Genomic DNA, 143,232 nt, shown 5'->3' on the forward strand with positions numbered 1-143,232 from the left:
CTGTTTGAATGACAATAACCACGGCTCAGTCATCTCCTGATTGGCAGGGCTCAGATATGGAGCCGGTCTAACCACACCAGGCTGTGCCACTCATTAGCTGTGTGACCTTGGAAAAGTCACTTGACCTCTCTGTGCCTCACCGTCCTCAGTATAAAGTAATTCCTTATTTCACAGGGTTACTGTGAAGATTGAGTGGGTCCTTAAGTGTAAAGTGCTTAGAACCTGCACAGTGAAACAGACAAGCGTTACTGTGTAGTTGCCGTGATGTCTTTTAGTACATTCTTTCTGCCACAGTGTTTCTGTAGAGAAAACCCCAGGTTGGAAGGGACCCATCACCAACCCTCCTGCACCACCATCCTCTCGCCTTTATCAGTCTTGGCTTCACCTGGTTGCAGGACCCTGTCCCCTATCCCCTGCTCCCCACTAGATCCAGGCAGAGCCCTCCCTCCATCCTAGATGACTGCAGATCCACCCTGGTTGGATCCCTCGGTCACATGAGATGCTTTCCGGGTCCCCGGTCTCTCATCTCTGCTGCAGCTGTTCTTTATCTCCATCATGCTCAAGCCTCTGCACTGCCCCTATGCTCGTAACCGAGTGTGTCTCCAGCCGTATGTATATGCTCTCTCCAGGGTTCTGCCACAGCCCCTCGTAGTATACTAGTCTATTTCTATTATTTGTTATATAGAATATCATCTTAATTTGTTAATATTACAATGTTTTGTGAATTTCTTATTTAAATGGATTTTTTACTTCAACTGATTTTTGTCACCATCAGGGGAAAACTGATATCACTTATAATAGATAACAAGTATTCAAGAATATATATTTTGAAAACAAAGAAAGTAATTAATCCAGCCCAGAGGTCCCCAAGCTTTTTCTTTAATGGGCCAGATAGGAAACATTTTAGCCTTTGTGGCCCATAAGGTCTCTGTTACAACCACTCAATTCTGCCATTGTAACAAGGGGCCATAGATGATATAAATGAAAGGTGTGGCTGTGTTCCAATAAAACTTTATTTACAAAACCAGGCTGTGGGCCAGACTCCTCAATTCCTGAACTAGACACTGTCATATGTTGAAGTTGCTGAACCCGAAGCCTGTTCTCTTTCTCAAATAAAGGGCTTGATGCACGGATTTCAGAGGGGATTAGATTCACAGCACCCATTGGAGATTTAGTCCTGGAAGCCGTAGGAAAGACTGGATAAGAATTAAGACAGCCATGCTTTTTAACATGAGCCTGTGTGCCAGCCTGATTCACTTCCCATGGCCCTGGGGGTACAGAGCCAGAATGCAGAAAAATGTTGCTGCTAATCAGTGACCTCCGGTCAGTCTTTGTGTAGTTCTCCTTTCTCCAGAGCTGGAGCCTAGAGTCTGTATCTTCAGAAGGACATTCACTCTTATTTTAGGAGCGTCCCACAATTTTCAGAGCGCTTTCTTCTTCCTCTTGGGCTACGGAGTGGCCTCTGGCATCCATCTACTTGCAACCTGGGGCCCTTCGTGCTGTACAGCAACCCTTTGGCTCTCTCCCCTGGTCTATCTTACTGCTCGCAGGGCTGATCTAATGCTTCATCACTCTTCTCAGACCACAGGAGCATCCTGCATCATCCTCCCTCCTTGCCCATCAGCATCACTCCCGGCAGGTTGGCGACCTTTCCCCCTGTCACAGAGAATCATATCTCCATGTCTGTGCTGCACATGCATCTCCAATGAGCGCCCATCCACATCCGTCATCAGCTTGTCTTGCCAGCAGCCCTGTCCCTGCTCCAGCGTTGAGAGATATGCCTGCATTCACCCAGAAAGTACTGGAGCTATGGCTACAACCCGGTCCTGTTGGTGGGGACACACTAAATACAGACACCACTTCTCCTTCTTCTGCTACCAGTCCCCCTGCCAGCTCTTTCCCGAGCATCTTTGGATGATCACGTTAGTTCCTTTCTTAATCCCATTTACTTAAAAATTACTGTTATTATTCTTTTCTGCCACATTCAGGACTTACGGAAGTTCCTGGAGCTAGAGATAGAACCCGAGCCACACCCGTGACCTGAGAGGCACAGCTGCGGCAATGCCATATGGCTGTGCCATAGCAGGAGCTCTAGAAATTATTTCTAGAAGTTATTTAGTTGTAGTGAAGTATGTGCGACACAGATCGATCGTTTCAACTATTTTTAACTGTGCAGTTCAGTGGCATTAAGTACTTTCCCATTGTGCAACCATCACCACCATCCACCTGCAGAAACTTCGTCTTCCTCAAACGGAACTCTGTCCCCGTTAAACAGCAACTCCCCCTTCCCCTCTCCCCAGCCCTTGGCAACCACCAGTCCGCTTTCTATCTCTGAATTTAACTACCCTGGGAACCTCATATGAGTGGAATATATTCATTTATTGATGATATATTTACCTCTTTGTAATTGGCTTATTTCACTTAGCATGATGTCTTCAGGTTTCATCCATATTGTAGCATGTGTCAGAATTTCCTTCCTTTTGAAGACTGAGTAATATTCCATTGCATGTATGGGCCACATTTTGTTTAGCCATCCATCTGTTGATGGACACTTGTGTTCTTTCACCTTTTGGCTGTCATGAATGATGCCGTTAGGAATGGGCACGTACAAATATCTGTATGACTCCCTGCCTTCAATTCTTTTCGGTGTGTACTTACAGGTGAAACTGCTGGATTACATAGTAACTGTTCGACTTTGTGAGATAGCGCCACACCATTTTCCGTTTCTGCCCGCAGTGCGCAAGGTTCCCATCTCTCCACAGCCTCACCCGCCCTTGCTGTTTCTCCTAATGGGTAAGAAGCAGGTTCCTCTTTAATTGGACAGTGACTTTTATAATAGCACCTGCTACGTGTATGGAGGTAGTTTGTGGAGTTTTCCACCCCCTCGCCAGACTGGGCATTCCTTCCAGTCAGGGCGTGGCTCTGCCTTCTCCTTGTAACCCAACACCCACTGCTTACGGCCCAGCGTCTGTTATAAGTCCTGGCACTCCTGGCATTGGGAAAGCTCAGAGTGATTCCCCGGAGTTCCTCCAGCTCTGCCCAGGTGCCTTCAATGCCCCTTTGTGGCTTTCATCTCTTGCTTCCTCTCTGTTTCTGCAGAAGTAATGTCCCCACAATCCTTCCAAGGCAAGAGGCTTCCACGATAATCCTTGAAGTCTTAGCACTCAGGGGAAATGGTCTGGTGGGCTCCTAGTTTCTCCTTCTCCACCCTTCAGTGTTGCCATCTGTTTGTGCTGGCACTCAGCTCTGAATTAAGTGCTGGGCCCGTCATGTAAATCCAAAAGCATTGCCACCAAGATATCTCCGGGGTTTGGTGCTCGAAACTGCTGTCCTCATTTTCCTGGCTGTCACGGGCCGGCCTCTTGAGCAGTCAGCTGCAAAGCCTGTTTGCAGGGTTCCAGGGTGAAGCTGCACGGGGCTCGGCTGTCCATGACGCCCCCACCTCACAGCCAGGCCCAGGGCCAAGCTCCCGGTGTCCAGGTCTAAAATGCCTCTCCACCGCGGGCTCCGCTGGGGCTTGGCTCAGCTCTCTTGAGCTGCTGAGACATCTTTATAAGTGCAAAGTCGACTAGAGATGCGCAAGAGAGTACCATGCCTGTCTTCAGGGAGCTTAAAGTCGTGAGAGGGGAGAGAGGAAAGAGGGCTGGGAGAGCAGGTGTCAGTCAGGCAGGTACATCCGTGCGGCGGTGTGACAAGAGACCAGCGGTCTGAGGGGGAGGACCCCCATCCTCTGAGAACAGGCCAAAGACGTGGGCCGGGGCTTCCCTGGGGAACTGATGTTTGAGCTGAGCTCCAAGGATGAGCAGGCCAGCTCCGTGTGGAGGGGTGAGGGCCTTCTGGGCAGAGCAGGAGCCTGTGCAAAACTGTGTGGAGGCAGGTGGCACTACCGGTGTGGCTGAGACAAAGGAGGAAAGGCCATAAGGAGCCATGTTAACATCTTTCTCCCAAGAGCCTTGGGACGCTGCTGTTGGAGCGTGTGAAGCAGGTGGTGGTGTGATCGTGTTTTTAAAGAGGACTCGCGCTGCTGTGGGCAGAGGGGGTGGAGGGGCCAGGAGTGGGCACGTGGCAAGTGGCGAGCATGGTTGCATTGCACAGGGAAGAGGTGAAGCTGATGCCAGTGGGGATGCCAAGAAGTGGGTCGGTTTGAGAGATAACCAGGGGCTGAAGTCGATGGGACAGGTGACAGACTCAACGGGGGATGAGGGAAAGGAAGGGTTGAAAACCAGGCTTCCGTTTTGTGAAGTGGATGCTACTGGTGCAGATCCAGGAAGAGGGCCAGGTGTGCTTGAGGCGTTAGGGGGTCTGTTTCAGACACGACGGCCTTGGGTACAAGGGTTGGGGGCTCTCCCTCCGGGCTAGAGACATGAATCTGTGAGTCAGCGACACATTGGCGGTAGGGCTGAGACTGCGCAAGACTCCTTGAGTTAGAGCTCGGTAAGAGAGGAGGACCCGGGGTGGGTGCCGCGGCTCTCCCGGTGGTTGGCTGGGTGGGCGAGGATGTGCCAGCAAAAGAGAGAGAACAGAGTATCTTTAGGGACAGGAGGAAACCATGGGCTGGTTGTGTCTTGAATCCAAAGGCAGAAAACGTTTCAAGAAGAAAAGGAGCGGTCAGTTGTGTTAGGCGCTGTTGGAGGGTTCAGTCTGCTGATGCATCTTCCCAGCAGCTGGGGCTCTGAGAGAGTGAATGGCCTTGGCCTCCCCTCTGTCCCGTGGTGTACCTGCTGGCTGTTCTCCTCGGCCCACGGCCACTGGGGCTGCAGGCAGGTGGGCCCAGAGGCGTTGAGCAAGTACCTTGAGCCTGGCCAGAGGAGTGGCCCCGAAGTTTCTCACCTGTAGGATGAATGAGAGCAGGGAAGCTAATGACAGAGAGTCTGGAGCAAGCATCAAAACACCCGGGGCCCTGACAAGAGCCCGACTCACAGATCTGAGGTGCTGGCCTTGAGGGAGGGTCCCCGATGAGCTGGGGGAGGGGACCCAACAGGTGAGCTAATGCCTTAACTAGAGGATTAAAAAAAAAAAAAAAAAGCCATTATAGTGGAATATTTAAAATCCCACTGAAAGTTCAGAATTTCACATATGATAGCCAAAGCATAGTTATTTAAGGACTTGGGCTGAACAATATTTTAACTAATCAAAAGATAAATTATTCATTTTATTTTTATTGTGGTGATCTACCCTTTTAACACATGTTGACATATACAGTGTGGTCCTGTTAACTACAGACCCGATGTGGCACAGCAGCTCTCTGGAACTTACTCATCTTGCACAATGGAAACTTAAAATATGTCCACTTACAAAATTTATTTAATAGCTAATATGTATCATAAGAAATTACCAAACAATAAACAATATAAATCAAAGAAAGTAGGAAAAGGGAAAAGCTACATAAAGGTAAATGCTGAAATTAAAAAAAATGGAACGGAGAAGAATTTTACTTTTCCAAATTTAGGGAGGCGGTGAGAAGAATCTAGCATAGGAGCCACGTACGGAATACGGTATGTGGTATATGGTGTATGGTGCACTATGTGTATAATAAAGGAGTAGAGCCTGTCCGAAGAATTCCAGTGGGTTCTCAGCGGTGTCATCAGAGACGAGCAGGGTCCAGTGGAAACTTCTGCAGCGATGGAAATGCTGTCTAATCTGTGCTGTCCAGCATGGCAGCAGTCAGGCACATGTGGCTCTTGAGCATCTGAAATGTGGCTAGTGTGGCTGAGGAACTGAAGTTTAGTTATATTTAATTTAGTTTAATTTAAATTTAAGTGTAAGTAGCCAGGTATGGCTACCACATCAGACAGTACCATCTGTCTCTTGAAAGGCCTGGACCTTCTGTCTTTGGTCAGGTCCAGACTGACTCTCCCGAGTGCCCTGGGCCTCCAGAGAGGGTGCTGTGGCCTTAGGATCTAGAGACCCAGCTTCCAGCCCAAATCTCCCCCCTCTTAGCTGAGGGACCAGTGTTCACCCCTGAGGCTTATGCTACACCGGTGCCTGTGGGCTCTGAGCAGCCACCGGGCTCTTCCCCAGTGATACTGCCTAAGAGCAGACAGACAGTTCCTCAAGGAGGAAGCTGGGGAACAGGGGAGCAGAAGGGCACCGGGGCCTTTGCTCAGACCCACCTATGGCAGCATCTACGGAGCAGCTGCTTCCCACCCAGCCAGCAGCTGATCCTCAGTTTCCCTGGGCATCTGGACGAGGCCCTGGGCAGAGCTCAGAGCACCCGGCCTTGCACTGAGTTCTCTGGGACCTGCTCTCCTCAGCCCACAAGGAACTGTGGCATCTCAGGCCCCAGGAGCTCTGTCCTCGCCCAGCCGCACTTTGCTTGTACTCTGGAGAAGGAAGGAGGATGGGGCTGGGGCTGGGGTGAGGGTGGAGGTTGGAGCAGACTTTCTCCTGGGTCCATTTTCCTTCTTACATGGTTGTTTATAACCTTGGGCACGTCCCTAAGTGCCTCTGATTCTCAGTTTCTTTGCTGAGAAATGAGAGCTGTACTATCGACCCTTATTACTCCCACACGCGGTGGTTTTAAGGACAGACTCTCAGCATGAATTCACTTACCAAACACTGTGGAGCACAGAGCTCTTAGTGAGAGGACACACTAACTGTAAGGCAGAGAGAATCAGTGGGGCCTGTGGCAGGACACAACCACAGGGTGCTTTCAAGGAAGACTTCCTGGAAGAGGTGGTACTTGAGCTAGGAGTCAGCTAGACAGAAGAAGAGCATCACCTAGAGCAGGTGCAGGACAGAGCATGTGGAAAGATGCAGAGGCATGATGTGCCAGGTTGTTCTCCAGGGTAGGTCTGGGGTGAAGGGGGAGTGGTGGGGGTGTGGGGAAGCTGGGGTAGAGTGGCGCTCGCCAGGGGGGGCCTGTGCTGAGTGCAGGAGCAGGAACTCCCTCTTGCTATGGGATGAGAGCAGCTGGCGATTCAGGGGCAGGACGATGAGTGGCGGCAGGATCGCACATGCCTCTTAGAGAGATGCACTGGCTAAAATAAACAGAGAATGGATTGGAGCAGGACAAGCCCAAGGCTGGTGGCCCACCCCAGGGATTCTGGGGATGGAAAGTGGGAGGATTGTGCCAGGTGTTCAGGAGACAGACTGGACGCAGAGGTTGCAGAGGAGGAGGCTGGCCCAGTGGTCTGGGTTGATTGGTGGTGTTACCTGTCGCTGACAGAGGGGACCTGGGGCTGGATTTGGAGGCGATGGTGTGGGGAACACAGTGAATTTCTTTTGACTCGGGCTGTGTGCGAGTCGAGGGAGAGCCCCGCGGAGATGCCAGGACCATCCAGGTTGGGATGGGTTGTCCGGAGCTCAGCATGGTTTTCAGCAGCGCCGGCTGGTGTGGGGTGTTGGCAGGGGGTGTTTGGGGGAGGCCCTGTCCAGCCCAGAGGGACGGAGGCCAAATGGGAACAGGAGGAAACAGGTGCGCGAAAGGCTCTGTGCGATGAAGGGGCGGCTGGAGTAGCAGGACAAGCAGAATGAAAGCCACCAGCCCACAAGGTGGCACGTGGTGTCCTCACCAAGTCCTCTTCAGGACGGGGTCGGTGTGGATGTCCCACCACAGTGGGGAGGCCAGAGGGACGCTGGGGAGAGGAGCCAGGGCAGGCACGTCCACGCCCACACCTCCTCCCTCGGCCGGAAGCGGCTGCTCCAGACCCTCGCCAGGCAGCGGCTCCGTTTTCTCCTTCGGGTCTCAGCAGAGACGTCCTCCCCGCAGGGGCGTCCACACCGCCCCCTCCCCTGTCTCCTGACTTCACCGTCCTCCTCACCCTCTGGCACCACCTTGGCCATGTGTCGCTGTCCTCGTTACGGCCTGCCTGCCTCCACGGGGGAAAGATCCAGAAAGCAGGACTTTTTGTCTGTTTTGTTCACCTCCTGTGCCTGGGCGCCCTGGCAGCCTTCCTGAGGTGCTCAGGAGGTATTTGTTGGATGGATGGATGGAACAAGGTTGCCTTTTCAGACCCGCCCATGTGGGAAAAGGCTTCTCGAGCCATCCCCACGCCCATCCCTGGTCCTGCCTCCCCTTCCTCCCCCCAGTTCAGGCTCCAGCAGCCCATCTGGCCTCCGGCGGCCACACCCACCCCAGCCCGGCTCTTCTCACCTGGAACCAGCCTCGCTCCCTTTCATCCTTTTGTTGGGCTGAACCTGAAAGCAGCTGCTCTGACCTTGACCGTGGGGCACACACCTTGGCACCACTACCTAGTCTGGCTCCTCCGCACAGTCCGGGGCCGGAACATGCCCTCTCCCCTGGGAGGAGCAATTACCTGGAGATTTTCTTCCTTCTCCCAGTGAGTGGGCACCTGTGGAGTGTTTGGCACCTGTCCTCAGAGTTGGGGTTCTTACCTGGATTTGATGAGGTTCTTACATGGATTCTAAGTGAAAATGTGCACATGTGAATTCGTCTGGGAAGAGGTTTCCTGATCATTACAATCATTCTACAGGGAGAGTCCTGCACTTGGTTGCAGAAATGCTGTGTTTCTTGGTTTAAAATCAGATGCCTCAATCCCACCTGGACGCTTGTAGGGCTTTACAAGCTCAAGCACGAGTCTAGTCTAATCAAGGATTTGGAAATTCCTGCATTAAGTTCCTAGTCTGAAATCCTCTCTTCTTGTGACAAAGATCGGGATAACTGCCTTTTACTGAACACCTACTCTGTGGCTGTGCCATGTCAGCACTTTCTGTTGCCTTATTTAATCCTGATAAGGACCTGATGGGGTAATTATCATCCTCACACACAACTGGAAATCAGAGATAGAGGTGCCATAAGCCACAGAGTATAGACCTTTGATTGTGGAATCAGATTTTGAACTCAGGTTGGTTTAGTGCCAGACCCTCTGATTTCTCCGTGACTACAAGTGCTTCTTACTAGATAAGTGGTTGCTTTTCAAGCTGGATTTGACTTGGGCCGTTGTGACATGGGATCTAAGCAGTTTGGTGGCAGGAGAAGGTGTGATGGGAAAAAAGAAGAGGGAGTGAGAGGGAGCCAGACATCCTGAGATGCGGGGAGAGGGAGAACCCTCCAGGCAGAGAGACAGCACTGAGCAAAGAGGAGATGACAGGAGCAAGGTGCGGCTGAGGATCTGACAGACATCCCGTGGGCGTGAGCTTGGCTTGGGGAGGGGTAGGAGGAGATGAGGCCTCAGAAGGCAAGCGGGGAGCTCAGCCTCTGCCGAGAGATGATACGGAAGGAAGATGCTCGCTGAGATTCTGCATTCGGAAAAAAGGTCATCCTGGTGAAGGATGCAGAATGGCTCAGAGATCAAGGCAAGTGGGGAAGTGAGTTTGCTGGTAGAGTAATCAGAAGGGTTACACTGGCTCCAGTGGAAGTGGTGACAAGGAGAATCTGCCAGTGGGCAGTGCTAACTGCTGCAACAAGCAAACCCTGACATTTCAGTAGGTAAAGAAAACAGATGTTTATTTCTAATTTATAGACTAGTCCCATGGGATGCCCTGGTCTTCCTGGAGCTTTCCTTACTGTCACAGTCACTCAGGCTGCTATAACAAAATATCATAGACGGTGGCTTAAAAACTACAGATACAGGAGTTCCCGTGGTGGCGCAGTGGTTGACGAATCCGACTAGGAACCATGAGGTTACGGGTTCGGTCCCTGCCCTTGCTCAGTGGGTTAACGATCCGGCGTTGCCGTGAGCTGTGGTGTAGGTTGCAGACGCGGCTCGGATCCCGTGTTGCTGTGGCTCTGGTATAGGCCAGTGGCTACAGCTCTGATTGGACCCCTAGCCTGGGAACCTCCATATGCCGCGGGATCGGCCCAAGAAATAGCAAAAAGACAAAAAACAAACAAACAAACAAACAAACAAAACTGCAGATACTTACTTCTCACAGTTCTGGAGACTGGGGGGGGTGGGGGGTCCAAGATCAAGGTGCTGCAGATTCAGTTCCTGGTTTGCAGATGACCGCCTCTCGCCGTGTGCTCATATGGCCTTTCCTGGGTACATGGTGGGGGCAGTGGCGGGGGGTGGGGGGTAGGGAGGGAGAGAGAGAAATATCTCCTGTTTCTTCTTCTTCTTATAAGGGCACTAACCCCGTTAGGAGGGTCCACCCTCATGACCTCATCTGAACTAATTACCTGCCAAAGGCCCCACCTCCAAATACTGTCACACTGGGGTTTAGGGGTCGACACATGAATTTTGGAGACACACAGGCATTCAGTCCATCACTTCCCTCAATGGCCCAGACTCAGGCTCCTGGCCCATGCTGGCGTCTCCACACAGGCCTGGAGGAGAACAGGCCCCCTGCCTGCAAGGTGCAGCCCGGCAGAGTCACGTGCCACTTCTGCTCCTGTGAGCCTGTCTCGTGGTCACACCTGGACACGGGGGGCCCTGGGACTTGGGGACCTGCTGGGACAGCTACCTCACTCCTCACGAAGAAGGGAAACATACATTTTTCTGGACAGTGATTTATCTTGGCCTCAAGACAAATGACCATCCTTGGGAGATATTGAGGAGATAGAGATTCTAGGCCTTGATGACTGATTGGGACTGATTGTGAGGCAGAGGGGGAGGGGAGTCAAAAAGATGAGATGAAACTGCTGGTTGGCATTAAGCCCCCATTTGCCAGACAGCACAGTGCAGAGTACAATTCTCTTTTTCCTATTAACTCACACCTGTTGTATAGACTTGCATTCTTTCCTTATGTAAAACCATTCAGGAGAATATACTGCTTTGTGTAGTCTGGTAAACATTAATACTAACTAATATTCAGGGCTTAATACATAAAAGCCTTATGTGGGTTATTCCACTTAATGATCAGGAAGAGTTTTATGAAACTGTTTGCAGTTGTAAAGATGGCAGTGTAGGCAAAAACACTAATGCAAAAAGTTAGCTACACCCTGCTGTTCATCATGTCATTATTTACAATAACCAAGATATGGAGACAACCTAAGTGCCCGTCAGTGAATGAATGGATAAAAGAAAACGTGGTGTGTGTGTGTGTGTGTGTATGTGTATATATGTGTGTGTATATATATGTATATATACACACATACACACACAGTGGAATACTACTAAGTCATGAAAAAGGAAGTCTTACCATTTTTGACAACATGGATGGACCTTGAAGGTATTATGCTAATTGAAGAAAAGTCAGAAAGAGAAAAGTAAGTAGAGAATTATTTCTCTCATGTGGGAAATAAAAAACTCATAAACAAGTGAACAAAACAAAATAAATGAACAAACCAAACCAAAGCAAAACAAACGCACGGATACGGAGAACACAGTTGTGGCTGCCAGAGCAGAAGTGGGTGAGGATAGAAAAATGGATGAAGGAGACCAACTGTTTGGAGATCAACTAAATTTTTGGTGCTCACTCAGCTGTAGTGTATACAGAGATAGAAATACAAGGTTGCACACATGGAATGTATATAATGTTATAAGTCAGTGTTGCCTTAATTTAATTAAAAGTAAATTAATTACCACTACCACCACCCCCACACACAGATGGAGGCACACAGAAATCAGGTAAGTTGTCCAGGGTCAAAGACCTGGCAAGACCAGCTGGGATGTGGGCCCAGGTAGGTGGTCTCTGGAGTCTGTGCTAATAACCAGTACGGAATCCTCTATGTTTGTGAATTTAGGATACTTTCATTTTGACAGTTGCAGAGATTGAAACCTGGGAAAAGGAAAACTGAGGCTAGGTGTTTCTTCCTATTCATGGCTCTAGTGTTGTCTCGTTTTGTTTTGACCTCACCTCTATCATGTGGCAGTTCCTGGGCCAGAGCTTGAACCCGCACCACAGCAATGACAAGATCCTTAACTGCTAGGCCACCAGGGAACTCCGGTTCTCATTTTATAGAATCCTCTATACACCTACCACCCTCTCCCACCCACCCTGCCTCAGCTCTTAGAGTTGGGGGGACAGCCTGACAGATCACAGAGTCTGACAGGCACCCTGTGTGAACCCCACCCTTCCCGACCCCCACTCCGATGCCCAGTCTGGGGGAGGTCCCTGCCGCCTCAGAGGTCAGAGGGCAGGAAGTCCGGGCCCATTGAGATGCTTCGCTGGCTTTTCCCTCCCTTCTCTCTCCTTAGGGACTTAGAGACTCCTGTGGGTGGAGGACAAACACACTGCACTGATTTGGAATTCATTTGTGATAGTCTTTCTTCTAAATACATGGGTTCGGGCTCTCATCGCATAGTGTTCAGGCTTCGAGGAAGAAAAGAATGCTTTCCCCAGGCTTGTCACTTGTGGACATTGGAATTCTATTTGGCTGCAAGTAACGGACCCCCACATGGTGATTGAAGTAAGATACGATTTTATATGGGTCTCCGGTAAGAGCCGCCGGGCAGTCCAGTAGCTCCCTGGGTGTCATCAGTGTTGGCCAGCTCGTCTGACTTTCTGCTCTGCTGTCCTTGGCAATGGCTTCCATTCTCAAGGCCAGTTCACTCCAGAGGCAGCTGGTTCCAAATGCTCCTGCTGGTCCCCAGAGGAGCCTGGCCTCTGGGATGAAGGCTCCCTCTGCCAAGGCCACCCACTCTGACAGACCACCCTGCGGTGAGGGACCCCATTCCTGCCTCTGACCCTCCTGCCCCCCTTGTGATCTTCCTGAGCATGGTGCCTGGTGTTTAGGATGCCAGCTTCTTCCTCGCCCCCACCTCCAGCGCCTGGCTGCATTTTCGGTTGGCATTCCGGGCCCCTGATTGCTTTGTGCCCCGCCTGTCTGCTGACCCCAGCTCTGTACAACGCCCCTCGTGCCTTCTGCTGCCCCTCAGAGCCTTGGGAGAAGGAACTGGGTGGGGGTCACTGGTGTGGCCCCTGTGAGCTCCGTCGTGGTTTGATGTCCCTGCTCCGTGTTCCCGTGTCTGGCGTATCTGTGAGAGGGAGAGGGTGGCAGTGGTACCTCCAATGGGGTTTGGGAAGGATAAGTGAGTTACTTGGGTGCCTGGATCAGCTCCCGGGGCTTCCTCTGCTCTTCAGACACCACAGCAGGAGCTCCTTGCCAGCTGCCACTTATCCCCCCTCTTCCCGTTCCCTCCCCTGCCCTCCTCCTCCCCGCAAAGCCCCCAGGGCCCCAGTTGGTGTTACCCAGAAACTCGACCAAGTGCGTGCCCAGGCAATTCTCTTGCACTATTTAACATCAGACACATTTGGGGCTCTGAGTTTTATTTTTCTGGGGACCTCTGATCTCTAAGGGATGGAGATAGTGACAAAGGGATGGGTGTGGCGGATAGGCGGGAAGGGCGCGTCGTGGCTCTGCCTCAGGGCAGGAGTCCAAGGAGGGTGGCTAGTCCAGACCCAGAACCATCCTGTCTTTCTCCTTTGGGGCCCGGGTGGGCTGGAGCAGGCGGCAAGTCAAGGACACGGTGAGTCTGGTGGGGAGCCAGGTAGGAGAGGGCGTGGAGGAGCCCGGGCCAGGGGAGGGAAGAAGGGCCCCGAAGGGAGAAGGGGCCACCGAGGTCCTGGGGCTGCCATCCCTTCTTGATCTTGCTCTCCTGGGTTCCTGGGGCTGCCTGCCTCGCCCCAGACCACGGGTTCTTTCGGAAATGTTTTTTCTCTATATCTCTTTTCTGGCCTCATACTGGGCTTGTGGGGAGGGAAAGAGTCAGGAGCTGGTGCTCTGTAGCATCTCACAGTAGGGCCATCAGCTCCTGGAGGTGCCCAGGGAACCGCGCATGAGACCCACACTGTCCCCTCTCTCCCATAGGGCACTTTTGGGGAAGGGCGTGCGGGGATGCTCCAAGGCGAGGGGGTCCTTTTAGGGGAATAAATTAGCGGTGGAGTCTGGAATTCTTGATGGGACAGAATGAAAACACAGCAGACACTGTTAAACAGAATATGGTTCAACATCCCGTTGCTTCGCTTAGCGCTCAGATTAAACAGAACAGCTCTGGGTGGGATAACGATCCAGTTAGCGGGACGCACGGGGGCCAGTCACGACCTCCCGTCCAGGGGCACGAGAGGAGTCGTGCTGGGGATGCTCTTCCCCAGAAACACTGCATCTGACCTGGGCTGGGCCTGCTCCTCAGGCTTCTGTGTGGCGATGGTCTTTGGCGGAAGCCCCTCACCGTGACCCCAGCCTGTGCCTTGGTCCCCATTCCCATGGGGCCCCCAGAGGGGGTGAATGATGCACTGGGGGACCTCTCCTCATCTTTCTGTCTGAGGAACTAGCATAGGGAGCAGGGGACGTGGGCAAGACTGCTGGGGACTCCCAAGGTGAGCCCAGCCCCTGGACGCCTGCTAGAGTCAAGTCGGCCCCAGACTGTGCTCCACCGAGACACACGTGGTACCAGTGGCTGCCTGGGCCCTCCTCCCACAGCTGTGCCCAGATGCCAAGCTTGTGGGCAGAGGAACTGGGATGCGGGAGTGTGGGTTCCTGGGGAGCCAGCTGGGAGTCCTCCCTGTCTGCTTCCCGGTAAGAAAGCATCCAGGGTGTGAGAGTGACATTGCAGGGCTGAAGCCGAATCTGCGTTCATGCCAAAGAAAAGAAAACAGTCTGTAAGCCTGGTCACTTGAGGCACTGGAACTACAGGTGCATGGCACAGGGCTTGCAACGGCCCCATAATTGGTCCTGACCGCCTGGGTGCAGGGGACAGGTGGGCTAGAGGACATGGCCACGCTGTCTGAATGAGAGACACAATCATTCTGGGTGACGCTGAAAGGCCACAGGCTCCCCAGACAGACTCTGGGTCCTTAGATGGGTGGGGCAGGGGGTGTCCCCATGTCACTGGTGCTTTCCTCCATGGAGTTTCCCATGATGCAGAGGGAACAAGATGCAGCTCTGACTCCAGGTGTGGAGTCACCTTCAAGGATGGAGCTACCTGGAGGCCGGTTAGAGCGAGAGGTTGCCATAGTGGCGTCGTGGTGAGTGGGGCAGGGGCAGAAGGCGAGGAGCCGAGAGTCAGCTCACACCTTCCCCTCCTTATCAGATGCTCTGCACTGGGCAGCCTGGCCAGCTTTCTCACAGTAGCCTCCTGGTCTGTCACCCGAGAGCCTTTGGGGGCTGCAGGAAGCCCGAGGTTTGCAGAGCACTTCCCTCACGGGGGCTCTCTGCCTGGTGGGCTCTCTGGAAACCCCCTTCCAGTCTCTGCCACAGACCCCTGGAGGCCCTGGAGGAGCCTGAGAAGCAGCACTAAGGCACTTGGGGAAGCAGAGCCGAGAGAGAGGACTCAGGTGACTGACGGCAGTTCCCTGACGTTATCCTGCTCCCTCCCGCCCCAGCGCTGCTCCGGTGGTTCCTGCCTGCCCACTCTTCTTCCCTCTGGCCAGCTCGCCTCTTTCCTTGGGTTCTGTTGGGTGGCACAGACTCCAGCACTCCCTTTGTTTTTGCCCAAGGCTGCGGCAGCTGCCCCTCCATGTCCCCCTCCCCGGGTGTTCCTGCTACCTGTGGGCCTGGCTGTGTCGCTCATTGTGGAAGGAAGGGGAGCGCAGGCAGCATCTGGCGTTCATCCCTGTCCCCTGGGGCCTGGCCCAGAGCAGGTCCTCACCGAATATTTGCCTGTTGGTGGGCGGAGGCGGGGGGAGCAGAAGTGGGATTTTCTCAAGTAACCCCCATCTCTGGAGACCTCAGACACTCAGGTGCAGACCTGGGTCTTGGTGTTGACTCTGCGAGGCGGTGAGGGAGGGAGAAGCTTCTCCGGCCCTCCACAGCTGCTCTCCATCTGGCTCTTCTGGAATCATGGGGTAGAGGCAGGGGCCGGGGAAAGAGGGAGCTGTGGCAATGGGCACTTGTCCTCTGCTAAGTGTCAAGTTTAGAGGGGAGAGTATTCACGGGGAAGGAGTTAGGAGGTCAGGGGGAGACCGACACCCCCGCGCACCCCACTGTCTCTGGGTGAGTGCTGTACAACTGAGAGTTAAGCACCTTCTCGAGTTGACTCCAGGGTAAATGTACCTTCCAGGAAGTGTTTCTTCCCCCGGCCCCTTCACTGCTCACTCCTTGGAATGTTTGATACTGTGAATTGTCTGCTCTCTTGAAATGCAAGTCTTGCCCACAGGGAGCGCGAACCCGGTGGTCAGAGCTTCTTTCCCTCCATGAAGGACCTCTGTTGGTCAGTGTGGGTTCTAGAAGGAAGCAAATGCAGAATTGAGCTCAGGCACTCAGATACGTAAACAGGAGATTCTTCTCCGGGCAGCGCCCAGCCCAGGGAATTTCCCATCATGCATAGCACTTGGCAGAGAGCATCGGATGAGGGCCACCCAGCTGCACAGGCCCAGGCAAGAGCCCTGAATGGCGATGGCGGCCAGGATCTGGGGAAGCATCGGTGCGAACAGAGAGACTAAATGAGATCGTCCAGCGGTGTCCCCCCGCGGCACGGAGGGAGCTCGCTCTTTCCCAGGGGGCCAGGAAGAGGGCTTGCCTGCATCAGTTTTATGGCAAACCCCACCCCCCAGGGAGCCGGGGACGTTGGACGTTGGACGTTGGCCATCAGATCTTCTCCTGGTTGAGGTTAGAGGGCGGGTGGGAGGCCAGAGGGGGAGGCCACCATTAGCGATTCAGAAAGAAGGACTTGAGGCTCTGGAAGAAGACTGACTTCTGTCTCTGCTTCTGTTTCTTTTTGATGATGGGCACCCACACCAGCCCGCACACCAGCATCATGAGTCCCAGAGACAGGAAGGCAGGCCCTGTCATCTTCAGGACCTCCAGGCTCTTGTTACCCAGTGTCAGGGTGTAGGCCAAGCAGGTGAGGGCCACGCCGAAGAGGAGGATGGCGCCGCCCACAGACGTGATGACGGCGGGCTTGCGGTAGGTCTCCCAGCTACTCCTGGGGGCGGTGGTCCAGACAGACTCGCTTCTGGAGCTGATGCACAGCGAGCTGGCCGTCTGGCTGGGCAGCAGGTCCTTGGATTCTGGAGACTTCTCGTCAACCTCCACAGCCTTGGGGACATCCTCCATCGTCACGGCTCCTGGGGGCTGGACACCCGGTACCCGCACCAGCTAGAAGCGAGGGCCAGGCCAGGGGAGTCCTCACACCCCCTTCCTGTTCTCGACCTCCGTCTCCAGCGTGCCTCTCAGTGGAGGGCGGCTCAGGGGTCTTGTGCTGAAGCTAAAAGACAGTCATGTGAGATCCACATAAATAAGAAACCACTCAAGCTGGTATTTTTTTTTTTTTTTTGGTGAGAGGCTTATATCACTCTAATTAACCTACTCAACTGCTTTTATTAAACCTGGGATCGCTGGTGCCCTAAAAAAAAAAAAAAAAAAAAGCTACAGTTTATAAAATAGCATCTTGTTTTCAGACTCGACCACTATCTAGCTATGTGATCTTGAGCGGGTCACTTAATGCTCTGTGCCTCAGTTTTCTGCTCTATAAAACGGGGACAGGAATACTACTTATAGGGTTTTCAAAAGGGTTAAAGGAGCTAAGACATGGAAAGCCGTGGGACGATGTCTGGCGTGTTGCAGGTACTCCACCAGTGGTGCCGTTGCCTGCTGGAGTGGTGACTGGCGATCCCTTCCGCCTAAGTGCGTGTGTGCACACACACCGGACACCGCACTTAACACTTCCTTCATCAGACTGAAACCTCACGATGAGACACTATTTCACAGATGAGAAGGCCAGGCAGCCCATCACGAGGCAAGGATTCTTGCTCTCGAAACATCTGGCTGCCACATGTGGAGAACCGGTTCGTGCAGCCTGGGGTTTACACAGACGGTGATATCTCTGTGGTCACACTAGAGTGTGACCTTCTAGTAGCCAAATGCCGCCTCCCCCCGCCTCACGTGAATGGCATCGAGTCCAAGTTCCACCTTCCCCCTCTGAGGCCTGGAGAGGTGCCCGCTGCCTGTTCTGATTTCCCATCCAGAGCCCGTCTGCGCACCCACCGGTCTCCAGAGCTCACCCATCCCCGGTCCCCGCACTGGGGAGGTACCTGGTCCCTTGTGCGGAGCAATTTCAGAGCTGCTGAGAGGCACCGCCCACCTGCGAAATACTTCTTTGCCAGAGAGAGCCGTGGGGGCTGGTTCTTTCAGGGTGGCCCTAACACCTCTCGCTCCGCGGTCAGAAACCCGGGTTTGCGTGCCAGTGCTTATGTGTTTACAACAAGGCGTTAGGAAAGGAATTTCTGATGCTGGACACTTTTTGTTCTTTGGGTGGGAGGGGAGGGGGGAGAGCCCAGCTGCCCTTCCTGGAGGGCATCTTCCGGATTCACCTTTGACTTGCCTGTAAGGGCTCTAGGACAGTGCTCTGCTCCCTGGGGGTTCGTGGGTCTTTAATCCAATGCATGAGTAGATAAACACATTCCTCTCTGCCCCTGCTTCCCTTTCCCTTTCCGCCCCCGCCCCCCCTCCTTTCCATCCGTCATTTTCCAAAGCCGCTTATGCAGTCTCACTTCTTCCTGGGGACCCGGTGGCTCCCCAGCAGTAAGGTCAGCGGTCGCTGCTCTTTGGGATGGTGCTGGCCGCTCTGTCCTCCTGGATCCTGAATCCACAAGCTCTGGGGGACCCCTGCCTGCCTGCTGGGGTACCTTTCCACAGGCAGCGCCCTCCCCGGCCCCTCTCTGCTCTTTGGTCCTTGGCTTCCCCTCAGCCCCTCCTCCCAGGACCCCAGGTTCTTCCTCTTCTTTTGTGTTTCCTGCTGGGCCACCTCAGGCCCTTTACTAACACCCCTCTCCGTGAGGGGGACGAGAGGGATTCCTTCCACAGCAACAAGCTGACTGAGAAAGTGGGCTACTGATTCCGGCCACAGCGGGTTCTCCCTCTCCACCCCGCCTGGGGTGAGAGTCAGGGGGAAGGGCTGCATTTTTGCAAAGCTATCAGCCCCTGGGTGAAAGGTCGATGGTGGGTGAAGCGGGTGCTCCCGAGCGAGCCCAGCTCTGGAACCTGCCACCTCCTCGTCATCAAGACTCGGCTGCACGTTCAGGGCCCTTGAGCGAGTGCCGCCTCCTTCGCGGCTTCCTGCAGTGTTCATGTCAAACTAGTTTCCTCCACCCCTGCCCCCTCCACGCCTCGCAGCAGCTGAGGCCGGACCTCTGGACGCGAGGTCCCACTCTGCAAAACAAGCGGTTGCAGACCCTCCCCCGTCTCCTGGGAGGAAATGGGATTGGGAATCCCCGCGCTTTCAGAATATGGGCGTCCAGGAGTTCCTGTTTTGGCTCGGTGGTAACGAACCTGATTACTATCCATGAAGACGCCGGTTCGATCCCTGGCCTCGCTCAGTGGGTGAAGGATCCGGCACTGCCGTGAGCTGTGGTGTAGGTCACAGAAGTGGCTCGGATCCAGCGTTGCTGTAGCAGTGGTGTAGGCTGGCAGCCGCAGCTCTGATTCGCCCCCTAGCCTGGGAAGCTCCATATGCCGTGGGCGCAGCCCTAGAAAAATAAACGAAAAAAGAATATGGACATTCACATTCATGTATGCTCATCCCAAGGGAGGATATGTGGGTCTCTGCTTGTGAAGACTTTGGGGCTTTCGTAAGTCCAGGCTCACAGGTGTCTCCGCTTCCCTGTGGATCCCGAAACCCTGTCGGCGCCTCCGGGAACCAACTTGGACCACACCTTGATTTTTTTCGCTGGTGAGAGAACAAACGTCCACTGTTTCAAGTGGCTGCATCTGTGGCCGTTTGCTTTAGAAACCTAACAAAATGAATGCACGCGCCTTGTTTTAATGTCCCCAGCACCTCAGAGGTGGCCAAGGACTAAGCCCCAAGGAGGAGACAGCCGAAGGCCTGGGGCAAAGGACCTGCTGGACTCACCCGAGTTTGAATGTTGGCTCAGCCCCCAGAGCGGCAACTTGAGAGGGGAAATGGGGTCCTTCTCCCCGGGAGGCCACGCTCAGCGTGTGGGAGGCAGATGTCGTGGGTGGAGAGGTATTTATAGCTCAGCACTGGGGGCGGGGGACAGGCTGCCGACTGGCACCATGAGGGGACACGGGTCTGGGACACAGCCCTGAGGAGGAAAGAATGAACCTCATGCCTGGACCTGCAGGCGCCCAAGCAGGACACTGACCAAGAGAAGCTGGACATTTACACAAACTCAAAACCACGTAAGACAGTCTGTGCCATTAAAGGTTAGGAGGGCGCTTGCCTTTGGTGGGGGTGGTGACTGGGGTGGGGCATGATGGAGACTTTGGGGTGCTGCCAGACTCTGACTCCCTGGCTCCAGCCGGTTATATGGGTGTGTACTATTCAAGCTCTAAACTATGATGTGATTACTTTTCTGCAGGCAGGTTAAAGATTAATAACATGTTTACATACAGCTAATTTTAAAATATAATTAAATGCAATGGGTTCCTCCTCGAGATTCTGACTAGAAGAAACCAATTGTACAAGGAGATTTCAGGATTATTTCAGGGAAGTTTGGATTTGGATTGTAGATGACACTAAGGATTTAGAATTTGTATGGTGTTGGGGACACAGAAGAAAATGTCTTTATCCATATGGAGCTCCATCTTGAAACAACACACGGGGGTGGAATGTTGTGATGCCACGACTCACATGAAAACATCCAGCTCCAGATCAAATAGGACAAAATGCTGAAGGTTATTAAATCCAGGTGATGGATGTCTGGATTTATTACATTACTCTCGCTACTTTTATGTTGCTTGCAACTGTTTTAGCAAATGAGGAATTCAGTATACAAATGGACAACGGCCAGGCCATGTATAAAAATAACACTCTGACCCTCAACCTGTAGCAACCAGCCCAAGAACATGTGATCTGCAGTCACCAGCCCCGGAAACCAGCCCTTCCAGGAAGACAAACCACTATCCCTAGTGACCAGCCCGGCCAGCCAAACAATAACTGAAGACAACTGATTTTTGACAAAGACACCAAAACAATTCCACGGGGAAAGGAAAATCATTGCACAAATGGTGCTGGAAGACCTGAATATTCATACGGACAAAAACGAAACTTGGCCCCACCTCGTACCATCTACAAACAGTGAATTCAAGATGGATCATATAACCCGAGCATAAAAGTTAAAACCATTAAGCTCTTGGGAGAAGATAAAGGAGACTATCTTAGTGACCTGGATGTTGGTAGAATTTCTTAGGATGGAGAAGGCAGTAACCAAGGAAGGAAAAAAAAAATCAATAAATTAGTTTCATCATCATTTAAAACTCCTGCTCATTAAAAGCTACCAGGAAGAAAATGAATAAGTAAGCTATGGACTGGGAAAAATTTTAGCAAAATACCTATTTGTCAAAAGATTCATATCTGAAATGTATAAAGAACTACTGCATGTAATTAATCACAACACAAACAGCCCCCTTTGAAAAACGGGCAAAAGATTTCGACAGACTCACTACAAAGCAAGACAAATAAATGAAGAAGAAACCCATGAAAAAGGGCTTGAGATGAAAATTCAATAGGAAAATGCAGATTAAAACCACAAGGAGGTCGATACAGCCACACACTCCCTAGAACGGCGAAACTTGGAACCTTTCGCAGCACCAGGTGTCTGGGGGAAAGGGGACCAGCCAGAGCTCTCGGGCACTGGCGGTGGGATGTAAAATGGAACAGCCACTTTGCAGAAAGGCGCAGTCATTTCTTACAAAGTTAAACATACCCTTTCCCTTTGAGCCAGCAGCTCCACTCCTAGATATTTATTTGTCCGAGATAAACGAAAACCTATGTTCACCAAAGACTTATCTAAGAATATTCACAGAAGCTTTTTGTTCATTATAGCCCAAACCAGGAAATGACCCAAATGTCCGTGAACAGACAGAGCAAAGATAAACACATTTTGTATATTCACACAGTAAAATACTATGAAACAATACAAAGGAACACACTTCTGATACACACACAGCATGGATGAGTCTCATAGACAGGGTGGGTGAAAGAAGTCAGATACAAATGAGTACATAGAGTGTATGTTTCCATTTATATGACATTCTAGAACCTTCTATGAGTTAATCTAAGGTGAAAAATCTCAAAACAGTGGTTGCAGAGGTGGGGAGGAACTAACTGGGATTTTCTGGGGTGGATGGAACTATTCTAGCACTTGTTATTGGTGTGTGTTATTGGGGATCCCTTTGTCAATATGGTACACTAAGATTCATGCATTGCCATGTGTGTGAGTCATAACCTGCAAAAGAGAACTGTAAAAATCTTAATAATAATTAAGATTATTAATTAATCTTACCCACCAGGTGGGTCAGACTGGGGAGCAGGTGAAATTATAGTTAAACCAGGAATAGCAGAATGTTGATAATGGCTGAAGCTGTGTGAGAGTACATGAGGATTTAGGATAGGGGTATAGGCAGGAAACACACTACCCCAGAAAAGGAGGGGCCAGGGGCCAAGTGACCCCAGAATAGGTCAGGGATATTAAAGGGAAGTCTGTGAGGTGAGAGAGTCACCTGGCTCTTAGGGGAAGCACTGTGGGCTGGTTGTGAGGAAGAGGAGATCTTGAAAGGAAGAGAAGGTGCTTCTTGGAGAAATCGGGGTTTGGGGACAGAAGTTGAAGGCGAAGATGAGAGATGGAGGTAGATAAGAGAATTGGAGGTGGAGATGAGAGATGGAGGTAAGATGAGAGATGAAGGTGAGGAAGAGAGATGGAGATGAGAGATGGATATGGAGGTGGAGATGAGAGACGGAGGTGAAGATGAGAGATGGAGATGAGAGATGGAGGTGAGGATGAGAGATGGAGATTGGAGATGAGAGATGGAAGTGGAGATGAGAGATGGAGATGAGAGATGGAGGTGGAGATGAGGGATGGAGGTGAGGATGAGAGATGGAGATTGGAGATGGAGATGAGAGATGGAGGTGGAGATGGGGATGGAGATGAGAGATGGAGGTGGAGATGAGAGACGGAGATTGGAGATGGAGGTGAAGATGGGAGATGGAGATGAGAGGTAGAGATGAGAGATGGAGGTAGAGAGGATAGGTGGAGGTGGAGATTAGGGATGGAGATGGAGGCGGAAGTGGAGAAGAGAGAGGGAGGGAGGGAGAGAGAGTGGAGAGAGAACAATAATTTCACTGTTTTCACCTTATCTTCAGGAAGACACCATCTCTTGCAGGAAAACAGATTTTCAGGGAGCCAGGAGGCCCTGGACAAAGCAAAGACTGCGTTTGGTTGGCCAAACAAGTGAATCCAGAAGGGACTGTCTCTTAGTCTTGTGAGAGCTGGTCTCCCTATTTGTCTGGTGTTTGTGATTGGCCAAGTATTTGGAGACCCTGCCTGCAGGTATCTTTTCAACCTTTGGCCTTTGACCTTGTGTTTCCCAGGTTGCTGCGCAGTGCTCAGCTCCCAGCGCTCACCAATCCTGCAGCAAACACTCTCAGAGCAGCCCCTGAGGGCCACTCTCTGCCAGGTGGAGGTACAGACGCAACTAAGACACCAAGGAGCTCCAGGCGCTCGCCTTTCCTGGCTCAGTGGCCCCTGACACATGAGGTAAAGCGGTGTCTCAGATAAGAGGGAGGGAACTTTCTGGCTTTTTCTCACGCACTCATGTTTGTCTCCCAGGGTGTGGTGGGGAGGGCTGTGAGGATCTTGCGAGCTGGCTGGCAACAGTGAGTGTCAAGGATAATAAGGGCCAAATACTTTTCCTCCAGTAGATTCTCGAGTGTCTGAAATGCACCACTTAATGGGACGCAGTTGCAAGTGAAATAAGTGGGTCATTGCCCTGGAGGTGACCAGATGCGTGTCTGTCCTTACCAGGCTGGGAGCTCTTTGTTCCCTCCCCGGCTCCTGGCTGGGCTGGGCCTGGGGCCTCCTCCTCAGCTTCCTATGTGCTCCGGCAGGTGGCTGAGTGCCTTGCTCAGGACTGGGCAGTCGTTCCTTAAATGCTTCAGTAAACAGGGCAGCTGCGGCAGGAAGCTTCAGCATTGCACCGTCAGGTCATCGCTGCAGTTCCTCCTCATCCGACTGTCAGCCATCCCCTTTGTTCTTAGGGAGGTCAGAGGGGGGCTGCCTAACTAGGGGGCACGAGAGGCAGCCCTGAGGACTGCTTCCCCTTCCCAGTCTCTGATGGATGGACACCTTGCCTAGACTGGTTGCCTTCTGCTGGCTGGCCTTCCTGAATTCTCCACGGAACTCCAGGCAGCTTCTCCAAAGAGAAGCAGCATCCAGTGTGTGGCGGGAAAGGGTTGGCATTTTTTGTGCAATAGCCAGAACTGCTGTTTCTCAGACTCATTGTGGGTTGGGAACCATGCTTCGGGCTTTGTCTGCATTGCCTCGTTTCATCCAACAAGTTGCTGAGAAAGGGACAGTAGTTACCCCATTTTGCAGGGGAGGAAACTGAGGATCAAAGAGATTAAGTGACTTGCCCAGAGTAACTCAGCAGCTGGATAGGAAAGGGGAATTTGGGGAGTTCCCTTGTGGCTCACTGGGTTAAGGATCCTGCATTGTCACTGCTGCAGCTCGGGTTGCTGCTGTGGTTCGAGTTCCATCCCTGGCCCAGGAACTTCTATATGCTGCGGGTGCAGCCAAAGAGAAGAAAAGGAAAAGGGGGATTTTGAAGCTTGTCTGGCTCAGACCCTAGTTCGGGTCTATCCTGCCCTTTTTGGGATGATTTTGAGTTTTGGGATGATTTCCTGCCCTTTGCACACTGAGGAAACAGTGAGTGGGAGGACATTTGAAATGGGGACAGTGGCTGTGAACAGAAGGCCTGGCACCGCTGGGTGGAGCTGCTGAGGACGTGGGGGCTGAAGCTGAGGGCCCTGAGCTGCCACCAGCGGAGTAGCAAGAGGCCTGTGACAGAGTGGCCACAAAGCCACCACCACCAGCATCCAAGGGGAGCACACAATGCCTGCTACCTGGCACCTCCTTCACCTGGAGTGTCTCTTTTAATAGCTCTACTAGATGGTACAAATGATCCTTCCCATTTTACAGATGAGGAAACTGAGCCTCAGAGCTGCCTGAGCCCCAGTCCTGGTCTTTATACTGCTCGGTGCTTGCTCAAGGATGGAGCCTACCTTTTCCCGTTACTTAGCACCGTCCCGTTAATAGGTTGTCAGATTTAGCCAATAAAACGACTAAGTTACATTTGCATTTCCGATAAGCAACGACACTCCTTTTTTGTAAGATTGTTCCAGATACTCCCTGGGATGTCGTTATACCAAAGACACATTTGTCGTTTATGAGAGATGCAAATGCAAAACTGGCATCTTTGTAATGTATCTGGCAACCCTGATGGTATAAGCGGCCCCACTGTGCTTGGGGCTGGAGTTAACTGCCCCTTCCCAAGCTTCACCTCCTGATAGGAGCTGGACTATTCTGGGAATTGCCAGAACCGGAAGCAGGGGAGAGAGAGCACAGGGCTCACAGCCAGGAGGGCAGCCCAGAGGGATGGTCTGGCAGGGGGGGCGGGGTCAGGTGGCAAAATGCAAGTGAGGATAATAACACGAAGGAGTATTCCTGAAAAAGACCCAAGCATGGGTTTGCGTTTGGAACTCCTGAGACGTGGAGGCCCCCGTGCTCTTTCCCCACTGGCATCCCTACGATGCCCCACCCAGCTGTCCCTGCGAGTCGATGGCCTCCCCCCAACACGACATTCACTTGGTGACCCCAGCCCTCTGATAACGCGAGTGGCGCCTAGTGCCTGAGCTGATAAAGCAGAGGCCAGAGCATTGTTGAACGGCCCCCGCTGTCTCCAGGGCACGGCCGCTGTCTGTCGCCTGCTCACAGTGCTTTAGGAAGGGATGTTCTCCAAAAGTCAGACTCCACCTAGACAGGGCCGCTCACCTCCCCTCCACGCCATGCAGCAGCGTCCAGGCCCTTCCCAGCAACAGGGGGGCAGAGTAGCTCAGGTGACATCCCGGGTGTGTGGTCCCCACGGCACGCGTCTGCCCTGCATGTTTTGTCCATGTGTTTACATGCCTGCCCTGTTTCCCCTTTATAACATGGAGCCTGCCCCAGCCCACGTGCTGAGACCTGTTTTCCTGGCACCTGCCCTGGGTACCTGCTACACCTGCTGCCCAGAGAGGTGGATCCGCAGACACCGAGCTCTCAGATGAGAGGCCCTGGAGGGCTGTCTAGGTCTGAGGTCCCGCCCAGCACTCTGGGATCCGAGGATGGCCTGCACTTGGCCAGCTGGCTTTTTGGTTCCTGCCTCTGTGGAGGGTGGTCCCTGCCCAGCCCTTTCTGCCCATAGCTGATGGGTGAAGGCTCGATGCTGTACAGCAGGGCTGAGGCGTGATTCTCAGTGGGCAGCCCCCACAGGCCCCTACGGCTGGCTCACCCCCAGCCCTCCGAAGGCACAGACCCCTCCTCTTTGCAGACTGGGCAGGTTTGCCTCCCAACTCCAGTTCGCAGACTCGACACACTCTAGAGCAAAGTGAAAAGCAGCTCATTCCTCCAGGGAAAGGGAGGGAAGGGCAGAGGGGACAGACCCCTCCTTACTCACTGTCCTCGACGTCCCCAGGGGTGATGGGGGACCTGGGGATGGCGCACAGCTCACCCTGGGAGGAAGCCGGCAATGAGTTTCTGCTCAAGTTCTTCATCCCAGCCAGAGGAAGGCTCCCTGGCCCCATCCAGGAGCCCGTGTGCAGCGGATCCCAGCCACTGAGCAGGCTCCGCGGGGATGAGCTCACCAGGATGTGGGCTAATGGGTTAACCCTTTGCGGGCTGCTGGCACAGGCACTTGTGAGAGGGCTTTATCTCAGCTCTGCTCAGCCCCTATTAGATGAATCTTATGAAAAATTAATGAGGCTTTCCCTGCAGCCCGTCTTCGCGTTTTGGTGAGAGGTGCATTAGGCGGGTTTTCCTGCCCCAGGCTCAGAAACTGGGAGACCTGGGATCCCGGGGTCGGTGGCATGTGTGATGGTGATGGTGGTGGTGATGGTCCCCCAAAACGGGTCACTCAGTGACTGCACCTGCTGTGTCCAGCGCAGGCCTTGGCGGTGCAACCTGGGAGCCCCGTTTGTTCTGGACACTGGAGAGGGCACGTGTAGACTCGCTTCACATCCTCGGTTCCGAGACGGCAGGGCTACCTCGGGGGCTTCCCAAGGCCGATGGGTGGGCACCCCGTGTGGCAAAGGCCAGGAACCCACAGCCAGATGTCCAGTGAGCACACAGGGTCTCCCGGCCCCAGGCCCAGACATCTGCGCACTGGGGGTGAGGCCATGTGCCCACCCCTTCCTTCCCGGCCCTGCCCTGTGCCGTTGCTCGTTGCTTATCAAGGTGAGAGGAAGGGCAGGAGGAAGAGCACTGCCCTGGCGGGTGGGCTTCCACCTCTATGACCAGTTACCGAGGAGCTCTGGAGGCTGGTGTCAGGTGTGGAGTTGCCCAGTCTCCAGACTGGAGGGAGTGTGCCGTGAGGCCAGCGAGGTCTCAGGTTCCTGCTATCGGAACAGTGCCTGAGGGGCTTCTGCTGGCCTGTAAGGGGGGCTCTCCCAGGAGTGACCCCCGGAAGCGGAAGGTCAGGGCAGGAGTGGGCATCTACCATCCCTGGCGTCTTGGGAAATGAACTTGAGCTTTCCAGCCTGGGAAGGCTCTGCAGAGGCTGATGGTGAGAAAGGGCTAGAGGAGCAGATAGCCAGGCGGGAGGGCCCGGGCCAGGCCACAGGGCTGCCGGAGGGTGGAGCTGAGGGGGCTTTTCCTCCTTCTTCCTCGGTGGAAGCCGAGCCTTCTCTGCTCAGGGCATGGGTGCCCAGGGGAACTTGACTTGAAGGCCTCTGAAGCTGTCACTCGCTCTGCTGTTGGTGCCCCTGCCTTCCTACCCAAATGGCCTGGCTCGGGAAGCAACCCTAGGGTGAATTATTTTGCAATGCAAAGAATTAGATCATCCATTTTTCCCTCCGGTCAGATTTCTGCGCGTCCTCCCCCCAGCCTCTGCAGGGCGAGGCAGGTGGTGTAGCCACAGCCGCATTTCCTCTGCAGGAGACAGAGTCCAAGTCCTTTACAGGTGCTGTGATTCACTGGTCCCCCCGCATCGCCCTATCAGCTGGGGAGCTGGTAGACTGCTATCCTCATATTTGGCTTTGCACAAGTTACTTAACTTCTCTGAGCCTTAATTTCTTCATTTGTTAAGTAGATGTGGTAATTCCTAGCTAGAGAGCTTTTGTGAGGCTTGAATAAGAACATGCATATAGCAAGTGCTTGATACACCTACGTATTTATTTAAAATATTCATATATCATACATAATATATAATTCACATATTGCATAATCATAACATAAATATATTATCATATAATATCATATTTTTATTTTATTTTATTTTATTTTTGCCTTTTTGCCTTTTCTAGGGCTGCTCAGGTTCCCAGGCTAGGGGTCGAATCGGAGCTGCAGCCACTGGCCTACACCAGAGCCACAGCAACGCAGGATCCGAGCCGCATCTGCAACCTACACCACAGCTCACGGCAATACCAGATCCTCGACCCACTGAGCAAGGGCAGGGATCGAACCCGCAACCTCATGGTTCCTAGTCGGATTCGTTAACCACTGCGCCATGATGGGTACTCCCATATAATATCATATTAATATGATAGTGCAATATATGATATATAATTAGTAGATTACATTGTCTATCATGCATATGTAATAGATGTATATGTATGTATATGATATCCGTGTACATATGTGTATACACAGACCCACACATGTAAGGATATATGCACATTAGGGGGATCTGGGTCAGGGTAAGGTGTCCAGGTTAGAAGCTGTGCTGTCTGCAGGCTCCTCCCTAGCAGGACAGAGGAGGAGGGGTGAGACGCCAGCTTGGGCCCTGGACGGTCGACCCTGAGTGTCTCAGGAGGCAGGGCTGCTGCAGGTGTGGTACTGAGGGGGCAGAGAGCAGGCACGGGCCCCACCTGCCTGAATTCAGAGCACCCGAATTCCCCCTCCTGTAGCTCACAGCTGCTCCGGCTCAGCTCTGCCCCCTTATCCGGTTGGCCCAGTGGTCCATGGCACCAACGGCACTCCCATGGTCGGTCTCTTTAGTGGATCCTTGCATGCAGGGAAGTCTGTACAAGATAAGGACTTCCTCCCTGCCTCCTTCTCTTCCCCTCCCTTCCTTCCTGTTTTTTAAAACAATAGCCACAATGCCATCATGATCTTCCTTGAAATGTCAGCGTTCCGTAACGCCAGTTAATGCCTGTCCACACTCGCAGACCCTTTACTGTCTCAGGATCGTCTTTTCATGGTCGGGCCTCCAGAAGGCAGAGTCCTCGCCAGTGCCAGCCCGACTCTTAGTCCCGAGCTTGGTTTCATCTGTAGCAGCTGTTCCCACCTCTGTTCACACCATTTAGCTACGGAAGCTTCCAGGCTCTGACTTGGAGCCCCCACACCCTGGGCCCGGCTGGCTGCTTCAGATGACTGGAGCCTTCCTGTGAGAGAAATGGAAACCGGACCCTAGACTGAAGAGCAGGTCTTAGATGGTGCCATTCAGCATTTTCCTCTTTTCTACGAGGGCTGGGTCTTGATGTCTGCCATCGCCCAAGATCCTAGGACAGGACGGGGTAGTCGGTGTGGAATAAACGGCCAAGTGCACATTCCCCAGACACCTTATGATTTATAGAGCCCTTTTGCCAGCATGCCACTGCATCCTGGAAGTAGCCCCGTGACCAGGTAGGGCCGCGTTTTGTGTGTGCTTCTCAACTGTACCTCTGGGACAGGTCACCAAGATGGGAGAGACCTTTTAGTTTTCCAGGGCCCAGGACAGACACACAAAGCAACTGCTCAGCTCCGGCAGCCCCAGGGAGAAGCCATTGCCCCCTCTCCCCCCATTAATCTCTGCCTGCCTTCCATTCCCCTCGGGGACGTCATGGCCAAAGAGAGGGCACTCTGGCCCTCAGTCGCTGCTGGTCTGACCCCTTTGTCCTCTAGAGAAGTTCAGTTAAGTCAAGTGTCTCCCTAACCAGCGTGTGGCTGGTCAAGCATGCCCCCTCTCTTAGCCACTCGGGGCTCAGAGCGATGCTCTTAAGGCCATTTCCTCCGGCACCTCCATCTTTTTTTCTCTCCTTCTCTCCAGAAACCCCTTTTCTTTGTCTCTCTGTCTGTCTTGCTCCTCGACTGCTTCTGCTTCTCATACATGACAGTTCTCAAGACGCCTTATTTCCTTGGGGACCCAAGGAGGTACTGCCCCTTTCCTTCTCAGTACATTCTGACTGAGCGGGTGGTGTGGAGACAGCATGGCCTGGCCCTGCGTGGGGAATCCAGAAGCCACGTGGGCAGTGGGAATTTTATGAAGGGGGATGGGAGATGGGGGATGGGGGCCTCAGCCCAGGGCGTGAAGGAGGAAGTGATCGGTGCATTTATAAGAACAAGTGAAAGTGGAGCGGGGCAGGAAGGAAGGTCTTTTGGGGGGGGGTGTTTCTTAGAGCCATCAATACCTGCCAAGACCGCCCTCCTCCTCGGTGGTCTGAGTCCTTGGAAGGGCTAAGACTGGGACCCGGACAGCCTGGGACGGGCGTGGTTGGGGGCACGAGCCCTCTGCTCCTTGGGTGCGGCTGCCATCTAGTGGTGAGACTTAGGTGGTGTTGCTATCTGAAGTTCAATTGGTCCTTGCCCAGCAATGCCTCTGGCCTTGTAGTTAATTCTGGACTTGACGTTGGAAAAGTCAACATTACAGTGTTTGCCGATGAATACAATCTCCCAAAAAGAGTCACCACAATTTCAAAATTTGAACGAATTATGGCTTCCTGGGTTTTGAATAATTTAAAGTATTCATGTATTCATCCCTTCCTCAAATATTTATTTTGCATTATATGCCAGGCATGTTTTAGGCTTGGCGCTGGAAATAAAGTGGTGACCTCTATGAACTGTAGCAAAGAAAGGCAATGAAACTGACAATTCCAGTACAGAGGGAAACACACTTTAACACAGATATGTATGTGTTGTGCTTTGAGAATATAAAAGCAGATCGTCTTAAAATAGACTGGCCTAGAGTAGAAACCGGCAAGGAAGGGAGAGGCTTCTTGAAGCAGGTGGTGGCAAAGATGAGCCTTGAAGGAGTAACTGCCGAATCAGTGCTAAGTCGAACGTTTGTCTTATAGGTGGGCTCTGAGCCGCTCTGCCCCAGCTCTGCCGGGACACTTGGCTGTCCCCTGAGTGCCCACAAATCTCCCACCTAAAGAAGGACTTCGTGGAGACTTCAGCAAGGTCAGCAACTTCTGATCATTCTTGCAGGGTCTTTGGCTACTGTTATTGCGGCGAGAACTAATCTCCAAATACATCTGAATTAACAGTGTGATCTAGATAGGTTACGCGGTGATTTCTCCTGGAATGATGTAGATTAAATGAATATTTGAGGCACCCTCTGAGATGTGTTCCAAGTCTCTGGATACTCACCTGGGTGTCTAACGGTTCACTTTGATTCTGACACAAATTACCCCACGCCTCCCTCCTCGGGTTCAATAATTTTTTAGCGTGGGTGCCAGAACTCACAGAAGCACCTGACTTCCGTTTACCAGTTCCCTGTAAAGGATGCAGTGAAGGCACAGCTACATGGATGAGATGCACAGGGCCAGGTAGAGGGATGGGGGTGGGGGCAGAGTTTCTGTGTCTCCTCTAGCAAACCTCCCTCCCAGCCCCTCAGTATCTTCACTAGCCCAGAAGCTCTCTGAACCTTTTCATTTCAGGGTTTTTACGGCTGTTCCATTTGAATTAAATCACTGGCCATTGGTGATTGACAATTGATTTGGGGCTTGGTCTCTAGCCCCTGACCCCAAAAGGGGGAACAGGGAATGGGGCTGAAAGTTTCAACCCTCTAATCTTGTCTAGATCTTTCTGGAGACCGGCCACCAACCTGAATCGACATGGGGGTGGGGGGTCCCCAGTCACCTTATTAGCATACAAAAGACGCTCTGTTCACTCCAGAAATTTCAAAGTTTTCAGGAGCTGCGGACAAAGACAAAATTTCTATTTCTTATTATGCCATGCCCCCTAGTTAGGAATCTGTACTCCAGGGATGGTATGTAAAGTGTTTCAAATATTGCTGTATCAATCTGCACTAGGAAATGGATTGAACGTAAAGGGATGCTTCATGTGTATATTTAATAGTATATCCTACTTGTTTATATGTGTACGTATATGTGTATGCCAGTGTATGCCCACATTTACGTATGTGTGTACACAAATGCACGTATACGTGGTATGCACTGTGGTTGGGTATGAAACCACTGGCTTTCCTACCCTCGAATGAGCAGAGTGTGACGGCCCACAAGTTGTGTGTCATTCACCCACATCGTTCACTTACATCTGAGCAAGAGGCGTCCTTGTCCTGGGCCCCATGCATGAAAGTAGGGCCCAGCAAACTTTTTCTGTAAATATTTTAGGCTTTGTGGGCCCTAATGTCTTTGTCACAACTACCCAAGTCGGCTGTCTGAACTCTTAAATCTTCGTGAACCTCATGGACTTTAGTAGTTGTTTTTAATTGCATTTCCTCATTTGGGAGCGTGAACATTTTTTTCATGTATTTATTCATGATTTATGTAATTTGTTCTTTTGAAAATTGCTTCTATATACTTTTCTCATATTGATTGTTACTCTTCAGTTGCTTGTGTTTTTCATATTGATTGATGGGAATTCTTGGTATATGATGGATATTGACTTGATGTCTAATAGATGCACACACACATTTTTGCCAGGGACCATATAGCATGATGGTTGGCATCCTGGGTTTCACCACATGGAAGCTACATGACCTTATTTAACTTCTTTATAGCTCAGTATATAACCGCGTAAGTGGAATAATAACGGTACCTACTACATATCTAAATATCACTTACTTACCATTTCCCTGGTGATTTAAAAGCTATCTTTCTTATAGTTTCCCTGCTCTTCTTAGCCGCTCACTTTTACAAATAACATTTTGATGTTTAATTTTAAATCTCTTTGAAGTGTGGTTGTTATTTGATACTGGAGCATAGTTGACGTACCGCGTCGTGTGAGTTTCAGGTGCACAGCGCAGTGATTCAGTTCTGGTGGAGGCACGTCCGTTCTTTTTCAGATTCCTTTCCCATATAGGTTATTCTAAAGTACTGAGTAGAGTTCCCTGTGCTGTACGGCAGCGAGGATCCTGAGTTGAGCCTCAGAGTCCGTGGAAAGCTGCTTAAAACACAGGCCGTGCTCCGAGTTTGTGAGTCGGTTGGTCTGGGGTGGGACCTGATAATTTGCCTTTCTAACCAGCTCTCAGGGGTTGCCGCTGCTGGAGGGCCCTCCATGGCCCTCTTCCAGCTGTGCGCTGCCCCCAAAGGGAAGCCATCCATGGGGTTCAAGGCTTATCTCTGCTCCTAGATCAAACGCTGGGTACCTGGGGTCCCAGAATTGTCTTGTCCAGGCAGCCTTGAACCAGCTTCCAGGACCTGCATGGGATCTGTTCATGTGAATGGAAAAAAGAATGCACGCAATTGGATGCAAAGGCTGGGGGTCGACCCCACACATGTGGGAAGCCCTAGCAACTCTGGGTGGAGCCGAGGTTGGGAAGAATGCAAGGGTGAGCCCCCCCGGCCGAAACCGTTCTTCCCTGGTGGCTTCCTCCCTTGAGGGCCGTAGTGATTGGGCATTGAGCAATTAGGAGGCTGAAATTACATCTGATTCTTGACTCTGATTCTTTTTTACTGAGTGACCTCAGGCAAGTTACTTAGCCTCTTTGGGCCTAGTCTCTCAATCTATAAAATCTGTAAATGCTGCCAGTCACCTCCTGCACTGATGTTTCTAAGTTATGTTAAGCATTTAGCGTAAGTCGTGGAGCATGGTAAATATTGGATATGATTATTCTTGTTATTGATTACCGTTTTATTAAGCACCGAGAGCGATACGTTATTCATAACTGTCCTTTCCTTCTCTCTCTCTGTTTTTTTTTTTTTGTTTGTTTTTTTGCTTTTTAGGGCCACAACTGTGGTATATGGAGGTTCCCAGGCTGGGGATTGAATTGGAGCTGCAGCTGCCAGCCTACACCACAGCCACAGCAATGCAGGATCCGAACCGTATCTGTGACCTACACCACAGCTCACAGCAATGCCAGATCCTTAACCCCACTGATCGAGGCTTTGGATCGAACCCGAAACCTCATGGTTCCTGGTCGGATTCGTTTCCGCTGCGCCACGACGGGAACTCCATGGCCGTCCTTTCCTTGTGTGACACCAGAGCACCGGGGCCCTATGAGCAGGGGTCCAGCTCTGCTGTAGCTGCTGCCCCTGCCTCTGCGCTGGCAGCCGTGAGTCCTCATCCTGCCAAAGAGGCGTAGAGGATACTAGGATCCAGAAGACAACATGCCTTTTTATAAATGGCTAAGCAGAGCTGGTAATTTTATAGGAAAATAGTACAGATCCCTTTTTGCCCCTGTAATTAAAAGGTTCATGAAACTCTCTATTTGTGTCCAGATGATGACATTTCTTGGAAGCGGTACACCCATAATTATTTGACCCTTACTCCTACTTTTCAAGGCTTTCATTATGTTTTCACTGCTTCCGTGACTGCTTTTGAGGCAGTGCTGCAATACCAACGCTTAGCTCCTGGGCACTGGGGCTCCGTGTGTGGCCCTGTGTGAATGGATGCCTCTGTGTGTGTGTGTGTGTGTGTGTGTGTGTGTGTGAGTGAAAAGTCCAACCTCCAGAAGCAGCACCAGGACTATAACTTGTTGTTTGTCTGCACCAGGTTGTATCATTGCGAACAGGGATGTCAGTAGCACTTTCTCCAGTCACGGAGATGTGCTCACTATGTGTGCTTGTCACGGCCACGAACCTCATGTGGTTAGGAGCATGGACAGGGTGGCTCATGGGATCAGAGAACTGCATTTTTAATTTTGTTTCATTCTAGTTAATTTAACAGGAAATAGCTGTGGCTGCCAAACTGGACGATGTAGGGTAAGAAGGCCCTTGCTCGCCTGATCTCTCCCATCCCTCTGAGAGGAATGGACAGATGTACCATTTTACGGACAATGAAATGGTGAACCAGAGGCTCACCTGTGCCAGTGAGGCAGGTGGCCGTCACATCACATGATTTAAGACGTGTATGCAAAGGGCGCTTCCTCCACTTCCTTAAAATAGTTCTGCCATTGAGCTCTGGCAGAGGATGTAGTTTCCAGTAATTTGAATGAAGATGCTGGCAGGAAATTTTTTTTTTTTTTCTGTTAGAAGACACTGGCCTTCACTAGTTTCTCAAATAGTCAAGAGTACCATGGCTAAAACGTAACGAGATTCCATAGAGGTTTCGTTCTTGCCTTTGAAAGGAAATATCAACCTTGGGACTAATGCATCGTTTAAGCAGAAGGCAGATCATCAAAAAGGGGCAAATATTTGAAATGTTTGTGATTAGCAGAGTTAAAATACTTCATGGGTAAAGAGTTCTAAAGTCCTCTGGACAGGCCAGGTGAGTTGCCTGCTGGACCCCGTGCCATCCTTTGAGAACTCGGGTCGCACTGACGCCCCTTTCTGTGGCATGCCTCACTCTGGCTCGCTGTGCTCTCAGCCAACCCTCGAACCTCTTCCTGCTTCAGGGTTTCAGGGACATGTGGTTAGGGACCCAGGAGGGGAGACTCTGTTGTAGCTGGACGTTTTCTAGATCAAACTCCTTGCATTGTGTCCAGAGAGCCCCCGAGTCTGGTGGCCGAGGGAGCGGGAAACGAAATGACCACCTATTGCTCCACCCATATAATCGGGTTAACAATGGAAACATAACCAGCAGGGGCCTCATGCACAGGGAGGCATCGCGTGCTGCTCTCTCCAAGCATTGTCACCAGATAGGAAGACTGCTTCCTGTAAGGTGAGCCTTCTCACCTTAGCAACCTCTGCTGTAATCAGAGTTCGTCAGAACTTGCGATTAATTATCACGTCTCATGCCTAGAACAACAGGTGTGTGCAGAAGTCACGGCGATGCGTCCCCCTGGTCCTGAAACAGATCACTCACGGTGGGGTTCACCTGGGAGAACATTTCAGAGCTTGTCCGATGGGAGAACCTTGAAACAACTTTCTTTCGAATGAACGATCCCATAATACAGCAGTACGGCTTTTCCATGGAGGAAAGCATCTCTTTTTAACCATCTGGCCGCTGTTGTACCCGTGCAGTGGCTGAACCAATCCAGGTTGTGTCTACTCGCTCGTGACAAGTATCTGTGTATCGTAACAGCTCTGGGGAGAATTCAGGGGTGAGAGTATAGCATCGAACCTTGGGCTTGGGACTAGAGAGACTTGAGGTCTAACGCCAGTTCTCCTGCCACTGGCTTATGGGCTTTTAGCCAAACTTTTTCTCATCCAACCACAGTTTGTTTGTTTGTTTGTTTGTTTGTTTGTTTCTTTCTTTCTTTCTTTCTCTTTCATTTTTTAAAGTTTTATTGAAGTAAGTTGATTTATAAGGTTGTGATGATTTCTGCTGTACAACAAAGTGATTCAGTTATGTGTGTACACACATGCATTCTTTCTCAGATTCTTTTCCCCTATAGATCATCACAGGATATTGGGTAGAGTTCCCTCTTTCGGTGTAAGCCTGGGCTGGCATGCCTTGGGCTGCTCCCCGCAGCTGGCTGTAAGCAGGTACGAAAAGGTATAGCCATTGCAGTTGCTAAAATGCTGAAATGCTTCTGTACTGACTGGCAAGTAGCCACCTGCCTCCCTGCCCACACCCCTGGCCTGGGTGCCTTTCTGTTGCTCTAGCAGCAGGTTTGCTCACCTGGGTCCCCCATCCTTCATCAGCTAAGTTTTTTAATGTCCAGCAGGGGGCCCCTGACATAGCATCATCGGCAGGCCCTAATTTTGAGCATCCGTACCTCTGACTTGCCCATGGCTAAATAGTTTAAGTATTACCCCTGATGGTAGCCATGTGCTTAGGGAAGAGCATTACTCGTGAATTAGTGGCTGTGTACATTTCCAGCAAACAGAAAAAAAGTGATTTTTTTAAGAGTCTTCCGTCTCTTTGTTGTTAGCCGGCTAGGGTCAAGCATTGATCCCCGGCCATGTCTACTGATACACAGTTGCACTCAGATTTCACCAACAGAAGAAAATCCCACTCTGGATGATTTCAGGCAAGGACTAGACTGCAGAAGACCTTGACTTTGGAGATAATTAGATTTAATTATGCAAATACAATTTGAAGACCAAAAGCACATTACTAACATTGTTTTCAAGCGCCCAAGATGCTCTTTAGAGGGTGGTCCCTGAAGCCATTGCAGTTATAGAGAGACAGTCCCTGTGAGCCGTCCCTGAGGTATTGACACAGAGGACAACAGTGAGACTGCAGTTCCTTCCAAAGGTCCCGTCACCTCCCCTGCTCATTTGTTGTAAATTATCCAAGACCCGCGATATGTTTTCTCTCTCATCCAGAAGAAATTTTTAATGTTTTGACTGCCCATGACATACTGATTCGTTTGCTTAGCGCTCACTAAAACTTTACTTTGCACCAGGCATCTGGGCTAACTGCTGGGAATAAAGGTCTGAAAACAGCATTGCTGAAGGAGCTTCTGGTTTAGGGGAGCACTGGACACTATTAAAAACTATAACCCAGTGCAGTTGTTTTAATGCACTCGTTTCCCCTGGCCCCGAGGGGTCAGAGGCGGCGTTTCCATTCTTTTGGAAGCACCCTCTTGGCGTTGACTCTCCTGGTTTCTCTCCATCTCTCAGGCTGCTCTTCTCTGGCTTCATTGTTGGCTTCTTTTTTCTCCACCCAAACAATTAGAAGTTGGGGTCGTCACCCCCTCTCCTCCCATGTACACGTGCTCTCCCTTCTGGTCTCAGCATCAATGCCGGTTCCTCAGGAGGCCAGGTGTCTTGGCCACCCAGGCTGGGCCTCGGTCCCTCTGCAGCGGGACCCCCTTGGCAGTCTGTACTTAATCCTGCCTCCCTTACCACACTTGAGCTTCGCCAGGGCAGGAGTCACGTCTGGTTTCTTCCAAGCTGCATGCTCAGCCGTCTGAGTCATGCCTGGCACATGGACAGCCCTCAGCAGACACCTGTGGATGAACTGATTGCGTGGAGGAGGAGAGCCAAGGGAGGTTCTGTGCAGGAGGTGGTGTCTGAGCTGAGCTTCAAAGCATGGACAGGCGGATCTTATCTAAGGCACTTCCATAAATTTAGGGACATGGATGGGGTCCTTGGTGATGAGCCTGGGCTTTCAGGTCAGATGCTTCTGTAACTGTGGGCCTTTGGGCAAAGTCTTACCTGGAAGGGCCCGTGTGGGGATGAGAAATGGCAAATATAGAGTAGCTGGCACTTCTTTCTTACGATCTTGTTTCACTCCAAGCATCCCACAAAGCTCTGGGGCCTTGCCTGAATCATTCCCACTCTCTGAGCCTCATTTTCAAGATCTGTGTTGTCACTTATCTTCTCTACGGTATTATATTACCATAAGGACTCTGAAACCTTAAATAAGCTTGTTGTGATTCAGATTGTTATTATTAATGATAATAATCTTCCAGAACTTGGGGCCCACAGTGAGGCGCCCCTTCTCTCAAGAACCAGGCAGCCATTCATTTCCTTTGAGAGTTAAATTGTGAAATATGCAAAGTCACCAGGAAGGTACAGAACGGTTCCCAGCCCCGCAACCTTTGAATGTAACTTGGCTGAATAGATGAACATATTAAAAGACAGAATGTCAATCACGAATGGAGGGACAGGAACCCTTGTCACAGACGCACATGGGGCGCGATTTGGCCTGGGCAGGGAGGAGGGCAGCTCAGCCGCAGAAAGGCTGCATTTCTGTTTCCAAAGATAAGGCCTTCCCTAGAGTCAGCGGACAAACGGAAAATGCCAGTCATTTCCTCCCTGCTCCCGATGCCTTCGTAAGGGTCCTGCTGGACCCGTGGCCTCGGATGCAGCCGGCCTTGACATCAAGCCACCTCTTCCCTGCTGGTCGTGCCTGAGAGTCGAGAAAGGATACCAGACTCGTGTTCCGGTTGAGTACCAGTTGGATTGAATACAACCCGGTACCAGACCAGAGCCGGGTGTATCCGTTTCTCTGAGTTCTGAGCTTTGGGATCAGGGACGGGAGACCGAATCAGCTGGCCGTGGGGGAAAAACCACGTTGGAAGGTCACTGGGATGGAAGCCAGCATCTTGGGATGTGGCCGTGCCGAAGCCTCGTACAGAGTACAGACAGAGGAGTAAGCAGCTAAGTGCGGGCCGGAGGAGGAGAAGGATTAAGATACGCACAGAAGAGCGGGGAGGAGGGGGAGGCCGGAGAGAGAGAGCCACGGGGTTTTCCGGTTTCTTAGGTCTCGCTCTGCTTCTAAATAACATTCCTTATTTATTCACTTATTTATTTTAAGTTATAGTTGATTTCCAACGTCGTGCCCATCTCTGCGGTGCAGTAAAGTGACCCAGTCACACACACAGATACATTCCTTTTCTTATATTATCTTCCATCAGGTAAATAACATTCCTTTTTAATGAAAGCTTCCATGACTAGGGTTATGTGTCCTGAAACCAAACCACTCCTACCTAGGATGGACTTTCGGCTAACAGACACAACCATTTCAGTTTGCTTCGGCAAGATCATCCCTCGGATGCAGCACGCCTTTGTAGCCTGTGAGATGGAGAATCAATCAGGCCGTCTCAGACAGACGCGGTCAGGGAGCCTTCAAGCCCGGGGCATCTTCTAAGCGTCATAGTCGGCACCGTGAAAGCTGGCACCTTCTTACGTAATCATTTGGCTTCCGTGTGCTGTGTTAGTTTTCTGTTGCTGCTGAAGCAAATTACAACACTTAGTGGTGCAAAGCAATGTGATTTGATTACTTGTAGTTCTGAAGGTTGGACAGTCAAATCAACACGGGTCCCACTGAGCTAAGACTGACAGGTTGGCTGGGCTGTATCTGGCGGCTCCAGGAAGGAATCCATTGTCTGGTCCTTTTCTGTCTTCTAGAGGTTGCCCTCCTTCCTCGTCTCCTGGCTTCTTTCTCCATCTTCGAAGCCAGCAAGACGGCAGCTTTTGGCCCCAGCTTCTGTTGTCGTATGTCTGCCCCTGACTCTCTCTGCCTCTGGTGATGACATTGGGCCCACCTGGAGGAATCAGGCTGCCCTCGCCATCTCAAGGCCAAGTGACTGCAACACTGCCCTTCCTTCTCCATCCTTAATTCCTCTTTTGCATGGAACCTAAAGAGTCGCAGGTTCTAATGTTCAGGGCATAGCTGTCTTTGAGGAGGCCATGATTCTGCCCACTAGATGTAGCCTGACAAAAGGGGGACAAAAGGCGACATATCAGCATTTAACTTTCTTTCCAAATACTCGTTTGGGCTTCGGTGCTAAATGAGTGAACTTGTAAACTTCCTTCTCTGACGAGCACAGAGGGAGCGTCTGGGTCTGTGCCTCAGTGAGAGGAGCATGGGCATTGCATCCTCCAGGCCCGGGTCTGCGACCGGGGCGCATACGGAGCTTCTCTGTACCTCGCTTTCCTTCTTTGTAAAATCCAGAAATATAATGGTGTTGTTTGGAGGATTATGTGAAATCAGATACACTTTTCTGTTTCTTTTTTATGGCCGCTCTTGTGACATACGGACGTTCCTGGGCTAGGAAATCAGAGCTGCCACCACGGTCGACCCCACAGCCACTGTCCGAGCCGCATCTGTGACTTACGCCACAGCTTGCGTCCACCCCGAATCCTGAACCCACTGAGCAAGGCCAGCCATTGACCCCGCATCCTCTCTGACACTACGACGGGTTCTTACCCTCTGAGCCACAACGGGAACTCCAGATATATATTTTTAAAATGTGCCAAATGCCTATTTTCTTACTTTCCATCCTGACTTTTCCTCCTTTCCTTCCAGATCTTGGTAGCCTGGAACCATGACCCAAATGCACCCAGAATGCCTCTAAGCGAGGGAGGGTTTCCTGGGTCTTGGTGGCAGACGTGCCCTCCCACCAGGGATCAGAAACAAGCCTTAGGCCATGATGACAATACATAATCTTCTCTTGTGTCTTCTTCCCAACCTTCTGGGTCTTTTTGTCTCTTAAAGTGGGCACCACCCCAGGGTCTCCTTCTGTCTTTCTTTTCTCACTGCGTAAAATGATAAGGGCCAGGGAGCCAAGTACGGGAAGCTGGGGGTCGGCCGAGGAGGAGCTGCCAGGACAGTGATTTTCAGGGCCTGCGCGATGGGAGGGACTGGAGCATTCCCAGGGACCTTCGTCCCGGCCGTGACCTACAGCAGGCCTTGCCCCTGTCCCCTGGAGCAGCCGATTGCTCCTTTAAAGGATTTGCTGTCTACGGGGGAGGGCGAGCTCCGGGTACGGCTGTGGCCACAGCCCTGGGCTTCTGGTGGAAACGTTTTTTCTTCCTTTTATGGTTCAAGGAGTTTGGGAGTCTTCCCCTCATCACTGCCCTGGTGATTCAGGAGGGAATTACGTGCTGAGCTTGTCGGTCTGGCCGGATTTAAATGATGCCCCTGAGGAGACGTAACCAGTTCAGATATCAGGGGTCTTTGCAAAACGTTCTAGAAAGTGGCTCCGGTTTTTGCTGAAAAAGCGGTGTGCTAATTGGAAAGCACGGTTCATTTCTAACCGTCTTTCCCTTCCAGTTTTAGACACGGCACCCACGTAACCTCATTGGCAGCTCCCAAAACACCCTCACATACGTAGCAGGTGTTTTTGGTTTTTGGTTTTTTTGTTTGTTTGTTTGTTTTTGTCTTTTTGTTGTTGTTGTTGTTGTTGCTATTTCTTGGGCCGCTCCCGCGGCATATGGAGGTTCCCAGGCTAGGGGTTGAATCGGAGCTGTAGCCACCGGCCTACACCAGAGCCACAGCAACGCGGGATCCGAGCCACGTCTGCAACCTACACCACAGCTCACGGCAACGCCGGATCATTAACCCACTGAGCAAGGGCAGGGACCGAACCCGCAACCTCATGGTTCCTAGTCGGATTCGTTAACCACTGTGCCACGACGGGAACTCCTGGTTTTTGTTTTTAACCCTTGTGTTTCCAGTGGAATCTCAGAGTCAGGCCGCTGTAGAAATCCCAGCTCTGCTGAAACTATCAGTGACTTAAACCTAGGTTTCAGTTTTCTCGGCGGTAAAATAGGCATGCTAAGAGTTATCTCCCAGGATAGTTGTGCCGATTAAAAGCCCTGAGCATCGAGCCAGGCCTTCGTGAGGAATTTGGAGTCAGACAGACCTGGGCTGGGTTTCATCTCTGCTGCTTCGTGTCTGCGTGCGCTTGGGCATGTCATTGAACGTTTCCGAACCGCAGTTTCTCCGTCTGTAAAATGGGACACCTCACAGGGCTCTCGTAAGGGCGAAAGTAGCTGCAGTTGTCGTGTGCCCTTGGAGAGAGAGACCATCAGATGGGAAACAGTGACAAAGGAGGGAGCTTTTGTCCCATGATGTACTGGGACTCTGCCATGTGTGAAATCAAATTCAGTCTGATTTATAAACTCCAAGACTCTTCTCCCATCACGCTGGCCTGTTTGAGGTTTGAAAATCCGCAATCTTGAGCTTCCACAAAATGCTTAGCAGAGTGACATTGCCTGTGGCCTTGAGTTGAGTCCCCAAAGATACCAAGAGGTGACACCTAGCAAAGAAAATTTGTTTTTAAGGCTCTGAGCTGTATGCGGATGCCCACTGTTGGATCTTCCCTAGAGCAGAAATCTTTGCAGCCTCCTGGTGCCGTTCAGTCCACCTTCGGCAACTGGCTCAATGAATGAACCAGACGCAAGCAGAAAACAACGTCACTCTTTCTCACCTCTGCTCACTTTTACCGGCTCTCTGCCCCTGGATAACATTTTGGGTCAATCCAATAGCTTTTCTTGTCCCTCTTAGACAACAATAAGGGGGGAAAAAGTTATTTGGTTCCTTCAGGTCATGGAAAAGAGAATCCAGTCTGACGAACACAGTCCAGGCTCCCTTTCTGCCACTTTGGCCTCTTTCTGGTTCAGAAGTGAGCCGTGGGGGAAGGCGCTGGGGTTTCTGCTGCTCTCGTTCCCACTCGCCTCCCCCGACCCCAGCGGGTGTTTTAGGACCTTCTTGTGTTAGGGCTGCAGAACAGGGAGGAGAAGGACAGAACAGGTCCCTTAGAACAGATGTGACAGGGGTGTGGGGTGGCACAGATGCCGCTCTCCATGTGGCACTCCCCGGAGTTCCTCTGGGGGCCCTGAAGCTGGTGAGGCCACCTCGGGGTTGTGCCCTCTCTCAACACCTCTGCGCCCGGTGGCATCCCCTCAACGCCTCCCCCCAGATCACCTCACCCCTGCTAGGAAGTCCTCATGGCGAGTCTCCTTTTCCTCCTCCTCCTTGGAAAAATATTACCGCATATCCTGATTATAAAACACTACACGCGACAGCAGAACATTTCTAAAAATAATGGAGCAGAGGACACTTAGTCAAACTCCTGCCACCTCCGACCCAAACATCCATCAAGAGATGAACAAAGAAGCAAATGGTGGGACATTCATACACGCTCTGCAGTTAAAAAAAAATAGCGAGCCGTTGATCCGCACAGCGCTGTGGATGAATCCCGGAATAATTACGCCCAGTGGAAGGAGGCAGACTGAAGAAAAGAGTACACACGGTGGGATTCCATTTATATGAAACACCCGAATGCACAAACTAAGTCTCGGTGACTGAAAGCAGGTCAGTGACTGCCTTTTAATGAGGGGAGGAGAGGCTCATGACAGTGGAGCAGGAGGAAACATTGGGGCGGGGTGGACTCATTCATTATCTTGCTTGGGGTTTCGTGAGCCTGTCCGCTTGTATCCTTTAAATACCTGCAGTAATGAGGGACCTATGATTGCTGGTAAGTATGTGTTGAGAGTATTAAATTTCAAAAATTGTTTTCCTGAGATGTAATTGACACACCTACTGTCAGTTGTATCTCAATAAAGCAATTAAAAAATTCTTGCCATCCGACTTTCAGACGGGGTCTTTTTCTAGAAGGTTCCTGGCTGGCTCCTTCTTCCAGGCTTCGGTCCGGCTGATCACTGAATCTTTGTCCCACTTGCAGTGGAAGTGCCCTCTGTGCCCACGGCAGCCCGGCAGCCCCTTTATTCAGCCTTGGCCTCTTGACGGTAGCCTCTTGAAGCCTGAGTCTGGCTCCCACCTTCCCTCAGGAAGCATGTCTCCAGCGGTCCCCTCGCCCCCGTAGTTCTTCCAAAGCCCCCAGCCTTTGTCCTGAGGAGGTGCGCGAACTGCCTTTCTCCTTGGCCTCCTCTGTGGCGGGGAGCCACCCCCACGGGACGCCGCTCCCTCTCTGCAAAGCCTTCCTCGCTTCCCTCTCGTTCCCGGCTTCCTTCTGTGTGGCCTGCAGATGGACGGTGGCCCAGTGACAGCAGAAGTAACTTTGGGCAGGGATGTCCTTTGCCAGTCCTGAGGGGATGGCCCAGCACCCGCGGGTCGCCTGGGCCCCCGTTGCTCTCAGCTTTGGGGGCTGAAAGCCTGAGGCAGGAAAGGCCTCATTTTAATAACCTGTTACACATCGCTGCTTCATCGGGGTACAAATAAATGAATTCCCCCCAGCACAGTTTTGGAGACACAGTGGAAGGGCAGGCAGGTGAGCAGCCTCTCTGAGCACCGAGGCCCTGAGCAGGACCCCGCAGGTGGTGGGTGCTCCTCCCCTCAACCCCCCCCCCCCGACACACGTGCCCCTTTAGGGAGATGCGAAGGTCCCTTTCCTTACTTTGCCCAGAGACAGTAATGCCGCTTGTTTCCTGTTCTGAGAAGGGTGAAATATGACAAGCCTTACATGTGCCAGAACTGACGTGACAGTGGTGACCAAGATGGCCCCTACCGCAGGGCATCTCCTGGCCTGGCAGGCCAGGTGATGGGAGGGCACCCGGGAGAAGGAGGCGAGGCACCAGCTGGAGGCTGAAGGGCTGCGGGGTTTGCCTTCAGAGACATCCTCTGAGAAGGCGTCGGGGTGGGTCCTGTGAGGCCGGACAGCTCTCCACAGGAGCCGGGGACACCGCTCTGCCAAGATCCTGCCCCCACAGAGACCACCGGCATCAGACACATCTCCTCCGGTCAGTCCACGCCTGGGGTCAAATGTAACACGAGTGGAGCCTTCCTCCTGCCCTTGCTGCTGAGTCACAGGCCAGGGAGAGGCCCCTCCTTGCACCCCCAGTTCCTAGTGCTGTAAGTGGTTGGGTAGGGGAGCTGAATCATATGGGAGCGAAGTTTTATTTTTATTTTTATTTTTTAATTTTTGCCTTTTTAGGGCCACACCCACGGCATATGGACGTTCCCAGGCTAGGGGTCCAATTGGAGCTACAGCTGTCGGCCTGCACCACAGCCATAGCAACGTGGGATCCGAGCCATGTCTGCGACCTACACCACAGCTCACAGCAACACAGGATCCTAGACCACTGAGTGAGGCCAGGGATCAAGCCCTTATCCTCATGGAACCTAGTCGAGTTTGTTAACCACTGAGCCACGAAGGGAGCCCCGAGAGTGAAGTTTTAAATGGGACTGGACCCAACTTTCATAATGGAAAGTACCTAAAAGACTATAAAATTGGACCCAGCTCTCCTGAAAAGTTGAGGATTTCTGCACACCACAGTTGGTAATAAAAACATGAGGGTTTAGGGAGTTCCCTGGTGGTCTAGTAGATTTGGTTCTTATACTGCCATGACCCAGATTTAACCCCTGGTCTGGGAGCTGAGATCTGACGTCAAGCCACTGCACACTGCAGCCAAAAGAACAAAAACAAGAATGTGGAGGCTTTAATGCATGTCAGAAACTAAATAAGGGCCTTATATAAACTCATTCAACCCTCACAACAACCCCATGAGGCAGGTGCTGTTATTAACAGACTCCTTTTCCCTGTTAATAACAGGGAATTAAGACACAGTGAGGTTAACTAACTTGGCCAGGGACATGCAGCTTGAACCTTGCCTCCAGAAACGATGCCCCGAAGCCTCCTTGGCCTTCCACCTACGCCCCAACTTCACCAGCTTTACCCCTTAACCATTAACCGTGCAAGGCCAGGAGCTCTCCAAGGTGCTGGAGAGAGGCCCAGAGGCAGCGCAGACGGCAGCCGTGGCCGGCATTATGCTTAGAATCACCGTTTTATTGTAAGAGTTACGGGGAACCATGGGTGTCAGAATGAATCGCTGCCACTTCCGGGGGTCACAGCCAGCTCTCCGGCTGCACCTGTAGCACGTGGGAGCTGGCTGTTTATGTGCCTGCTACCTCTCCTTCAGGACTGGAAGTGTGTTGCCGTAGGGACCCCATCTTAGCTGTCTTTCTATATTCTCCACACTGTCCCAGTTACACGGCATAGAACTCGTGTGTATTAAGTGTCTAGTATGTGTTTATTGGATGATTAAAGGGGGAGATGGGTTCTTTTGGTTAGGAGGTGTTGGTTGATGCATAACAGCATTTGTAAGTTGCAGGTGTACAGCAGAGAGACTCACAATTTTAAAGGTTATCCTCCACTTATAGCTATAAAATGCTGGCTGTGTTCCCTGTGCTGTACCATATATCCTTGTGGCTTGTTTCTTCTATACATAGTACTCGGTGCCTCCGAATTCCCTGCCCCTATCCCGCCCCTCCCCTCTCCCCTCTCCCCACTGGTAACCGCTAGATGGATTCTTAGCTGTCTTCAGGAATTTCATGTTCCCACAGCCCAGTTAATTTCAGAATCAGGTATTTATACAGCATCACGGCAATGATAATGAAGATATTAATAACTGCACTTCCTATGTGATCAGCATAATGTGCCCGTCTCTGGGCCAGTAGTTCATATGGACGCTAAACTATATATAGCATAGATTATATAATATATATATTACACGCATATATGTAAACTTGAAGCCCTGTCAGTCACTAGCAGACTTTTCCCAAGAAGACCCCACCTACCTGGATGGGCTCATGAGTCCCAGGGGCGGAGAATATGGCTTCTCGGGTGTGACCACTAGGTGGCGGTGCGATACCATGGTCACCTCCGTACCTCGAGGTGGGCGAGCGAGCACCTGGGACCAATTCTGAAAGGCTGGCAGGATGGCTGGGGGCCTCTTGGTGACCAAAATGGAGCCCGTGAACGATGCCCTGTAGTTCGGGTTGAGGGCTTTCCGGTTTATAGCCATGAGGGGCCTTCTGAGAGGATCCTCACCAGGCCGGCTTCATTTTCTCCTTGTTGACACTGAAAATGATTCACTTCATTTTAACTCAGTTTAACAAGCAATTATTGAGTCTCAGCTCTTGCCAACACCCTCTTTGTCGTCACACCCTCTATTTTAGATGAGGTTGGGGTCAGGGGCGGGAAGGCTGTTAGGCCCGGTTCTCACATGCATGAGCGGCGTGTTTAGGCATATTTCATGTTATACCCAGAAAAAGCTCTCCGTACCAATGCGTCTTCCTCCCGGTGTTAAAACCGTTCGTTTGCTCCGCAAAGAGCACGTAAACTATACCACTATTCTTGTATCCTCTTTTAGCATATCCTTATCTTTTAGCACGTCAGCATCCGCAAACATCGAGAATGTTCAGGGCTCCTCTTTCAGTTTTGGGAGAACCTCAGCGGAAATGCTTGTATTCCCACCAGAATGGCCAGCTGGCCATGGTCTCCTCATCTTATGGTTCTTGCGCTAATCCCACTCTTGGGACCCTCTTCTCTCCCCCTTCGGTTGATTAACTTCTGCCGCTTCTTCAGATCCTAGGTTGGAATCAGCTCCTTGGTAAAGCAAGTGCTAGTTAGATGCTCTTAAAGCACCTAGATTGACTCGTTTGTAAAGCTTGTGTCCCTCACTGTGTCCTTTGGAAGACCAGGGGCTCTCAACTTGGGGTCTGCTGACCTTTAGGCTATTCATAAAGCCCTCAAACTTTTGAGTTACTCACCAACCACGGCAATAAACAGGTTGCAAACAATCACAACACCTCCATGGGCTCCCACAGGAAGTGACTGTTACTTAGGTGTCTGGAGTCAGCTAGAGTTCCGCTTATCTTGAATGGGCTTGTTTAAATCTCTGGGGATGCCTGGCCACTGGCTGATCTGGCTCAGTCTTTGCTGGGGCATCTGGGCTCTGTTCACGTGTTTCTCATCTCCCTTTTGGGTCAGAGGTCTGGTCCAGGCTTGTCTTTCTCATGGGGGCAGTGGAAGTGCACGATGACCCAGCCCAAAGGGCAAGCCCTGTTTGTGTCATTCTCACTGACATCCCCTTGGCCAAAGCTGGGTCTGGGGATGAGCTCAAAGCCAAGTGTTGGGGCAGGTCCCCCCACCCCACCCACAGCAGAAGGCCCTGCCAAGCTACACGGCCAAGGGTGTTATGCAGAAAAACCTGAAGACTCGAGGCCAGTGCAGCTACCTGCCAAGGACTATATGCCAAAGTATGTGTACTTTCTAGAAAGATGATCTGAGGCCAGTTTCTCACTGCAGCCCACATACACCACATTCCAAGAACCTCCAATACATACTCCTCCTTGAGTTCAGGGGCTACGTCTTCTTTACTCTTAAAGCCTGGATTAGGACCTGGAGCACAGCAGGCAGGTACTCAGCAAATATTTGTTGAATGAATGAACAGATGAACGAATGCTTGCCTTCTGTCTGCAGTCTCTGTGCTAGATCCTGAGGAGGCAGAATCGACGCGAGGAGGCTTCTCCCTCGCGGGGCTGCCACTGTCTTTGCCCTGAGAGAGCTGCTGCTCAGAGGCAGGGGTCCCGGGGCCAGGGTCAGCCTTGGCCTCAGCCAGCATCTAGTTTACATCTTGCTGAGGTCTTGGGGGTAAAAGCCAGGGGAGAATAAGCTCTAGAGGAGACACAACAAATGAATACGCTTGACTCCCTGGTTCCCGGGTGGGTTATCATGTAGAAACCACATGTTGTGCAAATAAACATATATGTGGGCTCAAAAAAAAAAAAAAAATGCCAGCGGAGACCTCATCTTTATTGGTGTCACACGGTGAATAATGAATTCTCTTAGCAGCTAGTTCCAGCATCCCTCTCAGAGAAGGAAATTGCTTCGGTCCAAAAAAATATCTTGAAAAGCTGCTCAGGGCAGAAGGCAAGACCCCAGGGCCTGGATGTCCAAGGAAATGAATTGTTTGTTTTCACCTCACGCGGGCAGGAGGGGGCAGAGGGACTTGAGGGAGGTGTGGGGGCGGAGCTAGGACCTGGGGCGGCAAACCACAGCGCAATCCATGCAGGGGAAGCGTGGGACAAGTCCCCGTAAGATGACCAGTTCAAACAAACAAACAAACAAACAAATCCCTGGGCCTCTGCAGACAATGTCTAATGAGTGGTTTTCAGTGGCTCGCTGGGAGGTGGTCTCTGCTGGTGACCCTGGTGTTGCCAGCAGGCTTAAATGCATGCTGCGTTTTGTTGGTTCCGGTTTGGTGGTTTGTCTTTGTTATGCTTTTGTGGAAACTCACTGGGAGCGATACTCACTGGGATCGGTGTGGTCCCAGACGCAGACAGCAGATTTGGAAGCATTGCCCCAGGGGCAGAGGTGCCCAGGCTCCTCTCAGGAACCAGGGGAAGGATTTGGATCCAGAGACGGTGGAACCCAGGCCTGGCCCAGGCTCCGCTAGGCGGCAGGTCGGGGACCCTGTGTCTAATCTCCGCCTGTGACACTCTCTACTTGTGCAGCTTTGGGCCGACTTCTTACATTCCATCTGCTTCTGTTTTTTCACCTCTGAGCTGGGGGACTGGCAGTGTCTCCATAAGATCTTTGGAGAGTTTAGTGAGGTAATGGATACAGCGCATGAAGCAGAGCACAGGGCGTGTACGTGCATCCATGTCGGCCATCGCTGTGCTCGTTGTTGCTGTTATTGTTTGTGTTATGAACAGCTGGCCTCTGGGTAGCACTGGGCCAGTGTACAGCAAGTAACACAGGACTGGGAATCAGAAAGCCAGTGCCTGGCCTTAGCTCTGCCCCTGGGTGCCCTGTGACCTTGACAATGTTACTTTGCCTACCAGGGCTGCAGGCTTCCCCTTCTTCTTTAACTGGAGGGCCTGGGACAAGGGTCTCTCCAAGGGTGGTTTTGTCCCTCCTCAACCTGCAGGAGGCGCCATGGCCCCACAGCTTAGCCCCCCGGGGCTCTCGGCCCCGCAAAGCGTGACTTGACATTGAAGGAGGAGCCCTGGTTTGCAGTCCACTCAGAAATCCATTTTCCCCACTCAGCACAACACTGAAAGGAGACAGACTTGGTGTGTTTGTTTACACCCCTTGGGAAGTTATTTCCCTTTTCACTTAATTACCTGATACCCAGACATTGCTGTGCAAAATTCTCCTCAGATACATTTTGTAAAGTCATCTAGACTTGCTCCTTTGGTGCTTTGATTAAAATGTGCAGTCTTCCCCAGGCTTCCACACCTCGTTGAGTAATTGCACCTCCAGTGAGAACGTAAACAGCACACTCTGGAGCACAGAGAACAAGGTCAGTGTGATGCGCAGCCTGCCCATATTTGACTGCCACCCCCAGGCCAGCATCACCACTGCTGGGTCAGGTGCTTGGCAATGGGGGCTGCCTTTAGGCGGCATCCTTTTCTTGTTGGGGATGAGCGGGACCCAGAAGCAGAGCAGAACCCCCACCCTTTCCTGGCTCCCAGGCTGCCTGACGTGAGCCCAGCCCTAGGAAAAAGACCAGCCCAGGGTCCTTGCTCAGTAGGAACCTTGCTCAGCCCCAGGCAGCGTCGGAAAGGGAAATCTTGGAGTTCCCTGGTGGCTCAGCGGATTAAGAGTCTGGCATTGTCACTGCTGTGGCTCGGGTTCGATTCCTGGCCCTGGAACTTCTGCATGCCATGGGTGCAGCCAAATAGATATTTAAAAAAAAAAAAAAAAGGAAATCTCCCTGATCTGCTTTGCACTTGGTGCACAGAGTGGGGGTGGGACACAGGACACTTCTCGGAGGGCACCGTGACACTCTCGTGAGGTGACAGTGTTGATTCAAGTCCCACCATTCTCACTGATTAGTAATTAGTGATCTGCAGCGTTTCAGTTTGCCTCCTCCTCCTCCTCCTCCTTCTGGTCCTCTTTCCTTCTCTTTCTTCTTCCACAAAGCGAGGAAGTGCGATGTTGCAGACAGCCCTGGATGAAACCCACTTGTGCCACTCACATGCACTATGACCTTGAGCAGGCGATTTATACATAACTCCCTTGAGACTCCGTTTTTTCATCTGGAGAAAGGAGCTGAGACTTTACAGGATTAGTTCCCTTAAGACGACGGTATCAGGCACAGGGAAGGGCTCACTGGCGCAATAGTGTGGTGATGTGGTCAGACTGGGCGGGAATCTGGGTCCTGTCAAATTTTAGCTGTGACCTTGGCCACGTTGTTTGTCTCCGTTGAGTCTCTGTTTCCTAACAGAAATGATAAGTATCTATTTTTTAAGGTGGGAGGAAGGCGAAATTCAATGAGGTGATCTGTGTTCCGTGCACATCAACCCTCGTGGCACAGAGCGAGTGCTCCCTGAGCATCCGTCTTGCCCAAGCGATGGCGATGACTGTCGCATAACAAGCTGGTCTGAGCCCCACGGTCTCTGGAAGTCAACCCAAGCTGACGGCGGTCCGAGAAGAGGCTGAACGATGCTTGCTGGGGAGCAGGTGGAAAGTCCTCTTCTCCAGCATCCCACCTCTGAGATATGGGATCAAGAACCTAATCACTAGGCTGAAGTAGATTCTTCTTGTTTCCTTCTGTCCCTCAGGGCGTGGCAAGGACCCAGAGTGGGAAAAAAGCAGACCCTCCATAGACACCTTCCCAATTTGCTCCCCAACCATCCACCCACCTATCCATCCATCCATCCATCCATCCACCCACCCATCCATCTACCCACCCTTGATCAAGCTCTCACTAGGAGCTATAGTGTATAGAAGTCACGCTTCTTACTCTTGAGGTTTTGATATTGCAAATGGAATGAGACCATTCCTCTTGTTCCATGTGTCTACTGGTACCCTCAAGCTGACATAGAGAAGGCTTATTCCGGGGACAGGGTGCTGGAGGCCTTCCTATCCATCTTTTCCTGGGCCTGAGTGTACCATGGGGAAAATTGAAAGTGCTGTGAGCTAAAGGATTGGACACAGAGTCTCCTCTTTCTTTTTCCATCCTCCCTGAGGATGGAGCTAAAAGCAGAGGCAGAACTGTTTAGTTAAGTGAATACTTGCAAATATGGAAATTCCTAGGGCAAATTAATTTGGGCACGTCTATGCCATAATTTTTTAAAAAACAGAGATAAATGAGGCAAAAATCTGATCCTTAAGGAGTCAACATAACTTGGGATCTGGAAACCATGGTCCTTTTTTCCTCAGGACCTTGAACCTGCTAGTTATACACCATTAACTCGTCCTGTACTTACCCTTTCCAACACCTCTCAGCAATGTGGTTAGCTATATATCACCAGTTCCTCAATGGCTGTCTGCCTACGAGGGTGTAAACGCCGCAAGGACAGGGACCATTCATATCACACATAACGGTAACTCACCTGGACACATTCCAGGCACTGTTCTGAGTCCTGCAGACACAGCCTGTGTCCTAGAGCTTCCGTTCTCGTCCCAGGGTTGGGAATAAAAATACTGCTTCATATGGTGTTTGGGTGGCATTCAAACAGAGGCCTGAAAAAAGGGAGGGGCCATGTCATGAAGCTACCTGGTGAAAGAGCATTTGGGGAAGAGAGAACAGAAAGTGCAGTGACCTTGAAGCTGTAACAGGCTTAGCAGATCCAAGAAAGAGCAAGGAGACCAGTGTTGCTGATGCAAAATGGTCCAGTTCTCCAGTGGTAGAAATGAAATCAGAGAGGTAGCCCTGGCTATTACTCTGAGCATGGTGGGTGGCTATACTTTTGAGCAGAATTTGAGTATTCTCCTGGTTGCCACGTGATCAAACTGTCATGGGGCAAAGATGGAGTCAGGGATGCTTTATGTCACAGTCTGAGTAAGAGTGGCTTAGACTAAGGTGGTAAGAAGCAGATGATGTACTGTGTTGAGCAAAGTAGCAGCAACCGTCCCACCTGGGGGGACTCCAGACACTTCTCCCCACTGAACTTGTTGTTGGAGTCACCAAGGAAAACACAACATCGCCAAGCACTGGGTGGAATAATGGTTGACTTACGTAGAGAAGAGACAGAGCAAGATCAGATCCAGTTGTATGTGTTGATCCTTCATGGCTCTCAAGTGCCCCCAAGACCTTGACACAGGGCAGTTGACCTGTACACACCCCTCCAGTGCCGCAGGGAAAGGACCACAGCCTCTCCCCCATGTTGTCTGAAGCACTGAAAGCTGGAGGTGTGCCTGAGGGCCATTGATGTACGTGCTTAGGTGGAACAAAGGAGCAGTCATTGGGCGTGATGTGATGGAGGGGTGGGGAAAAGGAAAGGGTATCCCTGCCCCAGCTGGTAAGCCTGGCACAGGCTGTGTGAGCTTAGTCTCCGAGTAGGGACGTGTTCTGGGTCCAAGGCTCATTCTTATGTGGCCAGGTAGGAGTTAAAATAAGAGTGTGTGCACGAGACCTTTCCTCCAGGATTTATAGTTTTGAGTGTTGGGAGTGAGGAAAAGAGAGGAGGGAAGAATGACTTCAGGGTTTTGGATGGAAGAATCGAGGTACTAGTTACTGAAGATCATGCAGGATGGGTGTGTGTGTGTGTGTGTGTGTGTGTGTGTGTGTGTGTTTGAGGGTGAATCAGGAGTTGGGTTTTGTTCATGTAAAGCTTGAGGTGCCTGTTAGAAATCCATCTGAGAGGTAGAGTTGAGTTGCGATGTCTGAAATTCAGGGGAGAGGTCTAGCTGGAGATAGAAATTTGGAAGCCATCAGTGTAAATACCACGAGACCACATGAGGTCCCCAGACAGGAGGGTAGACGGATGAAAGAAAGCTGAGGGCAGAGCCCAGGGCCCTCCGAAGTTTCAAGGTCTGGGATATGGGCAAGGACCAGGGCAGAAGACCAAAAAGGAGTCGTCGGTGGTGCAGAAGAGAACCTAGAGAGGAGAGCATCTTGGGAGCCGGTCGTAGAAGGGTTCTGGGGAGAAGGGAGGGACACACTCTCAAATTCCCCCGAGGTTAAGCAAGGTGAAGATGGAGAGCTGACCATTAGATTTGTCACCTTGCAGGTTACTGATGACCTGAGTAAGAGCCGCTTTGCTGAGTGATGGGGAAATAAGGAAATCAGGGAAGATCGGGTTCAAGAGGAAGGGGAGAAGGGAAAGCGGAAATGCCTCTCTAAGGGGATCAGAGAAAGGGGGTGGGCGCTGAAAGGGACCGGGGGGCAGGAAGACACTTTGAAGGTGGTTGATGGAAATGATCAGGAAGACGGGAAACCCAGCCATGCAGGAAAGGGGGTGATTGGTGACGCTGGTGCCGAAAAGAGATCGAGGCTGTAGGCTTCAAACGGAGGGGCTGCCTTAGGAGTCTTTCCATTCATCCGCCGAAACTCGGGGGAAGGCCGATGTATGGGCCAGAGGCCCTGAGGCTGGTCGATGTGTTGGTAGAAGACTGAACTTCTCTTCAGAACACGCTCAGCTGATCGGACGAAGATTCAGGGAAGTTTAATCAGGGTTGTGTTTTTCCAGGTGAGCCTTGGAGAGGAAGAGAGGATTTCGAGTGTTTGCCAGAGAGTCCTGACAACCAGACATATTTGAACATAAGCAGGGTAAGAAAAAGTGAGGCTACGCAGGGATAGAGAGTGAGGAAAAAGGTGGTGGTGACCAGGGTGCTTAGGGTAGAGAGGAGTCCGTCGTTTTTGGATCTGGCAAACGAAAGATGAGAGCTGGTGGATGGAAAGCAGGGCCCTTGCCCATCAGGTAACGGAGGAGTGAGTGGCCTGCCTGGAAAGCTCAGGGCTTTGGCTGTGGGAGGGAGTGGCTGATCAGGAGAAGCTGGAAGGGGAAGCGAGGAGGTCGTCAGACTGAAGTCCAGGGCACTGCAAGGATTTTCTCGATGGACAGCGAAGTTCCTGCGATAAATCCGAAGTGGTGTTGGCGAGGGTCACGAGGAGCCAGGAGCTCAGCTCTTGTGGAAGGGCGGCAACGAGCCCGAGGGCTCAGGATGGCTGGTGGTGGATCATCCTAAACCCAGCCTGTTGGAGGACGGTGGTAGAGAAGATTCGTAAAGAGCGGGGGAGGATCCCCCCTCCCAGCCCCGGGGTCAAGGGGTCGGGGGATGACAACAACAGCCACTTCTTGAGAGGACCGCAGGGGGAGCTGTGTCCTTCGGCGGAATATCGAGATTTTCTTCGGGGCGGATTCTGGACCCAAACGGCTTTGGACTCTTCCCAAGGGCTGCCTCCTTGGTGTGGCCCATGTTGCTTCTTTTTGGAACTGACTTCTCGTTGACCGAAGGCCGTTCTGTGATGCTGTGTGTCACAGTGGTTCCACGTGCAGGCTTTGGCGTTCGGCTGCCTTGATTCAAATCCTCTGTTCTTGCTCCATGACTTATTAACTCTGTGACCTTGACCTAATTGACTGACCTTTCTGTACCTAAGTTTCCTGGTCAGAAAACAGAGGTGGTAATGGGTTTAATTATGGGGTTGTTGTGAAGATTAATGGGATCGATACAGGTACAGCACTTGGAAGGGTGCCTGGAATGTGGTAAATGTGAACACTGGTTTTTGCTAATAATATGATTATTTTTAGAATTAATTTTCTGCTCTGTTCCTTGTTCTGGAACAGGCTTCTTGTTCTGTTAGGACAGAAAGGTGGGGAAAAAGTGTTTAGAGGCACAACTGAAGCTGCAGGGATTTTGCTGATAACGGTCCTTGAGTTCTAGAGCCAACGAGAGGACCGAGGGAGTAGAGGAAGTCAGGCTAGCTGGTGGGGAGAGGTTTAAAGGATGGTGAGGGAGGAGTTTAGGAGAAGAGGGCTTCCCATCCCGAAGTGAGCAGAGAGCAGAAGCGTGATGGAATTGGTCCTGTTGGTGTCTCAGGCAAGAAGGGAGGGGGGCCCTGTTCCGGGGGCAGGGAGCCCTGGGGTCTCCTGCGGGAACCCCGGGGAAGGGCGAGGCTGGCCGAAGGGCAGTATTGCCGGACAGCACAGAACTCAGGGGCTCCCTCTTCTTTTCTGCCAGCGGCCATTGTTAGCCTGGCCCACGGCTCTGTCCCTCGTGTCCAGCTCAGTGCTTGGTGCAAGGAGAGCCCCTACGTCCTTGCTCGAGAAACCAAAGATGCTTCTGGAGATCAACACATGCGCTCTCCCGTCAGCCCTGCCTCTCCTAAGACCTCACGCTACCCTCTCGGAAGCCGGCGTGACCCCTCGGTCAGATTTCCTCCGAGTTGCACCCGGCCTCCTGGCTTCGCTCTGCACCTGACATGGTCTTGCCATAAAGAGCTGTACTTGTAGTTGGCCTCCCCCAGAGTTGAGAGAAAAGGTGTCGTAATGTTCCCAAAGCTGTGTCTCTCTCGTGGCCCGAGCAGATGCTCCTTCAGCAGAATCACCAAAGACGTTGCAATAGGGACCATGAGGACCTGTTGAGCATCGTAGTTTTCTTTTGGGGCAGACGGGTCCTGTTTTCCTTGGCTCTGTGCTCCGAGTTGCGTCAGACATGAAACCCTCCTACTGCCCTTGCCCCCGTGGCTGCCCAGCCTCACCTGCTGTGGCTGCCTGCTCTTGGGTTCTGGGCTGTGCCATTCAGCTCACAGAAGTCCTGGGTCCAAGGGGCCAGCATGGCAGCAATCCAGGAGTCACAGACTGGGTGCAAAATTACCCATAGGCATGTGCTATTTGGCTCCCACGGTGATGAGGAAATTTCATGTAAAATTCCAGACTTCTGGCTTAAACAAACAAACAAACAAACAAAAACAAACAAACCCAAAGACCCAGCCACAAGGACTCTGGGTCCTACAGGGTAAGCGCTGGCTGCAGTTGAGTCATGGCGCCCCCTGCAGACAGAGCCCATGTGCTCTGAGTCATTAGAAACTCCTCCCTGTGTGCTCCTTGGGCTCTGACACTGGCGTTGTGGGTCGGCTTCTGGCGTTTATAACGTGAGCTACCCAACCTGGGCACAGGGCCACCTGAGGGCATGTGCAGAGTGTGAAGTAACGTGTGATTGATGAGCGAGGTCGTGGAATATTGACGCGCAGGCGGGTGAGCAGAGCCCGGACTCTTGCTGGCGATTTGTGAGAGTGAACAACTTACATAATCGCTCTCTCTCTTTTTAAGGAAAGACCTAACGAACTGACATATTCTGCTCTTCCTGGAAAACTTAAGCTCAAATTAGAAGCTTGGGAAACGACGGCTCAAATCCTCACCTTATGTTTGAGGGAATACTGTGGTTATCCAGGTAGGGAGATGCCCGATTCTTTCCCAGGATAGTGGAAACTCTCACAGCTCTCGTTGTTATTCTTTCTTGCTGCAGCAACACCGATTAGCACCTGCTGGACTTTTCGTAGTGAGTGTGTGTGTCTTGTCACCCAGAGCTTTTGGAAACAGCTAGTGGAATGTTGCATTTTTTTGTGTGCGTGACAGCAGTGTAAAAAATTGAACAGTCTCGTTAACAGAGGTTATTTTTCTCCCCCAAGAACAACTCAGCCCCTGACCAGCTGGGATCTTGAGCGAGTTATTTAACCTCTCCGAACCTCAGTTTTCACCTCTATAAATCTGAGAGCAACAGTTTTTTCTCACGATGCTTTTGTGAGGATTAAATCAGACGTTCCATGTAGATGTGACTGGGCCAGAGTCTCCCGTTGAGAAGGTTCTAGGTGCATCTTTGCGTTCAGGGCATTCACAGGAGAAGACTGAGCGGAGTGGGAATCCCAGGGGATGCCAAGACAATAAATCCCCCAAAGCCCAGACTCAGAGCAGTGGTCTCTGGGAGAGGGAGGCTGAGGGTCTGCCTTATGGACAGAAAAGGTGTCTATTCATCTGCTGATTTTAGTTACCAGCCCCAGGAGGCTGCTCCTCCTTTAAGAGCCAGGTTCAGAACATTGCTGCTCAAAGCAGTCATTTCCCCTGGGGAACAAGGGAAGACAAATTCTTTGGCCACAACACTCTGACTCTGATGCCTGTGTGCTTGGGGCCGTTTCCCCGAGGGAGGTGGGCCAATCAGCTTGGATTTTCTAAAACAGTCCAGCTCACTCCTTCCCTGTTAGTCATCCACCTTGTTGAAGTAACAAGTCTTTATGGACAGCCTTCCACCGCCAGGCGCTGCTTGAGGTTCTGGGGATACAGGGATGACTGAGACACGCCTTTGCCCTTAAATCACAGACGGTCTAGTGGAGGAGATGGGGCAGTAACCTGACAATTAAATATTGCCTGATAAGCGCCGTGTTAGGGGAAGCTCAGGATGCCACGGGAGGTCATGGAAGGGCAGTGAAGTCAATTGGGGAAAATTCAGGAAGACTCTCTGGAAGAGCTAAGTTCAAGCTGAGACATGAAACAGGCACAGGGGTAGCCGGGTCCGTTCAGGCAGAGGGAGGAGCTTGTGCAAAGGCCCAGGGGCAGGACAGCATGGCAGGTTTAGCGGCCTGGCGGGTCCCCATGGCTCCAGGGCTGCTGGGCAGTCCTAAGGAGCTGATCAGGGAGGCGTGGCCCACTGTGAAAGGCTACGTTTGTCATCCTGAGGAGTTTGAACTTGATCCTTGAATTATTCTAGTAGCTATCTCACCATCTGGGGCCCTGTCTACACCTCTGAGACGGCTTCATATACCCGAAGTGGCACACACATAGCTCCCCTTGTGAAAAGTACGTCCCCCTGTCTGTCTTCTGGTCGGGGGGTGGCTGCACTCCTGATGCAGAAAGATGACCGATACCCACAGGTCACGCTTTTGGGGGCGGTCGCTTTTGTACATGTTCCGTGATCAGAATGATGTTACATTTGGGTCTGGACAAGCTAGAATTTATACAGACCACATTGAAAACTTATATATATATATTTATATGTAAAGCTTACACACGGCCCACAGCTCCTGCTCTTATCATTGACCTACCTTTCCTCACGTCTCTGAGCTCTCGGGAGTTTAACGTAGTGTAAGTTGTTCATTCCACAGACTTCCAACTCAGGGTTGCCAAATAAAGGGTAAAGCTCTTTATTTTTCCGTAACTGAATTTTGTCTCTCTCCAGCTCCCCGCAGCCCGCTGTGGCAACTCAGCTGTAGTCATTCCAGGACAAACTCAACCCATTCAAGGTTTTCTCGGTTCACAGTCTCCACCCCCCCCCCCTTCTTTCCTTCCTGATTGCATCTAATTTCCAGGAGTCTGGGTCTAAGCCATCCCGTCTCCTCTTCTGTATCTGCTACCACAGCCTCGCTCTCATTGGTCCTGACTGTCACTGCCCATCCACGCAGGGCTCCTTCGGAATGTCTGAGCCCTCCTCTTTTCCCTGATGGTTGGCACATAAGGGTCACTCTGCGTCTCCATGAGCGGATCAGGACCCGCGAGGGCCATCAGCCCTAAAGGTTGAGTGAGAATCATGAAGCCTCTCACCTTACCTCGCAGGCCCACTTCCCTGGACCCTGCAGTCAATTTCACTATCACGGTGGCTCCGCGGAAGGGTGGAGATCTTAGCATCCCAGGACCCTGTTCACAAGAGCAGAAGGAACCAGGGAAGCGCTGGCTCCTTCTGCTCCTGGCCTTGTGGTTCTCCTCCGTCCCAAAGACTTAACCTCAAAGGGGCAGGACAGAAGCCCCACCTCGGAACCACTCACAAGTCCCCCCTTTTCCCACTTTAGGGGGTTTTAGTATAATATGAATGATAGTAAAACTGGCTCTAAATGACCATGCATTCTTTTTGCCCACGTTTTTTTTTTTGGAAATAAACATTCCGAGCTGGGTCTTTATGGGCTCTGCTTTGGATCTCCAGTAGCCCTTTCTCTCAGACTTTTGCTTCCCCCTTGGGTTCAGATGTTCATTTTGAAACGTGAAGGTGAAGCCCGAATTTATTTTATTTTTTTCCTTCTTCACTGGTGTGACGACCTCCCTCAGGGGCATTGGGAATAGAAGAGTCAGTGGAAAGTAGAGATAAAGGAGTGAGCAGCAGAACTCTCCTGGATTATCCTTCCACGAAGGCGTTACCCATTGTATGCAATAAACAGGGAGCGGGAATCTGATTCGAAGTCTGAGAGTGGACTGCAGCAGAAAGAGGACGAGCCAAGCGCTGTCCATGGTCTAGAATGCCAGGGGCCATGGATCCATTTACTTTCTTCCTTCAAACTACCATACATAAAATAGATAAGCAACCGGGATGTCCCTTATAGCACAGGGAATCATACCAACACCTTGTAATGACCCACAATGCAACATCACCTGCAGAAAACCCTGAATCACCATGCTATGCACTTGAAACTAACACAATATTGTAAAGCCATTATGCTTCAATAAAAAGAGTAAAATTTCACATAAATGAAAAAGAAAGGCATATCAGAGTGCAGGGAAATGATAGAAATTCTATGCTAACAGAAACATCCACTCAGATCTCTGATTGTATCTCTGACTCATCCCCATTTCACTTCTTTACAAGCCTGTGTGCCCAGGAGAACGTGGTGGTGGCTGTGCCCTCTAGATGCGAAAGGATGGCCATCCCAGTTGTGTCCAGTGGACCCGTTGCACAGTTAGACCAAAGCACAGCAGCTGCTTCCTCAGCCTGGCGTTTGGGTCTGGGAGAGTTTTGTCCACATGGCTCCCAGGAACCTGATCCCAGCACACCGTGTAGAGAAGATATCTCCTGGTCCTCACTGCAGGGTGTTTGCAGAGGCCTCATGGATGTTAGGGACTTCTTTATCTCTTGTTTTCCAAGGTTGGGCGTTAGGGTTGTCTGGTAATTTATTTGCTTGCTTCTTTTACTGTCAACTGGTAGAGTTGAGCCTTCATCAGAGAGAACATAGGATGGTCTAAAGTAGGAGAGTCCTTGGATCAGCCTCAGTGATTGAACCAATTGAACATGAACCCAAAACTCAGAGGATGGCATTCTAGCTTTAAACGAACTATCACCTCCAAGTGATCGGGTCATCCTTGACCCCTGGAGGTCTCTGTGGTGTTCCAGGCCAGAATGGGCCTCTTACATCACAAATCTGGTTTATTGGTCTCTGGTTCTGGTGTGCTCTAAGGGGTTAACCCAGAGGGCTTGGGATGCTTCAACTCTGCACATTCCAAGGAGAGGACTGGCTCTTGACCAGGGAGACTTTCTAAGTCTTTGGAGTGTTCTGCTTGGTAAGAGTGTTTTGTACACCTGGGGCCTTGGGCCACCCAGATGGATTGTGGCTACAGTGTGACTTACTGTGAAAGTGTGCCTCTGTTTGCCTGTGGCCCTGGGCTGCCCTGTATCAGTGAGACCTCTGGGAGTGCTGGAGACAGAGTAGCCAAGGTCAGTTATGCAGGTGTTTCATGCCTGTGTGACTGACCTCCAAGAAAAACCTTGAATGCGAAGGCTCAGGTCCGCTCCCCTGGCTGGCAGTACTTCACATGTGCTCTCACACGTCATTACAGGGAGGGCTGTGTCCTTTCTGTGCTGCTCTACTGAGAGGGGACAATCAGGAGGCCACAGCTGGTTTCTCCTGGACTCTGCCCTGTGTACCTCTTTCCTTTGCAGATTTGAATCTGTATCCTTTCACTGTCATAAACCACAACCAAGAGTATAAGAGCTTTCCTGAGTTCTGTGAGCCAGTCTGGCGAATCATTGAACCCGAGGATGATCCTGGGGACCCCTGACCCAACCAGGAACCCTTCGAAGCGAGGTGCCACTTCTCGCTAAGTTTCAGAATTTCCATGGCCCTTGCAAAATCTTTTTCCAGTTGGCTTCAGGCTGGTTCTTCCTCACCTGAACCCTTCTGGGCAGTTACATTTTCCTGTGACTCTGCGGTCCCTGATTCCTGGCACAACCTCAGCATCCTTGCTGTTGAGCCGTTCAGCTCATCAGTCACAGGTTGCTGTGACACCTTCAGCCTCAGTGGCTCAACTTCCATTCACTTCAGCAATCCACACCCACTCCCCCCTCTTATGCCTTGTCATCCACGGCTCAACCTGCAAAACCATATGCTCAGAAACCTACAAAACCATATGCTCAGAAACCTGGCACCACAGCCCCCCTGGGCCAGCTGTTTAAGAGCATGAGCTTTGGGGTGAGTGACGTCTAGGGCGACTTAACTTCCTGGAGCAGTAGTTGCTGCTCTGTAAAGTGAGAGAGGACTCTATGAAACCAGACACCTAAAGCTCTAAGTTAATGCCTGGTGCATACACTCCAGGGATTACAATAAGAGCTCCTATTCTCAAGGTTGTGATGGGTAATTTTATGTGCCCACTTGACTGGGCCATGGGATGCCCAGATACCAAGTTAAATATCATCGCTGTCTGTGAGGGTGTTTCCAGAAGAGACTGACGTTTGAATCTGTGGACCAGGCAGAGCAGATGGCCCCTCCTTGGTGTGGGTTGGCGCCATCTAGCGCCCGAGGGCATTGATTCGTGGGTCTGAACAGAACAAAAAAGCAGAGGAAAGCTACCTTTTTTCTCTCTGCCTGATACCTAGACTGAGACATTGGCTTTCTCCTGGCAATGGACTGGAACTTCTGGCACTGGCCCTCCTGGCTCACTGGCTTTGGAACTAGGGATGAAACTACAGCACCAGTTTTCTGAATCTCCAGCTCAAAGATGGCAGGTCATGGGACTTCTTAGCTTCTATAATTGCATGAATCAAATCCTTATAATGGGACTTATTACAAGGAATTGGTTCTGTTTCTCTAGAGGACCTTGACTAATACAAAGCCTTATGGTTTAATATGTGCTGTATATATTTGACACCTGATTTTGCAGGCTGTCAGACCTCTCTTGGCTTTGCCCAGCTCCCTTCTTAGGCTAGATTTAATCACCCATCCCTTCAAGGGCTCTCTCATCCGAGCCCTCGTCCCTCCTCTGCTCGCCCTCCTTCCACAGCTGCGCCTCCACCCCCGCTCTCTGTCAGTCCTCCTGCCTGATTTCTCTCTCCCTGGCCTGGGGCTGCTGGACGCTACTTGGGGAAATCACATCACCACGCTGAATGGGTTCCATTACACATTTATGAGCCGCGAGGCCTCCGCTGGGCTGCCACTGCTGCTCGGTCATCTTTTAATTACCTCTAGCTGACCTTCTCTTACTTCCCGTTCAGCAGCTGCCCGACCTCCACTCTCTCCACCCAAGCTACCGGCAGCCTCCTCGTCGCCAGCTCTTGGGGCAGCTGGGGCTCTGCGGAGGTAACGGAGACCATCAGAGGTGATCCGTCTCACGCACGCCCCGTTCTTCGAAATGTGTCTCTATTCTAACCTATGTTTGCTTCCTTCATGATTCTATTCGAAGGCGGTATTACTCATCGCCAAAGTTAACCTTTCTAGCAGTGACTGCTGACTCCTTTCCTTCCTGTTTTTTTTTTTTTTTCTCCTCTAGGAAAAATTTAATTCCCTCTTTCATATATTCTCTCTCCCCCTCCCTCCCTCCCTCTCTCTCTTTCCACCCCGAGGCTTTTCTCCCTGATATACAAAGGTGTCCATATTTCCTCTTCCTCATCCTTTGCTCTTCTCTTTCCTTTTTTCTTTTAATTGGTATTTCCCCAATACAATTTTTTTTTCTACTGTACAACGTGGTGACACAGTTACACATACACGTATACATTCTTTTTTCTCACATTATCATGCTCCATCATAAGTGACTAGACATAGTTCCCAGTGCTACACAGCAGGATCTCATTGCTCATCCATTCCAAAGGCAATAGTCTGCATCTATGAAACCCAAGCTCCCATCCATCCCACTCCCTCCCCCTCCCCCTTGGCAACCACAAGTCTATGCTCTTCCCTTTCTACGTTGCTTCTCTTTCAAGATCTGCCCTGGGGACTCTCTTCCCACTGCCTGAGTAGTTTTCACTTGCTCTTGTCAAGTGGTCCTTTGCCTTTGCTGCCAGTGGAATCATACAGGGGGGTGGGAGGGGGTGGGGGACATGACTCATTCATCTTTTTTTTTTTCAAGTTAAGAAAACTGTAGTTAATTTACAGTGTTGTGCTAGTTTCAGGTGTACAGCAAAGCGATTCATCTTTTTATTTCCGGTTCCCAACATACATCCTGGAACACTGCAAGAGGCCCCTGGGCATCTGGGTGGAACCAGGAAGGGTGCAGTGCAGGTGGTCCCAAGAGAAAGGAAGAGCAGGGAGCCGGGACACGATGCAGCTTTGAGCAGAGCAGGACTTGGCATCTGTGTCACGTGAAGCAAATACTGGCCATGCTCACAAAGCCTTCCTTGCTCCCGGTGTCAGGGACAGGATGCTGAGCTGGGTGGGGCCTGTGTCTGACATCATATGTGGTGTATTATGGTTTGTGCTTGTGTGCCGGGAAGGAACAGAACCGGATTATCTCCCTGCCCCGGGAAGTAGCCACGTCGTGAGCACTGATGGGATGAATGTGCACGAGCTGAACTTCTCTGCAGCCTCCCAGGGAAGAGAGCCGTGGGAAGCATCCTCTCTCCGGAAGAGGGTGTGTGGGCCTTGACCTTGGGGATAAAGAGAGACCTGTTAAATCGGGTGCAGCTTTGGGAGCTGCAGGGCCGAAGGAGGTGCCTGAGCCTCCCAGGCTGGACCCCTTCCCCACGTGGCCCAGTTATGCCAAGTGCCATTCTCTCCTGGCGTAAGAGGGACGTTAGCAGCCCTTTCTTCAGGACACAAAGCTTCTCTTCCTTTTTTTTTCCCCACTTCTTTTTAACTCCCTGGTACTTCTCTTGGGTTTTTTTGCTCACATTGCCATTATAGCAACTTTTAGCCATGTCATGTAGTAGATATTGGGCCCTGAGGATTTAACACTGCTGACTTCTACTCTGCATCATATCCTAAAGAGCCATGGCACGTAGTCATTTGTCCCGTTGCTGAAGCCTGAGTCTGTGTGACCTGCTCTGTGATGAGGAGATGGGGCAGGAGTTAGCAAGTTAGTGAGTCTGGCCACCTGCCCCGTCTATGCATTTCATTATTGCCTTTTTGTTCATTCATTCAACAGATATTTTCTGAGCACCTGCTCTATGCCAGCCCCTACGTTAGGAGGCTGGGTTGGAGATCAAGTGGAGAATGAAAATTTCTCTGCTACCACAGACTGTACTTTGGGGAGGAGGATGAGAGGAGGGAAGAAAAATAAATAAAACGGTCAGTTTCATGTAGCGATGTGTGTTCTGCAAAGAACATAAAACCATGATGCAAGTGAGAGAGGGGCCAGCGATAGGATTGGAATGTGTGCCAGTCATATCGGAGCCTGACCAAAATTTACCCAACAGGTTTAAATGATAGTAACTCGAGTCTTAGTACAGTGAATTCTGAGGTCTACCTGCTGCTTTAAGTGACCCACTTGCTATGTCGATGACGTCTTCAGGAACGGGTTTGCTGTGAGATGCCCTTGGCTTGAATATTTACCTACAACTCGTGATGTTATTGGCTATATCGTTTGTATTATCAAATGTGTAATCTGGCTGTTGTTTCTTGTATGATCAGATGGTAACTGAGCCTCCCACAAAATCATGATGGCTGAGAGGTTTGAAACAGTTAACAATTAAATACATAATTCTATGCTAGATCAATGATTATAATAGAGTAACTCTAGATATGGAAAGATACCTCAAGAGGGAATATTTTTCCGAACCGTAACAGACCAGTAAGACAGGTGGTCCAGAGACTTTTAGCTGCTGTTAAGCTGAAAGGCCTCGTCCAGTGAAAAGCACATCGACTGGCCCACCAACAAAATCTTTGCCAGACCTGGGAATGAGCATTCCTAGCACCATGGGACAAAAGGGTCATGAAATGCCTCCCAAAACGATGGTTGAATTTATGACCGTGGAGTTTGGCACCTGCCATCAGCCTCTCCGTGGAGTAAATTATGAGCCACTGCCGATGCTGACGCGCAGCCGCCCCGTCCCCGCTGAGCAGAGCTGAGGGGGGATATCAGGAGGGAGGCCCTCTGTGTTCTGCGAAAACTGGAAGCGCTGACCTTCAGAGAGTCAGCTGTTTTTAGGAGAAGATTTTAGGTGCCCTACTCTTGCATCTCGTCATATCTAGAAAAGCACTCGCATCCTCCATGGTGACGTCTCTCCTCGCGACTGGTGGTCCCTTCCAGAGGTCAGCAACAAACTCTCACCAAATGTGTGTGTGCTGCGTGCCCCTCCCTCCCCTTAGCACATCCTGACATTCCCCCGTTTCCTCCTTGGGTGGCATTTCCGCCTGGTCTGTAGTCAAGGACACAGAATGTCACTGTCATCTGTGAATGCGGTCGCCTCCCAGGGCGAGGGCCAGCGAGTCCTGCAGGCTGTGGAACCTCAGGATACTGGCCCAGATGGCGGAGGTTCGTACCACTGCATCGCTCGCTGCAGGTTATTCGCAGCCCAGAGGCAAGTGTCCATCAGGGGATGGAGGGACAAATAAAATGTGGTATTTTAATAACATGGAATATTATTCAGCCAAAAAGAAAGAAGTTCTTTTTGTTGTTGTTGTCGTCGTCTTTTTGCCTTTTCTGGGGCCACTTCCCACTGCATATGGAGGTTCCCAGGCTAGGGGTCTAATCGGAGCTGTAGCCACTGGCCTGCACCAGAGCCACAGCAATGCAGGATTCTTAACCCACTGAGCAAGGCCAGGGATCGAACCCCCGACCTCATGGTTCCTAGTCGGATTCGTTAACCACTGCGCCACGAGGGGAACTCCAAGAATGAAGTTCTGGTACATATTATGCTGTGGGTGAATCTTGAAAACACTATGCCACATGAAACAAGCCAATACCAAAGGCTAAATATTTAATTATGCCACTTACATGAAATGCCTAGAATAGGCAAATTCAGAGGCAAAAAGTGGAAAGTGATTAGAGGTTACCAGAGGTGGGGGCAGGCAGGGCGTGGGATGGGAACTTGTTGCTTGATGAGTTTCTGGATTCGTAGTCCAGAGTGCTCACCATTACACCATGGAACCACCCTGGCTGAGTTTCTATTTGGGAGGAATGAAAAGTTCTAGAAAGAGACCGCAGTGAGGGTTGCACAACGTTGTGTATTTAGTGCACTGATTCGTACACTTAAAAATGGAAAGTTTTATGTTCTATTTTACGAGAATTTTTAAACAAAGAAGAAGGGAGACGTGCAGTGACGAGAGGAGCTGCCACATACAGATGGTGGGGAGCGGTGAGGGGGACGTTCCCGCTGGAGGGAACATCAAGGGCAAAGACTGCGGGGCAGGAAAGAGCCCGAATTAGCTTCGGTTCTCTGTTGCTCTGTGCCTGGTGATGACCTTGAAGTGTTGAAGACATGTTTCTTTGTTTAAAAAAACAGCCCTTGAGAAAGGACGTCGGTAATCAGGGCTGGCAGGGGTAGTGAAGAGGTTTGAGGGCCGTGGTGTGGCAAGTGTGGGGACTTGCAGAGGTCCTGGAAGGCATTCCTCAAGAAGGCAGAGAGTCCTCTGCAGCCGTGGTTTGCAGGTCCAGCCTCCCGCATGGTTGTGAACATCTTGCTGCTGCCCAAGGTGGTACTGTGTGAATTCTCTGCCTCCTACACTTGGCTTTGACGAGCGTGATTAAGTGGATGGTCCGGGAACCATTTACGTGTGGAACTGTGTAGGTTAACAGTGCTAAACCAGCAAGCAGGAGAAATGGATTCTTTTCCTGGGTCCACCGTTAACTAGGTCCACGGTTAACTAGTTGCATGTTTATGGATAAAGAGCTCAGTCTACCTGGGCTTCAGATTCCTCCTCCATAAAACATATGCTTTGGACAAGATTAGAGAAGCACATATTCCTTTTCACATGTCTGGCAGTAGGGCCAGCTGGTGACAAGTGGGCACCCCAGGCCTAATTGGTCCTCCTCCAAGCTAAAATTCCTCCTTTTTTTTTTTTCTTTTTTCAATATTTACTTGTCTGGAGAGGTGGAAGAGGTAAAAGCAACTGATCTTCTGTTGTTGTTGTTCTGATAAAAATTGGATTTACAAATATATTTCAACAAGGCAAGGCAGAATCACTGAGAAATTGTTTAAAATATTCCCTTTGTGTATGTGTTCTTGTTTTCTCTTCAGATTTCTTTAGTCTGCTTTAAAATGTATGTAGTAGGAGATCCCACTGTGGCTCAGTGGTAACAAACCCAACGAGGATCCATGAGGACGTGGGCCCAGTTCCTGGCCTTGCTCACTGGGTTAGGGATCCACCTTTGCCATGAGCTGTGGTGTAGGCATAGACAAGGCTGAGATCCCTCGTTGCTGTGGCTGTGGCATAGGCCAGCAGCTGCAGCTCCAATCTGACCATGGCCTGGGAACTACCATATGCTGTGGGTGTGCCCTTAAAAAAAAAGACAAAAATATGGAGTTCCCGTCGTGGCGCAGTGGTTAACGAATCCGACTAGGAACCATGAGGTTGCGGGTTCAGTCCCTGCCCTTGCTCAGTGGGTTAACGATCCGGCGTTGCCGTGAGCTGTGGTGTAGGTTGCAGACGCGGCTCGGATCCCGCGTTGCTGTGGCTCTGGCGTAGGCCGGTGGCTACAGCTCTGATTCGACCCCTAGCCTGGGAACCTCCATATGCCGCGGGAGCGGCCCAAGAAATAGCAACAACAACACAAAAGACAAAAAAAAGACAAAAATAAAATAAAGTGTGTATAATAAAATAAATTTCTTCTGAGAAAAAGGCACTGTATCATGGGAAATATAGACTGGGATTTTAAGTTCACCAGGACAGCCTGAGAAAGTTGTGAGAGGCTTCAGCAGAGATAGACTTTTAAAATTTTGGTTTCAAGGTGCTGTCTTCTTTGGGGGGAGTGGGAGAAATCACTTGTAACCGGTGGATTTCAGCAATGTTTTAGTGTTCCTCGTGGATCAGCATTTCCCAATGGCTCCCCCAAGGGGCCAGAGCTCCTGCAACTGTCCAGGGCAGACACTGCTAATGAATCACAGCACTCCTTCCTCCCGCGCCCAGGTGGGATTCCAGCTTCCTTGCCACCACTGCCAGTTAAGGATTTTATTGGTCCTCCTTGGACGGGGTGATACTGTGATTCCTTCCAACTTCAGTGTTTTATAATTGTGTCATCTTTCATTTTTCATGATTTAAAGGTATCACCATTTACCTGGGGCCTGAGTAACTGACAAGTAACGTGGTTTTAGACAGGTTGATGTTTACATCGGTATTTGTGTAGAAGAAAATGATGTTGGAAGCTAGAAAAGTCCCCCTTAGACACGTTTCCTGGTTTTACAGCATTTAAAAGAATCAACAGTTGAAGAAAACTTTATGGGAATATTCTGGGCTACTGTCAACTAGTGTGAAGAGCAGTTTAAGGCCTAAGATTCAGAGGGAGAGTAAGGAAGACCTTGCTTGCCAGGGACCAAACCGCTTTGGCAGTGGATTGAGCCCGGGAGATCAGCTGAGATCTGTTGACAGCTGCAAAGGCTTTATTTACATGAACTATGTCAAGTGCCAATCTGAGTTTAGTTGAAGTTTGAAATAGTCAATGCTATAGCAGAATAGCTTTTTCTCCTGAAGTCTGACAAGGAGAGTGTTTAAGGGAGGTGAACACAGGTTTTAGAGATAAATAAACAAGGTTTTTGAATCCTGGCTCTTGCAGTTATTTGCTGCGGGACCTTGAAATAAATAATTTACCATATTTGAGTCTGTTGGCTTATCTGGGCAGTAAAGACACTTACCGCTTACCTTTCAGCATTGGTGAGGCTTAAATAAGCTATTGGTGGTGAGTCACCTGCTCCGGCCCAGAGCAGCCATGACTTACAACTTGGGTGATTGACTCAAGCATGAGGAGAGCTTCACGTGCACTTTACAGAAGGGCCCTGTGGTCAGTGCACTCTGAGGACACTGATGAACTTGGAACCAGAAACTGGGTCTTTGGAGGAGAAACACAAATCAGCTGGTCAACCTAATAGAAAAACAATACCGAGAGGCAAGTCACAACTTAATCGAGGAAATGAGAATATAGTGTGTTTCCATTAAATGGGGGGCAAGATAATCCTACTGTTGGTGGGATTATAAATCAACAGGGCCATTTGGAAAGGCATTTTGGAAGTGTCACATTCCCCTCATCAATGTACCCCTCCTCTTCACATATGTGATGGTTTTGCCCCACCCAAATCACCAAAAAAGGGGGAAGCCTTTGCTAGGATTTATCTATTCTTTGTAAGTTATAAAGTCCTGTCATATTGCATATGCAGTCATCTATTTGTAATTTATTTACCTAGAGTGTAAGCTCAGTGAGGTCAGTGTGTTTGTCTCTCGTGTTCATATGTAATATCATCACGAAATTCAGAACATAGGTGTATAGAAAAGATTCTACAAAGTTCTAGAGAGAAAAGGGGGAAAAACCGTCATGTGAATCATAACAGTAAATCAGAAAACATATTGTGTTTAAACACACATCAATAGTCCCTACTGTATGCATTATTCTGTGCCTTGCTTTTTCAGTCAGCAGCTGGCTTTGAGGTCTAGCCATATGGGTACTTACAGATCTACAGCCATTCTCTTTAACTTCAGATTCTGTCATCATTGCTTTATTACAGGGGTAGCAATCTCAAGAGTTACAGAGGTAATGCAGGCACCTAAATGTGAGGCAGCCCTGGAAAAAGATGTGTCATAATCAGTTATGGTGGCTGCCTACTTATTATGCACATCTCCTCCTGAGGGCTGGAATCCTTCCACCCGGCAGGTAAGGAGACAGGGTGAATACTTTTTATAGCTGATGAATTTGACCAGATGGACAGGAGTAGGGGCTGGATGCCCAGTTCCTTCTCTCAAATGCAAATGTCAGATAAATCCCTGCTCCTCTTGTGAGATGAAATTAGGAGAGGTGGAAAGCCTGAGACTAGCAGGGAGGTTGGTTTCCTGCATAGCATTTTCTCTCTGGAAGCTTCTCCTCCTCCTTCTTCTCCTTCCTTCTTCTCCTCCCCTCTCTCCTCCCCCTCCTCCTTCTCCTTCTTCTTCTCTCTCTCTCTTAAGACAACTCTCTCTAAGACAACTCTTGGTCTTGGTTTCCTTTCATTAAATTTTCCAGCTACATGGAAAAAAATCTTTTCATTGCTAGCTTTTGATATTTCTGCAAGTCATGGATGCTTTCTTCTGATATACCTTGATTACTGTTTCTATTCTATTAGTTTCAATCTATTCTCTTACTCATTACCATTTTTCTCACTATTTTCAACTCTTTATTTTTAAAATATGTTGACTGCCATAGGTTGTTTCATCCCCTCTCATACCTTTATTTTCCTCCTAAAATTCTTGTTTTCAGCCTAGATTTCTGTCCTAAGCTTCAGGTCCCTATATCCAATTGTTGTCAAGTTCACTATATCAAAAAGTTCTTTTTAAAATTATCTAATTTATTTTAAAAATTAAGTGTGATTGATTTACAATGTTGTTAGTTTCAGGTGTACAACAAAGTGATTCACACATATATATATATATGTGTGAGAATATATATATATATGTAATATATATATATATATATATATGTAATATATATATATATTCTTTTTCTGGATTCTTTGCCATTATATTTTATTACAAGATACTGAATATAGTTCCCTGTGCTGTACAGTAAATCCTTGTTTATCTATTTTATATATGATAATGGGCATCTATTAATCCCATACTCCCAGTTCATCCCTAACGCCTTCCCTTTTGGTAACCATAAGTTTGTTTTCTATGTCTGTGAGTCTGTTTCTGTTTTGTAAATAGGTTCATTTGCACTGTTTTTTAGATTCCACATATAAGTGGAATACCACACGTATGGTATTTGTCTTTCTCTCCTGACTTTATTTAGTTTGATTCTGTCTAGTTGCATCCATGTTGCAGCAGATGGCATTATTTCATTCTTTCTATGGCTGAGTAGTATTCCATTGTATATATGTACCACATCTTTATCCATTCATCTATTGATGAACATTTAGGTTGCTTTCATGTCTTAGCTATTGTGAATAGTGATTCTATGAACATTGGGGTGCATGTATCTCAAAAAGAAGCTCTCATCTTCTTAAAACTTATTTCTTCTCCTGACATATAGTTTATCCATTCTTTAAACTATGTGGATCGAAAATTCCTGTCTTCTTTATAGGGTTCATTGTGAAGATTAGATGAGATAATGCAAATGATTTCTGCTTAGCTGTCAAGAAAAATAGAGACATAAAAGTCTAATTGCAGAATGTAAGCTTACATTGGGCTATAAAGCACAGCTGTTATCCTGGAACTGCTTCACTTCCTATGATATGTTTAGTGCTTTCCTTTTATTCTGGGTAGATTCCTAAGAAAGACTGACAGCCAAAGGAAAATTTTGAGTCCTTGTATGGGTCTTAAAACATCTGTACTCTTTCCTATATTCAGTTTATAAATTGGATGGGTATAAAATTCCAGGTTGGCAGTAAGCTTCCCTCCAGAATTCTGAGGTTTTGCTCTGTTACATTCTAATGCTGTTATCTATAATGTTGTAATAGCATCTGATGTTGCTTGTGAGAGGCCTGTTGTGTTTCTGATTTCTTATCCTTAGTATATGATCTACTATTTTTTTCCCTTCTGGGTATTTTAAGAATCTTTCCTTTATTCCCAGGATTCTGAAATTTCAAAACATTGTGCCTTATTTGGCTTTTTACTATTCATCTTGCAGAGTACTTTATGCGTCCCTTTTAATCTGGACACTTACGGCTTTCAGTTCTGAAAAATACTTTCCTATTGTTTCCTTTGATGATTTCCTTTTATTTTCTCTCTTGTTTGGAAGTCTAATTATTTTGATGTTGTTATTTCTGAAAAATACTCTTTTCCTTCCTGCATTATTTTCTACCTCTTGATCTTTTGGTCCATTTCTAGACTGTTTCCCCAACTTTATATTCTGTTATTGAATTTTTGTTACTAAATGTTTTAATTTTCAACAGTTCCTTTCTTTGTGTTTGAAATGATTTTGGTAATATACTATTCTTTTTGTAATATGCATTTTATAGGGGTGATATCTCCTTTTATCCCACTAAAGGTACTATTTATAGATTTTTCTTCTGTTTCTTGAGTTGTCTCTGTATCATCCAGGTTTCTTATTTACATTTATTTGTTTTGCTCTTTTTCTTTTAGAGGTCTTTCTCAACTATCTATTTATCCTTGGCCAGCCATTTTTTTTTAATTGTGGCAAAATACACCTAATATAAAATTTGCCATTTTAACTATTTTTTTTCTGTATATAATTCAGTGGAATTAAGTACCTTCAGATTGTTGGGTGACTGTCACTACGATCCATCTCTAGAACGTTTCCAACATCCCAGATTGGAATTCTGGGCCTATTAAACCATAACTCTCTATTTCCTCCCCCTCCCCCAGCCCCTGGTAACCATTATTTGACTTGGTTTTTCAGCGAATTTGACTATTCTAAGTACTTCATATAAATGGAATCACACAATGTTTGTCCTTCTGTATGTGACTTATTTCACTCAGCATAATGATTTTAAGGATCATCCATGTTGTAGCAGTTGCCAGACTTCATACCTTGTAAAGGCTCAATAATAATCCATTATTTGTCTACACTGCATTTTGTTCCTCCATCCATCCTGGACACCTGGGTGGCTTCCATGTTTTACTACTGTGAATGAAGCTGCCGTGAAGATGGGTGTACACATATCTGAGTCCCTGCTTTCAATTGTTTTGTATCTATTTTTATTTATTTACTTGGCTGTACCCACGGCATGTGGAAGTTCCTCAGGCCAGAGATGGAACCTGTGCCACAGCAGTGACCTGAACCACAGCAGTGACAACACCAGGTCTTTAACCTGCTAAGCCACCCGGGAACTCCTTATTTTCATGCATTTTCAAAAGTGAGACAGTAAAAAATTATTGGAGACTGTGTGTGCTCACAGTGGATGAAAGGATGTCTGAATCATCGATCATTAGCGGGTCCCGGGAAGAGCATAGCCGTTCAAAGGCACGTCTGGGGGCTCGGGCCTTCCCTCCATCCAGCAGAAATATCTGAGCATTTACGATACCCAGCACCTCGTCCAGAGCCTGCAGCTTACTGAGTGTGTGGTGTGCGGGTGGTATTCTTTCTCAGCCTCCAGGTGTAATTTCCATGTGCTTTTGTATTTCCTTGATCATTGTCATTGTGATTTGGGAGGTCGGGGATGGGATGTTTGTGCTCAAGTTGCCCTGATTCTTGGACATTCCTCCGTGTGCATTTTCTGGTAGCCCTGGAAGTAGACATCATATTTTATGAGCACCAGGTATCTGTATACCTGTGTAGACACTTCAGGGATCAGCAAGTGATGGCGGCATCTTGGAATGTCGTGGAGACGCCTGCAGGGGGGCGTGGACCACAGGGAAGCGAGTCAGAATTGGTCTCGAGGAGGCTGGGATTCTTGCTCAGGACCAGCCTCCACCCATGTGGTCTCTTTTCAGATGCTTTGCCCTGGCCCTTTCAATGAGTAGGCTTACGCGTTGTATAGGTTTCAGGTGAAAAAGTTCACTTTTGCATTTTTATTTAAATGGTCTTTTTGTTTTGAAGTAAGAGTAACTTCCATGGGAGCTTTTCTCACAGACAGGGTCGTGATATCATTATCTCGACTCCAGCTTTTGAGCAGAGCACAGGGATGAGGACAGGAGGGGTGGGGAGCAGAGCCCGAGCAGCTGGCGTTTGTTTCAGCCTCTTCCTGAGCCACTTCAGAACCATCAGAGAATAGGAATGAGGCATCGCCATTCCCCGCACGGCCACGGTGCGAGGCCCGGCCGTGATGTGCGGATATGGAGGTGCATTTATGCTGCCTTTTAAATGATGCTCTTTCTAATCTCACTTTTCTGCTGTTGGGGAATTTATGTGCAATCAATGCATGTTTACTTCAGTTTTGCTCCCATTGATGTTATTGTTATTTGCTTATTTACTCTACACCTTCCTAGATGGATTATGTAAGATTTGGCAGTTTCTTTCTCCACGTCTTGCACTTTTGTCAGCAGAACACCATCTGCTATCGTTACAGAGCAACGCTTGCGGATGTGTCTCAGGAGTTGGTTGATGTCCTGTGAACCGAATTTGCATAAGCCTCTTACATCTCTGCTAATGAATGGGAGATGGCTCCCAGGTCCTGCTTTCACGGAGAGCAGTTCTTAAACCCACAGAGGTCGCATAGTCTTACGTGGACATGGGAGGGAAACACACGAGGCGGACAGGCAGGAAAACTTTTCATGGTATCTCTGCATCTTTCATCCTTTGGAACCAACCGGAAACCTGACATTTCTTCCAGGAAGTGTCAAATCTTTCCCTATCAGGCCCTTCACAATCTTTTCTTTTCCACTACATTTTATTTTTCACTCAGATCAAATTTACAGACGGTGAATGCACAGATCTTAGCCTCATACTTTGAGGCGTTTTGGCAACTGTCTCTACTCATGTAACTCACACCCCAGCAAGACAAGACAGACCTTCTCCTTCATGCCAATGGGTTCTTTGTGCCCCATCCAGTCAGTCTGTGCCTCACAGGCAGTCGTGGCTCTGATTTCTGTCACCAGACGTCCGTGATGCTGGTTCTACAGTTTCCCGTACGTGCACTCATCCATTGCAGTCATCCACTGGCTGACCCTTTGTGTTCGGTTTCTTTTGCTCACCCACATAATTGCATATATTAGGGGTTTCTTCTCTTTACTGCTGAGTCCTAGTCCACAGAATTTTTTATTGTGGGGTGCTACTTAAAAAAGAACACTCTCCCTCTACCCACAGAATACCTCTGATACCAAGCGGCTGGGTTCTCCCGTCCAGTAAGCAGTTCTGACACCAACAGCCCAGAGTTAGTGTGGACTCTGGAGGACCCGGTGCCGCAAGGTTGTCCCCCACGTCAGACACCAATTGCAAGTCCCAGGTTGTCCCTCGCACTTCTAACCAACCAGCTGTAAATCAGGGGTTCCTACGACCTTCTCCTTGGGTTTAACAATCTGCTAGAATGGATCACAGAACTCAGGGAAACACTTATTTATGTTTGCCAGTGTGTTCTAAAGGATCTGACAGAGGGCACCGAGGAACGGAAAACATCGTGCTAAGTGAAAGACGCCAGGCGCAAATGGCTACGTAGTGTATGACTCAGTCTGCCTGAAATATCAGGAAGAGGCAAATCCTAGAGAGAGAAGGCCGATTAGAGTTTGCAGGGACGCGGGAGGGGAGTGCTGCAGGACCGCTCAGAGGATGTGGGGTTTCCAGGAAATGTTCTGGAACTAAACAGTGGTGACAACTGTACAATGTACTAAATGCCACTGGATTGTACGCATACTTTAAAATGGTTAAAATGGTGAATATTATGCCATGTGTATTTTATCACACACACATGATATCAACCCCATTGCATAGGTGGGAAAACTGAGTCTCAGATATATAAAGACTTAATCCAGGTTCACACAGAGAGTGCATCTGAGCTCGGGATTAATTAGATCCAATTGGTCTGGTCAGTTGTGTGCTAAGTGCTGAGAGTACAGAAAATACAGAAATGAAGGACACAGTCCTCTCTCTGCCTCCCCAGCAAGCCTCCTTTCCTGCACTTTACTGGTTTTCCCCTCTGCTTGGGCTGAGCCACTGGGTGCAGGTGAGCTCTGCAAATTAAGCTGCACCAGCGCCCTTCTCGTTCCTGGTGACAAGGTGCTCAGGCTGGTCGCCATCCTGCTGTGCTGGCTTGACAGTACCAGGCACACAGAGACTCAGGTTGCTTCAGGCTTTGGCCTCAACCCTGCCTTATAGGACAGGGCTCTGCCACACTCCCTTGACAACCCTACCCAATACGACAGGGCTCTGCCACGCCCCACTGACAACCCTACCCAATAGGACAGGGCTCTGCCACGGCCCCCCGACAACCCTACCCAATAGGACAAGGCTCTGCCATGCCCCCCCCACAACCCTACCCAATAGGACAAGGCTCTGCCATGCCCCCCCCACAACCCTACCCAATAGGACAGGGCTCTGCCACACCCCACTGATAACCCTACCTAATTGGACAGTCTCTGCCACCCTCCCCCAGTCCTTCCCAATAGGCCTGGGCTCTGCCACACCCTCCAAGCCTAAATCTCTCCTCAGCAGCTGGAAGGCTCTCTCCTGTCAGCAGGTGGTCTTCTAATCCTTATTCCTTTATAAGAACTGAAAGATTACCTCTGAAATTAAGCTGCCTGCCATGAGAGATAGTTAGTGGACATTGGCTCAGCAGTGGACAGCCACTGCTCAACGCTGTCCTCAAGGCTTTTGTTGCCCTCTCTTCCCTTTTGGGCTCAGTTACTTAATCCTTCAGGATTTTTGTCCCCAGTGCCCTTAACTCCTGGAGCCTTGGGAGGCTATAAATAGCTGGGAATCCTTCAGAATGGAGGCAAACAGGGCAGACTGTGCCGTTGAAATGGTTAAGGCTTTATCACCAAGTCCTACCCTCTGTTCAGTGCCAACTCATTCCCCCCTTATTCAGGCTGGGTTTTCCTGAGTGTGAATCATGTCCCTTCTACTCTGTCCTCTGGGGCTGTGACGTTGTCCCCAGGGCTAGACTCGGCATGAGGAGGGAGGAGTCTTCCCCCTGGAGAATTCTGCCTTTGAAGGTCGAGTCTTCCCGCTGGAGCCAGGAGGCAGGGGTGCCCCTTTGTGTCTGGGCCCTTGGCTCCCTCTCCCAGACAGGCAGGGTCCCATCCACGGTCGTGAGTGTGTGTATGTGTGAGTGTGTGTATGTGTGAGTGTGTGTGTGTGTGCCATTTTCATCTTCCCCCTGTGCGCACACTCAGTAAAGGGGGAATCTTCCGGCAGTGTGAGCCTCGCTGTCCAAGGAGAGACCCCGTGGCAAGATGCTTTATAATGCCTCCAGTCTAGGTCATCTGACCCACCATAATTACGGAAGAGGGTCTGGATATGTCCTCCTGTCCGCATAGACCAGAAACTCTGATGAGACCAGGTGAAAAACTGACGGTTCCTCAGGACAAGGGTGTCAGACTGTCCTAGTGTCATAAAGCAGGGCAGAGACCTGGCCCGACAGATGCTGCATGAGAACGTCCCAGCCTTCAGTTCCCACTCAGTGGTCCCCTTGTTTATTTCCCAATAGATGGATTGCTTTTGTCAGTGCTAAGTAGACAGAGCTGACTCTGTTCAGGGGGAAATCCCGTATGGATAAGTTGATTTCCTCCTGACCCAGAAGCTTTCTGGGTGCTGCATTTTGTACCTCTTAACTTTTCCATCCCCGGAGGCCAAAGATCTACTGAGTCCTTTCTGAAGGTGACTTCCTCGCCCTTTCTCAAAATGCCCACGCCACACAGGCTCCTGTGTACCTCTCGGATTTCTAGAAGTGAGGGTTGAGCTGCTCTGAGTACGAACCCAGGCACCCCACGCAGCTCATGAAAATTTGATCTGTGCACTAAAGACTGTCTTGCTTAATGCAGTCGGCCCCTTTGTCTGCAAGAAGCTAATACCCTTTGGGGAAATGCTGTGATTTAAGCTGAAATGTCGAGGAGGGAGAGGGTGGAGGGGAGTGTGGGACTTCCATCCAACCCCCCTGGTCTCCAACCACTTAATAACTTGGCTAAAAGCCACAATCAATAAAGAACCACCAGCCAGGCTCCAGCCCCTCACTGCCTTCCCAATCAATCAACAAGATTTAGTAAGCCACCAGTTGGAATTTATGTCACTTAAAAAGTGTGGGTTCCTAGACCCGTCCTACAGAGACTGATTAATTCCTCCTGGGCACTTCAATTCGCTTCCATTTGGAGAACGGAGCCTGTGGACAGAGGCCAGCTGTTAGGCCTTCCAAACAAGTACCTTAAAAAGTGGGCATTTAGCCCAGGACCCCTCATCTCTACATTGTCCTCGCTAAACATAGCTCTTCCGTCAGTTCAGAGCATTTTTTTTTTTTATGGAGTTGTGAGCGAGAGGAGGGAGAACCATCAGAGCCTTCGAGTGTGCCAAGTTTTTACATTCATTATTCCTGCATTTATTCTTATAACAACTTTTTGAAGGGGTTATGATTATGCTTCATTTTTCACATGAGGAGAAAGAAGCTAGGCCACCCTAGCCGGTGACGGAATCCAGAGAGGCCTACCTCCTGGCTTGAACTTGAGGGGCTTTGGAGAGGGCAGTTTCCCTCCACGCCTCCACCACTGCCCTGTCACCACCGCACCAGCTGTGGTCCTGACGCAGTGTGCCCCGGAGTTTGCTTTTATCTGTGGGAGGGCACTGTTTGCGTGTTTGCTTGGTTTGAGTTCGGGGGCCAGGTACACACTGTCTCCAAAGCGCTCTTCTCTTTTAAGGAAAGAGAACAGGAAGGTCTTGATGAATTTGCTGAGAACAGAGTCTCTGATCTCTGAACGGAACCTCCATGAGATCGGGGAATATTCTCTGTGAAATCATTAGGGTCAGCAGTGGCCGGCGCATCGTAGGGGTTCAAAAATCTTGTTGATTGGTCAGAGGAAGACAGAAAGAAGGAAGGAAGGAAGAGGGGGAGGGGGCAAGGGAGGGAAGCAGAATGGGTGGGTGTCTGTGGGAGCTGACCCTGGACGTGAAGCCTTGTAAAGAGTATGACAAAGACTACTTCGTTCTGAGAGGGAGGGTGTTGAATACCAGCTCAGGCCCTTCTCTTATCCCAAAACACAGAGAAAGGGGGAAGAGAAAGCCTGCACAGAATTGTATTTTTTTTTTAATTGCTGAACAATTGGGCCATTTCCATTCTGTTAAAATCCATCATTTCCCTGCCACCTGGAAAGGAGTGGTTTTAGTAATGTAGCAGTTTCAATTCTGAGCCAGAGAAATCATTTAGGAACAGAAAAATGAAGCGTTTCTTTAAGAATGATCATACCATTTAAAGCCCCAATTGATCATATTAAGGGTTTAGTTAAGATTACGCCTGCTCTGAAACGGGGAGGAAAGGGCAGAACCGCTTGTCACGCAGTCACGGTGAATAGCCAGCCTGTGGTTGCGGGGAAGGCGGCTTGTCTTCCTGGCGGTGGACTTGGGTTCCTGGGAGTTGCTGCAGCTCCCCAGCATCGATGCTTCTGGAGCTGAATGAATAGGGGCCGTGCGTTTCCCTGGCTACTGAACTCAAAGCACAGACTGCATTGGCCCCCCTCGTGAGAACCACGTCTCCAGACGCAGTAACTGCGTGATTTATTAGCAAGCTTCATGCATTCTCTCCACCTGGGGGGGACTGCCCTCGTGTCCTGGGAAGAAGAGCACGAGGGGCTTTCCTTCTCTGGCAGAGCCCTTGGCAAGTAGCTGCTCTCACCCAGCGAACGCTTTGAGGTCTCTCCCTCATGCCCCCACACCATCCTCCAGACAAACCACAGTGAACGTAGCGGCTGCGGGAGGAGGGAACCGTTTTCTCTCTTCTCCTCGGAAGAATGCTTCCATCCTTGTTTCCAACGCCGTTGCTGTTTCTTCTCCAAATGCTGAAAGTGGAGAAAGTTTGCACGTGTCGTTGGGTCTCCTTGCTTCTCTCGGTTCCTGGCTTTTGTGCATCCTTTTTCTCTCCGTGCAATAAATGCCCCGCCTCCCTCCCTAGTGCAGGAGGAGGGGAGAAGACCCAGATTTGAACTGGAAGGAATTTTCCATGGGGGTGGGGGTGGGGGGGCTTATTATTAAGGACAAAGCTTCTTTCCCCAATGTGACTTACTCACTTACAATAGGTTAATGTTGCAGTTCCCATCTGATTTTTGTCTGAATTGATTCAGACCTAGAAAGAAAGGGGAACACAACATTGAAATTTCAGAAAGAGGAAAGGGAAGTGAGAGAGTCAGAGAAAGTATGGACAAGGATGAGAAGGAAAGCCAGAAAGGAGGTCCCATTGTGGCGCAGCAGTAACAACCCGACTAGCATCCATGAGCACGTGGGTTCGATCCCTGGCCTCGCTCAGTGGGTTAAGGATCTGGTGTTGCCATGAACTGTGGTGTAGGTCGCAGACACGGCTCAGATCCTGCATTGCTGTGGCTGTGCTGTAGGCTGGGAGCTGCAGCTCCGATTCAACCCCTAGCCTGGGAACCTCCATAGGCTGTGGGTGCAGCTCCAAAAAAGACCAAAGGAAAACCAGCAGAAGCTGCTTGAACTAGTCTGCGTGGACAGTAGGGAAACGTGCTGCCCAAGGGGGCATGGGTGGGTTCTTGGTAAAGACTGAGACACCGTTTGCATTTCGAGTCCATTGAGGTCGACGGGCTGGATACGCAGGTTAGTAACGGAGACTCTCCTCCCAGCCGCCGTCTGCTGCTCTCCTTTCTGATCCCCCTTCCTCTGGGTTCAGCCTTTACTTTAGGTCGTACCTTAAATAGCACTCGTTGATTCTAAGTGAATGGGGACACTCAGGGCTTCTAACTGAAAATGTCAGGAAATGTCTGTTTTCCTTCATTAGCTGCAGAATAAATAAATTTCCATGGCCCTGCAGCTCAGGGGCTGCTGGGCCGGTGTTTACACCTGCGGTGAAAAATCCGCCCTCCCTCTCCTTCTAAAGGCACTCCCCCGCCCTTTCTGTCCTCAGTCACTGCACATGGGAGCACCTGCCGAGCTTTCAGAAGCTATGGATGCTTTGGACCTCGCCCCAGTCCATCTAAATCAGCATCTCCAGTGGGGGACCACTGCAGGCATTGACGTTTTTTAAAAGCTCCCCAGGATTTTCTAATGGGTACTGACCTAGGCAGACTCAGGCCCCCTGAGCCATTAACCTTCACCAAGTTAAACAACCAGTCCTGCCTAAATGGAAAATTCCTGCAAATCTGAAGACGCTGTCAACAGTGTTTGAGAAAGTGATTTCCTTTCTTTTTTAAATTTTTATCCCAGAGTCTTCCAGCCGTAGGATAAGCTGACCTTTCATCAGAAAAGAGGAACTCATGGCGTTCCCGCTGTGGCTCAGCAGGTTAAGAGCCTGATGTTGTCTCTGTGAGGATGCGGGTTGGGTGCCCAGCCTTGCTCAGGGCGTTAAGGATCTGAGCTGTGGTGTAGGTCACATCTGCCTGCATCTGGCTCTCCCATACTTAGACCCTGTCTTTGTCCGGAGAGAGGTCAGAGTGGCTGCTGGGTATTGTGACTCTGCTTCGGTTATGGTGGGAGAAGATTTCAGGGGAGCCACCTAACCGGTTCTGAGCCCCAGTGAATCAAAGAATTGTTAAGCTCTGCCAATGGGTCGGGCCCTCACCTATGCCCTAAAGTCATTCAAAGTCAAGGTTCAGACGTTTATCTTTACTCCTTCTGTTCAAACAGGACACACCCCACTCTCCAGTCCGGCGGGCACCTGTCCAGGTGAGCACAGAGCCCACCGGCAGGGTGGTTATAAGGCTTGTGGGGCAAGAGGGCAAAGTGGTCTTTTTTCGTGAGTCACGCCAGTCTTTTCACTCACAGGAGGTGCCAATTGTCTGCTTTTATGGCATCCGAATGAGCTTGTCCTTCGCCCAACACCCACTCATACGCATTTTCCATTGCTTTTTACTCAAAGAATGCAGCAGAGAGGTTATTAAATCCTTTTCTGGAGGTGAAATACAGAGAAAGGCTGTGTGACTCCGTAATGCGCTCCAAGAATTTAAGTAAATTTGCTATGCTTGATCTCACTGTTATGAAGCCACATTCGCCACTCTTTACAAGATAATACGCACAAAATGTATTCAGCACACACAGCCCCTGATATTCCCCGCTGCGCCCAACAATAGGAGTTGGGCTTCCTGCTTTAGCTCATATTTTTCTGAATAAGAGGAAATGTATGGACAATTTTCTGCCTCTTCCTCCCGCGCCTAGAATTTCAACCACATCCGCCGAAAGTTTCTTCAGTGTTTCTCCCTAGAGTTCAGTGTTTCTCCCGGGCCATCCTATTCATCCACCTTTGGGGGTACAGGAAGTCCCACTTTGAGATAGAGTGCAGATGTGGAAACGTATCTTAGAAATGCCCTGCTTTTAGGTGAAATTGTAATGGCAGGTTTGATGGTTTGGGCGCTGTTTATTGGACATCAAAGAAAGAATCATGATGGCTTTTGTTTATTGAGCATCTCGCATGTGGTAGGTTCTGGGCAGGACCCATCACTGCCCTGGTTCATGTAAATCTCACAAACATCTTGCGAGATGAACATCGTGTTCTCAGTTTAGAGGCGGTAAGTCACTGTTAAGGGGGTTTCAGGCTCAAGATGGGAACTGAAACTTAAGTCAATCAATGTATTAAACGCATTTGATAAAAAAAAGTTCAGAGTTCCCATCGTGGCGCAGTGGTAACAGATCCGACTAGGAACCATGAGGTTGTGGGTTCGATCCCTGGCCTTGCTCAGTGGGTTAGGGATCCGGCGTTGCCGTGAGCTGTGTCGTAGGTTGCAGATGCGGCTTGGATCCCACGTTGCTGTGGCTCTGGCGTAGGCCGGTGGCTACAGCTCCGATTAGACCCCTAGCCTGGGAATCTCCATATGCTGCAGGAGTGGCCCTAGAAAAGACAAAAAAAAATTTTAAAAAGTTCATGTGGAAAAAAGTAAAACACATAAGAATAGCCTGGGAAATTCTGAAAAAGAAAAACCTGACCGAGGCGGGTCTCTAGCAGGTGACTGGCATATGTGAGTAAGTGGAATATCGTCAAATACTTTGAAATGTCATCTCTCCACCAATAGTCATGGAAAGAGGACTAAACCTCTTCCCATCTCTGGATCTCCGTTGACTCCTCTCTAAAATGAGGGGATTAGTGGGTTAAGGACCCAACCTTGTCTCTGTGAGGATACGGGTCCATCCCTGGCCTCGCTCAGTGGGTTAAGGATCCAACATTGCTGCAAGCTGTGGCGCAGATCACAGATGAGGCTCGGATCTAGTGCGACCCCTGGCCTGAGAACTTCCATGTGCCACAGGTGCAGCCAAAAAGAAATGATAAAAAAAATAAAACAAGAGGGTTAGGATCGATCAAGTCCGGGGGTTTTCATAGCGTTCAACACCTCCGTTCCCACTTCAAGCCCTGCCACAGGAGGGCAGAAATCCAGCTCCAGGGGAAAAGGGGCTGATTTGCAAAGCTGTCTGTGGGCATAACCACCATGAGGGTTCCCTCCAGAACACGCGGACTCTCCACCTCCACTGCTTTGGTTTTCCTGTCCATTCAAGGACCAGCACCATATACGCTGTATGGAAACGTGAAAATATAAGAACAGCTAAGACAACTCTATAAGGGCCACTGAGAGTGGAGTCTGTCACGTTTGCCAGGGATCACTGTGGTCAGGCCCCAGAGCCACGCAGCAGGGATATTCAAATACAGAGAGGAGTGGCTTTGCTAGAGTTTTAAATCAGACTGGGAATGAGTTAATGATCTTAGATTTAATTTAAAAAATCTTGTTGGAGTATAAAAACTCTGAACTATATATATATATTTTTAACCTGCTCCAGGGAGGACTGGGGGCGCTGCTCAGCACCAGGAATTAAACAAAGACAGCTCTAGAATTTAAGAAAGCTCCTTTCCTCCTCCCTCCCTCCCTTCCTTCCTTTCTTCCTTCCTTTTGCATAATAAAGCCCAGGATTCCTTCCTTCTTTCTTTCTTTCTTTCTTGCTTGCTTTCTTGCTTTCTTTCTTGCTTTCTCTCTTGCTTTCTTGCTTTTTAACTTGCCACACTCACAGCCTATGGAGGTTCCCAGACTAGGGGTCGAATATGGAGCTGCGTCTGCGACCTACACCACAGCTCATGGCAACTCTGGATCCTTAACCCACTGAGCAAGGCCAAGGATTGAACCCGTATCCTCATGGATGCAAGTTGGGTTTGTGACTGCTGAGCCACCACAGGAACTTCTGCAGTCAGATTCTTAACCCACTGTGCCACAGCGGGAACCCCATAGCCTGGGATTCTTGAAATATCAATTAAGTTGGTATCCAAGCTGCCTTTGCAACACAAACATTTCTTTTGCTAAAATGTGTGTTACTGAAGTGTAGTTGATTTATAATGCCATGTTAATTTCTGCTGTACAGCAAAACGATTCAGTTTCATATTCTTTTGCATTACGGCTTATCCCTGGATAATGACTCTAGTTCCCTGCGCTATGCAGTGGGACCTAGTGGTTTACCCATCCTACATAGAACAGCTTGCATCTACTAACCCCCAACTCCCAAACCTTCCCTCCCCCGCCCCCTCCCCCTCGGCAACCACAAGTCTGCTCTCTGTGTCTGCGAGACTGTTCACAGGTATTTCTTAATTAGTGCCTCCAGACTGCTGAGTTTCTCCCTGGAGGGTGGGGGTGTTGAGGAAGCAGGAGGGGTGATGCTGGAGTTTTTGGGGGCCCAGGTGTGAGAGCTTTGGGGGCCGCAGTGGAGAACTGAATTTTGTGACCTGGGACCAGGAGTGGGGTGCCAGCACTGGTCTGCTGGGTTCTGCCTGTAGCTCCCTCCCTTTGCCTTCCCCACTCTTCAGCTCAAGCCCAGCCCTGAGGCAAAGGTGAGAGTGGGCAGGATGGAAGCCTCTTGTCCGTGGGGAGGGGCCTGGGGGCTCGTGCTCTGTCCGTGGGAGGGGAAGCTGCCCTCTGCAGGCCAAAGAGTAGACTCTGGGTCTAAGCCGCCTCTTCCAGCCTTTCTTCATAATTCAGTCGAACGTAGAAATTCCCGCTCTCCTCTCATGGGAGAGTTTTAAAAACTTGTGCCCACTTGCACCTTAGGAAAAACACAAGTATGTTGTCTGATGAACCCTGAGCAATGCGGGATATAGGTCCTACCTGTGGCAAAATCAGATTTTCTTTGGCAGTGCCCGGACAGAGCAGTGCACTTGGCTTTGGGGGGGAAGAAGGAAGGGGCTTCTTAGGACAGGAGAAATCCTAGGGCTGAATGGTAACCTCTCCGTGGGCTCAGAAAGGAGAGACTTTGTGGGGTTCAGAACCAGAGAGCACAGCTGAGCACACTGTATTTTGTTTGAGAGTCTGTGTGGCCCTCGCCCCCCACCCCCAACCAGAGCCTCTGGTCCAGAAACAGAGCTTCTATTCTGCTCGCTACCTGGAGTTCAGAGCTGAAGGGAAGGTGGGAGGAACGGTGTTGTGTCATCGAATGAGCATGCGTTGTTCTCCTTTCCTGCCTTCCTGGGGCCCTTGGGGAACCTTGCAGGCAGTCAGAGGGGGTCGTATGGAGTCTGCACGTGATGCTGATAAAGCATAACAGAGCACACAGCCCTGTCCTCTGCTAGGAGCGGGGGAGCAGCTGCAGCCCTGGTATTTGGCTGCTGAGATGGGTGGAGAACACTCGTGCTTTGCAAATGAATCTTAAGACGGGAATGGGAGAAAATTGCCTGCATGAGCCTGCCAAGGATTTGTATGTAGAAGCGAGGCTGGTGGCTCCAGGGGAAGTGGCTGAGTGCATCAGTGTGGGGGTGCGGGTGGGGCTTGGATCAGGGAATGGGGACACCTAGGCCGGACTCCGGGCTCTACCTTCCGTTGCTCTGATAGCAGAGGCCAGTGACTCTTGGGCTCTGGTCTCCTAGTGTGTGCTTTATCCATTCAGCCGGTGTTTATCGAGCCCCTTGTCTTTGCAGGCCTTGCCAAGTGTTAGGGGCACCTAGAAATAGGGCACAGCTCTTGGCTTCAAGTTGTGCTCCCAGTGATGGGTCAGGTGAGACGGCCTCAAAGATCTATTGGCTCTGTTCTGACATTTGAAATCCTTCCTTATTCTGAGCAGGTACCCCCTCTCTGCAGATGCTTAGCCCCAGTGCCTTATTCTCTATCCTCTGAAGCCCCGCCCCACCCCATCCGATCCCCAGGGACCGGGGCTGCTGCTCTTTTTCCGTCTCCCGCCGACTGCCTTTCCTTCGCGCCACTGCCGAGCCTGTGGGTGCTGATGGGACAGACGGATTCCAGCCACAAGGTGTGTGTTCTCCGTGTACAGGCTTACACACCTGATCTAGTCTCCCTCTCAGGGAACATCTGCCTGTTAACAGCCGTTCCCAGCACACTGATGGCCACATCCATCTCAAGAAGGATTTGACGGTGCTTGAAAACACTTTGATTACAGGGAAGAAATAAAAGGAAGGGTCGTGTCAGGACTCATGCCGTGGATTTGAGTCTGAGCGACTGCAGAAGAATGGCAATGTTAGCTGCTGTGGGGAACTGAGTGGGAGAATCACTTTTTAAAAAAATATTTGGGAGTTCTCGACGTGGCTCAGTGGCTAACGAATCCGACTAGGAACCATGAGATCGAGGGTTCAATCCCTGGCCTTGCTCAGTGGGTTAAGGATCCGGCGTTGCCGTGAGTTGTGTAGGTTGCAGACACAGCTCGGATCCCGTGTTTCTGTGGCTGTGGCGTAGGTTGGTGGCTACAGCTCGGATTCGACCCCTAGCCTGGGAACCTCCATATGCCTCAGGTGCAGCCCTAGAAAAGGCAAAAGAAAAAAATATATATATATATTTGTATTGCTCAAATAATAGATGCAAATATTATCCTGCCTAATACATAAAAACTTTATCATCATTATTGATTACCTCCCAGTTCTCTTCTTAGAGATACACACTGTTACTATTTTGATATGCATTTTTCTAGGCCTTTCTCTTGACACGTAAGCATTTAGAACAGTGGCCTGTCATAGTGAGCGCTGTGTGAGTTCATTGTTACTGTTCTTTTAGTTGCAGTGCGAGATCCCACGGTAGGTCTACCACAGTTCCTTTCTATCTTAACCCCATTGACATGCTGTTGGGTGGTTTCCATTTTTGCTCCCGTAAATAATGCCCTAATGAACACCCTGAACCTGCTTCCTGTACACACGTTCAAGGGGTTCTCTGAATGGAGCGGGCGTATTGAACATTTCAGTATTTACTGTCACACGGCCATGTGGGCATGTGGCCTCCGAAACGGCAGTGCCCACCTGCATGGGAAAGCAGTGAGCAGAGGGTGGATTCGGTCGGAATGTGTAGAGTCTGACATCGGCCCAGAGGGGATGTCCTTGAATCCCTGGTGAGTGTTGCAGAGAAGATGGGGTGAAGGTTTAAGGCTGTAGATGCGGAGTTTCAGCAGCAACAACCCCTTAATATCTTTGAGGGAGTGGGAAGAGTAGGGCATAACCAGAGCAAAAGACCCACTGATTTGGTGGCAGGAGAAAACTTCCACTGTTAGGTGGAAAGCGATGGAAGAAAGCCTCTGAGTTAGGTCGATCCACCATCCTGCTTTGCTGAGACTGAGGGAGTTCCCACAACACGGGGCTTTCAATTTAAAAACTAGGTGGGGGAGTTCCCGTCGTGGTGCAGTGGTTCACAAATCCGACTAGGAACCGTGAGGTTGCGGGTTCGGTCCCTGCCCTTGCTCAGTGGGTGAACGATCTGGCGTTGCCATGAGCTGTGGTGTAGGTTGCAGATGCAGCTCGGATCCTGCGTTGCTGTGGCTCTGGCATAGGCTGGTGGCTGCAGCTCCGATTGGACCCCTAGCCTGCGAAACTCCATATGCCCGCGGGAGCGGCCCAAGAAATAGCAAAATAAATAAATAAATAAAAATAAATAAAAACTGGGTGGGTACCAGGAAAACCTGGATGAATCAATCACCTTCCTGAGTGAAGGGATGGCTTTCTGGGGGGGGGGATGAAGGGAACCCTGTTTCCTCTAAAATTGTAGGGAAGGAGGAGTTCCCTGGGGGCTCCGTGGGTTGAGGGTCTGCTGTTGTCTCTGCTGTGGTGCAGGTTTGATCCCTGACTTAGGAATTTCTGCAGGGGGTGGGCGTGGCCAAAACCAAAATTTGTAGGGAAGGAGACCTGAATGAGGTGACTTATGGCTGCTAGAAAATGCACAGAGTTTGCGTGAGGGGACTTGCTTCTCGGCTGGAGGAGGTTCTTGAGGCCGAATGTAGCAGTTCTGGGTCCAGTACCATGTGGTGATTTGGCCCCACTCTAGAGCGTGGCCGTAGCTGACTTTAGCAGGAGGGACTGTGTTGAAAGGCTCCTGGGGATTCACAGAAGAAGGAAGGCTGGCGAGCTGGCCCCATCAGTACTGGCGGGTAGAGAGCAGAAGTATGGCTACCATTTTGTTTCAGAGGGAGTCTGGTCAAAACAGCTGTCCACAGATGGCATGGAATTGCCAACACTTTCAGTTAAATTAGGAGGCAAAGGCTGACTGGCTGGGCCAGTACCTGACTAGGACAGGGTGGTGTTCTGGTTACAGCCCTTCCTGCTGTGTCCAGGAGGAGAGAAGGGCCTCCCCACAAGGAAACTAGGGTGTTGCCAGGAAGCAGAAATTGATACCCGTCCACCAAGAACATTAGTTAAATTCCACTCTCAGTCCCTAAAGATGGGCCCTCACCTCCAGGACTCTCCACATGCCATAGACACATGTTCATGGACATTTACATGAATAGCTTATGCGCATAGTAGGTGCTCAACGTGAACTTGTTGGGTGTGTAAATGGATCGGCGCTCCTACCAGGCACACATTCAGTTGGCATCCTGCAGGATGAGCTGTTATTCCCTGCAAATGAGGGGCAACTACTGCCCACAAAAATCCACAGACTCAGGCTTCACTGGGCTGGTCCCGCAAGAGAGCTTATAAGATATCCCAAACTTGCTGACACAAATCTGCCCCATAGCTACAGGTCACCCATGTAACTCTCTAAGAAGATGTCCTAGGCCTGTTTTTTGGAAAGAGTCAAATTTTCAATTCAAGAGGGAACTTAACTGCTTATAGGTATATCACAGCAATTTTTTTTTGTCTTTTTGTCTTTTTGCCGTTTCTTGGGCCGCTCCCATGGCATATGGAGGTTCCCAGGCTGGGGTCTAATCGGAGCCGTAGCCACCGGCCTACGCCAGAGCCACAGCAACGCAGGATCCGAGCCGCGTCTGCAACCTACACCACAGCTCACGGCAACGCCGGATCCTTGACCCACTGAGCAAGGGCAGGGACCAAACCTGCAACCTCATGGTTCCTAGTCGGATTCATTAACCACTGCGCCTTCTTTAAAGCAGAATAAACCCTCTGTTGGGGAATAGGCTAATCGGAGTTACTTTTTATTTGTTTATTTATTAACCTCATTTGTTTATTGATTCTATTCTATTTATTTTCTTGGCCATGCCGGCGGCGTGCAGAATTTCCCTGGCCAGGGATCGAACCCATGCCACTGCAGTGACAGTGCCAGAACCTTAATCTGCTAAGCCACCAGGGAAGTCCCTGAATTACTTTTTAAAAAAGCTCTGAACTTCTCATACCAAATTTCAGATCCGTACAGCAGTAATTGCTGACAACATGTTTCTCGAGTGGAGGCCCTGGAGGCCCGCTCTGAAAACTTGCTGAAACCCACTGGTAATTGGTTGTATCCATCTTTACTCCAACAATTAATGTTCTAAAGTCCTTAAAGTCAGTTTGTCCTTGTAAGTCCCTTAAGTAGGATTTATGCGATCTGTTTTACTTTGCAAACGCTTTTGCTGCAAGGAATGCAAGCACGAGCTTTACTACCAGTTGAGAGGCCTGATTAACCAGGCTAAGGTTAAGGTCAAAGCTCCGTCTAGTACCTTCCGGTCCCAGGCCCATGCTGCTTCTTGGGGACCACTGGGTCTGGGCTCCCCTTAAGGGGTGGGTGTCTGAAGTCAAGTCTTCCTTGGCTACTACTTCATTCCTTTTCCGACGTTGGGTTAGATCCCATTGCTGCTCAAGGCGATTCTGCATTTCCTGTGTGTAGACGAGCTCTCTGTAGTGATTCTGGCCTGCCTTCCTTTCGATGTCACAATATTTACTTTCACTGTCCCCTAATAAGTAGGATTTGTGTCATTTGGCGTTTGTCTTGTCTTTTGTTGCCTGTTTGGGAGGATTATGTGTGGCTCCAGAAAACAGTCTCAGTGCCAAGCTTCTGGATGCATCCCGACTTTTTCAGAGCTTACAGCCCTAATGTGCTGCACAGTGCTTAAAAAACCCATAACAGGGAGTTCCCGTCGTGGCGCAGTGGTTAACGAATCCGACTAGGAACCATGAGGTTGCGGGTTCGGTCCCTGCCCTTGCTCAGTGGGTTAACGATCCGGTGTTGCCGTGAGCTGTCGTGTAGGTTGCAGACGCAGCTTGGATCCCACGTTGCTGTGGCTCTGGCGTAGGCCGGTGGCTACAGCTCCGATTCAACCCCTAGCCTGGGAACCTCCATATGCCACGGGATCGGCCCAAGAAATAGCAACAACAACAACAACAACAACAAAAAAGACAAAAGACAAAAAAAAAAACATAACAGGAAGATGAGATTACTGCACGGCATTCAGGGAAAAAAAAATCTCCAAATTTGGGACAGAGGACCTACATAAACTGTTGTCAAGATATATTTCTTTTTTTTTTAGGGCCACACCCACGGCATATGGAGGTTCCCAGGCTAAGTGGCCAGTCAGAGCTGCAGCTACCTGCCTACGCCACAGCCACCGCAACACCAGATCTAAGCTGTGTCTGTGACCTACAGCTCATGGCAACGCAGGATCCTTAACCCACTGAGTGAGGCCAGAGATTGAACCCGCATTCTCATGGATGCTAGTCAGGTTCATTAACCGCTGAGCCACGACAGGAACTCCATAAGATATATTTTTGACTGTTGGACTTGAGGCATCCCATCACTGACTTCTAAGTTGCCCACCAAGGTGCCACAGAGCCTTAACAACTCTCTGTTCAGGTTGGGTTCTGCCTGTCAGGTGTCATCTTTGTGGCTTCAGGGGCCAGGCTCCTTTAGCAGGAAGAGGTCTCATCATGCGACACTGCTGACAGCTGAACTCAGAGAGAGCAGCTATCCTGCAGAAATGTTTCGGTTGCTCCTGTCAAGGCCCTTGATTGACCTCACAGGACCTTCTTTCTTGAAGCCCCCGAATGTGGCTTCCTCCACCCCAACGACAGGGAGCCCCCCTGATTATGGGTCAGTCTATGGATTAAAACTTAGTTCATCCGTGGGTGAGAGCATGAGGCTTAGGGAAAGGATTCCAACATCTAGCAGGAGACAGGGTCTTTTTTTTTTTTCTTTTTTAGGGCCCGCACCCATGGCATATGGAAGTTCCCAGGCTAAGGGGTCAAATTGGAGCTGCAACTGCTGGCCTACACCACAGCCACAGCAACCCCAGAACCAAGCTGCATCTGTGACCTAGGACCCAGCTTGTGGCAGCGCTGGATCCTTAACCCACGAGCGAGGCCAGGGATTCAGCTCGCATTCTCATGGATACTAGTCAGGTTCTTAACCTGCTGAGCCACGCTGGGAACTCCCAGGAGATATGTTCTGATGACCTTGAGTGTTTTGGTGAGTAGGCTGGTGAGTCCTGGTTTACGTGAAAAGAACGCACGTTGATTTGTATGTGCTGTGTCCTCTGTCCCGCACTCTGCCTGAGCCGCACGGTTTTGTTTTGTTTTTGTTTTCTTTTTCCCCCAGCTTGTCTCAGTGAAGCTGTGTGGAGCCAGGGGTGACCTTGCCCTGGTCGGCTCTTCTGTATTAGATGCTTATACTAGAGACCCATCTGCTGCTAGCTGCAGCTGTCACTCAGAGCGAACCCATCCGCTGATCAAAGTTCTCTTCTTCCTGAGCAGAAAATGAAATCTGAAAAGTAAGGCCATGTTGCTGACACCTTTCGGGCATCGCAAGGGGGACATGTCAGTGTTGGTGGCTCTTATTTTCATCTCCTGCCTGAGCCCTGGCAGCCCAGCTGGCAGCTGGCAGCAGCTGAGAGGCACCAGGAACGTGGAAAATCAAAGCTGCCCCTTGCCACCAGAGGGTTAAACCCCAAAGGGCCTGTATGGAATGATTACTTGGAATGCTGCAAGGGCCTTTTTATTCTCTTTCAGGTCAGCTTTGCTGATATCCAGGGGCTAAGTATAACTGTAAGCATGTGAATTTCAATAAATATGTTTCCTTCAATTACCCAGCTGGACAGTTTGGTTCACCAGAGCCTGCAATCACACAAAAGCTGCCGGAGAATTGTTGTGATTTAGATAATTTCTAATCTCCTCTCCCCTTAACCTGCAGAGGCCCCGGGCAGCCTCGGAGACCAGGGGGGTGGAGAGTGTCTGTTCTCCTCAACCCGGAGATGCAGGTCCTTGGTGCAGCCTCAGAGACCAAGGCTGTGTTCACACAGGGAGGCTGAAAAATACTGTGGCGGGTGAAGGGGTGTGTGTGTAGGGGGAGTGGGGGATAGTTTGGGAGTGAGCGGGGGCGGGGGGAGGGGATGGAGGGAGTGGAGCAGCCACGGGGGTGGCAGAGAGCTGCTACCTGGTTTGGGGGCTAAGCAGCAGAAGGCCCCCCATGAAGACTCAGATCCTTGATCTTATACCCAGTGCACCTGCTATAAATTCCAGAGAGGCTGTCCCTCGTCAGCACAGATCACCGTTTTCATGTATTATTTGTCAGTGTAGCTCGATAGACCCCTTGCCATCACAGTTTTATCTGTGTGCCTGCTTAGCTCATCAGCTGTGCAGAAGATTCCTCCTTAAGTTACTTGATGGGGGGGCGGGGCGGGACGAACCTGTGGTTGACGCCACAGGATTCTTGATCTTCATGGGAAAACTGCAAAGGGCAGTGAAGAGCCAGGTGGAGGTAGAGCTGTTGTTTGCGGGCTGAGCTGGCAGGCTGTGACCTTGGAAGCTCTCCATGGGTGCCCTTGGGGGCCGGACCTCTTGGGATCCATGGAGAAAGAGTTCTTCCTATAAAGGCGGACTTTGTCTCCCACCTTCACTAGTGTTTTCTGGATTCTTGACCCCCATTTCCATCCCCAAGGGTCCTCTGATTTCTTTAGAGGAATGGTTGTCTCCTCGTTGGATAGGGTCCAGTGGAAAGGTCACCGGGGTCTAGCTATCCCATGGCCCAGCCTAGGCAAGTAGATGATGAATGACTCTGGCCAAGAGACGGGACTCCTGGAAAGGGCCAGCGGCGGGGACCTGGCCAGACACTGCCCTTTTGGGACAAGCGTGGTGCCAGACCCTGCTCTGGATCTGCTTTGGTTTCTGCCTCTCTCACGCCTGGCTCTCCAAACCCCCTTTAATCCTATATGACCCCAGTGTCCCTTGAGCTTAACTTAGCCAGAACTGGATCCTGTTTCCCACAACTAGGGAACTTGATCACCCAGCAGGTCTGGCTCTGGTCCTGTCGCTGAGGGCTCTTATTCATTTATCACAGGTTTTATCAGTGCTGGGGCAGGGACTCTATAGATACAGAATCCTTCATGGTTTTGTTTTTCGTTTGATTTTTTAACAGAGGGGAAACCAAGAGGTGAGACTTGGGTTGATTGGACCCGGTGGCTGATTCGTGGCAAAGCAGGGCCTCCAACCCAGGGCTTTGGCGGAGACCGTGTTCTTCCCGCTACAGCCACATCTGTCTCAGCTTGAACAACCTGGCGGCTCTGTGGCCAGGCAGGCCCTTTGCTCTGAGGCCGGGAGCAGTGAGGGGAGCCTGGGTGGGCAGTCTGGCCCCCGCAGCGTGGACTGGTTGGGGCGTGTATGCAGAGGCGGGGGAGGGCCTTGGCAGGATTTTGGGGCCAGGGGAGGGAATAGCGTTTCAGAAGGCACCTTCACCTGCCCTTCTGCCTGGTCAGAGGGCTGGCATCTGTAATAGTTTGAGGTTGCACATAATAGGAGTCCATTAATATAAATGGGAAATAAATAAGCAATAACCAGAAAATGCCCATTCCAGGATCACCTTGGAAAAAAAGTCCTTAGGATCCCCAGGGGTTGTGGAGGGAGGTGAGGCCCGGTTCTGCCCAGAGCTGTTGCTCCCTCCCCCGTCTTACTTCTCAGTTGAACCCCCTCCCCCTCCCCCCAAGGCCCTGCAGCTGCTGCCGCTGACACTCACCAGGGCCCTGGGTGGGCCCTTCCTCCTGTGAACAACCCCACTAACGAGGGTGACATTTCCACTTCCCCTCCTGTTGGCTTTGTCATCCTGCAACTTCCCGGGCCTGGTCTCCAGGGACACCTAATTAAAAGACTGACAGTCGTTTTATTAATAGTCCTGTTTGGAGCTGAGTGTTATGTCTCTGTGCCCTCCCCCACCCCCCAAAAAAGAGCATCTTTGTTTCCATCCCAGGGGCCTGTATCCCACATAATAATGTAGTTCCCATCCAGTGTGTGATGAAGCAGGGTAATAGTGGGTGGTTTTCAGGATGACTCTGAGTGCATCCCCTTGTTCCCTGATCGAGGTAGGAAACCTGAGCTGTCTGTGTGTGGGTTGGTACCGTGTTTGGAGGTGGAGGTGTCTGGATGAGCAAGAAGGGAGGTCCCTGCTCTCAAGGCGCCCAGCTGTACTGGACCTCAGTTGTTTGTATCTATTTCTCCTTTTGAAGATCACACGTTAGTTTCCTCTTAAGGGATGCCCCGCCTCCCATCCTCTACCCACAGGGATTCTGGAGGAGAGGCTCATCCCACTCCCTAGCTCCAGCGCTGGGCAGGGGAGCAGAGACTGGCCAATCAGAGTACATTTTCACTTTTTCCAGGGTTTGGTTTTGGGGGCGGGGGTGGGGGGGGGACATGACCCAGGTCAGTCCCGGGGAGTCAGTCCTAGAACTGTGGCTGGAGTTCTTGATGCCGAGGAGTTCTTCTGCCAGCCTCGCTAAGAAGCCTGGAACTCATGGAGCTTCTTGCTACCTTCTGGGAGGGGCCTCCTTGAGAATGAAGCCAGAATGCAGAAGAACAGCAGTGCTGAGATGAGTCAGATTTCTCAATGTGTCATCTGGGCGCCTAGAACCCCGGAGTGACAGATCTACCCAGGAATTTTGCAGTTATACAAGCTGATTGATTCTCTCTTTTCCTTAAACCAATTAGAGATGGATTTCTTTCCTTTGAAATAAAAATAGTCTCTATTAATGATACTTCAGTAAAGTAGGGAGCAAGATGAGCTGGTTATTTGTTATAACATGTTGTGTTGACAAAAAGGCACAGAAATGTGGGAGTGGAGGGAGGGGGGCCTCACCCAGTCGGTGGGATTTGGGGGAAATATTTCAAAAGAAGGGACTACCTGGGCTTAGGCACAAAGGATGAGTAGGGGAGTCTGCTGTGACCTAGGGATGAAGGATTCAGTGTTGTCACTGCTGTGGCTTGGGTTATAGCCGTGACTTGGGTTCAATCCCTGGCCCAGGACTTCAGCATGCCGTAGGCATGGCCAAAAAATAAAAATAAAAAAATAAAAAATAAAGGATAGGTGGGAATTATCCAGGAAGGTGGGACACTCCAAGAAAAAGGAAAAACCTGGATTAACAACAAGCTAAAATACATTGAATGCATTGTTTTTAAAAAAGTGGCATTACAATTCAGAAAGAGTTGGATCTTTAATGATTTACTTAAAAAAAAAAAAAAACTTTCAGAGTTCCCATCGTGGTGCAGTGGTTAACAAATCTGACTAGAAACCATGAGGTTGCAGGTTCGGTCCCTGGCCTTGCTCAGTGGGTTAAGGATCCCGCATTGCCGTGAGCTGTGGTGTAGGTCGCAGATGTGGCTCGGATCTGGCACTGCTGTGGCTCTGGCGTAGGCTGGTGGCTACAGCTCCGATTAGACGCCTAGCCTGGGAACCTCCATATGCCGCGGGAGCGGCCCTAGAAAAGGCAAAAAGACAAAACAAAAAACAAAAAACTAACAACAACAACAAACTTTCTTGTTCAGAAAAGGAGACTTCAATTTTATAAACTGATAAACATGGAGCAGCTTATTCCTTCATGATGCCTCATAACTGTGGCTGTGCTGATGAATAAACTCTTCCCAGACACACCCATCTGGTGCTTGAAGAATTCTGGGAGGAAGACATGCCACACCGAGGGGGTGGCGTCTGCAGCAGTGGTCCAGAAACCTGTATGCTCATCAGTATCACTTAGGAGAGTAAAAACACAGACACCTAGACCCCACCTCTGATTGAATGAAACTTAGAGTGGGATCTAGTGTTTCATTAAAGCTTCTCAGGTGATTTTGATGTATAGCCAGTTTGGGGGTGCATGGAATAAAGAGAGGAGAAAATGCAATGATAGGAAGCACCTAGATTTGGAAATCGAGCATATCCAGGACTCCGGTTCATCATTTATCAGTGACATTGCAGTTTATTATTTAACTCAAAAAGAAAATAATTCCAGTCATTTAACATGTATAATTATTTATGGGATGTTTCCTAGGCACCAGTTGCTGTATTATGTGCTTGGGCTATATCAGGGCATAAAACTGATGAAGAGCTCTGCCCAGCGGAGACAGACTGTGGAAATACTTAAATGAGAAAGTTATATGTATGTTGGAGGTTAGTAAGTGCCTTGAGAAGAAGGAAAAGAAAGAACCAGAAGTGTAGAGATCAGGGGTGCTCGGGGATGTGGGGTGAGCAGATGCAGTATTACACAGGGCTGGTCAGACAGGCTCACTGGGAAGGCGATTTGAGGAAGGACTCCAAGGAAGAAAGAGGATTAGCTAAGTGGGTGTCTTAGGCTAGAGCATCACAAGCAGAGGGATGGGTGGGATAGTGGTTTTCAGAGAGTCGAGCCAGGGATGACTTCACATTTCTGGCCTGCGAAATTGGAAGGATGCAGTTCTTATTTATCTAGACAGGGCATTTGTTTGTGGATGAAGCAGGGTTGTTTTTGTTTTTGTTTTTAGTATTGGGGGTAGGAAGATCAGAATTCAGTTTGGGACATGGTGAATGTGAGATGTCTATCAGACCTCCCAGTGGAGATGCTGAGGCTGCAGTTAGAATATATGGATTTGGTGTTCAGAAGAGGGATCTCGCTGAAGATACAAATTTGAAATTCAGTATAGATGAGTTTTGTAAACCTTGGTACTCTAGGACCCCGATTCGGGAGTGGGTACAGATAGGGAAGACAGGAGGACCCAGACCTAAACCCTGGAACTCTTCAGTATGCAGAGGCCAGAGAGCAGAGAAGAACCAGCAAAGAAGGCTGAGAAGACCAACCAGTGAGGTGTTCCAAACGCCCAGTAACGGGGTGTTTTAAAGAGAAGTGCACTCTGAGTCTCCGGAGTCTCTTCTGCAAAGTAATTCACCCTACCCTACTCAGAGCGTGGGCGTAAGGATCAAATAAGACAACCTGTGAGAGTTCCCTGCTGGCTCAGTGGGCTAAGGATCCAGCATTGTCACTGCTGTGTCTTGGGTGACTGCTTTGGCACAGGTTCGATACCTGGCCCAGGAACATCCTCATGCTGTGGCCAAAAAAAAAAAAAAAAAAAAAAGGACAATTTGTGTATAAAACACACGATGCTGTGCCTGACCTGTGATAAGACCTCTCATTGTCATTCATCGTTATTAGTCTGCATTGTCCCTCCAGACCCCGACTTTGTTATTTTCTCATGAGCGGGGTTCCACCAGGAAAACCTACTTCATGCAAATAGGAGTCTAGGGAGACCTCCTTTATCTCCTTGATCTACTAAGACAGCTACCTTTTTTTCTTTACTTTTTAAATCCTCCAGTAAATAAGGATTTTTCTGGTTGATTACTGTGTTACTTTGCCAAGGCTGTCAGTTGCTTAAACCACATACACTCATTTTCTCATAGTTCCAGAGGCTAGAGGTCCAAGATCAAGGCATCAGCCCAGTCCGTTCCCTCTGAGGGCTGTGAGGGAAGGACCTGCTGCTCTTCTTGGCTTGTAGTTGGATGTCTTCTCTTTATTTCTCTTCATGTGGCATCTTCCCTTCGTGAGAATCACTGTGTCTCAAGTTCCCCTTTTTAAAAGAAATATGAGTTTGGGAAGGATGCAATTCACCCCGTAACAGTTACCTTGCCAGGGACTTCTTTCTGTTGTGACTTTTGTCCCATTTTGCTCTCTGCTAATGCTGTGTTTAAATGATCTCCAGATTCGCTAAAACTCAGTCCCTAATACCCCACCCCCTTTCCTTTCTCAGAAGTTTGGTTTATTCTCTGCTCTTGGGCTTCAGTTACCTTTTCTGATTCTTTTTTGATCCACTGAGAGGAAATTTTATCACTAGTTGGCTGTTCCTATGTTCTTGCTGTATCTGTCTTGGCTTTTGAATGAATTCCAAAAATAATCCTTTGTAACCTGTAATTTTATCTCCATGTTGTCTTTTGTTTTTCTCCACATTGCTGGAACCATGACAGAGAGATTCTTTAGCGTATTCCAATCAGCATATCCTTATGACAGCTCCAAAAAAGCTGTTTACCCTCAGGTAGATGTATCTGTAGCTTTGACTCTCTCAGTATTTTTGGACATCGCAGGGAATTCATAGATGCCATTGGCTGTGGAATGCTCTACATCTGTTTGCTTTATTTCAATTCAACTGTTGTTTATTGAGCACCTACTGTGCTTCCAACCCTGGGGATATAATACTTCATAACAGGTAGTTGCTGACTGTCGGAAGCTCTTGGTCAAGCAGAGAAGACACATGCAGATCCCTTATTAACACGCTGTGACCAGCGATATGCCAGTGACAAGCCCCGAAAGCCAGGGGTGCTTATGCTGCTCATTTTATTTCACTTTAGAGAGCATCTTGGGGGTCCTTTTTTCTTGTGGTCTCATCATGGCTGTGGGTCCAGAGTATTAATGACAACTTGACTTGACTTCATGGCTCTCCAGAGTTTATAGGATAAATTTAAAATCCTCAGAGTGGACTATGGGGCCTGGTCCCCACCTACCTCCCCTTCTGGGCTTGAGCTTCCCTATTCCTAAGACAGTTTCTCTTCCCACACTGGTGGTCTTTCATTAGGCCAAGTCTGATTTTTTCAACCACTTCAAGATCTAAGCACTGGCCTCTATCTGGAATGTCTTTGTCCAGCCTACTCGGCTCACCCCGCTGCTTCCTATGGCCTTCCAATTAAAAGTTGCTTCTTAAAAAAGAACTTTCTTGGGTCCCCAGGTCTCCTTCCTTGTGTCACAGTCACATCCTGAAATCATTTGCTCTTCCATCTTTAGGGCTGCACACACATTTTCAGAAAATCACGTCTGGATGTAGCCTACAAAATGCGATTCTGTGCTGATACTTAGAAATAGACAAATACAAATGGTTGTCTTTTTTAAAAAAATAGATGCTAGGATAAGATGAAGACAAAGTTAGTCACCTGAAGATAAGGTAACTCTCTGAAAGCATTATGCCTTCACTTGCTCAGTAGACGTAACTAAGCAAATGATAATACCAGTTTGCGGTGACACGGGTCCCAGGCAGAAGATGGGTTTTTATCTCAAGTCACTTCTGAAGAACTGTAGGTGGCTGCCTGGGCGGTCTGTTGAAGATTCTGCATGAGGCCTTGTGTTGCTTCCGAGGGAAAGAAAAATGTCATAATTGATTCGCAATATCTCCTGGGGGCCTGGAGAGGAGAGGCAGCACCTTCGGGTAGATGGCCTAGGAATTGGATTAACTCGCTAGTTACAGGAAAAGGAAAAACCGACTTCGTATTTTTAGCAGATGCTAAACAAACATTTGTCCTCATTATTTTAAATTTCTGCATAATTTGCAAGCAGTAAAACCCACACTTTTGGTGATTGGGTTGTGGATGTTTTGAATACATTATACGTTGTCATGTAACCCTACCACACTCTCAGGATTCGCGAGTGTTCCACTACCCCTCAGATTCCCCTGTGCCCTCTGTAGTCAGCTCCTTGTCTCACTCCCAGCCCTTGGTAACCATCGATCTGTTTTCCATCCTTAGAGTTTTGCTTTTGCAAGAATCTTCTACAAATGGAAGCATACGCATGTGGCCTTTTGAGCCTGGCTTTTTTCACTTAGCATAATGCCTTTGAGGGTCATTCACATTGCTGCCTGTGAATCAGAGTTTTAATGCAAGTTTGTTAAAAAAAAAACATCTTTTTTCCATTCACCTATTTAAATATTTACTAAAGAATACATGATTGTTAATATGCTTGTGAATGCAAAGAAATATCAATAAGCATGGTCTTTTCCCTTTCCAAATATTTATCTATCTATCTATCTGTCCTCTATTTTTTTTTTTTATCTCAAGCAGTTATATGAAGGTTTAAAGACAGTAGGTTCTGAAGGAATTCAGAGGAGAGTGAGATCTCTCTCTCTCTATATATATGATGCTTGTGTAGTTTTACAATCATTTATATTACATATTTTACACCTGGAGGTGTTTTCATAAGTTAGATGACATTGCAGTGAGGTTTGGGGAGTGGCTAGGACATTGCTTTAGGAAATAAATGCCAGACGTCACTCGGAAGTTATCAAAGTGCTCTCTTTTGCTTCTCAGAGGTTAATCAAGCTTTTCTTATATCTCACCCAAACTTAGCTATCCACAAGCAGAAAAAAGAGTGGTCTGGAGGCTGAGAGATTTTATCTTTTTTTTAACTCTAACATTTACTAACTATATACTAGTTGTAAAGTTCAAGACAAGGTGCTCTGGAAATATGAAAAAATAAACAGCACATGGTTTTATCTTCTTGATTTATTACTTATTTATATCTCTGCTGTTCCTTTATTCTAGCCTCTCATTTTTCCATTTTCCCCCTTCCTATTGAGTTTCATAAACAAAAGACAAAAATGCATGAGAAATAAATCATTGAAAATGTTAGGGCAACGAGATACTCTGGGTGAACAAACAGTCCAGAGGTAATTTTATCTACTTCTCAGGAACGTATGCCAAATGGTCTTTATAGAGATACCAGAGATGGGCTGCAGATTGGCTGCACAGTTTTTGGAGACTAAAGTAAATAGAGAAATAGACTCCGTTAAAAGATCCGTATTGTCCATGAGATAAAGACAAACCCGTTCTTTAAGGTTTTCATCTTGCTGCCCTGAGAAAAATTTCCTCTCTTGGGTCTTCGTAAAGAGAACACTTTTTGATCCAGAGAATAACATCATGGACTTCATCCCAGCAAGAAACAGAAGAGCAAAGTTTGCTGGCTTGCAGCCCCTCAAATGCAAGCCAGTATCAGAACAGCAAGAGGAGCTCAATTCTGTCAAGTAAATTTGACAACAGTCAGAATGATGCCATCCAGAGATGCCGCTCTCAGACGGTGCAATTTGATCCAAGGGTAAAACTGATCATTCCTAGAGAATAGATGAATAGCATGTCCTTCAGGCAATCCTTCCTAAATATCTATTCTCGTGAACAGGGTTTTGATAGGATTTGGACCACAGAGAGCAATTTGACAAGTACATGGAGTATATCTATGCCGTGTTTTCATTGAGGGCTGATGTGTGCATTTTGACACGGATGAGACAGACAGTGGGCTAGGATGGCTTATTAAAAATCACAGAGCCTATATCAGCTCTGTTATAAAGAGACTGTATCAGGCATGTTTAAACAGAGGGGACTCCACTTGGGCACCATGGGGCTCTTAGTCTAGAACAAGGCGGTACGCTCAGAGCTTAAGTGCATCCCGTCAGTCCAGTACTCTACAGCATCCCTGTGTTGTAGCATCTCTGTTTAGCCCCACTTTACAGAAAAGCAAATGAACATTTAGGGGAGTTCCGTGATTTACTCAGTCTCGCACAGCTTGTAGGTAACAGAACCAGGATTCAAAACCAGGTCCCTCTGGAAGCGGAGACTGCATGAGTCTTTGTTCTTGTTTTTTGTTTAAAAACAGTTAAGACACAAAGGATGCAGGTTCTGTATTAAACTCCCACGTTGGCTCTTGCCCAACTTACGATACAGAACATGAGGAACGAAGTTTACACCTGCTCACTCTTACCTGGTCTCCTTCTCCTCTTGCCCATCCCCACCCCCAACGAGAGCCACTATTCTTTGTTTACAGTGTAGTCAATTGACGATGTTGTGCCAATGTCCTCTGCACAGCAAAGTGACCCAGTCATACATATATGTGTGTGTGTGTCTATGTGTATACATATATTTCCTTTCTTACATTATCTTCCATCATGATTTGTCCCAAAAGACTGGATATGGTTCCCTGTGCAGATAGCCACCATTCCTGAAGTTGGCATCATCCCCACGCATGATTTTGTCATTTCTTCTTTCTCTCTCATAAACAAAGACTTGTCTTGACATCTCCTGTGCCTTTGGCATGTCCCGCCCGAGCTTCAGGTGAGAAATGATAGATATCACTCTATCATACATAAAACACGAAGCATTTTGCGTAGTTTAATGAATTTTACAAGACTGTAACTGCCATGGAGGTGTGCTTACTTCAGTTGAGAACATTTACCAAGTATTCACCATTTTGGAAAATCATGTCACCAACAGCAGTTCCCCTGGTGACACGTAAGTTGCCCATTCAACATGCCAGTATCAATCTGCCTTGGCAACTGCTGCATTTGTGGTAATTCTGCTAGTTTAGTCAGGATTTTAAACATTTCCCTGGAGTTCCTTGGTGGCTCAGTCAGTTAAGGATCCGGTGTTGTTACTGCTGTGGCTTGGGTCACTGCTGTGGCACGGGTTTGATCCCTGACCTGGGACCTCCTGTATGTCGCAGGTGCAACCAAAAAAAAAAAAAAGAAGAAGAAGAAAAGAAAAAAGAACGTATACAGTTCAATAACAATAATAACTGGAAAACTCTATTGAAAATGGGAAGAGGACAATTATATCCACGTTTCTCCAAAGAAGAGACCAACAAGCCCATGAAAAGATGCTGAGCATTGTTAGTCTTTAGGGAAGTAGAAATCCAACCACTATGACCTATCACATAAATCCATTAGGATGGCTATTATCAAAAGGCAGAAAATAAGTGTGGGTGAGAATGTGGAGAAATTGGAACCCTCGTGCGTTGCTCATGGGAATGTAAAGTGATATAGCCACGGTAGGACATGGTGTGTTGGTTCCTCAAAATATAAAACAGAGTTGCCAAATAATCCAGCAGTCCCACTCCTGAGTATGTACCTAAAAGAATTAAAAGCTGGGACTCAAACAGACATTAATACATTCACATTCACAGCAGCAGCATTATTCACAAAGCCAACAAGTCAAAGCAGCTCAGATGTTTATTGATAGATGAATGGATATACAATGGAATAGGATTCAGACTTAAACAGTAAGGAAATTCTGACAAGCTCCAATATGGATGAACCTCGAAGCATTGTGCTAATGAAATAGCCCGGTCTCAAGTGGATAAACCCTGTATGGCTCCACTTACATACGATGCCTATAGTAGTCAAATTCATAGAGCCAGGAGAGTAGAACAGTGATTGCCAGGGGCAGGGGGAGGGAGGAATGGGGGATTATTGTTTAATAGGTATGGAGATGAAAAAGTTCTGGAGATGGAGTTCCTGTCGTGACTCAGTGGTTAACGAATCCAACTAGGAACCATAAGGTTGCAGGTTCGATCCCTGGCCTTGCTCAGTGGGTATGGATCCAGCGTTGCCATAAACTGTGGTGTAGGTGGCAGATGTGACTCGGATCTCATGTTGCTGTGGCTCTGGCATAGGCTGGTGGCTACAGCTCCCATTAGACCCCTGGCCTGGGAACCTCCATATGCTGCAGGTGTGGCCCTAGGAAAAAAAAAAGACAAAAAAAAAAGTTCTGGAGATGGACCTTGGTGATGGTTGCCTGACAGTGTGAAATTACTTAATGCCACTAAGCATGGTTAAAATGGCACATCGTATGTTACGTATACTATACCACAATAAAATTTACATTTTCTTTGTTAAAAAGTGCTTACACACTGAAATAGTATTATTTTACTATACTTCATTTCCTTTTAAAATTACAGTTAGATATGGGGTTGATTTCTTTATGACTTTGTGAATATCTTTAATTGAAGAAGCAAGTAGTGTTCTAGAATTTTCTTTCCTTCTTCATGGATTTAATGCCCCTCAAAGGAGAACGTTTCTGTCTATAAGGGAAAGTAAGATTACTTTCTTATTCTTCATAGATTGCTCAAAATCATGCCAAAGTTTATTTTTATTTTTTCCATTATAGTTGATTTACAGTGTTCTGTCAATTTCTACTGTACAGCAAAGTGACCCATCATATCTATTTTTTTCTCACATTATCCTCCATCATGGTCCATCACAAGTGACTGGATATAGTTCCCTCTGCTATATATCCTGCCACAATTTAGTTTGCCTCACAGCAGGTCCTTGATTTTCTGTTTTTTGTTGGCTTTTTGAAATTATGTGTGTAGGTGAGTTATATTATTGTGAATTTCATAAGGATAGTAAGGAGAGTGTTATAAACTATTTATTATTGAAGGAACACATTTGGCCTGATAGGACCACTGTTCCAGGACAGATGGTTGGGAATGGAATTTCTGGCTATAGTACACGCACGTCTGCAAATTTACTAGGAAAAAAACAAATTATTTTTTATAGCAGTTTAAAAAAATCATGCCACCAGCGGTGTTTTAGAGGTCCTATTTGTTGTTCCACAGCCTCGCCAGCACTTGGCATCATCGGCTTTCTGTCAGTCCATGTGAACGATGCGAGTTGGGTTCCAGTTTCATTTTTTAACTATGAAAAATCAATAGATCCAGCCCCATTTATTAGTTAATAATCAACATTAATTCACAAATCTAAGGCTATTGCGTATAACATCTCCTTCCATGTGTAGATTTATTTCTGGTCCTTCTGTTCCATCCCGTTATTCTAGCCAAGTATTCTATGGAAATAGCCATCTGTCTGAATGATCGTAGCTTTATCCTAAGTCCTTATAAAGCTGATTTTTTTCCTCCTGCTAATATATGTTTCCTGCAAAGCAGTCTAATGTTTAGCAATGTAGCTTTATGCTGGAGCCTCTGGGATAAATTAGTTGTAAATCACACACACAGGTCAATCGCTCTTGGAATTTTGAATGGAAGTGTTGCCGATAATCCAAATAAGTGGAAGCAAATCTGTCAAAGATGATGATTTTGATTGGAAAGCATTGGATGTCAAGCTTTCTTTTTTGATGTGGCAATGATTAGATTACCAGACTGTCCACGGAGACCAGTCTTAGTGGTTGACAGCATAACAAGATCAGTGTGTAGAGAGGTACCCTTACCTCTGGTGGTCAATGGTGAGTAAATATGCATCCAGCCTATCTATTTTTATAGATAAAATTGAAAAACAACCCCCCCATTCTTATTATTTGAAACCACTATCTGGTTTTCCCAGAACCCATGCCTCCTAATCGTAGTGGTTGAGGTCTATTTACAGCTCTTGTTTCCTTGATGTCACCAGTCCACTAAGGGCCACATGTCGTCAGCTGTGTCCGGTAGATACATTACAAAAAGGATCTGCTTCCCTCAGGCTGGTCTAGCCTCTGGCCCACAGTTTGGTGAGCAGAACAGAAAGACTGGACTCATTCACTCTGCCCCGTGGCTTCACAAAGGACACAACTTAATGAAGACCCACACCGTGTGTATAAGATACAAGGTCAGTCAGAACGGCTGGGGTATGTAGTATGTAGGTATGTGCTGAGACAAATACAGCTAAACTTCTCAGTAAATGAATCAGGACCGGATGATTCCTGGTATACTAACAGGCAAGCTTAAAAATACCTTCCCACCTTGACACAAAAGGACTTGAGTTATAAGAAAGAGTTATACCCCTTCCCTCCAGGAAGTCGAGAGCCAGAGAAAAAGAGATTTACACAAGCAACATCATTTTGCTGTAAAGAAAGAAAAGAGCAGAGCAGGGTTAGATGAAAAGAAGGCTCGAATGTGGAGGTAGGATGGCAGGGGCCAGCATGGAGCTTCTAACGTGGGCGGCTTTGGAAATAGCCCTCTCCTATGGAGCAGGGTGTGTCCAACACACACTGAGCAGTGACCATGGACTCTGTTTCTCTACTGCTCTCCCAAAGCACTTGAGCCCAGATTTAGTGAAGGAAATGACCCTTCCTCCTATGGTCAGATAGGGAATGAAGGTGGCGACCATGTGCTGATTTTTTTTTTTTTTTTCAAATTATATGTGATTCCTACAAATGGTGGTAAAGAAAGAGCTGGTTGATGGGTGGATTTGGGGCCAAGGGTGACCCCATAATTGGCACAATTATGACTTTTTGATGCTTAACCGGAGAGAGAAGTGATCCTGTTTGAAGGCAAAGAGAATGTTCATTTGACCTTTGAACAGTAAGCCCTGTGCATATAGAGAGAATGTCATAATTACTATAAGGTGCGGTGCCCTCCTCAGGGGTGTGTATCTGGACCACAGAGTATCTGGAAAATATTCTGTTTTATAATAATAATGAATGAATGAATATATGAATGAACACTTCATTTTCTATCACCTGGCCTCCTTGGACTAACCCCTTAATGCAATCTTTGCTTACAAGAATACGCACTTTGAGGGAGAACGGCACAGACTACCCAATGTGGACTTTCTCAGTGTAATTTCCAGGGTTTTATCCCGTAGTCCCCAGACGCTTTGGCACTTTCAGAGGTAAAATTAATGAGGGGGAAAGCTCCTTTAGATGTGTGAAAAACATGCATTTCACAAAAAGGAAATGTGTGATTTGTGGCTTTTCCTAGAAATCTTGTGTCTTCACAAGTCATCGCAACCTTGGAGGCGGCACGAGCACCCCAAGGACCATGTGCTTTGGTCCTTCTCGGCTAAAACGCCAGTCGCAAACTTATCCCGCCACTACAATCTCAGAGCGTTTGTGATTACACTCAGCTTTCTGTATCCATGGCTTCTGCAGCTGCAGAGTCAACCAACCACAGGTCGAAAATACTTGAAAAGATATTCCAGAAACTTCCAAAAAGCAAAACTTGAATTTGCTGCATGCCAGCAACTATTTACCTAACTTTTACCTTGTAGAAGGTGTCATAAGAATCTGGAGACGATTTGGAGTCCCGCGGTGGCAGTGGGGTCGGCAGTGCCTCCAGAGCGCTGGGACACAGGTTCAATCCCCAGCCTGGCGCAGGGGTTAAGTATTCAGTGTTGCTGCAGCTGTGGCATAGGTTACAACTGTGGCTTGGTCTAATCCCTTGCCCACGGACTCCACATGCCATGGAACAGCCAAAAACAAAGAAAGGATCTAGAGATGATTTAAAGTGTATGGGAAGGTAGGCGTAGGTTATATCAAATATTATGCCATTTCGCATAAGAGACCTGAACATCCGCAGATTTGGGTGTCCTGGTGGGGGGTGGGGGTGAGGGGGTCCTGGAGCCAGTCCTCCACAAATGCTGAGGGACAACTGTGTTTACATTCATTGCTTTGCCTTCTGCAGTCATGTTATGTTGTGTTTATCCCAGACACACAAAAGTGGGTTAGTGACTCATGGTGATTCATTGAGGTATAAAAATAGTATAAAGGGGCTTCCAGTTTTAGCTCTCATATATAAAGAGTCTGGAAATTGTCACTGTCATCCTTAAAATAAGAAAAAGATTGACAACTAAAGGGATGGGTGACTTTCCTTGGATCCATCAAGGAGCTGAGGTCTCCAGGGCAAACTGGCATCCTGAAGCCTTAGAGAGTCACATATGTCCAGGGAGACAGAGTAACTTTCATATGTGGGCAGGAGGGGAGGAGCGGGGGTGGAGGGGATGCTATGCTATAGGAAGAGGAATAGAGAAACCTGTGAAGACCACACCCCCAGGCAGGACCCCAGAGGCAGAGATGTCACTGGGAGACAACACAGTGCCTTCTCCTCTCCCTACATCCTTCTGCCCACCACAGTAGGGCTCCAGCACAGTAGCCATGGGTTAGAGCCACAAGACCCAGTCTGTACATAGCCAAGAGCAGAGATGACAAACAAGACATGGGTTACCACCACAAGACGCAGACCGTACATAGCCAAGAGCAGAGATGACAAACAAGAACCCTAGAGGAGTTTTAAGCCCCCAGTGCCTAAAACTCAACACTGCACATAGCCCAGCACTCCAATCCAGGTTAACAAAACCTACAAAGTCTGCTCACCTTGGCTGAAACTACCTGATATGACATGTCTGGCTTTCAAAAAAGCCAAAGGACACGAAAAAATACTGTCTGAAGCGACAAAATGATCATGAAAACCAGGCTCTGGAATGAATTATCAGATAAGGAATCTAAAACAGCTATAATTGGAAATTTTAAGGAAAAAATAGAAGGAAAATGCTGGAAATAAAAACACTCTAATAGGAATGATAAGTTCATCAGTGAACTTGACACAGCAGATGGACATGTCAGTGAGTTTGAAGGTCAGGTGAGGGGAATGGGTGTTCACTTTAACTGAGAATTAGTGGAATCTGTAAGATTAAAGGCAAAAGACGTTGTATATAAACGCTGTATTCTCGTTGGTAAAGGGTACAGACACACAATTCTGTCACCATTATACATGTACACCGGAACTGAACAGTTAAGTAAATGGATGGTGGATGGTGGGAGCCAAGATTTTCCCCTCTGGGATGGGAGACTATAGACGAGCAAGAGGAAGGTGCTAGAATGATCCACGTGGCGTTGATTAGAGTTTGAGACATCGTGTTTAGTTTGATATGTTGACATTTGGATACATATAGAAATGGTTATATATATGCGTAATTTAGTGTGCAGACATGTTTTTCCCCTCTGCCAGGTGAGAATCCTGGAAATGATGGCACTGGAATCCTGGAAACCTTGAGCACTCTCAGTACCCATATCTTGGTTTCTAATACCACTACCCAACACAAGGAATGAAGGCTCCTTGAAGAAATGGCTGCTTCTAAGCTGCAGCAAATATGCTTTTGCTACACACACACACACACACACACACACAGTGATCCCGCAGTATCCTGCAGAGCCAGAAAATAAGGAATTGCTCAAAGAAACCACAATGAAATTGGGTATGTCAAAAGGACGGGAGCCAAATAAAAGAGCTCCCCATGGCCAAAGCTGGAACAATTTGAGTGAAAAATAATTAAAGGAGTATTGTGTTATCACTCAAAGTATAAAATAAATATCCATGAGTTGGTTCTGATATAAGTAAGTGGTTGAAGAAGTAGATAATTAGGAGGGGACAGACGATCTTTTGTGCAGAAAAAAATTTATGTGGGTAACTTACATAAAAGGAGGCGGCGCACAAGTTCCCACATTCTAGGCATGGGCTGTGCTTCGTGCCTTCCTTCTAAAGAGTAGAGCATGGAAAGGAAAGGAACCTCTCTCTGCAGTGGAAACTCTGCCTCGCTAGATGATCAGGGGTAACAGCTCAGTCGTAAGTCATGTCAAAAGCATGGGTTCTTTGTATGGTATGATGGGAATAGCCCTTTACCTCTGTGGCCTCCTTCCCGCAAACGCATCACATCAAACCATCTCCAACGGAGGGACAGCCTACGAAACACCTGATTGGCACGCCTTCAGATTGTCAAGGTCACCAAAGACAAGCAAAGTCTGAGAAACTTGCTACAGACAAGAGGAGCCTAAGGAGAGATGACAACTAAGTGTAATGTGGCAAATTACACAAGGAAGTCTGAATAAAGTGTGTACTTAGTTAACAATTATGAGTAAATACTGGTTCATTAGCTCTGCCAAATGTACCGCAGCGACGTAAGATGTTGGCAGTAGGGGAAATTGGGTGTGCAGTACATGGAAACTGTATAATCTTCGCAAATTTTCTGTAAATCTCAAGCTATTCTTAGAAAAGGTTATTTAAAAACAGGAATGAAACTAATGAGAGAAATACTATAGGTCTCAGCATAATGTTAGAAAAATAAGTAGTAACCAAACTCTAGGAATTCAGTAATTTAGGGCAGGCCACTGAAAAAGGAAAAGGTGGGCAGGAAGTACGATTGATGGTGACTCTCTGAAAGTAGAGTTTTATTGGCCAGGCAGCCACTGGACTCCAATCTCTGTGCCCTGAGATCTGTTCCAAGGAGTGGTGTGAAGCCATCAAAGGTTTTGTGTCATTTGCAAACAAAGCCTATGACCTTTCACTAAACGGGTTGAAATTTCAAAGAACAAGCACAGATGAATATATTCCAGTCTGGTGGTATGTGGATCTTATTTCTAAAAGTGTGTGTTGGTGGGGGGAAGGCTGACATTACAGAGGCTGCATCTCTGATAGCAAAAAAAAAAAAGCAGGTACAAGTCACACCATTGCTGAGAATCTTGTAAAACCAGATGCAAAAGTAATGACAAATCTCATGCTCACCAAGAGAAAGCAAAACAAACTACTGGCAAGATTCCTTCCTTAGAAGACACTCCTGTGTTTGTAGGTTCTTGGTGGACAACCCATGGGGCCACTCATCTGTCAGTGTTCTCTCATTAGTAAGTCAGGTGACCTTGACCTCATCATGGCGTGAGACCATCTGAGATGCTGAGTATCAGTTAAGCCTTGGCCAGTGTGTGTCATGTAGGAGAAAGATGTGCTCAACATTTCCCCCAGTTGATTACTGAGAACTCTTGTCATGGAAGATATCACTTTTATTGACCCAGTCATTACTTGGAGAGCCCTGCTAGGGACCGCAGAGTGTGGTGCAATCAGCCTCAGGGAGGGTCAGGAGTGGCTGCCGCCAGGTCAGACACTGGTCCTTAACCAAGAGAGGTCGCACTTGGATATCAACCAAGATGTTGGCCACGCTCGGATGCTGACCACTGACAGCCCTTGGTGATCAATAACGTTCCCCCAACCTCGATTCAAGGTTGAAGGAAACTGTACACATTATGCATATTGTAAATCATGTGATTTGAAGTTATGTCTTTGCAGCAAGCTGGGCAGTGACAATAATACTCTTTCCTAACGTATGCTAGCCATAGAGAGAAGATGTCCACAGAAGGTTTTTTGTTTTGTTTTTGTTATATTGGTTAATTGGTTTTGCAAAGGTAGTTTTTGCACATGGCGAAAAACATCCAAGGGGATATATAGAGAAAGGTCTGAGTGCCTCTCATTCTAATTCCCTTGCCTGCGAGCTACCACCAGTGCCGTTTTCTTCCTGTGAGTTGTCGACAGGAAGGAGGAAGCAAAGGCTTGACTGGATGCTTGATGCTTCTTGTTACATAGTCAGGTGGAACGTGTTTTTAAATCACATTTTCCTCCTGAGCTCCCTCAGAAATAAAAACACAAGGGTCAAAAAGGCAGGAACCTGAAGAACAAAGAAACTGGGAGAGGAAATAGCCATACTAACACTTTTAAAAGCTGGAGAGCAAATGGGTGGTAGCAGTTTTGCCAGGACAGAGACCTCTGAACCCTGAGCTCACAACTGGAGGAAACCTAGGAGAGAGACCATTAGCCCTGAGAAGCTTCAGCATCTCAGAATTGGAGGTTCCAGACCCACCCAAAAGTTGGAATGCAGGGGAAGCTGAAAATGGGAGATAGAGTTGAAAGTTCTGTATAAGGTTCGGTTAAAGGCGTTCCTCGGTGGCCTAGCAGTTAAGGATCTGGCATTATTACTGCTATGGCTCACGTCACTGCTGTGATGAGGGTTTGATCCCTGGCCTGGGGACTTCCGCATGCCATGGGTATGACCAAAAAAAAAAAAAAAAAAAGGGCAGACAAGACTCCCCCCCCCCCCCCCGCCCCGCCCCAATCTCTGCTGCCAGGTGACATCATCCAACATCCTGGAAGAAGGGTGGAGGTCTCCTTCTCGGAGAGATGAACCAGAGAGATTCTGGACTCAGAGAGTCTAGAAACAGCTGTGGATAGGGTAGCTTACTGAAGATAGGGGACGGAATAGGACCCATCTGTCGAATGATCAGACCCCTTAGCTTCCTTCCTCCTCTTGGCTTGCGGAAGGCTGAGTCAGGCTGCACTTCCAGGAAGCAGGGAGCAAGGTCATGTCTCAGGAACATGGATTGACCAGGAGGAAAGGTATTCTGAAGCCAGTCACTGGGACTCTCTAAACAAAACGACCTAACCAGATCGCCTCCGTCAAACCCTCTGCCCAGACACACAGAGTCCCGTTAGCTTAGCAGGACCTCAGTGCCAGGGATCAAAAAAGACCTGAAGACATCCTGTCCCATGAGGGACGTGGACGAGCAGAAAGAAAACTCTCCGAGGAAGCCAAAACAGCCCTGGCAGGAGAGGCGCACCTGAAAAACCCTGTTATTTATGTCCGTAGAGACACAAGAGAAAATACTGTACTGGGAAGCAGAAACAGGATGCTAAAAAAGCAATATTAGATGAGAAAGCGAAAGTTTGGGGGAGTTACCAATATGCCGGAAGAAGAAAAACTCAGCATAGATTTTTGGAAGATGATGTTGAAAGACTCCTCACAAAGAGAGAAAAAAATTAAACCAGAAACGTGGGGAATCAGTCTGATAGGGTTAAGAACAATGGAGGACAGGGAGTTAGAGGATCTGGCATTGTCACTGCTGTGGCACAGGTTCGATCCCTGGCCGGGGAACTTCCACATCCCATGGTCTTGCCCCACCCACCAAAAAAAAAAAAAAAGAAAGAAAGAAAGAAAGAAAGAATAACAGAGGACAGGAAAAATGGATGAAGGAATTTCTGGAAGAAATATTTCAGTAACATTTCCCACATCTGAGGTTGTATTCGTTTCCAGACTGAAAAGGCACACTCAGTATCTATCTCAATGGATCTTAAAGACAAAAAGACCTATCATCATGTAAGTTTAGAACACAGGGGAAACGGAAAGGAGGCTATAAGATGAGACAGAGGAAGGGAGAAAAGAGAGCGATACCAAAACAATATTTTGGATGTGAACTCTATTTTCTTTTCTCATGGTGTGTGAAAAATTGTGGAAATTTAAAAATTCTACTAAGCGTCGTTTCTCCAAGTGTTGACCAAACTCCCTCATTAGAAGGTCTGTGCTGGCTAGCATTAAGTTGGGAGAAACACTGCATCCTCTTGGCCAGCATCCTTCCTGATGAGCCAACTGTCCATCCTGATTGGTTGCTGGCTTTTATTTTCCTTCACGTTGTTTCTCGCCACGGGTAATATAAACTCAGTTCTCGCAGAGAGACTCCTACTAGTAGGTCAGAGGTTTATCAGCAGCACCTGGCAATCTGTGCAGTCGATGCAGCCACCCCTTCTGCTTCTGTCAAGAGCCAGGGCTTAACAAGGCGGTGGGGAAGGTGGAGACTGCAGTGGCTTCTTTCCTGCCTGGGAGCCGTGCAAATTATTACTCAGTTTTTTCCGCTCCTCACTCAGTAGTTCTGTTAAGTCTCTGGGGAAATGAAAAAGCCAGTCTTCTCTGAAAATCAGATTGAGAAATTCTGCTCTAAGGCACTAACATCCTTTCTGGATGATGTCAGACCCTCCGATCCCCTGTGGAGGCTCAAAATAAAGGGGACAGAGGAATATACATCTGGTTGATCCTCCGCAGACCTGGCCGGCAGAGGCCCCCGGGGGGAAATAATTCTAGGTATGAAAACAAATGAGATCCTGATTGGTGGAGCCCATTTGAGCTGTGACGTGGGGAGACCGAGCAGATAAGGGTTTGGTGTGCTGAGGGCTTAGGGAAGGATGGTAGAAAGACAACATTCAGATATTTGAATACTTTGCGTGTAGAGGGGGAGTCACGCCACCTTTTTTGGTCTGACTCCAGAAGGCAGAAGCAGGTCTTATGGGTGGGTGTAAACTCAGTGGGCAGCACAGCAGGGCTAAGAGCTCAGCCTCTGGAGTCAGGCAGGCTGGGATGGAGTTCCAGTATCCCTCTTAGCAGCTGTTGACCTTGACCTCAGACAGGTTGCTTAAATGATCTGGACTCAGTGTCCTCATCTGTCAGTTGGGGTAATCTTAGCATCCACCTCCCAAAATTATCCTAAGGATGAAATCAGAAGCAGAATGTTTAGGACAGTGCTGGGCACGGAGGAGGCGTTCCTGTGTGATGGGGCTTCGAGGCAGGGCTCCCTGTGAGGCAGCACATGGTATGGAAGGTGATGCTGACGTCTGCTGGCCTCAGAGACGTTTGTTATCACTGCAGTGGTCCAGCCGAAGCTGGCCGACAGCTTCATGGGGGTGGGAGGATGGGAGGGTTTGTGCAAAGTGCAGGAGGCAGGACTGCAGAACTTTCCGATCCTTCCCACCTCCGCTTGGTGCTCGGAGTCTGAGCCACATGGTCTTGAGTGGGTTGGCTGGGCTTGGAGCGCCGGCCTTCGGTCCACCCCTTGCTCAGAGCCACTTCTTGGAGCGACACCTGGATCCGTGTCTCACACGCATGGTCACAGTGGGCTCTGGTCCTTGGACGGTTTTCTCGACTGCATCACGGGATGCAGACTCTGGAACGGCAAACAAGAATAGCATCGCTCCTCAGACGCATACTTGGAACAGAGCCGGCTGGTGTCCCATGGGTCACGAGAAACTCCTCATTCCTGGATGAAATCCATATTTGGGAAACAACAAAAGCAAAAGCTTTGAGCAAGTTGCCAGGAAGGAACTGTGTGTCTCGGCACTAGGAGGCATAAAGGCGTGAAGACAATGTATTTTGACACAGCCGACTCACAGGCACAAACCCACACTGTCTGCTGGGCTCTGTCTCTCACGCGCTCCAGATGCCTACAGGTGGGAGAAGGCTCTCATGGCGGACAAGCCAGCTGGAGGCACCAGGCTCCTTGGCCTCCAGTCCAGAGCCTGGCAGCCATGCCATGGCCATTCAAGTGCATTTCATTCAGTGTTTCAGTACCTAAAAATAGCCGTGTTATACTGCCTGGTGGTGGTAGTTCTCTTTATTTGTGATTGCAAAACCAATGTGACAACATTAGAGAAAGTTTTCAGAACCAAAGAAAACACATCCCATGAAGTTTCATGGGTTTTATGTCTTATGTCTTATGCAGTTTCTAAAATTTGTCTTTATTCTAGATCTTTCCCACCCCCGGCTAATGCGTTTTTACATAGTTATAACCAGCCTTTTTACTTAACATTATAACGTAACAATTTTCTCAGGTTTCATCTTAGTCTTATTACATGTTTTTTTTCCAAAGCTACCTAGTACTGTATTATATGTATTTTGCTTAGAAGTATTCACTGTATTTTAAATTATTGATTACATGTCGTTGGACTATAAATTGCTATCAGCTTTGCAGTGTGGTAGTATTCCTAGTTTTGGCTCTTCCTTGTTTTTTTTTTTTTAATCCTGTACTTACATTAAGTGAGATTCCTAGATTAAAGGTGAAAATGTTGGAGTTCCCACTGTGGCGGTGGGTGAAGAATCCCACTTCGGCTCAGGTTGTTGTGGAAGCTCAGGCTCAATCTCCCACTCAGCACAGCGGGTTAAAGGATCCAGTGTTGCTGCAGCTATGGTGTAGGTCACAGCGTGGTCTGGATTCAGTCCCTGGCCTGGGAACTTCCATATGCAGCAAGTTTAAAAAAAAAAAGTGTGAATGTTTTTATTACTCTTTTTTTTTTTCTAATGAAAGAGCAATGCCCTCCCATTGAAATAGTGCACATGGACCATAAGTGTTTCTCTCTTCTTTCTCCTCAGACCCCACTCCACCGGCAGAGGGAAAAGAGTGCATTGCATGTTCGGCGGCCCAAGGCGGAGACGAACTGATGGAGAGAGCTGCAGCCTGCTGGTGAGACGGTGTGGGGGGCTCAGCTGAGCCAGAGAAGCGGACATTGGAAAGAAGAGATGATGGAAGAACACACAACCTCTTGCAAAGGTACCGTAATCTTCCTAACGTGCTCCTGACGTTAAGCTTTGTGATGGCTAATTGTACGCGTCACCTTGGCTGGGTCGCCGGTGCCCAGGTCTTTGGCTGAACATCATTTCTGGTTGTGTCTGTGGTGTTTCCAGGAGAGATTAGCATTTGACTCAGTAGACTGTGTGAGAGAATAGAAAATAATAGACTACATATCCATTGATCTCGTGTTCCATTCCTGGCTCAGAGCTCCTAAAAGTCTTGTGAGTCCATACGTGGTAAGAACACCAGAGCCCCTATTATTCTAATAGTGGTTTTTGATCTTATCTCTGACACAGGGTTCCTAACACTCTTGTACATTTCTCAGTTGTAGGAGTCCTGGGGTCGTCTTATGTGCTAATGAGGTGACTCTGGGTGGGCTTCTGGATGGGGGCTGGTCATCAGGAAGAGCAAACCATGAGTAGAAACTTGGAATGTTCAGTCCTGCTCCTGCCCCCAGTCCTCCAGGGAGGGGAGAGGGGCTGGAGGTGGAGTTCATAGCTGATCGTGAAGATCCCAGGTGGGGGCTGGCGGCTTCCAGGCTGGTGAGCACAGGCACTCCAGGAGGAGACGCACCCCAGGCCCACAGGGACAGAGCTCCTGTGCTCAGGACCCTCCCAGGACTCGCCCCTGTGCCGCTTCATCTCACTCTCCATCTGTGCCCTTTGTCTGGTCCTTTGATAAACCAGTAAGTGTGTTTCCCTGAGTCCCATGAGCGGCTGCAGTGAATTAATTGAACCTGAAGTGGGGGTCGTGGGAGCCTCCGATTTGCAGCCAGTCGGTCAGAAGCCCGGGGGACAGCCTAGACTTGTGGTTGACGTCTAGCGTGTGGACAGTGGGCATCCGAGGCGAGGCAGGGGCAGGGAAGAGCGGTCTTGCAGGACACAGCCCAGAACCTGTGGGATCTGACGCTCTCTCCAGGGAGGTAGCGTCGGAATGGAGTTAAACTGCAGGACACCGGGCTGTGCTGTGAATGGCCGGGTGTGGGGGAACGTGTGTATTTGGTGACCGGAAGTGAGTGAATGTTCTCTGTGAGGCGTGGAGGAGACACACGGGAGGGAGACAGAGTTTTCCTAACTCAGGAGGAGGACCGGGTCGTTTTCCTACCTTGCCGAGTCAAGCGGATGCCCTGCCCCAGTGTGGGCATCCCTGCGTTGGTTGAGGACTTATCTTTAGGCCTCATCTACCCGCCCTGTTGATTTGGTTTCTCCTTTCTGTTTTATGTCATGAACAGTGTTTCAGTGACTGGCCGTGTGCACGCCTGCTCCCTAGGACACACTCCTGGGTGGTTGCTGTCCCGAGGTTCTTGATACGTACTATCAGATTGTCTGGAGAAGGGCCTCCCTGCTCACAGGCCCCGCTTGCTGGGAGGCTGGGCTCAGGATCCCTGAACGCGCAGAGTCTCACATGCGTGCACGGGCGCCATCAGAACCCCGACAGGCCCCACGCCTCTCCACTTGGGGAGCCTCAGTTCTGCCTGCCCGTGGCATTTTCCCAGGGCTTGTCGTCTTTATCCTCCCTCAGACAACCTTCTTCTCTTCCTCCTTCCACAAGTGTATTTCACCAGGAGTCCAAACCCAGCTCCTAAATTAGCTAGCGATGTGATTTAGAGCAAATCACTTAAACTCACTGGAATCCAGTTTCCTCGTTTGCAAAGTGAGAGGATTTTGCTACCTAATCTCTAAGGTCCTCTCAGTTACAGTTTTATTTATGATATTGAAGAATCAAAAATCAGCTAAGCGTTCAACAGCAAGGTTTGGTTTAGTAAGTCACGAAATATCCAGATGATAGAATAGCAAGCAATAATTTTTTGAAATGTATTTTTATTACATTGCTTGAGAATGACACGTTATCATGCGAAATGAAATCAGCATAACACGGTGTGATTCCCTTTTTGTACATACAAATCCTGATGTGTAAAATGAAAAAGAACCCTACCACAAGGCTAAGACCAGTTCTGTACGTGATTGTATTGTTGCTAATATATAGTCGTAAAAATGCATTTTCTATCATTACGAAAATCAGATGCTGAAGTAGGATTAGCTGAAGCTTCTTGGCCTCTGTTCAGCTTTCCTTGAGCCCAGGGCCCTTCGTCCTGCCCCCCCCCCCCCGCCCCATATCTAGAACAAGACTTCATTAAAACTGGCATTACCCAGCATTGTAATCACCAGCCAACATTCTTCCTGATTTCTGAGACTCCTGACAGCAGAGTTCTTATCTTACTTATTGCTGTCACATGATGCCTGGCCTTTAGAACACGCCAGAGACATGTTGACTAAATGTTGAAACAGTTTCGGAGTTCCCTGGTGGCCTAGTGGTTAAGGAGTCCATGTTGTCACTGTGTGGCCCATTATCACTGCTGTGACTCAGGTTCAACCCCTGGCCCAGGAAATTCTGCATGCTGTGAGTATGGCCAAAAAATAAAAATAAAAAATGTGGAAACAGTATCTGTTGGAACTGTAGGCCAAAGAGATCAGATTTAATTCTGAGGCTTGGTATTGCCCACTGCTTTTCAGCTTCCACAGACAGTCATATGAGCATTTCAGATAATACTTTTTCTAAAAACTTTGTCTACAACTTGGGTAAATTGCTACCAGAAGACTGGTGCCTCCTGGGTGTCTGAGTACGAAAATTCCTCTGAGGTACGTGGAGGTATCAGAGAACTAGACCTAGGGACACCAATTATTTGAGCACATATCTGTCTCCCACTGTTGGGATTCCTTGCTGACCACACGACTTCCAAGTTATAATTTGGCTTCTTGTGGAGATGTCAAAACAGAGTAGATCTGCTAGCTGTCTAGAGGACACAAGTACCTGTTCCCTCTGGCGGTTAAATTTGTCATGGGAAATTAATGAATTGCCAAATTTTTGTTAGCGCAGCCTTTCTGAAGGCAATTACCTTTGGAACACAGAGGAAATCGGGTTTAGGGAATCTGCAAAACTGAGAACGAGAATTTGGATTTGAGTGACCCAGCCGAGGTACTGCCACCCTGTGAAGCCTCCCAGCACGCCTTATACCCTCTTTCTCTCTCTCCACCAACGGTGGAGAATCAGAGGCCAGGGCTCCTTGTCAGGACTGCTGTGGGAAGGATATCTAAGTTGGCGGGGAAGCTGCCTGTAAGACTTGAGACACAGCTGGACAGCTGTGAACACACCTTCAGGTTTTGGTACAAGAAAGCGTCCACATGGATTAATGCTACGCATGACCAGGAGAAGACCAGAGTCCACTAGGCAGCGTTCCGTTATAGTCAGACAGTAGCAGAAGGGGCACTGCATTGTCCTTAGCTATTGACACTCTGAATTGCTTTTTTCCTTGTATCTGTAACCAGTCTAATTGATACTCTTATTTAGCTACCATATATATAGGTTTTATAGAAAAGGCCTTTTAAAAAGTCAGTAAAACCATCCTTCCTTCTTTGTTAATGGTTCACCATTTCTTCCATCCCTCAGTTGATGGGTTCTTTCCCCAGCCAGAGTAGTCTTAATATGTCAGAGAGTAATTAGAGCTTCTTTTTAAACTGGTCTTTTCCAAAATCCATTCACTCTTCAAGCCTCTCTTAGCCTCTTTGTAGCCCTTCCAGGCACTCTAGGAGAAAGAGACCAAAGGGTTATCTTCTTAAAAGGCAAATAGGATCATGGCACACCCATGTGTGAAAAAGCTCCTTTGGCTCCCTGTGAGTACCACAAGAAGTCTAAATTCCCGAGCTGGCGTAAAAGGGTTTTCACCATCTGGCCCCCTATTATTCTGCCTGGAATGCTTTCCCCTGCCTCTTTGGAAGTTTTGTTTGCATCCTTCAAAACCAAGATAATCCATCATGTCAGCAAGCACAGTTTCTTGCTCCCTCCTTTGGGTTTTCACAGTCCTTTAAACAAACCTATTCTCTAGCAATTACCCTTGGTATTATAAATATCTGTTTGCACTTGTTCGTCTCTTACTCGACTCTGAACTTCTTGAGAACAGAGACCTGCCATTCATCTCTGTGGAGCAGTGCTTAACACAGTCTGACTCATCATAGGTCCTTAATTCATGTTTATTGAATTTATTAATTAAGCCATAACCAAGGCATCACCATCCATTTAATTGCAAATGAAGTCCCAAAGATGGAATTAACAGCCTCGGGTTTATCAGCCTCCTGATGAAGTGATGACAGAGTACTGAGTGTTTCTCACAAGGCCAGCCCATGTAGAGCACAGAGAAGCAGCCAAGGGCGTTGGCCCTGCCCTTGAGCAGATTATAACAAGTGGAGAAGGCAAGATTTCCATTCACATGACAAATCGAGGACAACATTTGGAATGTTTGAAAGCCAGGCATATGAACTGCTGGGACTTGAGCCAGAAGGAATGAGCATGGGTCCTCCCTCACAGCCTGCCACCCTCCTAGCAGTATATTTGGGGTGTGGGGTCACTGAGAGTCCAGTGTGGGAGGGGAAGGGTATGTTGCAATTAGCACTCCCAGAAATGTTTTCCTGATGAAGCTAGATGAAGGATGCTATTGAGAAAAGTGTGGTTTGGGGATAGGTAAAGAAGAGGCTTGGGAGAAAAGCATTTGCAAAATGTGAAATGATGTGGGAAAATCCTAGATGCTGGGGTTAAGAGGCACGGGCAACCTGAACCAACTCTTTAAGCACCACTACTGATTGAAGGGTCCTGTCGTGCTGGGTAGCCAGAGCAACAGTAAAAATAAGTCTATTCTTTTCATTTGCTTTACCTAAACTACATGATGTTTATGCATCCTTGAAACAGTCATTGGATTCTTAAGACTGTCCTGTCTGGTGTGCTTAGAGATGGAGTCTTCCTTGACCCCATTGCATTGTGCCCCATTGCAGGATAAGGCAGAAATCCTCCTCCAAACTCCAGAGGGCCCCTGAGCTTCCCTCTGACACAGCACGTTCACCTGCTGTGTTCAGTGGTTTATTCCTGGGGGAAAACAGGATCTGAAAATCAGAGCTTGGTGAATGTTTGCTGCATGAATAATTGAATGCGTGAACGTAATAGAGTGGATGGAAATCCTACTTGCCTATTACATGATCTCCATCGGTGTCTCATTCTCCATCTGAGTCCCCAGGCTACTCAGTAAGTCCTCAGCCAGTGCACCCAAAGATTCCAACCCACCTCAGAATCCCCAGCCTGACAAATATTGCATGGACAGGGTTATCCAGTGATCAGCTGGATCTATCCCTTCTCCAAGCGTGGAGTTACTATAGGCTGAATAATGAAGATAACAAAGCTTTGAGCTTAGCAAGGCATGTCTGCTAGAGCACAGAAACAGACATGACCCAATAGCCCTATGCTCTGCTGATAACAAAGGCTTTCTGAACAATGGCCCTTCAAAGCAACAAATCAAGACAGACAGCCTGCCAAAAACATGCCAACCCAGCAGACTCAGAATCCCTTACCCACTGAGAAACAGCCCTCCCAGCCCATCCATCACTTAGACAACTCAAATTAGATGGGGAGAACATCAAAGAAGCAGAGTATGCCTCTGTGGCTGTAGGAAAGCTCCTAGGCAACCTTGCCCCATATACTCCCCTCCCTACCTCTCAGGGAGCCTGAAGAGTAAACACTCTCATCTGTCTGTCAGCTTTCTATCCATCCTTCAGGACTAGCTCCAAAGCCACCTCCTCTGTGATGCCTTCACCCATCTTTGAATAGCATATTGTTAAGTCAAGAGCAGGTTTTGTTGTTCTGGGCAAGTCTCTGCACTGCCAAAAGCGCTGATCTTCGGATCCTTCCCCCCAAAAGAGGTACACAGAGGGAAAAGCCATATGGGAGCAAAGAACCCCAATGCACAGCTCTCTGAAAGAGCAGAGTTAGATGATAAAACTTAGCTGGAAGCTCAAATTGGGCTTCCATTTCCTCCTAGAGCCAGAATCCAAGTCCAGGAGTCTTATCCCCTCTCAACACAGCAAGGATGAGTCCATTCAGGGGTGCGAGAGGGAGAGGAGACTTCATCAGCCTCAGGCAGGCTCCAAGTTCATTCATCAATCCTACCACATGGGAGGGGTGGGCAGAGAGAGGAGAGGTTGATTGTTTGACTGATTTATTTCTTATACTTTTCAAATTGGCTCGACCCCACTCATGTGTAAATATGGCTTGGACTCTGGTCAATCATATTAGCAAAAGGTTGTGGGGGCAACCTTCCTTTTAGTGTGCCTTTAACTCTTTCACCACTGATGACACATCTGTGGAATCAGACTTTTGAAGTGACTCTTTGACACTCAGAACATCCACGTTCTGGTTTGGATCCAGAAATGCACTGTGAACAACCTAAGAGGGTGGAGAGTGTACAGTCTCTCCATCCCTTCCTCGACCAGAGCAGTTAAGACAGTTCACCCTATGTCATGTGCTTGGGCATGCAGAGAACAGGTTCTGCTGCTGTAACAGCACTTCTTGATTTGGAGGCCATCCAAGGTGGGAAACCAGCCGGTGTGCTCCAGCCCCAGTGTTGTTTCCCTGACTCTGCAGTTAGAGGTGTGCGTCAGCCCTGGAAATCTCCTACCACCTTGCTAAAACCAGTGGGTAAGCACAGCCCTCACAGAGGATGCCCCTTGATCACCTGGCCCTGGTGGCCAGAGAGCCTGGGCCCCTTGGGACTATAAAAAGTGGAAAGATAGTTCTGAGTAGGCTGTCACACCCAGGGCACTGCACAGACAGCAGACTGAAACACACACCCAGTCTTCTTGTGAAAAGGGTCCATTCACTTGTCCTGGAGTTTCAACCTGAGGGAGTAAAACTATCTATAACTGTAATAATTAGTTAAGGGATACAAAAAAAAAGATGCAAAATATGACATCAAAACAAAGCATGGGGGGAGGGATTAAAAATATGGAATTTTTAGGATGCATTCAAACTTAAGTTATCAACTTAATCAACTTAAAACAGACCGTTAAATGTATAGACTGTTATATGTGAACCTCCTGGAAACCACAAAGCAAACATGTATGGGAGATACAAAAAAGATAATGAGAAAAAAATTGAAAGATAACCCTAAAGAAAGTCATCAAACCACAACAGAAGAGAAATAGAGTCTTCATACTAGAAAAACAACCAGAAAACAACACAATAGCAATAAATAAATACCTATCGATAATTACTTTAAATGTAAATGGACTAAATTCTTCAATCAGAAGACACAAAATGGTTGAATGGATTTAAAAAAAAAAAAAAAGCAAGACTCACATGTTGTCTACAAGAGACCCATTTCAGTGGTAAGAACACACAGAGACTGAAGAAAAGGCATTCTCTGTAAATGGGAGTCCTCATTTACATAAAGAAAAGGGAACCTTCATATACTGTTGGTGGAACTATAAATTGGTGCAGCCACTATGGAAAACAGCATGAAAGTTTCTCAAAAAATTAAAAATAGAACTCTCAAATGATCCAGCTCTTCCACTTATGCATATTACCTGAAGAATAAAAAATAATAATTCAAAAAGAAATAGGCACACGTAATTCATTGAAGCATTATTTACAATAGCCAAGACATGGGAAGAACATAATTGTGCACTGGTAGATGAATGGGTAAAGAAGATGGAATGGAATACATGATGGAATACTATTCAGCCATCAAAAGAATGAAATCCTGCCCTTTACAACCACGTGGCTGGACCTTGTGGTATTACGCTAAGCGAAATAAGTTGGACAAGGAAAGACAGCTACCATATGATTCACTTATGTGTGGTATCTAAAAAAACAAAACAAAACAAAATTCCTAGATACAGAGAGCAGATTATAAGGTAGAGAAGGATTGTTGGTTACCAGAGAAGGAGGCTGAGAGGCAGAAATGGGTGAAGGAAGCCAGTCTACTGTCATGAATGCTAACTAGACTTATTGTGGTAATCACTTTGTAGGATATATAAATATTGAATTATTATGTTATTACACCTAAAACAAATGCAGTGTTATATACCAATTTTTACCTCAAAAGTTACTTTGACAGGTTGTAATATCTCCTCAGATACTTTAGTTCAGAAGTGAATACCAAGGCTTTGCATCCCCTGGGGTGGCTGCGTCTTCTGACATCGGCGAGGGAGAGGTTAACTGTGCCCGGCTGTGATCTGCCAGCCAGGACCTCTTAGCCTTGGGTTGCCATAGAGACAGTTCTGCGATGCTCAGTCCTACAGGCAACCGCACCAGGCAGCCTCTGCTCACTCAGCCTAAAGCAGGCAGGATGCTGGAGATGAGACAGGCTCTCTGCTCTTTTCTTTCTCCATTTGGAGACCTCAGAAACTGCCACCCTGAGGATCCATGTGAAAGAACTTCTATACTTCTGGTACATTTTCCTGCTCTTTTGCCCTTTCCTCTGGGAAGCAAAGCAAAGCAAAGCAAAACGAAGTAAGACCTCTGTTTCAGAAAGACAAGTCAGGGGGGACCTGCAGTTTCTGAGCTGCGCAGAGAAGCACTGCCCCGACTAGGGTTAGACAAGGCCCATCTCCATTCGGAGATCTCGCTTCCTTGCCAGACGATGGCTTGCACAAACCTTCCAGGCTCCCAGCCTTGGCCTGGCTGCTTCGCCAGCTGTCAGAACACGCTGTTAAAATGCCCTTTCTAATCCTAATGAAACCAAAGACAATGTGTCCTAACACGGTGCTAAACACTTTAAAGACTTTATCTCCATGTTATAGAGGAGAAGATTGGGCTGCAGCCAGTCCAGTTTCTCGCCTAAGGTCTCACGGCTGGCTGACTCGAATGCTCAGGCACGTAGCCCTCTGCTCTCCTGTCTCGTATGCTAAGCCGGAACTAACCTGCCCTGTGACTTCGGTCATGGGTCCTCATGGGTCATTCTCCGGAGCAGGAGAGAACGAATGCCCTTCTGTTTCACAGCCCTGTCCCTTGGAGGGAACATGCCTGAGGTCCTTGAGTGAACCGGAAGCACAGGCAACTGCAAGAAGAGGTTTCGCTCGGCCCCCTCTCGTTCCCTCTACCCCGGAATAAGCATCACCGTGTTGCCCTAAAATGTATAAATAGAGTCCCAGCTCATTATTCCCAACAAAGGCATTGCTCTCAGGGTCTTTCCACATAAAGGCAGATAACTCTTGATGGCTGCTCCTCCATCCGCCCCTAGTACCCAGCCCTAGGCCCCCAGAGGTGACATGTGGCCCTCACCATCAGCAGTTGACACCCTGTCTGGCAGCCTCTGACGAGGAGCAACCCAGGAGGCTGTGCTCGGTCCCCTGGTCCCAAGAGTGGTGTCAGCAACAACAGGTCGTCTGTCTTCAAGCAGACTTTGGGAAGCCAGTTTGGTGACAGTTCGGTGACAGACAGGATACACCTTTGGGTAGTAACTCATGTTAGGTGTGGGTGCAAGTCCCCAGAAACTCACCTCTCCTCTGCACTGTGCCCTCAGAGAACAAACCTATAATCAAAGGATGATTTTTCTAATCCAGTTGGATCATTTTTGCAGTAAGGAAACTGAGACCCAGAAAGATGAGCTTATGTTGTCTTTCAGTAGCAGCGCCAGGAGTCGAATGCAGGCCTGTCTGAATCCAAAGTCTGCCTTCCTAACCACCGCACCATAAGGCCTACTGGTCAATACTGGTTATCTCAGTCTCCAGCACTGACCAGCACCCCGAGTTTGGGAAATCTGCCGCGTGGACATCATAAAAATACAGAATCAGGAGTTCCCATTGTGGCGAACTAGGAACCATGAGGTTGTGGGTTCGGTCCCTGGCCTTGCTCATAGGGTTGAGGATCCGGAGCTGCCATGAGCTGTGGTGTAGGTTGCAGACGTGGCTTGAATTCTGCGTTGGCTGTGGCTGTGGTATAGGCCGGCAGCTATAACTCCCATTCGATTCCTAGCCTGGGAACCTCCATATGCAGTGGGTGTGGCCCTAAAAAGCAAAAAAAATAAAAACACAGAATCTCAGGCCCTACCCCAGGCCTGTGGGAATAGAAATCTTGGCCACCACTGGATAGCCGTCGGTCGGCCCTCTCATTTTTGTCCCCTGCCCGCCCATCTGGGATTACGCTATATAAACAGTTGCAGCTGTGCTGGGCAGGACTTGGTTAACTTAGAGGCTGGTCAAGTAGGAAAATCACTGATTTCCCCAAGGAGCCTGGGAGATGCCGCCGGCAGCTGGTCCTCCTCTGTGAGTCCCTGGAAGGTGCAAGCAGGACCTCGCGCGATGTTTGTGGAAGGTAATGTGGCTGAGTTGATGATGATGCAGGAGCCTTCACAGAGGTGATTCTTGACTCTCTTAATTGCACCATCTCTCAACCTTAATGCGGCCTCGCTGCTGTTTCTGAATTATATCATCTACATCCACACATATCCAGAGAGACACACGTCCTAGACTGATTCTCCCGCTCAAGCCGATAAACCACCCAGCACATAATTTATACTCATTTATCTTTGCCCTAATCTAGCCCAGCTCTTTCCTTTCTTCCCTGTCAACCAGAGCACCCTGAGAACATTAGTCTTTTGATGGCACCTCTGTATACTCGCTCTGTCCACCTAAGTCCATCCAAAGCCATGCAGCAAGGTCAGGGCTGAGAAAGTTCAAGGCTCTTTTCTGACCTCCCTCTGATGAGGCATTTCAACCCTCCGGACGGTCTGGTACCTTACATACTGAAAGCTGGATTTTGTTCTATCACAAACAAAACATGTTCCCGTCCGATTCTCCTCTTCCAAACCACTGTCTGCCTCCACCACCCCCACCAGCCTAAAGTCTCTGTCCTGGTAAACTACCTATGCCATTTCTATGGTCAGCATACCTTGCCGTCTTCCTGGCCTTCCTAGTCTCGCTTTTTCAGGCCCCTCTCCTGACTCCTGGTTACAGATGCTAAGAGACCTTGGCTGTGTTACCGGAGCCAGAGATGGCTCTATTTTGCCCTGCCTTCCTCCAGCATGTGGGGAGAGACCCACAACTTGGGTTTTGCTCAGTGTTCCTACCTGTTGCTGCTCCTGCTGCCTCTGATTGTGGACTTGGAATGTCGCTCGCCCGGGCACAGTGCCCAGCTGACCTGTGTGGTTGTGTCCGCCTTTCATCTCGGGCCTGAGTGCTCCTGGAGTCTTCCAGGCTCTGCAGGTCCCCCTGACCTTCACCCTCATGAATTCAGACTTGGCATTTCTCAGCATCCTCCTACCAGCGGACCCCCAGGCTTTGTGCTGCCCCTCCCAACATGCACCGCCCTCCCCTGGTTCCTGGCCTGGCAACTGGACCTCCGTTAGAATCCAGATGGAGCGTCCTTCCCCAGCTGAGCCCCTTGCAGGGACTTAGGTCCAACCCCCATGACCCTCTCCAAGTGGAGCCAACAGGAGCCAGGGGACATGGGCAGTGCAAGGGGTCCTGTTCATGGCAGTCTGGTGACCTGCTGTGGTACTGAGGGTTTGGATGTGGGGAAAGAGAGAGAGACGGAGATGCAGACAGTGTCTAGTTCCTGCCCTTTCCACACAATCTTGGTCCAGTCCTGGGAGCATCATTTGACCATTTGGGGCTTCAGTGGCCTCATCTGTGACAAGGGGATACTGAGTCTACTTCTGATGATGGGGGATCTGGAACAGATCAGATCGTGTGGTTTGCTTCCTGTCCTCAGATTGAGGACCCTGTGACTTGCCTGGGACATGGGGGGGTGGGGGTGGGGATCCGATTTACCTGCAGGAAAGGAATTCTCATGAGGCCCAGCAGAAAAGCTTGTTCTCCCTCCCCAGTCCACACTCTCATGCTGTCTTCTCTCCTGTCCAGTAGCCCCTGTCCTGGAGCTGCTGGTGCCCTTAGAGTGACTCCCACAGTGCTTCTTCAGGTGGCCAGTGCACAGGCCCCTGCCATGCCTGCCAGCCAGCCACATGCAGGAGGAAAGCCCTCTTGTCGAGCAGCCTTTCCTCAGAGCCTGGGTGAGGAAAAGCTGCCCAGCAGACATGCAGGGCCGAAGCTGATCTGGAGGCCAGCTCCCTTCGTCCCCCACCCCCCTTCTTCAGGCCCTCTGCCCCTAGCATAGCCCCTGTCTTATGCCTGTGGATACCTCTGGACCCATTGCTGTCCCCATAATGAACAGTGACAGCTCATCACATCATCGGCTTGCTTCTTTGCAGGAAGGTTAAGGGCTGAGTGGCTCATTAGCATCTGCCTGGAAGGGGCCCAGGCAGTCCAGCTCTGCCCCTCCCAGACGCATTCTCTTCTTCCCAGGCCACAGGCTCGCCTTTGCTCTGTCTCCCTCCACTGGAATGTCCTGAGCAGTTGTGAAGAGTGTCACAGTCATTTGTCGTTTGATAGTTTTGACAGGAGGCAAGCACGTGCCTTGTTTGCTTTTGAAAATGTATAATAAGCTATAGAGAGGAAGCCCTCGTTTCCTCTCGCTGGAACCCAAGGTGCTTTTTTGAGTAGGAGAGTAAAGGGTGGAGCCGTCGGGAGCCGGGCTAACGGGCCCTGGGGTCGTGAGTGTGAGTGTCATCCATGGTGTCCGTGGCCCGGGGAGGACGATGGAGACCAGGTCTGCTGACTGTCCTCCTGCCTCCTGACTGTTGGCTGGGACGGTGGTGAGGGTGGGATGTCATGGAGTCCACAGGAACCCGGGTTGGAACCCAGGAGAGCCTCTGAAACAGCCTGCCTGGAACAGGAATGCCTTAAATCACCCAAAGTCATTGTGAAAGTACAGACATTGATTCAGTGGGTCTGGAGTGGGGGTAGTTGGGAATTTCTAGATAGTGGTATGAAAAATGGGGAAATTTGGTGAGGCTTCTAGAATAAAACCATCCCATCCCATCTTTAAGTAGAAGTCTGGAAGTTGGATGTTTTCTTACATGGATGGTCTCTTTTCCTAGGGCTACTGAGAGATTTTTGCTAGGTCTCTTTTCCTAGACTCCTAGACGCCAATACTCAAGGAGAAAGGCAGTGCTGGATGCCAGTGACCACGATGGGGTGGGTTATGTGATGCGCACAGATTGAGGCACTTGATTTCGGAAAGACTGGCCTACTCCTGAGACAGAGTTACACCACGCTTCTCCCAAGGGCACCAAAGTCACAGAGGGATCCGCCTTTAAAGCTGCAGGGGATTGTACAAACCCTAGTAATTCAATCTCCTATTTTAAAGATGATGAAACTCAAGCCAAAAAGCTTCAATAACTGGCTTAGTACCTAACACAGGGCCTGACTCATCAGTAATGGTTGACCCAATGGACGAAACGTTCAGAGTCATACCTCAGAAAGTCCATCAGATCAGGAGTCTTTCATTGCTGTTTCTCAGCTTTCCACATCGGCAGCTGCAGCCTCGTGTCTGTAGGACCCAGGACCTAATGTGGCCAAGGGGAGAGAGCTGGTTGTGGGCCACGATGAGGTGGATGGCACTTGATTTTTCCTGAAAAGCCAAAACCCTAGAGTTTTTGGTGAAATTTGATTTTTAAGGATTGGCAACTAATTCGCATTTAACATAGAGTACCATGGAGCCCACCAAGACAAGCTGCTCCTGCAGCTATACCTGTTTGTCTCCAGCCTCTAATCTCCCCGAGTGTCAGGGATTGAATCTCGACTCTAGATCACCCATCTGTTAGGGTGTCACAGTGTGGAGCCAAGGCCCGGGAAGCATCTCCCTGTGAGCTTCGTCAGTCTCTTCCCTGAATAAAGAAGGGAAGCTTGCTGACCGTCAGGATATGGGCGATGGATCAGACCACACAAGCCTCTCTCCATGTCAAAGAAGAAAGACAGATGTTTGAGAGCTTTACCTCCGCTTGGAATAAGCTCGGAAATTGCCTTCGGGATGCGTTATCTCCAAGGCGGATGGCTGGGGATTTTTCTCACTTAATGAGAAATCCACAAAGGGGTTTTCATATCTACATACACGCCAGGCCAGGAAAGCTGAGCGTGTCGTGACCGTAGGGCAGTTGATTCAGGTACAAGCCGTAGTACCTGTGAGTCCAATAACGACATTTTATAGCTATTTTATCAACATACATACAATGGAAATGTGCACACAAGACAGAGCACGTAAGAATACCGTATGACTTTCACAAACTGAACGTGTCTGTATGGCCAGCGCCCCAGGAGGCCCTGAAGCCCCCTTTTCCAGTTACACCTCCCCCACCCTAAGACCACTGCTCTGCCTCGCAGCTCCCAGATCATCTTTCTCTGTCTGCGTGTTGTGTCTGGCTTCCTCGGCTCAACATTGTAAGATTGATTAATCCATGTCGTGAGTAGCTGTGTTGCTAGTGTCTAATCACGGCATAGTATTCCGTTGGTGTCCGTACCCCTTTTTGTCCCCCCTCCTGTCAATGCACAGCTGCTTGTTTTCCACTGGGGCGGGGGGGGCTGTTGCACATGGCGCGGCCATGAGATTTGTGGTCCCTTTCTTTTGATGAGCATAGGCGCACATTTCTTTGGGAACAGATCTGATGAGTCACGGGGTGCACCTCACTTAACTCCAGTAAATGCTGCCAGTTATCCATGTGATGGTGCCATTTACACTCCCGCCAAGAGTGTGAGTGTGCCAGGTTCCACGTCCTTGCCAGCACTTGGTTGCTGAAAGACAGAAGCTTAGGTGGTTTTTTTTGGTTTTTTTGTTTGTTTGTTTGTTTTGTTTTTTCATTTGATGTAGGTGTAGTGCATAACCTCATTGTTTTATGGTTGTTTTTTTTTTGCCACACCCATGGCATATGAAAGTTCCTGGGCCAGGGATCAAATCCCAGCCAGTTTCAGACTATGCCACAGCTGTGGCAGGGCTGGATCCTTAACCTGCTCTGCCACAAGAGAACGTCTCACATCATTTTTTTTAAATTTTCATTTTCCTGATGACTAATAAAATTAAGCACTTTTTTTTTTCTTTTTTGAGGCTGCACCTGTGGCATGTGTAAGTTCCCAGGTTAGGGGTCACATCAGAGCTGTAGCTGCCAGCCTGTGCCACAGCCTCAGCAATGCAGGATCTGAGCCTTATCTGTGATCTACACCACAGCTCATGGCAACACCAGATTCTTAACCCACTGAGCAAGGCCAGGGATGGAACCTGCATCCACATGGATACTAGTCAGGTTCATAACCCGCTGAGCCACAGCAGGAACTTTGAACTGTGCAGAGTGTAAACTCCATGACAACAGGAACTCCCATTTAGCACTTTTTTTGGTCTATTAAATGGCTACTTGGATATCGTCTTCTATGAAGAATCTGTTAAAATATTTTACCCATAAAAAGGCGTTATCTCTTAATGGTGATTTTTGATAAATAGAAGGTCTTAACTTTGATATTCACCAGTTTATCTTTCTTTTTCTGTATGCTTATCTCTTTCACGTCCCGTTTAAAAAATCCTTGTCTACTCAAGGTCACAAAGATGTCTTCCCTCAAGGTCACAAAGATGTCTTCCCTGAAAATCCTTATTAGCTTTTACCTTTCACGTTTAAAATAGAGATGGGGGTTAGCTGCCTTTCATCTCCCAGAGATAATTTTTCTCAGGCCCAGCGAATCCATAGCATGGCTGAGGGGCAATGCCTCGTGATGGTAGGAGCAGGGATCTGAAATCAGACCCCAGAGTCTCCCACTTACCAGCTCTTTGACGTGAGGCAGTTGTGCTTCTCTGTGACTCATTTTTTTTTGGGGGGGGGGATAATAATCCTTCCTCATGGTTTTCTTCTGAGGATTAATTATGATAATCTATACACAAGTCTGAGAACGGTACCTGACACAAAAGAAGCCTTCACTAAGGGTTATTGATGATTATTATTGGGCTTAATTTATTTCTCTATTTATTTTTATTTTATTGCCTTTTTTTAGGGCTCCACCCATGGCATATGGAGGTTCCCAGGCTAGGGGTCAAATCAGAGCTAGGGCCACCGGCCTACACCCCAGCCACAGCAACGCAGGATCTGAGCCTTGTCTGCGACCTACACCACAGCTCACAGGAACACCAGATCCTTAACCCACTGAGCGAAGCCAGGGATCAAACCTGCCACATCATGGTTCCCAGTTGGATTCATTTCCGCTGCCCCATGGTGGGACCTCCTGGGCTTAATTTCCAAGGCTGAGGGTGGGGAATGAAGAGGATGGGAGGAGGAGGGGAAATCAGGGTTTCAAACACCGGAGTGGATGACGATGAAGGAATAGGAAGCCTCATATCCCTATGCATACCTCTTACGTTGGTTCATGCACCACAGTCCGTCAGTGTACAAGTCGGAAGGTTCCAAGAAGTCGGCTCTGGGGCTGCAGGGTAACAACGCCCAGATGGCCAGGAAGCACCCTGCTGGCATGTACCCCCTCCCCTGGCGCTGGCCCAGGGAGCAGGCCACAATCCCACTAATTACTTTAAGCAGGAAATAGATGATGATCTATTAAACCAGTGAATATAAAGAGCAGCTGTGGTTTGGGAAGGACCCAGCTCCGCTGACAATCCAGAAACTCAGTTCCCTGACTGCCCCAGCTTCCAAGAAATAGATTCTCATCCCAGGGCTGAGAGGGTTTGTCTGGATGGTCCTGGGGGAGGGTGGGCACTCCGCCCTGAGCCCGGGAGGCAGAAACCTGAGGACCAGACCATTTAGTGTGTCAAAGAATTCCTCAAGGGAACTTCTAAAATTATGTATCTCTCTTCTTTTCAGATAAATCTTGTAAGGAGTATGACATTTAGAATAATATCATACTCCTTACTTAGTCCAGGACAGGGGTCTGCAAACCTCATCCGTAAAAATCCAGCCAGAAAATATTTTGTAGGTCCTATGGTTTCTGTTGCATCTTCTCAATTCTGCCATTGTAGCATGAAAATAGCCATCGACAATACACAAGCAAATGAACATGGCTGAGGGCCAATAAAACTTTATTTATGAACATTGAAAGTTGAATTTCATATAATATTCATGTCACAAAATTTTTATTTTCTCTAGCCATCTAAAAATGTGAAAACCATTCTTCATCATGGGTCATACCCATGGCCAGCAGGCCAGATTGGCCCGGGGCGCGAGCCTAAGTCAGCGTAGGTCAGTGGTTTTCAAAGCGTGGTCTCTGGACCAGCAGCCTCGGCACCCCCTGGCAACGTCAAAAATGAGATCTCTCAGGCCCAGCCCGGGCCTTCTACATCAGAAACTGGGGTAGCCGCAAGTGATTCTAACAGATGCTCCAGGTTGAGCAGCATTGGTCTAGAATTCAAGTTCTTCCATGCACTTATTCTAAGCCAATTTTCCTGCCTTTTGTATCTCTGTATCTTTTTCCTGTAATTGAAGTATAGTTGATTTACAGTGTTGTATTAGTGTCAGGTGTACAGCAACGTGATTCAGCAAATATGTGAAATATATGTATTTCAGATTCTTTTCCATATAGTTTATTACAAGATACTGAATATAGTTCCCTGTGCTCTACAGTAGGGTCTTGTTGTTTATCTACCTTATATTCAGTTATCTGCTGATCCCAAACTCTGACTCTGTCCCTCCCCTGCCTTCCCTTGTGGTAACCATACGTCTGTTTCTGTCTCGCCACATCTTTTTGCAGTAGACAAGCCGGTCAACCTGACACCCTAAGCCCCTTCTGGGAAGTGCTTTCCCTTAGCTGCTTGTGAGGCAAAGGGCTCCAGCAAATCACCGGCAGGTGTCCACATTCTACCCCATGTGTCTGGTTTGACTAGGACTGCACACTTGGTCAACATCCAGATGGTGACGGGTACTGTCTTCTGTCACAAGCTCGTGAGGTTCCCCTTCGTGAGGGTTTCAACTGGGTGTGTAGGTAGAAAATCATCCACTGCTGTGGGAAGCCAAAGTAAAAAAAAAAAAAAAAAAATGCAGAAAGAAGGGACCATACACAGCTTTCATGAGGCAGAAGCAAATGTGAGAGGCAGAAGCTATGAGGAAGCAGAAGCCATGGGCACACTGAAATTGTGAGGGGGACAGGAAGTCAGCTGAAGCTCAGGTCTCGGGCAGAGCACATTTGAAGTTCATCAACAGCCACGCAGTGGGTGGAGATCAGGAAACATCTCCACAGAAGGAGCAGCAGCGAAACCTGGTCACTAAGCTGCTTTGTACCTGAAACCCGTCTGCCTCCTGAAGCAGGGGAGACCCGGGTCCCTGTGAGGCTCCTGGTCCTGTGCGAGTGCCGCCAGTATAAAAGGATGGCGTCTCTGGTTCATGGCACCTGAAGCACAGAGCACACTCTAATGGACAGGATAGTCCAACCTCACTCGCACGTTGGGGCGCCCTTTCCCCAGTTTCTCTGTTCCGTCTGCTCGCTCCTCCCCTCCCCTCCCCTCCTCACACACCTAAATCTTGGTCATCGAGACCCCACGTCAAGGGCATCTTCCCAATGAAGTCTTCCTTGACTCTCCTGCTCTCCCTCCCTGCCCAGTTGATCCACCTTCCCGCAGAGCCAGTAGCCTGTCAGCGGCCGCCCACTGCATTTCGTTCTGCCATTTTTAAGTTACCGTTGGCAGTTCAGCTCAGTAGACTCGAAGACCTGTGTCCTTGCCATTTCCAACGCAGGCCTTGCACATGGTCCAAGCTTAATCAGATATCCAGTCTCTTGGGACAGAACATGCTGGAAGATCGTATGAGAAAAAGAATGTGTGTGTGTGTGTGTGTGTACATATATACATGACTGGGTCGCTACGCTGTACAGCAGAAATTGACGCAATACTATAAATCAACTCTACTCTAATAAAAATAAAATCAAAAAATTTAAAAGCGTAATCAGAGCTGGAGATCAGGTCTGATTGTCCACACCTCTCCGGCGTGACCTCTCCACCCTCACCCCTGACAGCCGTTTTACAGTCTAGAAGACCAAGGTCCAGCGAAGTGACAATATGTGACAATACTGGCATCAACAGCACTCCAGGAGGGGAAGGAGCAGACGTCCCTAGTGGGTCCCCTTGCCAAGCCCCGGTCCCCTTCACACTTCTAAATCCCTTCTCCACACTTCAGCTCTGGGGACCTGAGAGAATTTCAAGGGCCTTCAATGACCGTTTGCAATTAACTGTGTGGGAAATGTCCCCAGTCAGTCAGTGTTGGCACACTTCCAGGGCTGTCACCAGCCTGTTCTGGAGCAATCAGACTTAATTATCTTGTCTTTTTTTTTTTTTTCATGTTAATCTTATTTGTGAGGGTTTCTGTAAACAATTAGGCAGGTAGAGGTTTTAATTTGAATGTTGCAGATTTGGACAAAGCAGCTGATTTTACAAGCAACTCAAAGGTTTTAAAAACCTCCACTGAGTCCTGTAGTTGGTAGATAGAATAGGTCCCCCATCTCCTTCTAAAATGACCAGAATCACACCCCCAGGGAGCAGACGCATGGATCACCTTAGAGGGAAATGCGCTTTTTCATTTGTTTTTTGACCACCATGGTGCCCAAGAGGGGAAGTCAGTGTTTGTTTGGGTTTGGCCTCTTCAGGCCTACAATAAACTCCCTCAGTTAAACAGCCACTTAACAGTAACTCATGGATGCTTAGGGAGCAGCGCAAGAGTTTCACCATCTAGTTGGTCCATGGATGGTTAGCAGGTGTGCAGAGTGAGCAGCTGGTGTTTCGCCTGCTTACCCATCTCTTCTCCCTCTGGGAAGAGGCAGGCTTATTTTCTTCCGGCATCCATCCTCTGCCATTCCAGGGAGGCTGAGCCCTCAACACCCACCTCCAGGTCCAGGTGGCTGGTCAACTGTACTGCGTTGTCCACGTGCAGTTGTTGACTTGGGATGGACAGAGGACCAAGGCGGGGCTAAAGAGAGGCAATCATGGGATGTTTTCTGGGACCAAAGGGCAAGGGCAGTGCTCATTCTGCTGGCGGCGTTAGGGTCTAAGAATGAGCTTCCTGTCCTGTCCGCGGCTGTGGTGCTGACCCCTGAGATGAGTCAGCTTTGCGAGAATGAAGGAAAAATAAAGGAAAACAGAGGCTGAAAAGGAGAAATTGAGAGAGAGAGAGAGAGAGAGAGAGAGGGAGGGACAGAATGATGGAGACAGAGATACTCCTGATGAGTAGCTCAGGATACTACTCAGTTGAGTTGATACCCTGATCGTCTATGTCACTGTCTTTTCATTATTTCATTATTTGGCCAATAATTCACTTTTTTCCTCCCTAATCCTATTTGACTTGTATGTGTTGCAACTCAAAGAGTCCTTACAAATATGGTATTATAGGAAAAGGTTTTTCAGAGTCAAAAGTTGGGATTTAACTATTTATTGCCAACGATATCCCAGCTGTAAGATCTCATTGTGATGGAAGCTCCCTCCAGAGTTTGAACGATACAGCAAGGATTAGTCTTGTGAAAGGAGTAACTTGCATTTTGCTTTTGTTCCTCCCCTGCCCTGGGGCACCTGTAGCCTTTTTCTTCTGAATTTTCAAGACCTTGGGCAGTGACCTGCTTGCCTCTCCGGTGCTTCCCTGAGTCCTGAGATGACATGGTGGCATCTTGGCCATCAGGGGTCCGCAGCTTCACTGCTCCCACTTGGTATCGGTGCAAAGGGTATACAGTTCTGCCCATCACCGGCTGGCTGTGAGATCTTGGGAGATGCACATCGCTCCCTCCATCTGCGTCTCCCCAGGGCAAGGTGGTCCTCAGGCTGGTCCGTGTGTGACCCCTCTCAGAGTCTCCCTTTGCGTCCTCGTGTTGCCCAGTCCCAGCCTCTTCTCCCAAGGGCCTCCCACCAACTCACCTGAGATCTCAAGTAACCCCTCCCACTCTGCCCAGTTCTGAAGTGCTCCTGGTTTCCCCTCCCCAAACCAGCATGACTTCGCAACTCCGCATTCCACCGTTCCTGTTGTTGCATTCACGTTTTGGCTTCCTTCAGTCCTTGGCATCACTTAGATACAAGAGAGAATTCCACACAGAGCTTTTGCTGGAAGTGAGGTTCTGGTTCTGGGGGCTCTGGAGCGTCGTGGAGGGAGACTGGAGTGGGTGTGTGCTCCCAGGATGTGGGAAAGTGTACTGGGGGGCACTGGACAGAAGGCATTGTACCTGTTAGCACCAACGTTCATCACACAATTGAAAAGCTAGCAAGAAAAGAAACCCTTGGTGTGAATTTGAAGAAAAACAAGAAGAGCTTGTCACAGGACTCATCCTTCTGGGCTGATGCAGCCTGGCCTTTATCTGGGGACAATTGAACTTTAAGGCTTCACGTGTGTCCCGCGGGGGGTGAGGAAGACAGTGTGCCCTTAGTGGGCTGGATTCTGGGGCATCTGTCAGCCCTGGTTGATACGGGGCAGCTGGCCATCCTGGCTCTGTGCCCAGTTCTGAGCATCTCCTGGGGCCTGTCCAGGGTACCATGAGATCAATAAACATTTAAATGCCATGCTTCCAAGAGCCATCCATCATAGTAAATGTTGTTCAATAAATGTCACCAGGGGATAACGAAATCTCTCCCACAGAAGGCCCTTTGGCCACCACTTCCTCTCCTGACCCTCCCATTAAGATCATCACAAGGCCTCCTGACTTCGCATTTAATAGGAAAAGATGAAGGCTTGCTTCTGAGCTTGGAACAAAGGGTAGGAGTCTTTTTTTCCTGGAGCACCGGCATCCAGGAGCTGGTTTGCTAACCCTGTGTACACTGTGGTCACCATTAGGGCTGTTTGCTCTGCATTTCTGGTTCTCTTTACATCCAGATCAGGATAGGGTTGTACCTCGTGACCCCTGTGGCTAGATGCGTCTGAGTAGTTAGTTCTGACCCATGCACCATGAACTGCAGTGGCACATGTCAGTTGTAGACTAGAGCACTGAACCGCTGGCCCGAGACCCTCTCCAGAGCTCTTTCCCTTTTGATATGATACCCTAGAACATTTAATATGGTGGCTCCTCCATTAGCCCGGGTTCCTAGTGGCTCCAATGAGCCGAACCCTCTTCAGTGGACACACAGTATGAGCAAGAAATACGTTTTATTGCTTGAACCTAATGAAATTTTGGGTGCTTTTCATTACTGCATTATAACCTAACCTGTTCTGACTGATACAGGCTCCAAACTGCCGAGATATTTGAGAGGAAGGAGCCGACACCAACCCGATCCTCTTGTCTGCCCCAGGCATCCATGACAACTATATAAACTTTGCAGCAGGAATAAACGCTGCCCTTTGAGTCTAAAACTGGCTGTTTTTACAGCGTGGAGAGATCTCTTGTGTCTCCCTGGCACACAGGGAAAGACAGCATCTTCCCAGGTTCATCCATTTTCATCCCCATGTAGAGTGTGCTGGGAGAAGCTTCAGCTCTGTGCTAGAAAGTTGGACAGAGGAAATTGTCAGCGTCATCTCAGGGCCCAAATGGAGGCGTGACTGCTTTTTCATTTGCTCAACCTGGAAGTACATCCAGAATATGTGAAAAGCTTGGGGCTGTGCCTGTAGCACTGGCCCAGAGACCCTGAATGTGACAACACGGGGCCACCCAGTGTTCCCCCAGGGAGCAGCTTCAGTCTCCAAGTCCCAGCCTCTGCTGGCAGCGGGGAGGCTGAGCCTGAAGGCGCTGTAGGAAAGAAATAGTCAAGTGCTTCTGGGAGGTAGGGGGGACCCTGAGGAGACAACATCACCTCATATCTGAGCGAGAGAGGCTGCCCAAGGCTCTGCTTTCAAGACACGAGGGGAAGGAGTGTGCTGACATGGCGGAAGCTGGGCCTTCTGTGCTTGTCCCAACCTCAGTCTCCTTGGCAGGAAGTGTCCTTTGTTGGGTGAAAGGGTAGTCCCTTCCACCAGCATGTAGAGCATCAAGACTGGTGCTGCAGGCTCAGCTCTGCCTCCGGGTCAAGCTCAAGATGCACAGGACGGACAGGGGTGGGTCTTTGACTTCGTCATTGCAGGACTTCAGAGCTGGCCTTGAAGAACCCGTCTGCACAGTGCCTTCACCACAGCGCTGATGCTCTCAGGCTACATTTCCAGCAGGGCTGCAGGCTGTGCCTTTCGGAGTTCAATGCCAGAACTTGAGGGAGAAGGCAGGAAGGACAGCTTTCTCCTGTTATTGAGGAGGAGGGTGTTTAGATCAAGGACAGAAGCTGTCCTTCTGGCAGGAGTTGTCATTGTCATCTGCTGGTTGTTCAGGAACACCATATCCCTGTTTAGGCACTTTCTGAGTCACATCCCTGACGCTACCTGTCTGCATCTGTTCACCTGCATGGTTCACAATCATTACTGCCAAGGGGGTGCCTTCTGGAGCGGTGAGATAGCACAGAAGATGCATTTATATTTTAAGCTAGATTAGCTCTGAGCATTCCGAAAGGCCAAGGGGTCTCCAGGGGGTGCTTCTGCCTCCTCCTTGCCTACCTCCCACTCGTGCAGCTACGTGGGCGAGCCATCAGCGGCTGCCTCACTTGTCCGGCAACAGGAGTTCTGGGTTTGCTCATGGCCCTGGATCCGGGGCTACTTGGAATTCAGAACAGGCTCCCCAGAGTTAAATCTCACATCCTGGTTTTTGATTCTTTTCATGACAGTACCTTTCATTTGCAGAACCCTTTATACTTTCGCATCTATTGTTGCATTCACTTCTCCCAGGCTTTTCAGAAACTGCAAAATGAATTTCCATAGTGTACACATAGTATTTGCAATTCCTTCCCACCACCAGGAAAACCAAAACCATTTACACAAACACTCAGTTAAGGGCATCACGCTTTTCGTAAACACAATGGAGTCACAGTTGTGTTCTTTCTCCATCTCCTCTTTCTTCCTCTGCTTTTCCATAATGTGTTTTACCCTTTTAGAAGGTCCTTCTCCTGATTACATTATGTGCCTTCCTCTTCAGGGTTCCTGCTGTCTCACGAAGTAGGTAACCCAATATCCTCATTCTTTGTTCTTATTTTACCCTTTTTCCTTTCAACAAGGCACTCTAAACTTTTTTTTTTTTTTAACTCGCAGCTTGCTTTTTTTCTTCCCAGCCTGTCCTCCCCCTCGTATTTCTCAACTTGCTTCAAAACTCGTGTGACATTTTCAGATGGCCAGAGTTTTCCTCGGTGCTCTCTTTGAGTCCCACAGGGTTTTCTTTCTTCTACCTTCTGAAAATAGAACTGGTCATTCACTCATTCATTCGTCTATTCAAAAACTGATTATTGAGCACTTACTGTGTGCTAGACCCTGTACCAGGCATGGGGATACAGCAACAGATGAAGGAGACACAGGCCCCGCCCTTGTGAGTTCATATTTTGTCCGAGAGATGAACAAAGTTTTAGCTCACTGAAACATTGTGTCAAATAGCATCACATGCTCTGAAGGCAAATAAAGAGTCAGGGAGGCTGTTATTTTTTTTTTCCACTTTGGATGCACCCAGGGCATGTTGAAGTTCCCAGGCCAGGGGTTGAGTCTGAAAGGCAGCTGCGACCTACACCACAGTTGTGGCAATGCTGGATCCTGAACCCACTGTGCCACAGTGGGAACTCCCTGAGTATATATATATATATTTTTTAATGGTTAAGGAGGCTGCTTTGAGGCAGTGAGTTTGAGGCAGAGACCAGAAAGAAGCTGGAGGCAGCTTGGCTCTCCCTGTGGGAGGAAGGCACACATGAAAGCCCGAAGGTGGGGGGGCACCTGGAGTATTCAAGGGGCACATAGGAGCCCAGGGTGACCAGGCTTGGCGAGCGGCTGGGAGAGGGGCAGGAGGTAAAGTCTGGACGGGGGGACTGCGGGCCTTTCAGGTCCCAGTCTGACCCTGGAGTTGATGTAAGTAGGTCGAGACTCCCCGGACAGGGAAGAGCAGAGAGTGACGTAGCTGGTTCGTGTTTTAGATGCGTCACTCTGACTTCTGTGTAGAGGATTGAGAACATGCAGAAAGGGAAACAGAGTTCTCTCGGGGGCCCAGGCAGGAGCCGAGAAAGATAGTGGTCCACCGGACACGCTGGTACTGGTGGAGGTCTTGAGAGGGGCGACGGGATTCACGACAAACTCTGAAGGCAGAGCTGATGGGAATTGCTGGACCAGTGGAGGGACGAAGGGGTGGGGGATGGCCGGAAACCGACCGTTCAGGTCTCACCTTCTCAGGCTGCATGTGAAAAACAGATGGGGGAGGAAAGCACCTGGCAACTAAGGGAGATGCTGACGCTGGAGATGGACGCGGGTGTCGTCAGGTTGTAAACAAGGTTTAAAGCCACAGGACGGATGGGGTCGTCACGGGGGGATGGGAATAAGCGAAGAGGAGGAAGAAAGCCAGTAAAAGAGCTTAGCCTCGGGGAACTTCAGATTTTAAAGGTTAAGAAGAAAAGTGGGAACCAGCAGAGAAGATTTAGAAGTAGCCAGTAATATGGGAGGCAAATCAGCAGAGTAGTAGCTCCCAGAAACCAAGCGAGAAAGATATTTCAAGAAGGAGGACATGATTAACGGGGCCACGTCTCCTGCCCCTTCCAGCACCACACATCTCATCCGCGTCATCACGTTGACGAGGCCTTATGAGGGTCCGTGGTGGAAGCATCAGGGAGCATGAAGAGAACAATTTCTCCTCCTCGCGGCTTCTCTCCCTTCTGATAAGAAGCATCTTAACTAGAGCAGGCACAGAAAGAATATTTTGGTCTCCCCTTCTCTACCATAACTTACTTACTTATTTATTTTTGTCTTTTTGCCTTTTTCTAGGGCCACACCAGTGGCACATGGAGATTCCCAGGCTAGGGGTCCAATCGGAGCTGTAGCTGCCGGCCTACACCAGAGCCACAGCAATGTGGGATCCGAGCCTCATCTGCGACCTACACCACAGCTCACAGCAACACCAGATCCTTAACCCACTGAGCGAGGCGAGGGATCGAACCCACAACCTCATGGTTCCTAGTTGGATTCGTTAACCACTGAGCCACGACGGGAACTCCGCATTGTCCTTTTTATAATTTTTATTTTTCCTTTTCCTCTCAATTCTGAGTGAGTTCTTCAAAACTGCCCTCCACATTGCTAATGTGATTTTTTTTGCACTGTTTATTTTTTCTTTTATTTTTTATGCATTTAAAAAAACCCTTTTCACGTATTTGAAAGTAACGTTCTCTGCTTATCTCATCAAGTTCCCTTTTTATAACTCCCTGTTAGCAGCTGCCTTTTGATCTTACTGTGTTGTCTTTTGTCTTAATATTGTTGACAACACAAGACAAATGTCTAAAATTTATGTCTGTTTCCTGCAGTAAATCTTTTAAAAAAATGTTCTTCCATTGCTTTGTAAGTATTATACTATCCATCTGTGTTTAGGATCTTTTCATAGGTCCCACATTATTTTGTTTCTATTTTTTTCATCTTTGAACAATAAAGCCTCTATCTATGTCTAGAATTTGTTCACCAAACTGGATGAGTAGATTCTTCTGAAATCATCTCATCAAGGTCTTAAGCTCAAGGGCAGCCTGAGGACTTGACACCTGCGTCTCTAGACAATACCAGAAGGGCAGTTTCATGAATGGGCGGTGTCTTTTCTGGGTAAAGCCACCTAGCTGGGCATTTGGTTGCCAGATGATCCCATTCCTGGCCCAGCACGTCTGGATGAGCCCTGTTGTTCCGTGGGACAATGAGTATTTCCTGCAGTCTCCAGCCCGGTGTTTGGTGCAGCTGCTGGTCTACCGTCTGGTTGCCCTTGAAATTCACCATTGCTCTCTCAGGTTCTGCTACCCTCCACATCAAGAAGCAACTCCTCCCTCACCGAAACTGCTGCCGCTTGTGCTGTACTCGACAAACAGACCTCCCTAGCATTGGCCACATTCTCATTTGTCTTGCGTGAACCCACCCATAACACATAGCTGACACATAAGTCTTCATATGTTCAACCCACTGCTCCTTTGTGTGCCAGGAACATATCCGTGTATCTTCTTTGTTCTTCCAATTCTGGCTCATCCTTGAGTCAATACTCAGTGGTCCTCTTTCATGCCAAGCCTTTTGGATTTCTCCGCTGCAGTTATTTCTCCTGTTGTGCCTTATACATAGCTTTATTTCACCGTCTGGTAAGGTGCCTTTTAATTGCTTATTCTTCTGTCTCCCCAGGGAGCATAGAAGCTCTAAGCTGTCAAGGAGATATTCTGTTTATCTCTATTAGCCCATCTGTGTTCTTGACATCCAACAGACAGTTCAGTAAGTGCTTATAAATGAACTAATTGAGTAAGGACACTTGCACACACACACACACACACGCACACGACAGCATTTTTCAAACTTAAGGTACTTTATTTTTGCTCTAAGAAGAAGATGGTGATCTGCTTGGATGCTCGGCTTTGAACGTGGGAACCGCAGTTCTCCTGAGCTTCCCATTCTGTGCTGTGTCTTATCAGGATGGTCCCTCTGGTTTGTAAAACCCCAGAACAGCCACAGCTCCGAACATGTCTTCTGCTCCCCACAGGGACATGGCGTTTGCAACCACCACTTCCTGTCCCCACCTCTTCAAAAAATGAGCCTGTTTTCTGATCATTGGAAGAGGCCTTTAACAAGAAGACAGCACACTTTCTCACGTCCGCGTTGCTATCAGTCACTCCGTAGCAAGGTGCCTGTCTTTCTTTCCCGACAGAAAAGAAGAACCAAACCCTCCAAGTGCTCTCTGCTACGTACACTTTCTTTTCGATATTTCAACCAAATGTCAAAGAGGCAAAAGAAATTCTTCCCTTTAAGAAGAATCCCGCCTAATGGTTTTGGAGGAAAGACTGAGATGAGGCCGGATGCTAATTTTATTCTCCCTTTCCCTAGAAGCGAGCGGTATGCTCAGGAGCTATCAAATAATAGGGGTTATGGACATTCATGTCTTTCCATTCAGAAAGTACCTCTAACAATCAAAAGTTACATTTTTTTGGTTCCAATCTTGCC

At 48.9% G+C, this 143,232-nt stretch overlaps 1 protein-coding gene and 1 long non-coding RNA gene across 4 annotated transcripts; one reads left to right on the forward strand and one right to left on the reverse strand.

Annotated features, from left to right (window-relative positions):
• Positions 1-13,784: 13,784 nt before the first annotated feature.
• Positions 13,785-26,366, reverse strand: PIRT (phosphoinositide interacting regulator of transient receptor potential channels). 3 transcript variants are annotated; one of them, XM_047758741.1, is made up of 2 exons: positions 26,288-26,366; positions 13,785-16,991 (listed from the first exon to the last, which is right to left on the reverse strand). In XM_047758741.1, exon 2 carries the CDS (start codon positions 16,838-16,840, stop codon positions 16,433-16,435), a length of 408 nt encoding a protein of 135 aa, XP_047614697.1. In that variant the 5' UTR covers positions 16,841-16,991; positions 26,288-26,366; the 3' UTR covers positions 13,785-16,432. The 3 variants fall into 3 exon arrangements, with proteins under 3 accessions (XP_047614697.1, XP_047614695.1, XP_047614694.1); XM_047758739.1 differs by having other exon boundaries at positions 13,785-16,985; positions 26,234-26,366; XM_047758738.1 differs by having other exon boundaries at positions 26,234-26,366.
• On the forward strand, positions 23,117-115,616 carry LOC125115022 (uncharacterized). The gene is made up of 3 exons (XR_007131961.1): positions 23,117-23,280; positions 30,825-30,930; positions 115,445-115,616. It is a non-coding gene; the product is annotated as an uncharacterized LOC125115022 (long non-coding RNA).
• Positions 115,617-143,232: the final 27,616 nt, after the last annotated feature.

This window comes from Phacochoerus africanus, chromosome 14 (genome assembly GCF_016906955.1).
Source record: "Phacochoerus africanus isolate WHEZ1 chromosome 14, ROS_Pafr_v1, whole genome shotgun sequence".
NCBI lineage: Eukaryota > Metazoa > Chordata > Mammalia > Artiodactyla > Suidae > Phacochoerus > Phacochoerus africanus.

Bases quoted from the DNA above. Each gene is read 5' to 3' on its own strand.
- PIRT (XM_047758741.1), bottom strand. From the start codon at position 16,840: ATGGAGGATGTCCCCAAGGCTGTGGAGGTTGACGAGAAGTCTCCAGAA.